This window comes from Dasypus novemcinctus, chromosome 4, assembly GCF_030445035.2.
Source record: "Dasypus novemcinctus isolate mDasNov1 chromosome 4, mDasNov1.1.hap2, whole genome shotgun sequence".
Lineage (NCBI taxonomy): Eukaryota > Metazoa > Chordata > Mammalia > Cingulata > Dasypodidae > Dasypus > Dasypus novemcinctus.
Genome location: NC_080676.1, coordinates 72,363,840 through 72,476,723, shown reverse-complemented (window position 1 = coordinate 72,476,723; position 112,884 = coordinate 72,363,840). Strand labels below are relative to the sequence as shown.

General features: G+C 38.1%; 2 protein-coding genes, 1 non-coding gene and 1 pseudogene across 4 annotated transcripts; all 4 read left to right on the top strand.

The window, feature by feature from the left end:
- The first annotated feature begins 2,781 nt into the window (after nucleotides 1–2,781).
- Nucleotides 2,782–8,295, top strand: LOC139438839 (cuticle collagen 39-like). The gene is made up of 2 exons (XM_071214477.1): nucleotides 2,782–6,785; nucleotides 7,571–8,295. The coding sequence occupies exon 1, from the start codon at nucleotides 2,782–2,784 to the stop codon at nucleotides 3,646–3,648; it is 867 nt and encodes a 288-aa protein (XP_071070578.1). The 3' UTR covers nucleotides 3,649–6,785; nucleotides 7,571–8,295.
- PAK2 (p21 (RAC1) activated kinase 2) lies at nucleotides 2,932–97,881 on the top strand. Of its 2 annotated transcripts, none has more exons than XM_004465881.5 (15): nucleotides 2,932–3,282; nucleotides 38,438–38,642; nucleotides 71,920–72,020; nucleotides 72,337–72,484; nucleotides 74,825–74,856; nucleotides 75,778–75,885; nucleotides 77,733–77,865; nucleotides 80,024–80,087; nucleotides 81,840–81,888; nucleotides 82,379–82,491; nucleotides 84,025–84,142; nucleotides 86,723–86,822; nucleotides 89,327–89,523; nucleotides 93,467–93,604; nucleotides 93,982–97,881. In XM_004465881.5, the coding sequence occupies exons 2-15, from the start codon at nucleotides 38,459–38,461 to the stop codon at nucleotides 94,066–94,068; spliced, it is 1,572 nt and encodes a 523-aa protein (XP_004465938.1). In that variant the 5' UTR covers nucleotides 2,932–3,282; nucleotides 38,438–38,458; the 3' UTR covers nucleotides 94,069–97,881. The 2 variants fall into 2 exon arrangements, with proteins under 2 accessions (XP_004465938.1, XP_071070810.1); XM_071214709.1 differs by lacking the exon at nucleotides 2,932–3,282 and adding an exon at nucleotides 3,367–3,522.
- On the top strand, nucleotides 22,047–23,237 carry LOC101441062 (uncharacterized; annotated as a pseudogene).
- LOC111765932 (U5 spliceosomal RNA) lies at nucleotides 72,528–72,639 on the top strand. The gene has a single exon (XR_002798131.1). It is a non-coding gene; the product is annotated as a U5 spliceosomal RNA (small nuclear RNA).
- Nucleotides 97,882–112,884: the final 15,003 nt, after the last annotated feature.

The following is a 112,884-nucleotide window of genomic DNA, read 5'->3' as shown; positions in this document are numbered from 1 at the left end:
AGTATCTCTTGACTTACTTGTAGTGGTTTATTTCCTCAGGTGTATTGTAATTACATTTTGGGTACTTTGGAAATCATGTTTATCTGTGGTAATCTTGGAGGCCTGGATTGAGGGTTATCTGTGCCGTGAGGATTTGTATTGTTTCTTATTGCCCACCAAGCACTATCAGCCTGGGACTACTTTCTTGCCTTGAAGTTTCCTAGACAGTACAGGCCCTATAAATTTGAACTTTCAAACACGTGTGAGAGGGAAGCAGATATGGCTCAATTGATAGAGCTTCTGCCTACCATATAGGAGGTCCAGGGTTCAATACACAGGGCCTCCTGGCCCGTGTGGTGAGCTAGCCCATATGGAATGCTGCCACGCGCAAGGAGTGTTGCCCCACACAAGGGTGCCTCCCGTGCAAGGAGTGCAGCCCCGTGCAAGAGAGCAGACTGCCTGGGAGTGGAGCTGCCCACATGGAGAGCTGACACAGCAAGATGACGCAACAAAAGAGAGACACAGTAGAGACAAGATGAGATGCAGCGAACTAGGGAGCTGAAGTGGAGCAAGAGAATGGTCACCTCTCTCCCACTCTGGAAGGTCCCAGGATGGGTTCCCAGAGCCATCTAATGAGAGTAAAACAGACACAGAAGAACACACAGCAAATGGATACAGAGAGCAGACAATGGAGTCAGGGAAAGGGGGGAAAAATAAGAGAAAATAAACAAATAAAAAGAAGATGAACAGAGAACAAGCAAAAATGAGAGAACAGGAAAAATAAATAAACACGTGTGAGAGAAAGTTTGTGGTTATGAATTCTAAAAGGAAATTTTTCTTCTTCCCTCTCTACCAAGTCCTGTCTAAAGCAAATAAATGATCTGCTTGTTTCCCTGGGCTGGTATGGGGAATTCTTTTCCCCATTCTATTTTTGGAAGGTGTTGCCGTTTGAGTTTCCCAGTCCTATGCAGATTCACAGTTCCCACTCTTTGTACAGGCCCAAGGCCTTATTTTCTGTTTCTTGTCTCCTCTTCCACCATTTTAAAACTCTAGAAATTTCTGAGATAGGTAGATCAGTTCAACTATGGCTTAACTGCCCTGCTTACCACTATGGTTTCTTGCTCCCCTTTTGGATTGAGATTTGAGTTTGGAAGGTTATTAGAGGTATTCCCTTTTTTATAAGCTTAGTTAGGCCTTTGAAAGGATTTCCTATTTTATCTAGCATTTGTGTGTTTTATAATGGAAAGGTTTTTCAGATTATCTATTAGCCTGCCTTATTTTCCTTGATTCCTTTCTTTCTTTTACCCTTCACGGTAATTGCATCTTTTTCTTTACATCGAGAGATGAGCACAATCTACCTACTTTTCTGCTGCTGACTCCCTGGTGTAAGTCATGATACTGCCTTCCTGGTTCACTTCCCTTCTCTTTGCATCCCTATACTCCCTTCACTACATAGCAGTATAGTGATCTTAAGTGTAAACCAGATAAAATCACTCCCCTGTTTAAAATCTGTGGACCCCTGGGGACTATCTCTCTTTCACCATTCCCCCATGTACCTCCTAACACTTTTCCTACAGTCTTTTTTTTTTTTTTTAATTTATTTCTCTCCCCTTCCCCACCCCCAACCCCAGTTGTCTGTTCTCTGTGTCTACTTGCTGCATCTTCTTTGTCCACTTCTGTTGTTGTCAGCGGCATGGGAATCTGTGTTTCTTTTTTGTTGTGTCATCTTGTGTCAGCTCTCCATGTGTGCGGTGCCATTCCTGGGCAGGCTGCACTTTCCTTTGCGCTGGGTGGCTCTCCTTACGGGGCGCACTCCTTGCGCGTGGGACTCTCGGGGGACACCCCTGCATGGCAGGACACTCCTTGCACTCATCAGCACTGGGCATGGGCCAGCTCCACACGAGTCAAGGAGGCCTGGGGTTTGAACCGTGGACCTCCCAGGTGGTAGATGGACACCCTAACCACTGGGCCAAGTCCACTGCCCACAGTCTTTTTTTGTGGATGGGCAGTAGGAGGAGATTGAAACCGGGACCTCATATGTGGGAAGCTGGCACTCAACCAGAGCCACATTGGCTTTCCTGAGTTGGTTTTTTTCATTTGTTTGCTGTTTGTTTTCCCAGGAAGCATTGGGAAGCGAACCTGGGCCCTCCTTGTGGGAGGCAGGAGCTCAACTGCCCGAGCCACATCTGCTCTCATACTCAGACCTTCTTAATTGACCATACACACCTTTTTTTTTTCTCCCTTTGCCTGTAATACTTTCTCTTGGGTGCTTCTCATGGCTCTTTCCCATCTTTTTGTTCCCAGCTTGAATGTTACCTTCTTAAATAGGCCTTCTCCAGCCACCTTGTCCAAAGGGATTTCCCCCAGTTCTTTTCCTCATACCAGATATCATATTTCAATTACTGTGTTTTCATATTTATAAGCTCCAGAAAGGGAAGGGCTTTGATCATCTTGTTCCTTGTATCCTTGATGCTTAATAGAATCTGGTACAAATTAGACATTCAAGTATTTGTAGAATGAGTGAATATATTGATGAACTCCTCTGTAGATAAATCACTGAGGGAATGACCTAAATTTGCAAGCAAGTGGGGTTTACCTTGGCAGCAAAATATGGTAAGAGTGTTTAGGTTTAAAAAAAAAAAAAAAAGCAAAATGGATAATGGATGAATTCCCAGAGATAAATGTCCTGCAGCAGATTCATATAACAGCAGTCGTCTGCCATCATCTTTGTTTGACGCAGACTGCCTGGAAACAATCCTGAATTAAATGAAGCCGAACGAAAAGAAAAGAAAAAAAAAAAAAATGAAGCCGGACTGGAGGTCCCTCTCAATACAAACCGTATTGGAGGAGCGCCGCGTCCACCACGGCACTACAGCTCCCAGCAGCCCGCGCGCGGGCCGCCCGTCGGGAGGCGGCGCTCGCGGGGATCCCGGGAGCGCCGGGCCTCGGGGCGGGGCCGCGCGGGCGGGGGGCGGTGGCCCCGCCTCCCGCCGCTCCCCGCCGCCTCCCTCCCCCAGGGTTGTGGCCACGCGCGGCGGCGGCGGTTGTTCCGCTTCCCCTCGGCCCGGGCCGTCGCCATTGCCGAAGGCTCCTCGCCCTCCCCTCCCTGGCGCCCGCTGGGCTGGGGCTGCCGCTGGGCCTAGCGGTCGCGGCGGCTGCGCTCTTGCGCGGTTCCCTTTCCCGTCCTGCTTGCCCATCCCTCCCCTCCCTTCTCGGCGCCGCGCGTTGGCCTGGGCGGCTCCGGAGACCGCTGGGAGCTCGGACCGAGGCGCCTGGCTGGGGCGGGACCTTTCCTCGCCTGCGGTAAGTGTGGGGACGGGCCGGCCTGCCCGCCGGGCGCAGGCAGTCGCTCTCCTTCCGCCTTTCCTCCTCCGCGGCCTGGCGAGCGGGAGCGGTCCCGGCGCAGCCGACCTGCCCGCTCCGAGCCGGGAAGCTGCCACCTGCGTGCCTGCAGCCGCGGACTCTGGGGCGGTGGCTCATTGTCTGCTCCCTAGGGCTGTTTCTTCTTTGGCTTTAGCCCGAAATGGGAAGCTTGCTGAATTGGTAAACTCTGCTCTTCCTGGACCCAGCCCTGCCCTGAAGGGGTATCGCGCCGCCGTCTCTGCCCGCTCTCGAGCTTCCCTTCTCACGAAGCAACCTCTTCCTTTTCTCCGTTTACTTTACCACTAGACCAAAGGTCTCGATTTTTATTCTCAATTTCCTCTCACTGATCCTTATCCTCTCTTTGCTGTCTCTCAGCCCACCCCAGTTTCATTGCTCCAGGAGTATTGAGTCCCTTACTCTCTTAACTCCAGTCTGTAATCTCTTTTTCATATTCAATATTAGTAGAAACGTATAGTTTTCTGAATTTTTAAGGGCCTCCGCTTAAGAACAGAACTCTTGATCCTCTCATGATTCTTATTTGATCTTCAGCCAGGAGGTGACTATTTGCTTTTTAAGGTAACTTCAGTTAAGTTAGAGTAACTTGACTTTCACCATGTTTGGCTTTCTTTAAAAAAACACATAACGTAACCACAAATCCCCAGGTGGACTCAATGTTTTGATTACTTCTTTAAAGATATAGCCGTCCAAGGACTGATGTATGCAAAATAATTGAGGTTGTGCCTATCCTTGTATCTTTATTTTAATGGGAACACTCTCTGGGCACTGTGAACGTGCTTTATTTCTACTTAATGAATAATGCCAGCTCCTAGTGATAGCACATCAGTTTTGTACCTGTTATATATAGTTTTTTTTTGTTTTCTCTTTTAACCTCTGCAAAAAGACAACATGGCTAGGCCTAAAATTAGACTACGACGAAGTTATGTTTTGGATCAAGGTTGTGCACGTCACGTTTTTTCCCCTGCTCTGTTTGACTCTTCCGCTCTTTTAAGTAGGCAGGATATTGAAATATACAAGGATTTGCTATGGGGGTTGTCCAAAAGAATAACATTAAATAAAGTTAGGTTGGGATGAACACTGTGCATGGTAATTTTTAAAGCAGGTAAGAACTTGTCAGCCTTGCCAGAAGCTCTGTGGCATTTGTAAAGCACATACACAGTGATTTTTATTTGTATATATATGCACATACACATATATACCTATTTAAAACTATAAATAGTGGGTATGTATATGTGTGCATATATGTGTGTGTGTGTGTGTATGTATAATTGAAAAACCTTGCTCCTTTTCTTCTGTAACAGTATTGATTTAAGGTAACTTTTTAACGCTTGGCTTTTAAATCTTTCTAGCTATTAATTAGCCAGGAACACTGATTTACATTTACATCTCAAAACCGAACCTCAAAATGTTTTGACCTGTAATGTATGTAGCTCTTAAACCCACGTTTAGATTTTGGGGAAAGGGGTTGCCGTGGAATTCAGTGTATTTTATGTTTTTACTTGAGTCCATTATTAGCAGGGCCTGAAAAAATTTGGTTGGGAGGAAGCATCAATACTCTCATTCTTTGGGAGTATCAGTCCTTCTTAACGTTCTTAACTTAATAGAAGACCTTGTTGGTCTAAGGTGTTAGGGTGTAGAAATGTTAGTGTCAGTTATTCTGCCACTGGATCTTCTGCCATCCATAAGGCCATGATTCTTGGATTCTTGGTCATTCAGAGAGTTCTGGATTCGGTGATGTTTCATATTAATCTTGTACACCCCCAAATCCATAAAGTGACAGTAAAGTCTGTAGTTGGGGCATGTCTAATGAAAGAATGAATAGTGTTTCCAATGGTTCTGTGATCTTTGTGATAGGCAAGTTTCCAAGTAGGTGTGATTAACTGGTTTGTATTTCTTTTCAATTATATTTTTTAAAAGAAAGCTTGTTCAAGTAGTTAAGGATAAAATTTCAATTAAGCGTTTTTAAAAGGAGAGAACTTACTCAAGTAGGTAAGGATAAAATAATTGGGTATTGTTTGTTAAACTGTTATATCTTTCCTATCTTAAATCTGTCAATATAGATTATACTAATATTCTCAGGTTAAAATATATTGTTTCTAATGGCTTTCTAAAATTTCTATTTTAGATTAAACTTTAAACTGCTGTGTTTAGGGTTTTAAGGTTTCAGGGTTCAATCAGTTTGTTCTCAGAAGCTCTTTCAGATAGTTAGAGGGCTAACTAATTCCCTTTTGTACTTCGGCAGAAACAGAAAGGGAAGGAAAAAAATAATCCCCCTTGCCTCATGAAAGAGCAATTGATCAGAATTGAGTTTCAGTACTTCTTGAGGATCCCTAACCTGGGTAAAGCAGTCAGTCTGAACATTCATTCAGAATTTCCAGCTTATTATCTCTGAGGTACTTTAGTGCTTATTACATACATGTAGCCCAAATACAGCATAGTGATTAGAAGCTGGAGACCTGGGTTTGAATCCTGGCTCCTGTACTTGATTCTAGGCAAGATAAACATTTAAGACCTGTTTGTTTATGTGTGTTTTTTGTTTTTGTTTTTATGTAAAGTGGGGATATTAACAACATAGGGTTAACTAGATTGATGTATATAAAGCACCTAGAAGTAGAGTGCTTTAATACTTAATAAATACTAGTTAATATTCTTTTCTAAAGTAGGTTTATGCTTGTTTCTCAAGCAACAGTTAAACTTTCAAACTTAAATGTAAAACTGCTTTCTGAAAGAGATTTGAGTCAAGAACCAAGTTTGAGAGCATACTGTTAAAATTTAATTTTTTTTAAAAAAAGATGTTTCCTGGATTTGAAAGGTATGCATATATCTTTTAGAAAAATTGAAAACAGCAGTGCAGAAAACACCCTACTATCAACTCTTAGAGGTTACCATCATAACAAATTAGAATTGTTTTTTTTTTCCTTAATTTTTCATATATAGTTGTACCTCATCTGTAGGTATTCCGTTTTATGGTTGTGCTTTAACTATTCATGGTCATTTATAGTTCTAATTTTGAGCAATTAACATTGGAGCCTTAATTAATTTTCTTACATGTATATTTTTGTGCACATGCGTATATATACCAGTATTTCCATAAAGTATGTTCTTAAGCCTTCGTTTTAAAATTTTGATAAATGGCATATTGCCATCCTCAAAGACCAAACCAATCTGTACTCCAATCTCCAGTAATGAAAGTACCTGTTTCCATAGCCTCAGCAGTAGTGAGAGGCTGTATCTTTATTGAATTGTTGAAGCTCTGTCTTTTCTTAGAGATTTTCTTATTGTGGTGATTTCCTTTTGTAGCCTTTTTTTTTTTAAGATTTATTTTTTATTTATTTCCCTCCCCTCCCCCCTCACTTGTCTGTTCTCTGTGTCCATTCACTGTATGTCCATTCACTGTATGTCTGCTTGTATTCTTGTCAGCGGCAGTGGAAAACTCTTTTTTGTTGCGTTGTCTTTCTGCGTCAGCTCTCCGTGTGTGCGGTGCCACTCCTGGGCAGGCTGCATTTTTTTCCCACGGGGCAGCTCTTCTTATGGGGTGCACTCCTTGCACGTGGGGCTCCCCTACGTGGGGGATACCCCTGCATGGCATGTGTAGCCATTTTTAAGTGAATAGTTCAGTGGCATTACTTTTACAATGTTGTACTACCATCACCACATTACATTTCTAAAATTTTCTCATCACTCACGCAGAAACTATACCCATTAAGAAATAACTCCCGATTCTTCCTCCTCCGAAACCTCTGATCTACTTTCTGTCTCTATGAATTTGCTTGTTCTGATTATTTCATATAAGTGAAATCATACAGTATGTATCCTTTTGTGCCTGACTTACTGCACTTAGCATGTTTTCAAGATTCATCAACATTGTAGCATTTATCAGAACTTCATTTCTTCTTATGGCTGAATGACATTCTGTTATATGGATATACCACATTTTGTTTGTCCATTCTTCTGTTAATGATCATTTACATTGTATCCAGCTTTTGGCTATTGTGAATAATACTGCCCTAAACCTTGGAGTACAAGTATATTTTCAGTTCTTTGGTGTATGATACCCAGGAGTGGAATTACAGAGACGTATAGTAATTCTGTGTTTAAAATTTTTTTTTTAAGATTTATTTATTTATTTCCCCTGCCCCTGCCCCGCCCCAGTTGTCTGCTCTCTGTGTCTTTTTGCTGTGTTGTCTTTGTCTGCTTCTGTTGTTGTCAGCGGCACGGGAATCTGTGTTTCTTTTTTGTTGTTGTTGCGTCCTCTTGTTGTGTCAGCTCTCCAGGTGTGCTGCACCATTCCTGGGAGGCTGCACTTTCTTTCGTGCTGGGTCGCTCTCCTTACAGGGAGCACTCCTTGCGCGTGGGACTCCGCTACGCAGGGGACACCCCTGCATGGCAGGGCACTCTTTGCGCGCATCAACACTGCGCATGGGCCAGCTCCACACGGGTCAAGGAGGCCCGGGGTTTAAACCACGGACCTCCCATGTGGCTGACGGACGCCCTAACCAGTGGGCCAAGTCCGCCGCCTGTAATTTTTTGAGGAACTGTCAGACTGTTTCATAATGGCTTATGATATTGAGCATCTTTTCATGAATTGTAGAGGTTCTACACATAATAAGTATTAATCCTTCATCTTCTATTTAGGAAGATCTTCCTTAGTCAACCTTAACAAAAACATTCTTACATATTTTCTTCTGGTACTTTTAATAATTGTTGTACAACATTTTAATCTTAATTCTTCTGGAATTTTTTTTGTACATGGTGAAGGTAAAAGAGTGTAACAAATATATAAAGTAGTTTTGCTACTGAAATAAAATACAGGTATAAAAATTGTTTTAGGGGCTTGTGGATGGCATGAAAATTAGTGGCAATAATAGTGGTTGGGAGAGGAAATATTGTAATGGTTTTATTGGAAGCATCAAATCTGAAAAAAAAAAAAAAAAAGCACCTCTTTGACCCCTACCTCTTGTCATTACCTAATTTACCTTCCTCCTCAAAAACTCAATTTTTGAGTGTAGCATTCTTTGAGAATCTTTCCTGACCTCCACTGTGATTTACGTACTCTACTATATTTTCTTAACAAATTGATCCATACTCTTTATTTACAGTGTACTAAAAAAATGAATTATTCATCTGGGAATGATAATTATCAATTTTCGTCAGTTGAAACTAACCAAAGAGGTTGGTGTAAGGAAGAACTCAGTATTGGTTAAAAGTGACACACATGTATACATGTACTTTCACCACACTATCCTGAGTTCATCTTTGGATCAAGCTGTTCTATATTGCCAAATATTTTTTTCATGTAAATGCTTAATGGTTTCTCAAAAGATGAAAGGTTTTATTTCAGTTTTGCCTTTATTAAGAAAAAAATTTAAGGTATAATCTCAGCTTTTTAAAATTAAATTTCTGTTCTTTTTAATTTTTAGATAGTATTTCATAGGCTTATGAATAAGGCAAAATTGTTATACAGTAAACACACAAAAGCGGTAAGACAGATGGGGTTAAAGCATTTAGACCAAATTTGAGGTGCTCTAAAGAACAAATCATACAAGAATTTGAAGTTACATTGGCAGATATAATAGTGAAAGTATTTGCAGATGTTTGGTAAAGTGTCTGTTGTAAATTCTTCCCAAATTTTTCCACTCTTCTGTGTAAATATTTGAAAAGAATAAAGTTTTTAAAAAAATATCTCTTATCCTATTACCCATTGAGAACTAGTATTGATATTTTGGTATGTCTTCTAACAGTACGTTTTCTCCTTTACATATATTTGTGTTCATAGTTTACTTTTTTTTTTTTAAGAGTAGACAAGGGAGTAAAGAGTTTATTAAAAAATGAGAGAAGAGATAAGTACATACCCAAGGCTTGGGTGCACAATGTGCTACAGTGTGAGATGTGCACGCAGGGCTCCAGGTTAGGCCTTTTTAAGACCTTTCCTTCTCCTATTTCCTAATGTTGGGAGGGCCCCCAGCTGTTTGCTGTCTGATTGGTTGCCCCACCTCTTAGCTTTCAGGGGACCAGTAATGAGGCCTTTTGTTTGGAGTTATCTGGGACCAGTGGGGAGGCCTGTTTGGCCCCTTGACCCTGGAAAGACTTTCAAGTGGGACCTTGTGGCCAGGGTCTTGGTGGAGTCTTTCTAGGTTTGTTCTTAGTAGCACCCCTCCCTCAAGGAGGTTCTGGGCGGGGTCTCATGGCCATGTTCTCTGTCAGATCTCAGCTGTCTTCCCTCTCTCCCCATACTAACCTGTGTCAACCTTCCCTCAGAGACTTTATACCCTTATTCTTAAGGGGAAGCTGGCTGTAGCTGCTTGCTGCTGGTTAGGGGCAGTAGTTCCTGCCTGACAGGGTGTGAAACTCGCTGGTTATTCTGTTGAGCTTGAGGGAAGATGGGTCTGGCATCATGGTTGGAACTGGATGAAATTCCCGTCTTGTTCTGGAAGGCATTGATTCAGTCTTCCTCGCGTGTCTGGGAGCATTACTTAACTTTTTGTCACCTGGCGTGGCTTGCCAAATATGTTAGTGGAAAACTCTGGGTTCAAAGGTATCCAGGTTCTTGGCTTAGTGGCAGAAAGGAATTTGAGGACATACCATAGGGTAGGCAAGGGAGTAAAGAGTTTATTAAGAGGGAAACGGACTTGGCCCAGTGGTTAGGGCGTTCGTCTACCACGTGGAAGGTCCGCGGTTCAAACCTGGGGACTCCTTGACCCCTGTGGAGCTGGCCCATGCGCAGTGCTGATGCGCGCAAGGAGTGCCCTGCCATGCAGGGGTGACCCCGCGTAGGGGAGCCCCACACGCAAGGAGTGCGCCCCGTAAGGAGAGCCGCCCAGCGCGAAATAAAGTGCAGCCTGCCCAGGAATGGCGCCGCCCACACTTCCCGTGCTGCTGACGACAACAGAAGCGGACAAAGAAACAAGACGCAGCGAATAGACACAGAGAACAGACAACCAGGGGAAGGGGGGGGATTAAATAAATAAATAAATCTTTTTTTTTTTTTTAAAGAGTTTATTAAGAAATGAGAAAAGAGATAAGTACACACCTAAGGCATGAGTGCAGGCCATGCTACAGGGTAAGATATGCCCATAGTTTACTCTTTTTTTTTTTTTTAAAGATATTGGGGATTGAACCCAGGACCATGTACATTGGAAGCAGGAACTCTTCTACTGAGCTACACCTACTCCCCACCCATGGTTTACTTTTAAAATTTGAATCATATTCTGTATGATATACTATCTTTTTTTTACTTCACATTAAATCTTGAAAGTTTCTCTCCGTTTTCCTTAAATTCTCTTAAATGATTTTTAATGATTGCCTAACATTCCATTATAGGGTTGTGCCTAAGTTTAACTATTTTCCTGTTGCTGTGTGTGTAAATTATTTCCAATTTTTTAATGAAAATAATGCTGTAGTGAATATCTTCCTGCATGACTATATTTAATCTTGATTATTATTTTAGAATAGATTCCTAGAAGTGGAATTATTGAATCAAAGTATAAGCATTTAAAAGTTGCTTCCCAGAAAAGTTTGATACATATATTGCTAGCCATGTGAATTCAATTTTATTCCTATCCTTGTTGAAACAGCCATCATTCTTAATGAAATACAGTTGCATTAAGCAGTACAGAAAACAGTTTGCTTATTTGCTGGTCAAATAAGAGATACTATTTAATTTGCATTTCTTATTTGAGTTATAACTGAATTATTTTCACTTTGTGATTTTGATTTATTTCCATTATTTCTAATAGAAAAACAGAAGTAACAGATTTTTGTGTTCACTATTCTTTTTATTCTCTTATCTTCCTAGACTTGAATAAAATTTTATTTACTTTTTTCTATTTTCATTGTCTTATCTTTATCAGATGCTTTTGTAACCTTTATTTAGGTGATAGTATGGTTTTTCTTCTTTTAACTGTTCATAAGAGTATATACTGGTACATTTGTAATAAAAGGTCTCCTAAGGCATATGAGGAACCTAAACACCATTCATATTAGTCAGGTATATAGCTATTACTGAAAGGACAGAAGAGAATCTCATAGAAATTTAGTTTAATAAGAGTAGACACAGGCGGTCACTCCCTCCCCTCCCCCAGCCAAGCACACCTTCCCAGGCCAGGCCCCCAGATGGCCATCCTGTGGTAGAGCCACCCTCTACAGCCAGGCTGGCCCAGACAGGATCCCAGGCCCCCCACAAGGACAGGACAGCCTGGGGGGCTCCTGGTCCTGGGGAGCCCCCACCAAGCCTGGGCCTGAGAGGCATGTCCTGGACCTGCGCCTTGTCTCGTCAGACAGTGTGGCGGCTACCCAGGAGGGACTGAGGAGGTGGTGGGGTGTCCCCCACCACCCTGTGCCCCCACACAGCCTCCCCATCACCCTGGCAGCGAGGGCAAGGACTTTCTAGGGGAGCCAGAGCCCAAGTATCTCCCTGCCCAGCCGGGCCCCAGGGGCCCTGGATTCTGTCGCAGGCTTTTCCACCTCCTACCTAGAAGCTTCTGACGACCTGAACATGCTCCAAACCAGGTGCTCCTGGCATGCTCACAAGCGGGGGAGGCTGGTGTGAGTGGGGCGCCCCTGGAGGCTCCTCCTGGCTTGGAAGCTACTGCTGCTCAGAAAGGCAGGGCCCACCCGAGAGGCCCCCCACCCTTCAGAGGATGTGGATCCCACCACACCCTCCCAGCACTGTCAGCCCCAGACCTCTGCCAAGGTGCATGTCCCCAGGACTCGCCCCTTCCCCAAACTCTGAAGGAATAAGATGAACATTCTGTTTTCTTAATTTAAAGGCAATCCTTCCACCACCCCCCCCAAGAAAAGAGTAGACAGGCAGTATAGTAACTTCTGTAGTTTTTAATTTATTCAGGCATTCTTATTTATTCATGAGTCAGTTTTAGTAATTTATATTTTCCTGGATCATATTTAATTTTCTAGGTTTTCAAATTTAACTTAATGTAACTCTTCTTTTTTTCTTCTTAATTTGTCTTTTAGTACAGTTTTGATTTCACTCTGTAACTTACAGGAGTGATGGTCTCATATTCATTACTTTCCAAATAGTTGGTAGTTCTAGTTTTGATTTCCTCTTTGACTCAAGAGTTATTTAGGAAAATTATATTCACTCCTCTGTTTTCTTGCATTGTTGTCAGAGACTATGGTCTTTTAAAAATTCTTTTAATTTATTGACATTTTCTTTGTGACTTAAAGCATAATCCATCTTGGTAAATGCTCTGTGAAAACTTGAACAGAACATTTTCTGTTTGCAGGGTACAGTGTTTATATAGACCTGGTCATTTTAAACTTTATTCAAATTATCATTCCTCATTATTTTTTAAATCTTCTTAATCTGTCAAAGACAAAGAGGTATGGGGAGCAGGGGTAGCTCTAGTTGAGCACCTGCTTCCCATGTATGAGGTCCTGGGTTCATTCTCTGGTACCTCCTAAAATGAAATAAAATTTAACAACAACGAAAACAAGACTAAGAAGTATTATGCTTCTGAGAAGTTTGTTCTTGTATCAAGACCTTTATATTTTTGTTTCCTCTGCCTAAATACTATCTTTCCTTCATGCCACTGTCTTTCCCTGATCACCTATCTAAAATAGCTTCCCCCTCCCCCTGCCACTGTCTAACTTCTTGCCCTTCTGTGTGTTTCTTTATAGTACTTCTATCTGAAATTATGTATTTGTTCATTTACTTGTTTTCTTTATTTCTTTGTTATTGCTTTATTCCACAGAGATTAGAACAAGTAGGTCTGCAGTATGTGCTGGTTGAATGAATGAATAAATGTTAGTTTTTTTCTTTTAATTTCTAATGATTTTATCACGTGCGATGCAATATTACTGAATAGTTCTTTACTGCTTAAGATCTTCATTATGGTTTATATTTCATAAACAGATTTGGTAGTGCTATCTAATATTTTTAAATCTTTTATTTGTCTTAAATTGTTACTCTTGCTCCTGCTTTTTTTCTTTGTTCAGTAAATCATGAACTTTTAGTTTTTCTGTGCCAATGTTAGTTGTGTCTCTTAAATAGCCTGCAGTTTATTTTGTTTTAGTCCAAAATGAATGCTTAAAACATTTACACTTACTGTCATAATGAATACTTTTGAGGGTTTCTGTCATTTTATTTAATGCTTTCTGTTTTTCAGTGAATCATTGCTGCTGCTTTTGTTTTCTCTTTTTGCTTTATACATTTCATGTTTCTGACTTTACATCTTTTCGTACTTTTATTTTGATAAATACCTTCAGTGTTAACACATTATTTAAACTTTATTTATTTAGATGGAGGTAAGTACTTATTGCCACTTTTCCCAGTCTTGCATTTTAAATTGATTCATCTTTATTAACTGGTATACATTTTCAGCTAACTTTTAGTAGGAGTACCTAGAAGGCATATTTTTTTGAGCCCTTAAATATGAGGCTTTCTATTAATTATCGTCATGTAGGAACAACACCTTGGCTAGTTTTAAATACAAAATTATTACTGGATCACTAGTATCCTCAGAATTTCTGTAGGTATTGTTCTGTGTCATCTTGTCTAATCATTTTGTTTCAGTCCTTCCTCCCACTTTGTTTTCCCTGTGCCTAGATACTGGTAGGAATTTTCCTTTTTTTTTTTCATTCACATATTTTGACAGATCATGTTTTCTTGTATATGTTCGCTAATGTTGCCTGAAACATAAGCTCCTTATAATCTGCATACTTGGTTCATTTTCATTTCCAGAAATCTCTTTGGCTATTATTTTTATTACAGTTTATCTCAATTTTTCCAACATAGGCCTGCTGATGTAAAGTACCAGAAATGAGTTGGCTTTTAAAATGGGGATTTTATTTAGGGTAAAAGTTTACAGTTCCAAGAGTGAAATGTCCTAATCAACACACCATCAGAGATGCTCTCATCAAAGTTAGCTACTGATGATCCTGATGTCCTGCCACGTGCTGATGGCAATCAGGCAAGGCATTGGGCCTGCAGGTCTCCCTCTACTTTCTCCTTTAACTCAACTGTGGCCGATCAGTCATCTCTCCCTAGGCCTCAGTTCCTTGAACCTCTCTGGGCTTCTTACCTTGAGTTCAACAGTGGATGAACCTGGAGTCCTTTCTCACATGGTCAGATCAAATATGGCAGCTTCCTTTCTCTCAGTATATGTATCTCTCTGTTTTTGTCTATGTCAGACCCAGCAAGAGGACAGAGACTCAACTGGAGTCTTGGCCTGACTGATTTAGTCCAATCAAAAGGGTGTCACAGCCACAGGATTAGATTAGTTTGAAAACCTAATATTTTTCTTCCGGGGATTCACCAGATTCAAACTATCATACAGTTCTGTTTTTCCCTTGAAAATACTTTTAATTCTTAAGTTGGCTTGCTGTTTCTGTCCTTTTTTTTTTTTTTTTTCCTGTTTCTTTTTTTGTTGTTGTGCCATCTTGTTGTGTCAGCTCTCCATGTGTCCAGCGCCATTCTAGGGCAGGCTGAGCTTTCTTTCACGCTGGGCAGCTTTCCTTACGGGGCGCACTCCTTGCGCATAGGGCTCCCCTAATGGGGGACACTCCAGCGTGTCAGGGCACTCTCCAGTGTGTCAGGGCACTCTGCGCACTTCAGCACTGTGCGTGGGCCAGCTCCATACGGGTCAAGGAGGCCCAGAGTTTGAACCGGGGCCCTCCCATGTGGTAGACAGATGCCCTAACCACTGGGCCAGGTCCGCTTCCCTGTTTCTGTCCTTATATGAGCATCTCAAATCTTTGTCCCTCTAATAGTTTCAATTTTCCTTTATTACTTCCATTGTTGTCTTTATTTCTTCTTTTGCAATTTTAGTTTCTTTACATTCTTATACAATTTTAGGCTTCCTTTTCTACTTAATTTCTGCTCAGTTCATCCTGTTTTTTTTCTGTTTTTATACACCTGTTTCATAGAGTTTGCTAAACAGTATTTGGAATTTAATTCTGCATCTTGAAGTAATTCACTTTCTCAGTCAGGCTCTGCTTCTGTGTGCAGGGTAATCTTCCCTTTTCCTTGTGCTGCACATGCTAGAAACTAGAGATGTTACATATATGTCAGTTAGGACAGTCATATAGACAGAAACAAAGTAGGATAAGATTCTACCATCCTAGTTCAGAGCTATCATATTAAATGAGCGTCTGTTAATTAGTGGAACTCAGGCTTGGTGCTATGTGTTTATTCTCTGCAATACACCTGAGAAGAGGTTTCAGCCAGAACCCCAGTCAAGTGCAAAGGCAAGGATAATCCACAAACATTTCTGACAAATGACCATCAGATAATATATAAATATGTAAAATATATAATAATATAAAATATATACAAAGTTATTATTCAAGAATGAATAAGCAGAAAAAAATCCAACACAAGTCCCAACAAAAATTATTAACTACATCCCCTAGGAAGCCATGTGTCAATCTAGGTTTTTCTGCTCTTTAACAGTTCTTCCTGAACCTTATGTATACACAAGCACATAGTAAACTTTTTTTTTTTTTTTTTTTTTTGCTTGTTTTCTGCAACTGTATAGGGAAAGATGAAAGGAGAAGATGAAGAACTCTGGGTGCTACAAAAACTGCCTCAGCATAGCAAGGAATCGGGTAGCAAGTGATGACTGACAGTTTATTTCTTTGATTTAGATGCTTGGATTCTTTAAATAAGGGGAAGGATAGTGAAGAGGGACAAGGTATCTTCATTTTTTCTTTTAGGCAGAGAGTTGAACTTCGTTTTGTGAAGCTTATCATGGGTAGGTAGGTGTCATGAGCTTTTTCTCAGGTAAGATTGAGTGACCTTACAGCTAGTGGATATCTTCAGAGAGCTGATATAAATTGTCTTCATGGGAATTTGGGACCTACTACAGGTGACTTATGATTTTATGCCATTTTTCTTTACTTGAATCAGCCAGTTTAAATTTTTTTTTTAACACATGGGTTATCAGATAATCTGCTGTTGACCTTGATCATTCAGTAAAAGATTTTGATGTCTTGTTCCAATTTGCATTTCTTTAATGGTGAAGTTGAACACTTTTCACATATTTATTACCCCTGCCTTTATTTTTTCTCATTTTGAATTGCAAACTTAGGGAATTCATCCTACTTAACTCGTTTCTCATGTTCTTACTACGTTGTGTTTTTTTTTAAACATTCCTATTTAAGGTCTTCTAGTTTTTGATAAGAGACATGTTTCCTGCATGGTTTGTCTCCTCAGTTACTGTCCATAGGAAGCTGAAGGAATATGCAGGTGCAGGCTCGAAACCCAGCTTCATCTCTAACATCATAGGGAGGAACTGTACATCACAGGGCTTCTTAACTTTTTTTTAAACAATCTTTTTGTTCTTTTTCCTTGCCTGTTCTCTCCCCACTCCCTATCTTCCAGATGGATTAGAAACATTTTTAAAGTCTCATCCCTTTACTTCCTCATGCTTGGTCACTGTTTTACTTTTTTTTTAGTATGTGATTGGGTGGAGGCCAAGGGAAGAAGAAAAAGAAAGATCACATTTGGATTATAAAGCAAATGGTAGTTTCTTTTCATACACTGTGTCTTCTATATGGAAAGACCTTCCTCTCTTACCTTCCCTGGCCAATTTCAGCCTTCAGGAGGCTACCTTCGGGAAGCAGATTTGGCTCAGCTGATAGAGGGTCCAGCTACCACATGGGACGTCCAGGTTTCAAACCCAAGGCCTACTGACTGTGGTGAGCTGGCCCATGCGAAGGGCTGATGTGCGCAAGGAGTGCCCTGCCACTCGGGTGTCCCCCGCATAGGGGAGCCCCATGCATAGGGAGTACACCCCATAAGGAAAGCTGCCCCACGCAAAAGAAGCACAGTCTGCCTAGGCGTGGCGCCACACGCACAGAGAGCTGACACAGCAAGATGACGCAGTAAAAAGAGACACAGATTCCTGGTCCCACTGACAAGAATGCAGTTGGACACAGAAGAACACACACAGTGAATGGACACAGAGAACAGACAGTGGTGGGGAGGGGGGGAAGGGGAGAGAGATAAATAAAAAATCTTTAAAAAAAAAAAAAGGCTGTGTTCGTGCTCTCCCATGAAAATAGGAGGTTTGGGTCTTCTTTTTCCGCAGCATTCCATTTAACCCTATTGATCTCATTGCAGAGTATTCACCTGTTTCTATTTTTCCTATTGACTCTGAGCTCAAAACTGAGATCAAATCTTAGTTATCTTTGATCTGTAGCATCTAACATATTTTAGGCACTAAATTAGAATTTGAGTAATGAATTAATTAGGAAAGACTTATTAACATAAGGTTTTTACAACCATGTCATTTCCTTGCTTAGTGACTTGTAGTGTGAAAAATATCAAAACTGGTTCTCTCTGGGAGGTGGAATTATGGGTATTCTTTTTTATTTGGTCTTTATTTTTTTAATATTACATTTAAAAAAATGTGAGGTCCCCATATGCCCCCCACCCACCTCACCGCACTCCTCCCCCCATAACAACAATCTCCTCCATCATCATGAGACATTCATTGCATTTGGTGAATACATCTCAGAGCACTGCTGCACCTCATGGTCAATGGTCCAAATCATTTTGGGTATTCTTAATTTTTTTTTCTTGAGTTTATTCTGGTTTGAGTTTTCGTAATGATCATGTACTACTTATTACAGAGTAAAAAACACTAATGAAAACCAAACCCCCTAGTACTCTCAGGTACTCCCTGAGATATTCCCTATTGACCAATGCCTGCAACTTCCTGGCCTCACTCAACTTATTCAAACTTATTTCCACTATTTAGTACCATTTGCCCACTAGTCTTACTGTCTCATGAGCTAACTCATACTTAACCCATATTGTTCCTGTTGGCTAGAATCCCATTTTCTGATAAGGAATAGGACCTATTGTAAATTGAGGGATACTTATATAAGGATGAAGTAGTGAGAATTTAGTGTATTTAGTTTTCCGATTTCATCCTGAATATATGGTGATTAAGTTGTGTGATTCCTGGATCCGTTGTGAGGATCAAGATAAATGGAGCATTTACTTGTCTTAGTTTTCTCCAATGTATTTTCAGACTTTCCTGGGGCTCCCCTAACTTACAAAAGGGAAAACCTTGACTCTGATGTCATCACATATAAAATCCTTTCATTCATTGATTTATTCATTCACCAAATAACTACTCTTCACCTTTTATGGACTAGACACAATTCTAGGTGTTAGTAGTTTAGTAACCAACAACTACCCACTGGACCCATGCTTTTGGAATTGATGTTATGGTTAGGGAATACAGGTATTATTAAAGTAAATCTAGCATAATGAATATTAAGACAGAAAGAATTGCAAGGGGTAGAGGTGGGAGAGTGCCAGAAAGTTTGCTGAGAAAGTGGGACATTTATTTGAAGTAGGTGTTTGCCAGGTGGAGGTAGTGGACAGAAAGCAGGGTGAACAACTTGTTCTGAAAGCCCTGGGTCCCAGGAACTCCTTTTGTCCTGGAAAAGCTACATGTTTGGTCACCTTAGAGAGAGCCTTACACTATTGACTCTTAGGAAACTGAAAAAGAATGTTAGAACTTAAAGTGTGTAGAGGGTAAGAATGAAAAGCAGTTTGTCTGGAAAGTTAGGCAGGGGCATGATCATACATATATTGGGCTTTACCTTAAGAATGTTGAAAGGTTTTAAATGGCAGAATGAAGTGAGAAAGTTTATATTATTAAAGGTTGCTCCTACAGTATCAAAGATAGACTGGGAGGAACAAAAGTAGATGTGAGAATATGTAACAGTGATTGATTTGTAGTCTGGGTTACTTAGAAGGTTAAAGAAGCTGTTTTTGTTCTTTGTTGTTGTTTTGTTTTGTTTTGAGGTACCAGAAATTGATCCCAGGACCTCATCAATGCAAAGCAGGTGCTCAACCACTGAGCTACATCTGCTCCACTAAGGAAGCTGTTTTGAGAGGTGTATTAGTTAGCCAAAGGGGTGCTGATGCAAAATACCAGAAATTGGTTGGTTTTTATAAAGGGTATTTATTTGGGGTAGGAGATTACAAATACCAGGCCATAAAGCTTTAAGTTACTTCCCTTGCCAAAATCTGTTTTCACGTGTTAGAGCAAGATGGCTGCTGATGTTTGCTAGGGTTCAGGCTCCTAGGTTCCTCCCTTCCTGGGACTTGCTTCTCTTTCTTCTGTGTTCTTACTTCCTGGGGCTCTAGTTTAAGGCTAAAACTTCAAACTCCAACATCAAAACCCCGGCACCAAAAACCCCCTGCCTTTTATCTGTGAGTACCCACCCACCAAGGGGTGGGGACTCAACGCCCTAATGATGGGGCCCAATCAAAGCCCTAATCATAACTCAATCACGCCCAGGTATAGACCAGATTACAAACATAATCCAGTATCTATTTTTGGAATTCATAACCGTATCAAACTGTTAAAAGAGACATTGATAGTTTTGGAAATTAGGGTATCATGATAGAGGTGTGACATCATTAAACATCTTTTTTTTTTTAAGATTTATTATTTATTTCTCCCCCCTTCCCCAGTTGTCTGTTCTCTGTGTCCATTTCCTGCGTGTTCTTTCCGCTTCTGTTGTTGTCAGTGGCACGGGAATCTGTGTTTCTTTTTGTTGCGTCATCTTGTGTCAGTTCTCTGTGTGTGCGGTGCCATTCCTGGGCAGGCTGAACTTTGTTTTGCACTGGGTGGCTCTCCTTATGGGGCCGCACTCCTTGCGCGTGGGACTCCCCTACATGGGGACACCCCTGTGTGGCACTGCACTCCTTGCACGCATCAACACTGCGCTTGGGCCCACTCCACACGGGTCGAGGAGGCCCGGAGTTTGAACTGTGGACCTCCCATGTGGTAGACGGATGCCCTAACCACTGGGCCAAGTCCACTTCCCTAAACTTCATTTTTAAAAGTTTTTCTCTAAGAACTTTTATTTCTTAAAAATGGAAAAACCAAACCTTTTACCCCCATATTTTTCTGTTACTGGGTAGAAGTTGTATCAACAGAATAAATAATATAGCATATTTTTAAAAGGATGACTATCAGCCTTTATTTCAGATACGAAGAACAGCAGCACAGAATGTAAGAGACATGACTGAAGCCATGAATTGAGTCTTTTCCTAAACACAGCAAAAATTATAACTTTAAGTGGCTTTGCCACCTTTAGAGTAGTCCATTTGTAAGGCTTTGTGATTATTCCAGTGATGCTTTCATTCTTCAAATTATTTTTAGAACTCTTCTCTTTGAATTACTCTAGCAGCCTGCATCATGTTCTTTACATTATCTTCTTCGTCAGAGGAAAACCTCCTCCCTTGCCTCTTTTTTTCAGCCAGTCCTTCCTCTTACCAGCATCTGTATCTGTTCCACCTTGGTTTCTTTTCTCTAAAAAATTCCTTTACATTTTTTTAACTGACATATAAATTCACACATGGTAAAATTTACCCCATTAAAGTGTACAGTGTTTTTTAAATATATTTACAAGGTAGTGCAACTTATCACCACTAATTCCATAACTTCGGTATCACTCCCGAAAGAAATCCTATACCCAATATCAGTCACTCCCTATTTCCCCTGAACTGCCCCCTCTAGCCCTAGGCAACCACTAATCTATTTTCTGTTACTATAAATTTTCTTATTTCAGGCATTTCATATAAATGAAATCATATAATATGTTAGTTTTTCATGACTGGCTTCTTTCACTTAGCATGTTCTCAAAGTTCATCCATATATGGATGTAGCATATTTCAATATACCATATTTTATTTATTCATTAGTTGATGGAATTTAAGTTTTACTTTTTTTCAAATTTATTTTTTTTCCATTTTTGTATCTTTTTTTTAAGGTACATAGATCACACAAAATATTACATTGAAAAATATAGGAGAGAACCAGCAAGATGGTGGCAGAGTAAGGAACTCCTAGAGGCAGCTCCTGCTGCAGGGCAGTTAGCAAACACCCAGAGCTATCTGGAGCAGCTGAAGCACCTGTTTGGGGCCTCCAGGAAACCAGAAGAGCATCCTGCAACATCATTGAAGGAGTGGGAGGAGGAAACTGCTCATTTGTAGAGAAGACTCGTAAGTAGAGGCTCCATGCGCCGGAGGCCAGTGCCCATCCTCCACAAGAGGCATAGGCCACCTCAGGAGCTGTTCCACGGCTGGAATTGATAGCTCCACTTCCCCAAAACAGGGAGGAAGAGATGATTGGGCACCAATTTCAGCTATTGATGAGTAAATTCAGCAGGCTACAGTATAATCCTGAGAACAGCTAAAGTTTGAGCCTGTCCAAGTCAGAAAGAGGCTGGGAGCCACCAGGTCTAGCCTAGGCCCCGGTGCCACCTCCAGCAGGGAGGAAGCTGAGGGGACCTGCGCCAGCCTCTCAGGGAAATTATCGGCCAAACCACAGAGGCTGGTGATTGTCCTACTCTGGCGGCACAAGCCGCCCCAGGAGCTATTCTGTGACTGGAATTGGAAGCTCCGTTTCCCAGAAACAGGAGAAGGAGACAGTTGGCGGCTGATTTCAGCTACTGATTGGTAGGCTTACCTCACAAAGATATAACCCTGGGAACAGCTAAGGTGTGAACCAGCCCAAGTCAGAAAGAGGCCAGTAGCTGCCTTTCTGACTCCGCCCCAGCCTGAGGGGAAGCAGGGCTGACTGAAACTCTCAGTGTCAGCAGGAACCACTTTCTTTCATGCAGATCAGCCTGCAGCCCTAGCCTAGGTTTCAGTCCCACCTCTGGCACAGAGGAGGCTGAGGAGCCCTGCACCAGCCTATACAGGTAACTGCAGGTAGCTTTGGCTGGCATAGACTAAAAATCAGGAGTCTTCCAGAGCAACTGCAGTCATCTTGGACCCCACACTGCATAGATTGCTGCCCACACCTCCAGCTCCATCCCCACCCCAGACAGGGGAGAAAGGGATGTGAAGTTTTGTCAGTCTCTCTGGGCAACTACAGTCTAGGCCTGCACTTGGATTATTGCACATAGCTGTGACTCTGTCCCTACCCCTGGCAAAGGAGAAAGTTGGAAGAAGCTTCATTGGTCCCTGGTGCAATGAGGGCAGCTTGAGCCTCCACAACTTACAGCACCAACTACATGCTTGGCTCCTGCTGCACAACCAAGGGAGAAAGGATAGGAAGCCCTAACTAAAGAGAAAAACTGCACCCAGAAAAAATAGTAAGCCAGATGCGAAGACACCAACAAAAGATTACAATCCCCACCAAGAAACAGGAAGCTATGGCCCAGTTGAAGGAACAAGATAAGCTTCCAGATGACATAAAGGAGTTGAGACAACTAATCATAGATGTCCAACAACTCCTTAATAAATTCAATGAGATGGCTAAAGAGATTAAGGATATTAAGACATTGGATGAGCACAAAGAAAATTTTGAAAGCATACATAGAAAAATAGGAGGGTGCAGGTGGCACGATGGGCTGCAGGACAGGCTGGTTGCCCTGGGGAGGCCGCGTCGGTACCTCCGGGCTGGGCCTTGCGGGACCTTCTGCAGCCTGTGTTCCAGGGTGGAGGTGGCAGACCAGCGGGTAACGCCGCCCTGCCTTGCCCAACCACGCCTCAGGATGCGCTACATGGCCTCCTACCTACTGGCCGCCGTCAGGGGCAATACTTCCCCCAGTGCCAAGGACATCAAGAAGATCCTAGACAGTGTGGGCATCGAGGCGGATGACAACCGGCTCAACAGCGTCATCAGTGAGCTAAATGGAAAAAACATTGAAGATGGAATTGCCAAGGGCATTCGCAAGCTGGCCAGCATGCCTGCTGGTGGGCCTGTGGCGGTGGCCCCACGCTGGGCTCTGCCGCTCCTGCTGCCAGCTCGGCCCCAGCTGCAGCAGAAGAGAAGGAGGAGGAATCTGAAGAGTTGGATAACAATATGGGATTTGGCTTGTTCGATTAAATTTCTACTTCCTTGCAAATAAAACCTTTTTATGTACCTTTAAAAAAAAAATAGATCTTATGGGAATGAAAGGTGCAATAGATGAAATTTAAAAAACATTGGAATCATAATAGCAGATTTGAGGAGGCAGAAGGAAGGATTGGTGAGCTTGAAGAAATGGCCTCTGAAAGTGAACATACAAAAGAAGAGATAAAGAAAAAATATAAGATGTTCCCATATACCCCACTCCCCACATCCCCCACTCCTTCCACATTGACGGTTTCTTTCGTTAGTGTGGAACATTCGTTGTATTTGATGAGTACATTTTGAAGCATTGCTACACAGCGTGGTTTATGGTTTATGTTGTGTTTACACACTCTTCCAGTCCATTCAGTGGGTTATGGCAGGATATATAATGTCCTGCATGTCCTTGCAGTATCATTGAGGACAACTCCAAGTTCCGAAATCGCCCCAATATCACACCTCGTTTTCCCTCTCCCTGCTCTCAGCAACTACCATGGCCACTGTCTCCACGTCAATGATATAATTTCTTCCATTGCTAGAGTCACAATAATTCTGTAGTAGAATACCAGTAAGTCCACTCTAATCCATGCTTTATTCCTCCATCCTGAGGAGCCTGAAATGTTTTCACTCTTTAGCTATTATGAATAATGCTGCTATGAACGTTAGTGTACAAGTTTTTGTGTGGACATATATTTTCACTTCTCCTGGGTATTTAAGAGTGAATTGCGGGATCATATGAGAACTCTGTTTAATCTTTTGAGAAACGGCACGACTACTCTTCAAAGCACCTCTATCATATTACAGTTCCACAAGCAGTGTTTGAGGGCTCCTGTTTCTCCACATCCTTATCTACACTTATTGCCTCTCTTTGATTATAGCCATCATATCTTTTGTTTTTTATTTTATTGTGGTACCATATATGTAACAAAATTTGCCATTTTAATCATTTTTAAGTATGCAGTTCAGTGACATTAATTACTTTTACAGTGTTGTGTTACCATCGCCACTATTTCCAAAACTTTCTCATAACCCCTCATGGAAATACCATACCCATTAAGCAAGAACTCCCTAATTTCCCCTCCCCCAAGCCCCTGGTAACCTTTAATCTATTTTCTGTCTCTTTAAATTTGCTTATTTGAAATGTTTCATATAAGTGAAAGCACACAGTTTGTCCTTTTTTTTCTGGCTTCTTTAACTGAGCATGTTTTCAAGGTACATACAGATTATAGCATGCATCAGAGCTCCATTCTTTTTTATGGCCGCCAAGCATTGTTTTATATGATATACCACATTTTGTTTATCCATTCATCTGCCATTGGACATTTGAGTCGCTTCCACATTTTGTCTGTTGTGAGTAATGTTGCTGTGTGCATTGGTGAACAAATATCCATTTAATTCTTTGGGGTATGCACCTAGAAGTGGAGTTGCCAAGCCATACATTAATCCGATGTTTAACTTTCTAAGGAACAATCAAATGGTTTCCCATAGTGGCTACACCATTTTACATTCCCATCAGCAGTGCATGAATGCATGGGGGTTCCAGTTTTCCCAAAGCCTTACCAATACTTGTTATGATTTAGTGGTGTGTGAAGTGGTACCTCATTGTGGTTTTGATTTGCATTGCTCTCAACTAATGATGTTAAGGTCTTTTCTTGTGCTTACCAGCTGTTTGTGTATTTTTGGAGAAATGTCTTTTCAGATCCTTGCAAAGCATTACTTTGTTCAAAATCGATTGCTTTAGATAAGTGTTCCTCAGAAGCTTTCTGTTATGACTGATACTTTCATATAATTCTGTAAAATGAAAACAAAATAAAAATGTAAAAACCAGTTATGAAAAAATCATTTTTTATTTCAACAATTACTTTGTCGCCTTTCTTTAAAAATTTCTAAATGCTTTTTCTTGATTTTTGTGTATCTTTTATTGCAGACTGCTCATAAACACACTGCAGATAGTACTGCTTTAGAGTACTAAAAGGCATTTCCATGTTTGAATTCTGAGCAGTTCTATTCTTGGACTTTTTGTACTTCTAGCTATGGTTTCCCATCCTAGTTTGCTATTAAGGTAATCCCACATAGAACTAGGTTTGAGGCTTGATGAAAACAAGCATTTCATACAGGGTTTTACGCAAGCTAGTTACATTTTTATTGGGACAAGCTGGAGGGTGCTAACACGTCAGCAAAATATATCAAAGCAATTTGGGCTGAGGACAAGTAAGGGGGGCCTTCTGATGCTTGACCCGGTTTCCTCATAACGTCTGATCTCAGCATTGACAGTGGTATTGCGGTGGGGGGTAAGATTCAGTGGAGGTTTATCAGAAAAGCCTCCTGTACTTCCAACCATGCCACCATGATTTGTTTACAAAAACTTCCATGTCACCTGGCTTTAATATCTGTGTTCTGGCATAATTTCCTACCTCGTTTTTCACATTTATGCAAAAATAAATAGGCATCTTTCATGCTCAGCCTCATTATGACCTGTAGCCATGACCAGTCTGAATAAGAGCAGTTCATTATCTGCTTTATTACAAGGTCTTGGAGAACTGGCAGCGTGCAGGCTGGTAAGTCTGTCATGCTGAGGAGTAAAACCTGTATAGTCATTGTAAAGCGTGCTAGGTCAAGAGTGTACTCTTACGCGACCCAAATTATTTTTGCTTTTGATGGTGAAGATTCTGAAATAAATTAGTCGTTACAAAGTGTTTTGTTTGTAGTCTTAGTTTAGTCTAGTTGTAGTTAAAGGGAAACTTAAGTCTTTATTTTAAAAAACTCCTTACCTTTTCAGAAACATTTTTCTTCAGGTGAGGAGAGTTCTTTTGCCTCTCTGACTTTTGTTTTTGCTGGATTATTTTATTTCATAGACTCCCATAAATGTAAGCATTTCTAAACTTCTAATCTTGGTCTTTAGTTCTCCTGCCTCTCGCTCCCTCTCCTTTTTCTCCAGTCACAGGTTCACTAGTTACTTCTATAAACTTTAGTTCATACTTTTTTCATTAGTGTGCGATCCTTTTTTTAGCCCTTATAGTATCTTCTTCTGTGCTTTTACCAACACCAAGTGTGGAAGATACATAGCATCTACAGGGCCAGGGCTGGCACATAAGTGGCATATGTCACCACTCCTCGGTGCACGTGGGGGACCTAGATGAATGATCATGGCACTCATGGGAATGGGTCAGTGGAATACAGTCTCGGTATTGTTCTCAACATAGCATGCATATTGACGTGACAGCCAGCCACTGTCAATCATTCAGAGTTGCTCTGTGAGGTGAAGCCTGCTTACCGTTTGTGACCTCTTCTTTTTATCTATTCAAACTCTGTCTTTTATTTTATTAAGTCATAATTAAGGTCTTTCACAGATCTTTTCCTGATCATCCCTGATAGAAGTGATTTCTTACTCCTTTCCACTCATGTGTTCATTCAGCAGATATTTATTGATTGCCTGCTATGTGCCAACTTCTTTTGGACTCTGAAAAGTGAGGTGTGTCACTTGGGGACTAAGACATTAAAAAATCTACATGCCTCTTCAGTCTCTTATCATTTTGATGGCAACCTTTTAAGATGATGCAACCTTAAGATAAGAGCAGTCTAGTTCCCTGAATCACCTTAAGGAGAGCTAATCTTCTCAAACTTAGTGTCTACTAGAAATAGGCCTTTGCTTATTGAGATTTTGGGATGTTTGTTACCAGTGCGTAGGTTATGCTGTCATATAATACTGGGTCGTTTATGGTCTTTTGCTATTATGACAGTGCTACTATGAATTTTTCTTATACGTTTATACATGGGCGGGAGTTTTCTTGGGTATATTCTAAGTCATAGAACATAAAAAGATATTCAACTTTGCAATGTAGTACCAAGTTGTTTTCTGAAGTAGTTTTACCAATTTACACTCCTTCCAGCAGTGTATGAGAATTCTCTTTACTCCACATCCTTGCTCAGACACTTGAGTTTGTCAGCCTTTTTAATTTCTGCCAATCTAGAGGGTATAAAGTGGTATCTTTTACTGGCCATCATTTATATGCTATGATTACTAATGAGGTTGGGCAATTTCTCATGTATTTATTCACTGTTTGTCATCTGTAAATAGCTGTTGATGTCATTTGCTCATTTATTGAATTATTTCTATAATTTCTTTCTGAATGCACTTTTTTTGTTGGTTACTTTTGTTGCAGATATCTCCAGGTTTGTGGCTTGTCTTTTCATTCAGTGGTGCTGAATATAGTCATATTTATCTGTCTCTTCCTTAAGAGAACTCTGTATGTTTTAAAGGTATCTCCTATGTAAAGATACTTGTCTTCTGCATAATCTTTAAAAAATTACAATTTTGCCTTTAATGTTAAATCTTTAATTTGTCTGAAATTACATTTGGTATGATAGAAGGTAGAGATCACTTTTAATCCAGATTCCCCAAAAAGCAGAGCTTGAGGCAGAGGGCTTATGTGTCTATACATTATTAGGAAGTACATCCCAGTAAACAGAAGTATATGTTCAGGGAAATGAAGAGGGAAGTTAGCCAGTATGAAACTGATTGCTTGATTCCATTCCCAGGAAGTTATAAAATAAGTCACAGGATAGTCCAGTGCAGGGTGGAAAGAGCAGGGGCACTAATCCTATCAGTTTCCATCCCACTGGGCAGAATTCAACCCACAATTACCTCCCCTTACCTACCAGGTTTTGCACACATGGGTGTCACGGTGCCCCATGGCAGTGTGCAGCACAGGCATGAAGTGTGGTGTTGTCACTTGTGTCTGTGTGGAAAAATTGGTCACAGTCAATATAGAGCTGGTTGCTAGAGTAGCAGCTTGAAAAACAGGTGAGGCTAAGAGAATCTGTAGTGGGGCATAACCAATATCTAGTATAGAATCCAAATTTCTAATAACAATTTTCATATAAGTTCTTCACAAAAGTCTTTTGGGAATTGTGTTGAATCTGTAGATCAATTTGAGGAAGTTTGGCATCCATTCAATTTGGAGTCTTCAAATTCATGAATATTAGTATCTCTCTCGATTTAGAGTTTTTTTAAAAATGTCCTTCAATACAGTTTACCTCCTACATATAAGTTTTCAGTCCGGTTCCCAAACTGTGCCAAGGTGCACAGGAGTGCCCCAGTGAGTTTAGAAATGCCACAGGATATGTTCAATTGTGAGGCAAAAAGTGACTAATACGTATTAGACACAGAGGTGGCCTACTAGCTCTAGGTAGTTCATACTTTCAACATTAGGGTTTTTGGTTTTGTTCGTTTTTTTAAAAGATTTATTTTATTTATTTCTGTTCCTCCTTGTTTGCGCTTGCTCTCTGCTCTGTGTCCATTCATTGTATGCTCATCTTCTTTTTTTAGGAGGCATTGGGAACCAAACTCATGACCTCCCACATGGGAGGGAAGCACCCAAACACTTGAGCCAGCTTGCTGTCCTGCCTTTCTGCCTTAGGAGACACCATAGGCCTTCCATATGGTAGCAGACACCCACCTGCTTGAGCCACATCTGCTTCTCAACATTAGGTTTTGATACATTTGATGGTATCTGTCTTTACAAAGCAGTTGCTGAAATTAAAAGCAAAAAAAAATCACTGTGGCTTTAAAGTGTATCTGTACAGTTCAAAATGGTGAAATGAGATGCTTCAGGGCTTTATGCCCCCCCCCCCCATAGAAGCTTTGAACAACCAGCACTAACTGGCAGAAACATCTTTTTCCTAGTTCTAGTAAACAGAAGACTGCAGTACTGAATCAGGAAAAAGGTTACTTAAAGTTTATCTCGTGGTACCCTTGCTACACCCCACCCACACCCCTTGTTGCCACTTTTATTCTTTGGTTTGGATGGACTCCAGAATGAAGAAACATGCCTTCAGTACAGTCAAATGTTTATTTGATTACAGATCAGTGTTGTGGCTCCAACCTGGTCAGGGCATGATGGAAATGCCCCCTGGTGTTGCAGCTCAAGCCTGGCCAAGGCACAAGCCTGACTGAGGCAGTCTCCTCCCTGAGACACTGGTGGAAGTGCTCTAGGTGTTAAAGTTCAAGCCTGGGCCAAGGAAGAAGCCTGGCTAAGGTTCCAATGGAAGTGCCCCAGGGCGAAGATGGAGGTGTAGGGCTCAGTGTTCATCTTGGCTCTGCACCGCAGCTTGATGTTCATTTCGGCTCGGTGTCACAGCTTGATGTTCCTCTGGCTGGGGCAAGATGGAAAGCACTCCTCGGGCTATTGGGCTGTACTTGGTACAGGTTCACTGTGCCACCGCCCCTGGGAGGTGGAGTCCCCAGGTGGAGCTCTGATTGGTAAATCACTGGTTCTGCTCGGGGGCGTTGGTTAGAGTTTGAAGACTAGATTAGCATTTTCTCTAAGTAGAGTATCCTAACTGGGAGGTGCTGATTGGCTGTTCATGGGAGGTGTTGATTGGCTGTTTATTAATTAAGGTGTATTCTATTGGTTGAAAGCTCTCTTATCCTATTGGTTGACTCAAATTACCTCTGCCTAAGGTTACGGTTCAGTTACGAGCCTGCTTCTTCATGGCTTACTTCCTAGAGCTGGTCTACCCTCCTGTTCTGGATCCCTAGTTCTGGTAAGAAGCAGAATAATCCTTGTGCACATCCTAGGAGCATGTCTGTCTAGCCTAGTCTTGCCTTATTTGTAGGGACTCCTCTTAGATTTTTAAATTTAGGCAGACTGAGGGTTTTATCACCTGTCCTCTCTTAGACATCAGAGTGCAAGCTTATGGTCACCAGGGTTTGGTCAAAAGCCCCTGTAGATAACAAGAATAGTAAATTGCTTACTTTTTGGAATTCCTGGTTTCACTTTGCCTTGGGGCTCTTTGGATGTATACTTTCTTGTCTTACTTTCTCAAATCTGTGCATTTTTTAAAAATTTGTTTTGTCATCAAGTCTGTTACTCATTTGAGTTTGAAGCAGAGTTTCTCTTCATTTGCCTTACCAGTCCCCTGGTTATGTTTTCTACATCTCTTCCCCCTTTCCCTTTGTTCTTTCTAGCTTTGCTACTGGCAGGCCCAATTTTATGACCATTGCCACCACTTGTTCTGATTTGTGAATTTCCCCTTCATAATGTCTGTTATCAATTTCAGATGATTTGGGGATACTTTCATCACTGCTTTTACTCTGGGGCATTTGAGGAGGCTACTTTGGGGTGAGGGGCTGTTGGTGTGAGAGCTCTTGTGATTATTGATCATCAGAAATCTGATCTAGTTTGTTATAGTCATATGACACTGAAAAATTAAAAATTTTTTATTTCTACAAAATGGAATTAAAAATATAAAGCAAAATTGTTCATTTTAAATCATTACCTTTTTTAATAGCACTCAATTTGTACTTGGAATACCATACTTAATCCCAGTAAATTACATTAAATTCAGTAATTTCCACTAGTTGAACTGACTGATTCCAAATACCACTACTTTTTCCATTTCTTTTGTATATTTAGCTACCCCTAGTCTCCCCCCTAGACAATTGAGGAATTGTTTGTGCTTGAGTTGTGTCACAATTAAACAATGGGCCTGTTAAAAGAGTACAGTGTGTTTTGGGCATACTTTTTGTTTCGCCTACTTGTTTTTCACTGAAAAGTAACAAAAAGTATTTGAACAGATTTGGAGAAAAGCACTACTTATTTGCTCCTCTTAAGTAGTGTGGAGCAATCATAAGGTAAATAGGTATTTTGTCACAAATTGTTTTATATTTTTTATCCATTGTGTCTGGCTTAAATAGAAAATGAATATATAAGACCTTTATTACAACTTTATTTGGCACTTCGCAGGCATTTAACGCCTCAGTAAAAAGTCTTGCATAAAAAAAATAAATGCTTTATGGAAAGAGAATACTAAAGCCATGAATCAGCTGTTTTCGGGGGGGGGGAGGGCTATAAATCTTTCCAATGATATTTTTTATTTTAATAATATAGGATAGTTGTAGTATATCACATATTGTGTAATGAAATGCTGTTTGATAAAAGAACTAATAAGTTCAGGAAGAATAGTATTTCATTTGAAGACAGAATATGTATGATAAATCAGTAAACATTGCCTGATACGTTCAAGGATCTATGTTTAACATTATAGGAGATAGTAAAAAGACATGATTTATAATCCCTGCCTTTAAATAGCTTGAAGTCTCGGGCAGGTGTGACAGTTTGTATTAGATTTGGTTAAGGGACCTTGATTATATCACTTGATTAGATCACTTTTGATTGGACAACATCACTGAGGCATGACCCAGGTTCAGTCTCTGCCCTATTGCTGGGCCTTATAAAAACAGACACAGGGAAGCGGACTTGGCTCAACAACTAGAGTGTCCACCTACCACATGGGAAGTCCAGGGTTCATACTCAGGGCCTCCTTGACCCATGTGAAGCTGGCGCATGTGCAGTGCTAATGCACGCAAGGAGTGCCCTGCCACGCAGGGGTGTCCCCCGCATAGGGGAGCCCCATGCGCAAAGAGTGCGCCGTGTAAGGAGAGCCGCCCAGCATGAAAGAAAGTCCGCCCTGCCCAAGAGTAGCAGCCACAAACGTGGAGAGCTGGCGCAGCAAGATGACGCAACAAAAAGAAACACAGATTCCTGGTGCCGCTGACAAGAATACAAGCAGACACAGAAGAACACACGCCAAATGGCCACAGAGAGCAGACAACTGGGAAGGCGGCAGAGTAGGGAAGGGGAGAGAAATAAATTAAAAATCTTTTAAAAAAAACAAAACAGAGAGAGAGAGAACAGAGAAAGGAAACCGCCATTTTTGACCCTACCATGTGAAAGAGGACTTGAGGATCTCTAGCATCCAAAGCTTAAGCACAAAGACCCCAAGAGGCTGGGCCCATGATGCAGCTCTGGGCTGAGGAGACAAGCCATATGCCTGATAGGCCATAGCTGGACTTAGGAAGAAAGCAGAAGAGCCAATGCTGAGAGAGGAGGCTTGAAAGAGACAAGCCCTGTGCTTGGTTGCCCACAGCTGAGCTCTGGGAGACAGTTGATTCTGGAGGGGAAGGCAGGGGCCTCAGCAGAGTTCAGCCGCCAACTTCACCATGTGGCAGGATACCAGGATCACCAGTAACTGACATGGGTGTTAAAGCATCTCTGATGGTGGTTTTATTTGGACATTTCATGGTCTTGGAACTGTAAGCTTTTATGCTAAATAAAATTTCTGTTATAAAAGCCAACCCTTTTCTAGTACTTTGAACATTAGCAGTCCTGTGGCAAACTTAGCAGGAAAATAACATATAAAACAACATACACAGTTGTGTAATAGATACACAGTTGTAATCCATTGCCTTGGAATAGTCAGGTAAATTAGCTGTAATTAAGAAAAAAGTATGAGATTAAGAGTCCTTAGGAAACTTGAATTCTGCTCTTAGTACTATTAGTAACTATATTTGTGTGACTTTAGGCAAATCACATAATTTTGAAGGTCAGTTCTTTCACATATAAAATGAGGGATATGGCCCAGATGAATTTTTATTTTTTTAATTTATTCCCCCCCCCCCCTTGCAGCTTGCTTGCTGTCTGCTCTCTGTGTCCATTTGCTGTGCATTCTTCTGTGTCTGCCTGTCTCCCTTTGTTGCGTCATCTTGTTGTGCCAGCTCTCTGTGGGTGCGGGCCGTAAGCTCTCCACGGGCATGGGCCAGCTTGCCTTCACAAGGAGGCCCTGGGGCGCAAACCCAGAGTCTCCCATATGGTAGACAGGAGCCCAATCTATTGAGCCACAGCTGCTTCCCCCAGATGAATTTTAATCCTTTCAGGTTTAGTATTTTGTTTTTATTTTCCTGTGCAGTCTGAGTTTGGATGTGAAGGCTTGTTTTGAGCTGAGATAGACAGGAATGGCCTTACATAGGAAATAATTTGAATTGAGACTTGAAAGATTTGGTTGGATGGAGAAAAAGATGAAGGAAATTTAAGAATGGAGAAATAAATATACAAAAATGATATAGACTAGGAAAATCTTTAGTATATTTGTGGAAGATAAAGCATAGGAGTTTTGTGACACATGTATGTAAGATCAGGCTGATTGAGTAGTTAAATGGCCTTAAGTGCCAGGCAGAGTTTAGTCCTCAATCTGTAGCTTATGAATAAGCTGCTAAGGTAGGTGTAGCCAGGGAGAGTTTTTAGTTGACTTTGTGCTTGATCAGTTAAAATAAATGCAACCAATTCTAATTTCTTCCTCTAAATAAAAACTGAAAATTTGGAAACTTTTTAAGAAGCTAGTTAGAGCTTCTCCTAACTTCTTCCTCTGAACAAAAGCTTAAGTCCTGGAGACTATTTAGAGAAATCCTGATATGAAGTGATAAAGTCCTCAGTTAAGCTGGTGGCAGAAGCATCATGCTTAAGTATTTAGGAAGATCAGCATTTATGTGGCGTATTACTTAGAATCATTACTATCATATCTATCATCTTGAATAATTTCATTAGGAACATCTGTAATTCATGTATTTAATATTAAATTTGGATTTTGCTTAGGCATGTATTGCTTATAGGTTAAGTTATGTTAATTGGGATTTCCTTAAGACTCAACTAAGGTCTGAAACAGACAAGCCAGTGTATTGGCTCCTCTTTAGTTTTGTCGGGCTGAATTTATGCAGAAAATAAAAATAGCTAGCTAGGGCACAGTAAATTAAAGTAGGGCAGTAGAAAGTTTTTTAGGATAACCAAAGTGTAAGGAAAGGCTGCATTCTGAAAGTTGCCTTGTAGGTTCATTTGCTTAGAATTTTTCAAATAAATGCATTTAGTCTGTCTCCGGCTAACCTCTGAAAGCCTGCTGACCTATCTGATTTTGTAATGAAAAACAGTATGGTAAAGGAGGTTTCATATGTATAGACTTTGAACCATGTTAAGGATTGGGTAGTTTTTGTGCCCTAGTTTGGAAAATCTAACCTTAATTACCATTTCCTATGTTAAAACTCATTCTGTAGAGTATAGGAATAAATAAATATGAAAGTTCTTTGGTCTTCTCACATCTCAGTTAAAATCTCAGAAAGGATTGGGGTATGTGGATGAAGTATGGGGATGGTATATACTTTAAAGCAGCAGTTCTCAAAAGTACTCTGAAGTACCCTAGGAATCCATGAAATTGTAGCTATTTTCATAATAATACTAAGACATAATTGCCTTTTTCACAGGGTTGACTTAATGCATTGATAGTGAAAAAGACGTGGTAGGTAAAACTGCTGATGCTTTAGCACAAATCATGTCAGTGGCCATGCACTTGCAGTTAAAAAAAGAAAAGCCAGTTTCATTAAGAGTATATTTGATAAAACCAGGAAGAATTATTAATCTTATTAAATCTCTATTCTTAAATTCACTTACTAAACATTCTTTTATATAGCAAAATGGAGAGTACTCACTCATTAGATGATAGACATTTGAATTGTTTCTACATTTTGCCTATTATGAATAATGCTTCTGTGAACATTCGTGCACAAGTTTTTGTATGTACATATATTTTCTGTTCTCTTGGGTATATACCTAGGAATAAAATTGCTGGTTATATGCTAACCCTATATTTTATTATGACTTTTCCCCCCAGTAGCTAGATACACTAATTTGAACATTTTGCTACATTTGCTGTATCAGTCTTATCTATTCATCCATCTATATTTGTCAAACACTTGTGTGTAGGTTATATACATCATGCTTTTTTAACACTTAACACTGCCATGTACATTTCCTAACAAGCATATTAACTCATGTATCTACCTTAAATGCAACTATCAACTTCAAGAAATTTAACATTGAGGAATGAAACTTAGAGTCTACGCCAATTTTTTCATATATCCCAATAATATCATTTTGAGGCTTTTCTCTTTCCTTTCTATCCAGATCATATATTGCCTTTAATGTCATTGTCTCTTTAGTTGTTCTTCTGTTTAACTTTTTTATTATTTCCTTTTTTTAGTAGACTTTTTATTTTGTAACAATTACAGCTTTACAGACAAGTTGCAAAGATAGTAGAGTTTCTGTATACCTATCACTCAGCTTCCCCTAATTTTTTTTTTCTACCTGGTTGCGTCATTCTCTTTTTGGTGCTTCGCTTTGCCACGTGGGGACCTGTTCCTCCCCACACCGGACTGGGACACCTCTTTTCTTTTTTTCAGGAAGTCCCAGAGATCAAACCCGGGTCTTCCATATGGTAACGGTAGCGCAGTTGCTTGAGCCACAGCTGCATCCAGCTTCTCCTAATTTTAACATCTTACATAACCATTGTCCAAATGAAGAAGCCAACATCAGTACATCAGTATTAAGTAAACTCCAGGCTTTATTTGGATTTCACCAGTTTTTCCATTAATTTCCTTTTTGTCTTTCAGTATCTAATCCAGAATACCCTGTCTACTTAGTCTCCTCTGATCTATAACATTGACCCAGTCTTTTCTTGTTTTTCATGTCCTTGGCAATTGTAAGGAGTACTAAACAGAATTTTGTAGAGTCCTGCTATTTTGATTTGTCTGATGTTTTTTCTCATGAATAGACTGGAGTTCTGGATTTGTTAAAAGATTTGTTAAAAGCACAGATGAAATGTGCTTCTCATCACATTGTATCAGGGTAAATTATGTAAATTATATCGACATGACTTACCACTTGTGATATTAACCTTGATCACTTGGTTAATATAGTATTTGACAGGTTTTTCAACTGAGAAGTTGTTTCCATCTTCTCTTTGGAAGTGAGTCAGTAAGTCCAGCCTACATTCAAGTGAGGGAGGGAGGATGGATGTTAATATCTACATAATTTCTGTACAAATATTCTGTGAGGAAGATTTATCCCCTTTCCCCTATGTGTTGTTCATTTACTTATATCAATATGGACTCACGTATATTTATTTTGTACTTTGGGTTATAATCCAGTACTACATTATTAATTTCGTTTTGCTCAAATTGTTCCTACATTGACCATTGAGAATGCTCTCCTCTGTCCCTTTGACATTTTCTCATCCTTTTAAGCACTGCTGTTTCAGCCATTTCTCTAAGGAATCCTGAGCCACAGTTAAGGAATTTGGTCAAGATCACATAGTGGATCCAGGCTGCATATTGGACCTAGCTATCTTAATGTTATGGTCAAATTAAGAGCTAAACATCTGCCTTGATTTACCCATTCATCAAGTAATCCTTGAAACAATGTTACTGAGCCTTATCCTTCTTCTGTCTATAGCAAGATATGTCCCCACTGATGGTAATTCACACCTGACAGCCCACATTTAAGAATAGCATCCAGTTAGTATCCCACACCCAGAACAAAACAAACCCCATAACCTGTGGCCAACTGGTTTGAAAAAAATTATCTGATTGCCTGTCACCTGCACCACCTTAGAGCTCCCATTTCTTTTTTTTTTAATTTTTAATTTTTTGTCTTTATTTTTTTAATATTACATTAAAAAAATATGAGGTTCCCATATACCCCCACCCCCCTCACCCCACTCCTCCCCCTGTAGCAACAGTCTCCTTCATCATCATGAGACATTCATTGCATTTGTTGAATATATCTCTGAGCACCGCTGCACCTCATTGTCAATGGTCCACATCATAGCCCACACTCTCCCACATTCCATCCAGTGGGTCATCCCATTTTTTTGACCATCAGTAGTTTAATTTTAAGCAGTCTTTCTCATACACAGATAAAGATCTTTTTATTCCCTTTTTTCCAGCCCTTGTCTGGGGATTTAAACCCAGAAATGTATATTTTCCTCTTTTATCTTCTCTTGTTCTTCCTCTTTTGTAGGCTGAAAAATAACTTTCGTTATGGCAGATAAAATATGCAGTCATGCTAGTGACACACTCCTAACAAGGGAAAAGAAACCTGTAAGATCTGGGATGGAATTAGGTATTATAATTTCTCCATCCCTCGGTTCTTTTTGATTATACCTCCTTTTCTTCAGGTACTAGCATTCAAACTAAATAAAAACTTAATCAGGTAGTGGGTGTGACTCAAGCGGTTGAGTGCCTCCTTCCCACATGGGAAGTCCCCAGTGCCTAATCAGTTTTGTTTTTAAATTATTTAAAAACATTTTATATTCCTTTCATTGTTTATATGCAAAGTTTTTTTATTTAATTGCATTAAATAACCTTATAATCAAATTAGGATCCAATTACAGTCAAAACTTTGTTTGATGAGGAAGTGTATTGTTTCCTTGTATACATGTTTGTATCAGAATTCATCTATACATTAGGAACACCCTCTCCTTTACTACTGATTTTAAGTGTATGTAACTTACTTTTTTTAAGGACATAAAGTATATAACTGTAAGTATATGTAAACAGGGTTGAAGTTTCTACTGAATTAGTTATGTAGATAACTAACAAGAGAGGTTACCTGACTACCTGGACAGGACATCACGTCACATACTGACAGAACTTTAGAGTGTGGCTACACTCTACTTCTCAGCTATACTCTGGATTTAAAGGTTGTAGTTTAAAGCCCTATTTTATCAATATATCAAGCTCTATGAGACTGTCTGCAAAACGCACAAGAGACTTGCATCAGTGCCATATTTTTAGCCTTTAGGAAAGGTTATCTGAATGCTAAGTTGTAATCAGAAGACTGCTTGTTGAACTTGGAAGCAGATTTGGAGTGTTTTGGTTGATCGGTTTTATTTCCAGGCATCTACCTCTGCTCTAGAGGTGTATATACTAGAGATAATATCATATGATTGGTACATTCTCCTTTTTGGGATTTTCATTAAGACTCCATATTGTCTTTTTTATTGGGACATTCTCATGGAATTGGTTGATTCAGTGAATAACTTTTTTTTGGTATTTAAAAAATAATAATTTTAAAATATTTTCAACATCCAGGACAATTGCAAAAATAATATAAAACCCATATAGAGAACTCCATCACATACTGCAATCCAAATACTCAGATCCATCCATCAACTTTTTACATTTTGTAACATTTGGCATATCATTGTGTCCTATCTTATCTGTCCATGCATAGATGAATAACTTTTGATATGTTAGTATAATCATGCTTTATGGAAATTGCTGTAATCCTCTTAACTGGACTTTGGACTTGGCTTTTCAAACATTCCCTAAGCTATCCATTTCCTAAGTTTGTTAGGTTAAGATATCTAAATTGATAACCAATTTCATCTCTTCCTTATTGATTTTTCTAAATTTCACTGTAAGTGGATAACCTCTGATTTGGGGTTGGGCAGGTTATTACTGTATTATGCTTGTACATTTACTGTAAATGCTTTATTCATGACTTATATTGCTAACGGGAATCTTGACTATTTTTTCCTTGTTATTAATTGTACTTTTTTTTTTTTCCTATCTATTTCAGGCCATTTCCCAATTTTGAATCATGTCTGATAACGGAGAACTGGAAGACAAGCCTCCAGCACCTCCCGTGCGGATGAGCAGTACCATTTTTAGCACTGGCAAAGACCCTTTGTCAGCCAATCACAGTTTGAAACCTTTGCCTTCTGTTCCAGAGGAAAAAAAGCCCAGGAATAAAATCATCTCTATATTCTCAGGCACAGAGAAAGGTAAATAAAATAGTTCTTTTGGTTTCAGAAGTCTCAGTATTGGTTTACTGTGTTATCCATGCTGATATCTTTTTAATTAAAGTGTAATATGTGGGTATCGTTTATGATGAGAACAGTAAACAGAGCCAAGCAAACTGCTGATGTTGGTGTATAGGCCCTGCTAGAAAGACTAGTTTATTTTAAACTGTGATAGGAAACAAGAAAATACTCATTTTTACTTATAAACATCCAGTGGATTTCTATACTTATTTTCATTTGCTGAGACTTGAGCCTTAGTTTATGACATTAATGAGATTTGCAATAGTTCTATTTCTACTATTAAAAGAATGATGATATAAGCTGCATGACACTCAGTCTGAAATCCCTGGAGCTAAGTGTGTTTTGGAACTAAGATTTTTTCTGATTTTTTGACTAGTGATACTACCTTTTTATCAATTTCTATACTGTCATCAGCAGCGTCTGAGACAACACCCAAAAACCAACACATTACTGTATATTCAGCAAAACTTATACGTCAAGTCCACAACCTTGACACAACCTTGACATTTTTGAGCCAAATAATTCCTTATTGCAGGGAATTGTTCTGTACATTTTAAAATGTTTAACATCATTCTTAGTCAGTAGCTTTGGAGATTTAAAAATAAATAATCAGGGAGCAGCTGTGGCTCAAGCAGTTGAGCACCTGCTTCCCACATGGAAGGTCCTGGGTTCAGTCCCTGGTGCCTCCTAAAAACAAAACAAATAAAATCAACAAGCAAACAAACAAACAAACAAAAACCAACTCAATGGAGCCAGTGTAGCTCAGTGGTTGTGCACCAGCTTCCCACATATGAGGTGTCTGGGGTTTAATCCCCAGCCCCGGTACTTAAAAAAAAAAAAATTATACAGACACACACACACACGCACAATTATTTATATTTTAAAAATCAGTTGAAATTTGAGTGAGTTAATGCAGTTAATATTAATACAGAATCAGGTCTTGGGGAATTTAGATTCGCAGAGGACATAATCATTGAACAGTTGAAAGCCTGTTCATTTACTTTATTGTGTTATCTCTTATTTCTAGTTTTGCTTGTAGCTGAAGAGTCTCATGGTAGTACATTTTGAAGTTTATTTAAAAGAAGTAATAGGGAAGCGGACTTGGCCTAATGGTTAGGGCGTCCGCCTACTGCATGGGAGGTACGCAGTTCAAACCCCGGGCCTCATTGATCCGTGTGGAGCTGGCCCATGTTCAGTGTTGAAGCGCACAAGCAGTGCCGTGCCACGTGGAGGTGTCCCCCGTGTAGGGGAGCCCCACACACAAGGAATGCGCCCTGTAAGGAGAGCCACCCAGCGGGAAAGAAAGTGCAGCCTGCCCAAGAGTGATGCTGCACACACGGAGAGCTGACGCAACAAGATGACGCAACACAAACAAACATAGATTCCCAGTACCCGCTGATAAGGATAGAAGTGGTCACAGAAGAACACGTAGCAAATGGACACAGAAAGCAGACAACTGGGGGGGGGCATAAAAAATAAAATTTAAAAAAACTAATAGAGTGCATATTTGGCGTGTTTGAGAATAAAAAATGTGCTTAGATCAGATTAGGTAAGAGATAAAAGGGGAAATCCGGGAACGAAGTATAAGAAGACAAAGAATAAGTCCAAGAATGTAAGACACTAGTAAAAGATTTGTTTATGTTTTCGGATTTGTATTTCTCTCTTAAATTCATCTGGTCCCACAAAATACCCTGAATTCTATAAGCATGGGGTTTAAAAATAATTTCATCAGTTCTCTGATATAGAAATACACATTTTAATCCCATTAATCATTGTGATAAAGTTTTGATAGCTAATTGGTTTTAGATAGTAGAAGAGATAAAGGTGTATCCAAGGTTACTGGAGAGGTTAACCCAAGCTAAGTATGTTTGTGCATTTTCTGAACTACTTTAGATTTTTGAGTATGCAATGGTAATGTAATGTAATTCTTCATTTAATGATTAAACAGCTATTTACCGAGCACTCGCATCCCCCCCACCTTCCCCTCCCCTTGCCCTGTTGTTTTTGTTAGTCTGCATTGTCTTCTCTTCTCATTTTTTCTCTAGAATTCACTGGGATTCAATCCTGGAGACCTCTAATAGGGAGAAAGTTTCCCTGGCAGTTGAGCCACCTCATTTCCTGGTTTTTGCTGCGCTTCACCTTGACTCTCCCCTTTTCTCTCTTTTGATGTATCATCATCTTGCTGTGTGACTCACATGCACGGACATTGGCTTACCACGCGGGCACTCGGGCAGGCATTGGCTCACCACGCAGGCACTTGTGCGGGCACACTTTCTCTTGTTTTTCACCAGGAGACCTCAGGGATCGAACCCAGGTCCTCCCTTGTGGTTGGTAGAGGCTCTATCACTTGAACCACATCCACTTTCCAGGCACTAGCATTTTTGAAGATAGAAATATATAAATTAAATAAAAATCTTTATCAGAATTTTCAGTTGCTAGCAACAGAAACCAACATCTGGCTAACTTTAACAAAATAGAGTTTGTAAGAAGAATATGGGGGATTCCCATAATCAACCAGAGGCTGAGTTATACTTTAAAGGAAGGAATCAAGGGGGTTCTGGAGAGTTGGACAGGAGAAACTGTGACAGGTTATTCTGTCATAATCTGGGGCAAGGGCCAAATGCCAGCCACCACTCAGGCTGACAACTGCTAGCATTTCCTCTCGAAATTCAAAGGGTGTCTGATTACTTGAGTTAGGTCATTTGCCCACCCCCTCCCTCTACTGGGATTGTGATAGGGTGGGCTAGAAGTGACAAGGAGAAGAGGTGTTTTATTTGTTTGTAAGAATTATACTCTCACACCTGTACATGAGATGGGAGAGAAGCAATTCCCCAAAATGAAGGTGGGATACTCTTACTAAGGAGGATAGAGAGAGAGATGCTAGATAATCAAAAAAACAAATGTGTTTTACAAAGCCAGACTAGCAACTAGGAGTACTTGTTGTATTGAACTGTCCTATATTAATTGTACCCGACTATAAGGCAAGCTTGCATTTTCCCAATGAGTAGCTCCGTTGGGCATCTGTCGTACACAAACTTGGTGATTAGTTGTATACATTTTAAAAAGTGCTTTCTTTTAAAATTATGTATAATTTTTAGAAATATGGCTTTTCTCCACTATCACATTTCCCTGCCTCTATTATCTCTCAGAGTCATCAAACATAGTTTTCCAAAGTTCATCATATTCTACTCTAAATTGTTGGGGGATGTAATAATGAATAACATAGGATGCTCTTGCTAGAAATTTTATCCCAAGCCACATGATCTCCACAATATAACCCCTTAAATAATTGTGGTTTTTCTCCCTAATTTCCTCCTGTACTGTGGTTTTCATTTTTCACTTTTTTTTGTAGTAACCAGTACAAAGCACAAAATTTCCCTTTTTAAACACATGAAGTACACAATTCAATAATAATAATTATATGCACAATATTATGCTACCATCACCGACATCCGTTATCCCTCCTTTTTCATCTCAAACAGAAGCTACTTACATATTAAGCTATAACTTCCTCTCCCTGCCCTCTTCCCTGCCCTTCTCCCTAGTAACCTATAAACCACCACCTGTCTCTCTGAAATTTGCTACTTCTAGGTGTGTCATATAAGCAATGATCATACAATGTTTATTTTTTTGTTTCTGACTTATTTCAGTCAACATAATGTCCTCGTGGTTCATCCATGTTGCAGTATGCATCAGAGCTTCATTCCTTTTTACAGTTGATTATATATATGACACATTTGTTTATCCATCCATTGATGGACGTTTGGACTGTTTCTACCGTTCAGCTGAATTAATTACTTTAAATTAGTGAGCTTTAAAGAAGGCAAGTTTACAGCATCTAACACATGAGATTGTGAGGTCATAGCCCTAGGAATAATTGCTAAATCTTTGTTAAATTTTTTTGCCTTTAAAAAAAGAAAAAAGCCACTGATTATGTTAAGTGACTTGTAAGCATCTCAAGCCTTGGTGTTGAGATTGTTTCAGGCTATTGTGTCTTCCCAGTATAATACTTTGCTATTCAAAGTGAAGTCATTGAGGGAGAGTACGCCCTTTTTCCTGAGGGCTATTTTGATGGAGGGTTGTGCCCTGCAGTATTGACTCAGCAGGTGTGGGTGGCCCAAACCTTACATATTCCAAAGAAAGCTTTGGTACTGGGAAATAACCTCTGAGTACTTGAGATATTCTTTACCTGAGGCCTTGGGCCATGCAGTATCAGCTTGACTTCTGGAGAGACCAAAGACTGAAGGTCAAACCTGCAGGTACTCAGCAATGCCCACCTGGCCAAGCTCCAATAAAAATCCACACACTAAGGCTCCAGTAAGCTTCTCTGGCTGGCAGTACGCTGTGTTGTTAAACATTGTTGCTGGAAGAATTAAATGCTGTCTGTACAACTTCACTAGGAGAGGATACCTGGAATCTTTACTCCTGGACTCTGCACTTAATCTGTATCCTTTTGCTGTAATAAACTGTAACCATCAATATAACAGCTTTGCTGAGTTTTTATGAGTCCTTCTATCAAATTGTTGAACCTGAGACTGGTCTTGGGGACCCACGCGAACACAGATGGGAGTATGAAGTTACTTTTGGTCATTTACAATAAGCATAATTTCTCACATTAAAGAGTTTCAATAAGGGGAAACTATGATTTCGCACATTCAAGTTTCAGGGGATGAACACCTCCATACAATGTAGTATATTGTTAGCATATTGTTGCCTTAAAAAGTAAGCATTTTAGAAATCTGGAGGAAAGAAAAGTGTGCCTTTTGCCCTTAATATTTTCCTAACTTCTTTGCTTTTATCGTATTAAAATTTCCTCATATGTCAAGTATGATCTGTTAACTGCAAAATGCAGTGACTTCATTCTACATTATTCATGACCCTCTGTGCCCTTTAACTTTTTTTTCCCTTAAGGTATAATTTATATACAGTAAAATTCATACTTTATAGTATACAGTTCTACACGTTTTGACAAATGTATAGTCATGTAGCCAACACCACAGTCAAGGTAAATAAAAATTCCCTTTAACTTCTAAATTATTGGTACCACTTGAAACAATTACATTTAGAGTTTATACAAGAAGGTACATGTAACTGAAAGTGTATGTTTCCTACTTTAATTTTATGTTTGGAAAATTTTTTGAAAACACTATTTTGGTTGTAAAAATATTACAGATTAAATGTAGATAATCTTGGTTGATAGGATTATCCATTAAAGCAGCATTGCCTTCCATCCCTTAATCTCCAAGGAGGCAGAGAATATAAAATGGAAGGTGATATTTTGCCAGAAGAAGCATGCTTTTTTGTCCTGTCTTTTGGGAAATAGTGTAGGATACCTTTATTAGAAGCTTATTAAATGAAATTTAGATAAAAGTTAAGCTGAATAAGGCATCTTTATAAACTTTAGAAGTCCCATTATTTAAGGATTTAGTCATTCTAGTCAAATTCTTATTATTCCCCAGACATGATTTTTATCCTCAATTTTCATGTTCATGATGATTTCTTCATCTAAAGTACTTTCCTTTATCCTTTATATTAATCTGTTTTTCCACATTTAAGACTTGAATCAAAACCCATTTTCTTGAAGAAGATTTGCTTTACTTAATCCATTTCACATATGCTGTATGCTTATTGTTTTATATGTTATTTTGGATATTAAGTTAGAATCCACTATTTAGAGGGTTTTTCTAGCCTTTGCTCATAACCGTTTTCAAATGTTTATATCAAACATTATATATAACAGTGAGCACATCAAACATAAATTTATAAAACAGTTGACTTGTCTGTATGACTACTACCCAGATCAAGATACAGAATATTTCTATCACCTAGTGAACATCCTCCATCATGTGCCTCTCTCCTCTATACCTAGTTTGCTACATTTTTTTTTCCCCATGGGTGAATGTTGGATTTCATCAAATATTTTTTTTAACATAGATTGTGATGACCAAATAAACAACCTGGCATACTGAGATAAGGCCAGTTTGGTAATGGTAGTATCCTTTTTTAATGTATCTGGAATTAGTTTATTTCAACTAGGATTTTTTTTTTTCATCTATTCATTAATGACATTAGCCTATATTTTCATTTCTCATTCCTTGTCAAATTTTGGTATCAAGGTTATTCCAGCTTCACAAAATGGGTTGGAGAGTATTTTCTCTTTTTCTGTTCTCAGGAAGAATTTAAGATTGGAGCTTTTTTTTTTCTTTTCTTTTTCTTCACCTACTGATTTATTTCCTTTAATTATTATAAGACTATTCAAATTCTAAGGTTAGTTTTCCCAAGATATATTACTCTAGGAATTTGTCTATTTTCTCTAAAATTCCCAGTTTATCAAGAAAGTTGTTTGTAATAATCCTCTTACTGTTTATTTTAGTTCCTTCTACCAATATTTCTTTAAAAAGTTTTATGTTTTTTTGTCTGTGTTTGAGAAAAAAATAGTTTTCAGACTTATTTCCAATATGTATTTGTAAGGCTGTAACATTAAGTCTATGTTTTAGACTCATCCCACAAGTCTTTGATATGTGATATTATCAGTATCAGTGCAAACATTTCCACTACAGTTTTTTCTTTGTATATGTGTGCTTCTTAATTTCCAAACATGGGTGTTTTCTGGCTGCCTTTTTGTTCATTGATTTCTAGTTTAATTGCATTGTGAACAGCGATCAAAGAACAATTCAGTCATTTGAGATTTGAAGTCAGGGCAGGGTTAGCTTCACTCACTCACTTTTCCTGGGTCAGAAATGGTGGCTTGGCCTGGTACAGTTTCTGGTATTCTTTCCGCACACCGTGGTAACTTTCCCCAGGACATGCCTCAGTGCCCCCATAGGTTAGAGAAAGGCACATCATTAATTGTCTACTGTGATGGTTCCCGGGAGATCATGTATTGAATTTATCCCTTTTTTTTTTCCAATGTGAAAATTACTTTTGAGTAGGTATAATATATAACTTACACCACAGAATCACTATTTTCCAATTTTTAAATTCTTTTTTTTTTTTTAATACATGTGAGTTTAATTTTTGTATAGTACAGGTCTCATTTTAAATGGTTGATTGATAAATCTATTGAGGGTACCTATACCCAGATAATAAGGTATCTGGAAACCATTCCATCTAAGATATAATTTTTTAAAACTGAGTATATATAAGGGGTGGTATAGGGATGTAAATGTCGGTTGAAAGAAAACTGGAAATAATCTAGGGACTGAATAACATAATAAACCTGGAGGTAGATGATGATTATGGTTAATAGTACAAATATAATAATCTGTGAATTAAGACAAATGTAAGCCACTGTTACAAGGTGGTTGAGAGTATAGTGATGTGTGGGAAAAATGCAATTAATATAACTTATGGCTTATAGTTAACAGCAATATTGTAATATTAATACATCAGTATCAAAGAAGGTATTTTATCAATGCTAAGGGTCAGTAATAAGGGGGTATGGAATTCTTTATATTGGTCTAACAGAATGTTCAAAAATTTACTGAAGCAATGACTGCACAACTCTGATGAAAGGGAGAGCCACTGAGTATATACTTTGAATAGATTGTACAAGACATGGGACTATATAACACAGTGAACCATGTGGTAAAAGATGAACTGTAGTTAACAGTACAAATATGAGAATGTTCTCTCATGAGTTATAATAACATGTACAGTACTAATACATGGTGCTAATAATAGGGGTTGTACGGAAAAAATATACCAAATGTACTCTACAAACCATAGTTTGTTGTAATGATCTGATAAAAATTCTTCCATAACCTATAAAAAAAGGTTCCACAATAATGTAAGGTGTTGGTGGAGGTGTGACATGTGGAGATTCTGCACATAATGCCTGATTGTTTTGTAAGTTCACAACTTCTCTAACAAAAAAAAATACTTATTTTTTTAAAAAACTGAAGATATTTAACCTGGAAAGGATAATACCTAGAAACAGTGATGCGTTTAGTTAAATAATTGATCAGTGTTTCATGTGAAATAGATGTATTTAGTTTGTTACAGATCTCCCAACACAGGGACAGTTTCAGGGGGTTTGAATTTGATTTGATATGAGGAAGACCTTTCTAAGAGGAGTTTCTAGTAATGGTGAAAGTTATAGGACAGCATTTTTTGTTTAAATACAGGGAAGCACTTTCAAACATTTAAAGGTGTCTAAGAGTCCAAAGTAGATTGCTTTTGAAAGTAACTTGGGCCCAGCACTGGAAATGGGGCCTAAAGGTTGCTTCAGCAAATACTAGGGATTTTATAAAAACAATTCCTACATTGGGTAGGAAGTTTTACTATGACATCTAAATCCCCTTCTATCTGTCCCATGTTACAATTTTAGCTTTCCTTTAGTAATTTATATGACCTTAGACTTTACTTTCAACCACTGTCATACCCATATAATAGCACTGCTAGATATAAACATTATATTTCACCTTTTCTCTTCAGTTCCAAAGATTAAAACACATCCTTTCTACCAATTCTGTACAAGTTAACCCTCAACTTTCCATTCTCTAACCTCATTCTGTTTTTCTGGTGACCCATATTCAAGTTACTAACTTCATGAGATTACACAATATATTTAGTTCAGAATAGCACAGTCCTACCATATTTGTCCTTTTGTGTCTGGCTTGCTTCACTCACCATAATGTCCTCCAGGTTCATCTATGTTGTCATATGCTTCATGACTTCATTTCTATGTGCACCTGCATAATATTCCATTGTGTGTATACATCAGTTTATCCATTCACTTAATGGACACCTGGGTTGTTTCCATCTTTTAGCAGTCAAGAATAACACTGTTATGAACATCAATGGGCAGTCAGTCATCTGTTTATGTCACTGCTCTCAGGTTTTCTGAGTAAATACCCAGTAGTCGAGTGGTATTGCTGGGTCATATGGCAAATCTATATATAACTTCTTTAGTAAATGCCAAACTGTCCTTCACAGTGGCTGTACCCTTCTATGTTTCTACCAACAGTAAATAAGTATTCCTGTCTCTCTACATTCTCTCTAAAACTTGTAGATTTATGTCTTTTTCATACTGGTCATTCTAATAGGTGTGAGATGATATCTCATTCTTGGCTTTGATTTGCATTTCCGTAATCATTAGTGATGGTGAACATTTTTTCAAGTATTTTTTTGCCATTTGTATTTCTTCTTTGGACAAAAGTCTTTTGCCCATTTTTTAATTGTGTCATTTGTCTTTTTATTTTTTATTTTTATTTTTTCCTGAAGTTGCAGGTCTTCCTCTGTCTTTTTATTGTTGAGTTGTGGCATCTCTTTATATATCATGGATTTTAAACCTTTATTAGGTTTGTGATTTCCAAGTTTTTTCTCCCATTGAGTTGGCTGCCTTTCACCCTTTTGACAAAGTCCTTTAAGGTACAAAATTGTTTAATTTTGAGAAAGTCCATTTATCTAATTTTTTCTATTTTTGCTTATGCTCTGAGTATAAAATTCAAAAAACTACCACCTACCACAAGGTCTTGGAACTGTTTCCGCACATTTTCTTCTAGTAGTTTTATGGTCCTGGCTTTTATATTTAGGTCTTTGGTCCATTTTGAGTCGATTATAGTGTACAAAGTGAGATAGGGGTCCTCTTTCATGGTTTTGGATATTCCAGCACTATTTGTTGAAGAGTCATTGACATGAACTTGGCAGGTTAGTTGAAAACCAGTTGGCTATAGAGGTGAAGGTTTATTCCTGAACTGTCATTTCTATTCACTGATCTATGTATCTGTCTTTTTTGCCAAAACCATGCTGTTTGACCACTGTAGTTTTGTAATATGTTTCAAAGGTCAGGCAGTGAAAGTCCTCCCGTATTGCTTTTTTTTTTTTGGAATTCTTTTGCCTATTCAGGTACATTTTCCCTTCTAAATGAATTTGGTAATTTCCTTTTCTGTTTCTGTAAAGTAAGCTGTTGGAATTTTGATTGGTATTGCATTGAATTTATAAATCAGTTTGGGAAGGATTGACATCTTCACAATATTTAGTCTTCCAACCCATGAACATAGAATGTCTTTCTGTTTGTTTAGGTCTTCATTGATTTCTTTTAGCATTGGTTTGTAGTTTTCTGCATATAGGTCCTGGTACATTGGTTAAATTGATTCTTAGGTATTTAAGTCTTTTTGTTGCTATTTTAAATGGAATTTTCCCCCTTATTTCCTCCTCAGATTGTTCAATACTAGTGTACATAAACATTACTGATTTTTGCATGTTGATCTTGCATCCTGCCACTTTGCTGAACTCATTTCTTAGCTCAAGTAGCTTTGTTGTAGCATTTCAGAATTTTCTAAATATAGGACCATTTCTTCTGCAAATAGAGTTTTACTTCCTCTTTTCCTATTTGGATGCCTTTAATTTTTTTTTCCCTTCTCCAATTGCTCTAGCTAGAACTTCTAGTACGATGTTGAGTAACAGTAGAGACAGTAGGCATCCTTGTCTTCTCTTGATCTTAAAGGGAAAGCTTTCATCCTTTCCGCGTTGGTTATGATGTTAGCTGTGGGTTTTTCTTTATATGCCCTTTTATCATATTGGGAAATTTTCCTTTTATTCCTTTCTTTCTAAGTGTTTGTTTTTTGTTTTCTGTTTTTTTCAGGAAAGGATGCTGGATTTTATTGAATGCCTTTTCTGCATTGATTGAGATGATCATGTTTTTGTTTTTTTCCTTCAGTTTGTTAATGTTGGACCACTCTTGCATACCAGGAATAAATTCCACTTGGTCGTGGTGTATAATTCTTTTGATGTGCTGTTGGGTTCTCTTTGCAAGTTGAGAATTCTTGCATCTGTGTCCATTAGGGAGATTGGTCTCTAATTTTCTTTTCTTATAGTATCTTTATCTGACTTTGGTATTAGGGTAATGTTAGCTTCATAAAATGTTTTGGGTAATTTTCCCTACTCTTCAATTTTTTGGAAGAGCTTAAACAGGGTTGATGTTAAGTCTTCTCAGAATGTTTGGTAGAACTCACCTATGAAACCATCTGGTCCTAGACTTTTCTTTGTTGAGAAGTTCTTAATGACTTTCCATTTCTTTAAATGTGATTGGTTTAAAGTTCTTGTATTTCTTGTACTGTCAGTGTAGGTATTTTTGAGCATTTCTAGGAATAATTTGTCCATTTCATTCTAGGTCAGGGGTTCTTAACCTTTTTTGTTCTGTGGATCCCTTTGCCAGTCAGGTGAAAACCACAGACTCCTTCTCAGAATGTAGTGGCAGACAGTTTTATGACACACCCACACCAACATATCCCCACAAGAATAATGATTGTTGTTGTTGTTGTTTTTTAATTTTCAATTCAAGCTCATAGAACCACCTGAAATCTGAGTTTGTGGACCCCTGGTTAAGAACCCCTGACCTGTGTTGTCTAGTTTGTTGACATATAGTTTCTCATAATATCCTCTTATTATCCTTTTTGTTTCTGTGGGGTCAGTCGTAACTCCCCACCACCCTCCCCCTTCATTTCTGGTTTTTATTTATTTGTACCTTCTCCCTTTCTTTCTTTGTTAGTCTAGCTAAGGGTTTGTTCATTTTATTGATCTTCTCAAAGAACCAGTTTTTGGTTTCATTGATTTTTCTCTATTTTTTTTTTCTCAATTTCATTTATTTCTGCTCTAATCCTTATTATTTCTTTCCTTCTGCTTGCTTTAGGAATGGTTTGCTGTTTTTTTTCTAGTTTCTCAAGTTATTCAGTTAGATCTTTGACTTTGGCTCTTCTCTTTTAATATAGGCATTTAGGGCTATAAATTTCCCTCTCAACATTGCCTTCTCTGTATCCCGTAAGTTTTAATAAGTTGTGTTCTTGTTTTCATTTGTCTCAATATATTTACTAATTTCACTTACACTTTCTTCTTTTTCCATTGATTGTTTAGGAGTGTGTTTTTCAGCCTCCACTCATTTGCGAATTTTACCCTTTCCCATCTGTTGCATTTCCACTTTAATTCCATTATTATCTCTGAAGGTGCATTGTATAATTTCTGTCTTTTTATATCTATTGCAACCTACCTCGTAACCCAATATGTGCTTTATTTGGAGAAAGATCCATGAGCATTTGAGAAGAAAGTATAACCCGCTGATTTGGGATGCAACATTCTGTATATGTCTCTTAGTTCTAACTCATTTATTATATTGCTCAAGTTCTCTGTTTCCTTGTTGATATTTTTTCTAGTTCTAATGATGTGAGTAGTGTATTGAAATCTCCAATGATTATTGTAGAGATGTCTATTTCTCACTTTAATTTTGCCAGAGTTTGCCTCATGTATTTTGGGGCACTCTGGTTATGTGCATACATATTTATTACTTATTTCTTTGGGCTGGATTGTCCCTTTTATTATTATATAATGGCCTTCTTTATCTCTCTTAATGTTTTTTTTGCGCTTAAAGTCTGATTTGTCTGATATTAGAGTAGCTTCCTCTGCTCTTTTTTAGTTACTGTTTGTGTGAGTATATTTTTCCAATCTGATTTCAGCTGATTTGTGTCATGGGTCTAAGGCAAGTCTCTTGTAAGCAACATATCATTTGCTCTTATTTTTTGTCCATCCTGTCAGCTTTTATCTTTTGTTTGGAGAGTTTAATGCATTCATACTCAATGATATTACTGAAAATACATTGTTTCAATCACCATTTTTTTCTTTGGTTTTCAAATGTCATATCTTACTTGTCTTTCTTTTTACTCTTGGTTATCATTTCTACTATTCTTGCCTTCTACACCCTCTTCCAAATCTTTCCTGTCTTTTTTTTTTCAGGCTGTAAGACTCCCTTTAATATTTCCTGCAAAGGCAGGTTCTTTATTACGTACTCTCTTAGTTTCTGTTTATTTGTAAATGTTTTCAATTTGCCTTCATATTATAAAGACAGTTTTGCCAGATAAAGAATTCTCTGCTGGCGGTTTTTTTCTTTCAGTATCCTATTTGTATCATACCACTTTCTTCTTGCCTTCATGGTTTCTGATGAGAAATCCGCACTAAGTCTTACTGAGTATCCCTTGGATATGAAGGTTTGGTTATCCTTTGCTGCTCTCATAATTTTCTCTTTATCTTTGATATTTGACATTCTGAATTGTATGTGTCTTGGAATAGGTCTATTCTGATTTATTCTGACTGGTATGCTATACTTCTTGGATATGTGAATTCATTTCTTTCCTGAGTATTGAGGAAATTTTCAGCTATTAGTTCCTTAAATACTCTTTCTGCCCTTTTACTTATCTTCTCCTTCTGGAACTCCCATGACATATATGTTGTTGCATTTCATGTTACCATTTGATTCCATGAGTCCCTGCTCAATTGTTTCCATTCTCCCCTCTCTTCGATTTCAACTGTCCTGTCATATATATCACTTATTCTTTCTTCTATCATTTTGAGTATGCTTTTGGCCTCTAATGTGTTTTTTTAATATTTTTATTTTTTAGGAGGTACTGGAGATTGAACCCAGGGCCTCATACATGAGAAGCAGGCACTCAATCAGTAAGCTACACCCACTCCACTCTAATGTATTTTTTATCTCACTTACCATGTCTTTCATTCCCATGAGTTCTGTTACTTTTCTCTTCAGGTATTCAAATTCTTCTTTGTGCTCACTCATTGTCTTCTTGCTGTCCTTTTATCTCTTTAGCCATGTTGGGGTTTTTGTCTTTAGATGATGTCTTTTATTTATATTATACTTCCCAGCTTGCTTAACTTTTTTAAAAAGAGGCTTTAGATTATATAAATGTTAGATTAAAAATATGAGGGATTCTCATAATGCCCCAGTCCCTCCCCCTCCCACACGTTACCACATCAACAGCATCCCTCATTAGTATAGTACATTTGTTACAGCTGATGAACAAATATTAAAGCATTACTACTAAGTATGGATTACAGTTTACATTATAGTTTATACCCTCCTGCACAGTCTTTTAGGTCATGCCAAAATATACAATGGCCTGTATCCTTTACTGCAGTGTCATGCAAGACAGCTCCAGTGTCCCTAAAATGCCCATATTATACCCTTTCTTCCCTCTTCAATCCTTCAGAACTTCTGGTGGCCACTGCCATTATATCAATGGTAAGAGTTCTTCCATTGCTAGAATAATAAGTCTATAGGAGAATAATATTAAGTCTACTTTAGTCCATCCATTTTTCATTCCCCAGTCTTCAAGACCTTGGGTTGGTGATGCCCACTCTGCTGCTAATTGAGAGGGAGTTTAGATCCCATGGGGTAAATGGATGGAACTGTCTTGCTTGCAGTTGCAAACACTCTCTGTTCTTTGGGGTAGGTGTTGTCCATCATCATCTCCTTATTGTCCTGGGTGAGTCGAATGAATTGGAGAGTAGGTGTTGCAATGCTGCTGAAATTCAAGGCTCAGCTGGCACATGGAGGGACCAAAGATTTAAGTCTCTGGGACAATATTTATCAAGTATAGTGCTAAGGGGCAGAAGAGCAGGTGTAGAGAACCTATAAATGAGTCTTAACTCTGGGAAGTTAAATTCCAAAGTAAGGCCCACTGACAGGGTGCCTAATTCCTGAGCCGTCTGTCCCACACTATAGTTTCTGGATGTCTCTAGAGCCCTCAGGAGCCCTGCTATTTGAGGCACTGTTGCTGTGACAGTCAATGAGATCCTGCTGAGGCATGCTTAAGCATAACCTCTGGAATGACCTCCCAACTTACTTTAAAGTCTCTTAGCCATGAAAACTCATTTGTATTGACCATTTTCCCTTTTGGTTGAGTTCTTTTTCCAGATGCATTGCTAGTTAGCACTTGGTGATAATCCCTTGGTGCCAGGGAGACTCATCCCTGGGAGTCATGTCCCATGCTGGGGGGAAGGTAGTATGTTTATATGCCGAGTTTGGTTTAGAGAGAGACCACATTTGTCAACTCATTAATTTGTTTTTGGAAATTTATATGAATCTTTTTGATTAGTTATCACAAATCCTGTGTCTCATCTGGGGCTTTGATATATCCTTTGCCTGGGCCATTTATTCTATTTTCTTAGTATGGCTTGTAATTTTTTGCTGATGTCTATGCATCTGATTACAATGGTGACTTTACTTTGGTGCACAAATTCTCTCTCTTTCATAGGGATTTAGTGGCAGGAGGCTATGTGTTACTGCTTTTCTTTGATTCTTAGTTCAGCCTCTTCTGTGTCTTTAAGTTTGTTCCTATTAGTTGCTCCAGTATCAGCCCTGGACCCAGTAATAGGTTGCAGACCTGTTTCCAAGGGCCTTGGGAAGAGAGGCTGTAGAGGCCAGAAAAAAGCCCCTTATTAATAATTTCCTCACATGCACTTCCTTGGTTGGCCAGTGAATGGTGATCTCCCGCCACCCTCTCTCTTCAAAGCCTGGTCAGAGTGTGTTTGCTGCATTAAGGGCCAGATCATTGTGTTAGAGCTCCTGCCTGGAGGCTAAGAGCCTGGTAATTCAAACTTTCTCAGAGGCAGTTCTCCAACCTTTCCTGGCAGCTCCATCTCTTTTATGTGGTAGGAAATAATTCCACTGCCCTCTGCATCCACAACAACCAGTCCTGGTCAGTAGGGAAGTTGATTGATAAGGTTGGATCTCTTTAGTCCTGTACTGGCTCCCAGGGCAAACAGTGATATGGCCCTTCCTGGCCTGGAAGGGCTCATGAGACTCAGTAGACCAAATTTGTGAGTCAAAAACTGAGTCAGCCTTTGGCTCTGTCCCTCTTAGTTTCCTGGGGAGGTGGATCCCAGAGGCTACCTTTTGTCTGTAGCTGTGGGCCTGAGGCCTGCCTGAGAATTCAAAATTGCCTGTTGGGTGGGGTAGGATGATGGCATTTGCAGCTGCAGTTTTTTCTCACAGTTTTGCTGTCAAGATTCTTCTTTGCTCCTCTCTCTTCTGGGTGTGGTCCAACCTACCCCTGTCCTAACATTTTTTTTCCAGTCCTTTTCTTTCTGTTCTCTAGGTATTTCTCTGGGAGAGGAGAGAGTCCCATGTCTATCTATTCCACCTTCCTCCCAAATGTATCTAAAAAAATACTATAGCTTTTCAGCTTGTTTGGGGAATAAAGGGAGCTGGATTTTTTTTGATAGATACAACCATCATTCCACTAGGATTTTAAAATGCTTCACTTCAAATCTTTTTAGGAAATTTTCTTTAATATATTGTACCTTTCTAAATAATATAGAGAAAATTAAAGGTAATATTTCCTTGGAGCAAAGTTATTACTATACTGACAGTGGTAAAGTTAATTTGAGCTGAATTTCTGAGGGTCTTAAGTCATATTCAAAACATTTTGTTTTTAAACAAATTCATTAGGTCAGCCAATATTTAAATGTGGTCTTTCTTCATGGTGAATGACTACAAATTGCCTGGCTCTGCTACCTCCTTAATGATGAAGGCCCAAGATAGTTTAGAGACAAGATGATGATGATAAGAATTGTTCTAGGAATGAGCGGAGGTTGAAAACCATGGATGAAACAGGATTAAAGACTGAGTAAGATAGTACCTACAAGAGTACAAAGTTAAGTCAGGAGTTGAGGGCAGTACATAAAGCCTAGGGAGGTAAGATTTAGTTTGAAATTAACTGATAGATTTAGACTGACCAAGAGGATTCTTTGTGGTTCATGAAATGGTTTTTGTATTCCTCCCTAATGAGAAACTTTGAGATTCCCTGAAGGTTATTCTGATGGTTTAAGGCTGGAGTCTTTGAAATGTAGTATAGCATCTTATAATATTTTCAGAGGTATTGGCATCAAGTTGGATATCTATACTCCGCAGGAATTAGGAGTGGGCATGGAGAGAACTCTTTTTATTATATAAAGTCTTGAAGTCCAGGCTGTCATTCCATGGAGTCCTCCTCTGATTCCACTGCCCAAGATTTAGGACCTTGATTTTTCATTAGCCTTGGTACTTAGCATTTTGACAGACCATAAATCCCAGCTGTCATATGTTAGACTCAAACGAAAGAAAACATTTCAGTTAGAGATCTGGGTTCAGATTTTGACTCTAGAATTTAACGTAGAATAATAACTACTTCAGAAGGTTGTTGTGGGGCGTGTTAGCAATGACTAGTGTTCCTGTCTCCCTTATTCGTAGTATCTAATAGTCTTAAGTCCAAATGTTATATTGTCAAATCAGTTGATATGCCTTTTAGTCTTTCAAATTTTGTTTTTTTGCTTGGATGTTTATTTAAACTATGACAGTACCTTGCTTAGCATTGGCTAGGAATAAGACATTAACTTAATAGAGTTTACTGAAGATTAATTGCATTCATATTTATATAAGCTCATAAACTGAATCTGGAAAGTCTTATACAAGGATATAGGAACCTACATGGCATTTTTTTTTTTAATTTTAAGCTTTTTAAATTTTAAGTTTTTTATTTTGAAATACTTTCAAACTTACAGAATAGTTATAAAAATAAATACACCAGGGCAAATTTCGAAGATGCCACCTAAAGGAAAAAGCAGTTCTGGAAAAGGAGGGAAAGGGGGAGCCGCCTCTGGGAGTGACAGTGCTGACAAGAAGGCTCAGGGTCCTAAAGGTGGTGGCAGTGCAGTCAAGGTCAGACACATTCTTTGTGAAAAGCACATCAGAATCATGGAAGCCATGGAAAAGCTAAAGTCTGGAGTAAGATTCAATGAAGTGGCCACACAATATAGCGAAGATAAAGCCAGGCAAGGGTGTGACTTGGGTTGGATGACCAGAGGGTCCATGGTAGGACCATTTCAAGAAGCAGAGTTTGCCTTGCCTATAAGTGGACTAGATAAGCCTATGTTTACTGAACCTTCAGTTAAGACAAAATTTGAATATCATATTATTGTGGTTGAAGGGAGAAAATGAAATCATATGAAAGACTGAAAAATAAATAAATAAATAAACAAACAAACAAACATACAGAGAACTTCAACATACCCCTGTTTCCCAGATAACAGATCCACTAGTTTTAACATTTTGCCAATATGCTGTTATTATATCTATCCATTATTAATCTGTCAATCCATCTATCTGTCTTAAATGTTTATCAGTCTGTTTTCTGAACACTTGAGTATAGGTTGTATACATCATGCTCCTTGAACACTTAATACTTCCATGTGCATTTCCTAAGAACAAGGATATTCATTTAGTTAACTATAAGGACAGTTCAAGAAATTTAACAATGATATAAAGCACACAGCCTGTATTTCAATTGTTTTTATATATCACATTAATGTCCTTATAAGCCTTCTCTCCTCCTTTTTTTAGATCCTGTCTAGGATCCTGATTGCCTTTAACTATAATTGACTCTTTAGTTGCTCTTTTTTTTCTTTTCTTTTTTTTTTTTTTTAAGATTTATTTATTTATTTAATGTCCCCCCCTCCCCTGGTTGTCTGTTCTTGGTGTCTATTTGCTGCGTCTTGTTTCTTTGTCCGCTTCTGTTGTCGTCAGCGGCACGGGAAGTGTGGGCGGCGCCATTCCTGGGCAGGCTGCTCTTTCTTTTCACGCTGGGCGGCTTTCCTCACGGGCGCACTCCTTGCGCTTGGGGCTCCCCCACGCGGGGGACACCCTTGCGTGGCACGGCACTCCTTGCGCGCATCAGCGCTGCGCATGGCCAGCTCCACACGGGTCAAGGAGGCCCAGGGTTTGAACCGCGGACCTCCCATATGGTAGATGGACGCCCTAACCACTGGACCAAAGTCCGTTTCCCTCTTTTTTTTCTTAATTGTGGGAATATATATATACCCACTATATATATATAATACATCATAAACTTTCCCATCTTAACTACTCCTGAGCATACCGTTTAGTGAAATTAATCACATTCACTATTCTGTGGTATCCTCACCACCTTCCATTACTAAAATTTTACCCAAACAGAAACCCTCCACCATTTTTTATTAACTCCCTGTTGCCCCTGGCCCACATCACTGGCAACCTGTATGTGAATTTCTGTCTCTCTGAGTTTGCATATTCTCCAGTATTTTCTTTGTAGTTACCACAGGGCTTAAATTTAACATCCTAAATCTCTAACAATCTTGTTTGCTTTGATACCAACTTCATTTCAATAATATATACAAACTGTGTTGCTATACTACTGCATCCTTCCACCTTTGTGTAGCTCTTGTCACATTACATGTTCTTACATTATGAGTCCAAAACCAGTTCTTTCTCATTACGTTTTATACATTTGCCTTTCTGATCTTGTAGAAAGTAAAAAGTGTAGTTGCAAATCAAAAATTCAGTAGTACTGAAATTTATATTTACCCCTGTCATTACCCCTACCAGAGCTTGTTATTTCTTCCTGTGGCTTCAGTCTATTGTCTATTATCCTTTCCTTTCAACCTGCAGAACTCTAATAAATAATCTCTTGTTAGGACAGTTTAGTTGTAACAAAGTCCTCAGCTTTTGTTTATCTGGGAATGTCTTAATCCCTTTCTGATTTTTGAAAGATGTTTTTGCCAGGTACAGAATTCTTGGTTGGCATTTTTTGTTTTTAGCACTTTAAATATATCCTCCTCCTACCTTCCTGCCTCTGTAGTTTCTGATGAAAATCAGCACTTAATTTTATTGAGGCTCCCTTGTATGTGATATATTGCTTCTTGTGTTGTATGTGCCATGTATGTTGCATGTTGGCTATAAAATGCCATGACATGGGTCTATTTGGGTGTGCCCTGTTTGGAGTTGTGTGTCCTGAATGTGTATACTCTTGTCTTTCTTTAATTTGGGGAGTTGTTAGCCATTATTTCTTTCAGTATTTTCTCTGCCCCTTTCTTCTCCTTCTGGGACTCTCACAATGCCTATATTGGTACATTTGACGGGTTCCCACAGGGGTTCCTCAGGCTCTTTTCACTTCATTCTTTCTTCCTTCTGCACCTCCTCAAATTGGATTATTTTAATTATCTCATCTTCAGGTCCACTGAACCTTTCTTCTGCAGCTTCAATTTGCTGTTGAACTCTTGTAGAGAATTTTAAGTTTCTTTTGTCACCTTCAGCCTTGTTTGGTTCCTTTTTTATAATCTCCATCTCTCGGGGAAACGGACTTTGGCCCAGTGGTTAGGGCGTCTGTCTACCACATGGGAGGCCTGCGGCTCAAACCCCGGGCCTCCTTGACCCGTGTGGAATTGGCCCATGCGCAGTGCTGATGCGCGCAAGGAGTGCCCTGCTACACAGGGGTGTCCCCCGCGAAGGGGAGCCTCACGCGCAAGGAGTGCACCCGTAAGGAGAGCCGCCCAGTGCGAAAGAAAGTGCAGCCTGCTGAGGAGTGGCGCCACCCACACTTCCCGTGCCGCTGACGACAACAGAAGCGGACAAAGAAACAAGACGCAGCAAAAAGACACAGAAAACAGACAACCGGGGGAGGGGAGGGGAATTAAATAAATAAAAATAAATCTTTAAAAATAATAATAATAATAATCTCCATCTCTCTATGAATATTCTCTTTGTGTTTATCAATTGTTTTCCCGATTTCCTTTAGTTCTTTTTTTTTTTTTTTTAAGATTTATTTTTATTTATTTAATTCCCCTCCCCTCCCCCGGTTGTCTGTTTTCTGTGTCTTTTTGCTGCGTCTTGTTTCTTTGTCCGCTTCTGTTGTCGTCAGCAGCACGGGAAGTGTGGGCGGCGCCATTCCTGGGCAGGCTGCTCCCTCCTTCGCGCTGGGCGGCTCTCCTTATGGGTGCACTCCTTGCGCGTGGGGCTCCCCTACGCGGGGGACACCCCTGTGTAGCACGGCACTCCTTGCTCGCATCAGCACTGCGCATGGGCCAGCTCCACATGGGTCAAGGAGGCCCGGGGCTTGAACCGCGGACCTCCCATGTGGTAGACGGACGCCCTAACCACTGGGCCAAAGTCCGTTTCCCTCCTTTAGTTCTTTATCCACGTTTTCCTTTAGTTCATGGAGGATATTTAGGACCTTTTTTTTTTTTTCTCCTTTTCCTGGGCCATCACTCTTTCTTTGTATGTTTTGTAATCTTTTCTTGATACCTGGATATTTTACTATTTTAAAGTGTTAGCATTAGAATTTAGACTCTGAGGTGTTCCTTAAGCTTGTATCCTGCTGGTGTTATGACAGAGCTTTTCTTGATTGTCAGTTGCTAACCAAAAAAAAGAAGAGGAGGAACAACAAAAGAAAACACCTTTCCAGTCTTTGCTGCTTGACCTGTGCAAGTACTCTCCCTCGTGGCTTGTCCGTACAATCAGTTTTAGAATAACTCTGTGCTAAAGCCTGCTTTCCTGATTCTTTCTGTGCATGGGTCTTGTCTTGGGCAGTCACATGTGGCCCTTTGAATTCTCCTGTTTACACTGTTTCTAATGTCCCCTCTTCCCTAGGTAGCAGTTTCCCCTTTGTACCAGGCACTGCACTGTATTTCCTGCAGCCAAAATTCTCTTGACAGAGGCATCGCAACTTGACTGTTCTCCCACACCGTTCTGTAAGAGAGCTTTGTGAGCTGCCTTCTAACATGCAAGGCAAGTTCTGGGACAGCAAGTCCCTCAGGCCACCACCAGATAGATTGGGCCAGACATACGTAATCCCAGTATGTGCATGAAGGTTACTCTGCTGCCTCTGGAACTGGGACAGGAATCCACAACTGGGAGTATGGGCCAGCTCCGTGATGAGGGGTGAGGGAAGGGCCAGCCAGGGCCCCAGGAGATCCTACTCCTCTAATTGGTTTTTTTAAATATGGCACTTGCCCTGTTGCTGTAGTCCTTTAACTGTTTTCTGGAGTTTTGAGGAAGATGTTTCTATCAGTTCTTTCTGGTTGCTCAAAACTTCTGCGGTGTGAAAGAGCCTTGAAGCTTCTTGCTCCACTCTCTTCATTGGAGTAAGGCTCTTGACAATTCTTTTTGTTTTTTTTACACCTCTATGTAGGTCTTTTAGTTTTTAATAAAATTCATTATTTTGTCTAACTGCCTATCCTCAGTTTAGGAGTTGGATTGTGTTTTAATTAATGGGTTGAAACCCTTTTAAAAATTACTTTTCTGCCTAGAGATAAAGTTCTCTTTGAGAAAATTGTTCCAACCAGATATTGCATCTGATAATTCAGGTAGTTAATAGATAAAGACGGTAATAGAGAGAGCTTCAGGTGATAGGTGAATTATTGTCAAGTAACCTTTCCTGCCTGTGAGAATTAATGGAAGTAAAATTTCAGGAGAAACCACAAACTTACCTCCTTTTCCCTTTGGCACCTCATTCTTAATTAGTGGGGAAAGATAATGTCTATGCAGCTTTTTATCTTACTGTTTCTCTTCTGCCAGATACTAATAATGGTAGTAGAGCTGTGAGATTTAGTCTTCACAAAATGTCTTTCCTGTATTGAACTTAATGTAGTTAGAGATAATTTTGGCCGTTGAAGAAATAAAACCACATGATCAGAAGCTGAGGAGAACCATTTGGGAGATGCCAAGCCAATCTGAGCAGAGGACACTTAAATTTGGATTTTTTTATTCCAAACAAAGAATTTAGTATGAAACTCTTTGTTGAAACATAGTCAGTAGAATCCACATTTATCTTTTTCTACTCCTACTAAAATGAAGTGTTGCTGTAACAAATTACCACAAACTTAGTGGCTTTAAACAACAAAAAATTTATTATCCTACAGTTCTAGAGGTCAGAATTTTGAAAGTGCTCTCACTAGGCTGAAATCAAGGTTTTGGGAGGGCTGCATTCTCTTCTGGAAGCACTAGGGGAGTGTCCATTTTCTTGCCTTTGCTAGCTTCTAGAGGCTTCTCACATTCTTTATCTTATAATCCCCTTCCATCTTTAAAGCTAGAATATAGGTGGTTGAGTCTTTCTCATGATGTCCTCTTTCTTTTTTTTTTTTTTTTTAATTTTTTTTTATTTATTTATTTATTTTTTTTATTGACTTTGTAATAATATTACATTAAAAATATACATGTGAGGTCCCATTCAACCCCACCCCCCCACCCCACCTCTCCCCCCCCCCCCCCCCCCCCCCAGCAACACTCGTTCCCATCATCATGACACATCCATTGGATTTGGTAAGTACATCTTTGGGCACCTCTGCACCTCATAGTCAATGGTCCACATCATGGCCCACACTCTCCTCCATTCCATCCAGTGGGCCCTGCGAGGATTTACAATGTCCGGTGATCGCCTCTGAAGCACCATCCAGGGCAGCTCCATGTCCCAAAGCCTCCACCTCTCATCTCTTCCTGCCTTTCCCCACACCCATCAGCCACCATGTCCACTTTTCCCAATCCAGTGCCACCTCTTCTATGTGGACATTGGATTGGTTGTGTCCATTGCACCTCTATGTCAAGAGGAGGCTCAGATTCCACATGGATGCTGGATGCAATCCTCCCACTCTCAGTTGCAATCACTCTAGGCTCCATGGTGTGGTGGTTGTCCTTCTTCAACTCCATCTTAGCTGAGTGTGGTAAGTCCAATAAATCATATTGTAGGTGCTGGAGTCTGTTGAGGCTCAGGACCTGGCTATCACATTGTCAGTCCAGAGATTCAAATCCCCTAAATATATCTTAAACCCCAACGTTAACTGCACCTCCAGCATATTAGCATGAAAGTCTTATGAAGGAAGATGTCCTCTTTCATTCTGACTCTACTGCTTCCCCAATCCCCATTTAAGGTCCCTTGTGATTACATTGGGCCCATCCGGATAATCCTGGATTTTTTAAGGTTAGTAGATTAGTAATTAGTAAACTTAATTCTATCTGCAACTTAAATTCCCCTTTGCCATGTAGCTTAACATATTCATGGGTTTCCAGGGATTAGGACATACAACTCTTTAGCATAAATTACCAGTATCCCAGCACCATCCATTGAATCATCCGTCTTTTCCCCATTGACCTATAATACCAGCCATTATTGATCAGGTTTTCATGTATATAAGAGTCTGTTTTCTGTGTTCTCTCTTCTATTCCATTGGCTTATTTGTCTGTCCTTGAGTTAATACATAGTGTAACAGTTGTTAGTACCTGATAGAGCAAGGTTCTTTTTCAGGAACTTATTTTTGGCCCTTTGCTCTTCTGAATAAATTTTACAATCTGCTTATTATGTAATTTTAGAAACTCCTGTTGATATTTTATTAGAATTGCCTTCCATCTGTATGTCAGGTTGGGAAGAACTGCATTCTGAGTCTTTGTATAGGTTGCTGGGAGGAAGGTTTAGAAGCACTCTTAGCTTGAAAGAGACAGTGTTGAGAATAGGATGCTCTTTGATTCTTCCTATACCTGGGGTTCTGCTATCCCCTTCCAACCCAAACTCCTACAGTTACTACTCCTACATAGGAGCTGACATCCCTGTCACTGTGGCCTGGAGCTTTGGGGATTAGGGGTGAGGGGAAACCCTCTATGTGTGTGCCATTCGTGCTTGTATGAGCACAGAAATCAACCTGCTCAGCTGCTCCAACCATATTATCCCATTCAATACCCCATTGGCTTCCTCAGTGCCCCCTCGCCTCCTGCTTCCAGCTTCAGCCACTTCCAACTTCTCTGCAGTAATTTTCTCCCACATACATCCTGAGCTCCTTCTATCCCAATTACTTCTCATCTTTTGGATATTTCTCCTAGTTGTGGCCTATGAAATACAGGGATGTACAAGGGGAGCTGTGGTATATGCTCAGTCTATCCTCTTGAAACCAGAATGTAGAGGGGGGGAATGTGTTTATTTTTAAAAACCTAATGATCCTAAGATTTTTGCCATTTCTAATATAAAGCCTGATCTAGAGATATTTTATATTCTATTCAAAACTTCATATCCCTTAGTGCTATCCTTACTAAGAGTGGAAAGCTAATGTTTTTCCTAAAGAGAAAAGAAAGACTCTGGAGTATATTCAGTGATTAATACTGGTTTTAATCAGTGTCAGTGGAAAAAAAAAAAGGACGATTAGAAATTATGCCTTTTAGGACAATTTTATTGAGCAAATACTTTTCACATACCTATACGTATTGTATGCACTGTGTGAGTCATCAGTGATAACAGTGATAAGCAAAGCAGATGGTGTCCCTTCCCTTATGGCTTCAATAAAAAACTATACTAGAATACAAAGTATGAAAATTTTTACAGGCGTAGTATAAAATGCCTGTTTAGTCTGGAGTATCAGTGCAGGTTTCCTAAGAAAATGGCATTAGCGCTGAAGACTGAAAGATGAATATGCGAAAGGATAGTTTAAAATGTGCTCAGGCCTAGGAAAGACCTTGTTTTCATGACCCGACTATGGAATGGATCTTGGCACATTTGATCTCAGAACTCAGTGCAGTCCAGTGTTATTTGGGAAGGAGAGAGAATAACAGTAGGATGTACCTAGGGAACTACAGATAGCAGATGAGGCGGAAGAGTTGGGCAGGGACCAGGTCATAAAGGGCCTTGTATTCCCTGCTGCAGAGCTCTGATTTTACCTGTTTCCTGGGGAACTATTAAAGGATTTTAAGCAGGGGAAGGTCCTGGTCAGATTTCTGTTTTGAATAGGGAGGGACTGGTAGCTGTGTAGATTTAGTTGGGGATCTAAGACGGGAGTGGAATCTAGTTAGGCTTTTGCAGTAGACCAGGTGAGAAATAGCTTAACCAGTTTAGTAGTTATTAATAACGAAAAGGGTGATGAACCATTGTCATGGCTTATTTCTGTAAGTGCCTCTATTCAGATAGCTAGTATTGAGTGGTATAGCATTAACTAAAGTAATTTTCACATCTAGTTATTCAATTTATGTGCACCTCCACTTCTTGTTGGTTATGAAAGTGATAGATTTCTGGTCTAAAATTTTAATTCTAAGATTAATAATATGGCACACTTATCTGCCTGTTTCCTAGCGAATGCCCTTTTATGGGACGAAACAAGTTTAGTTTCACCGATTTCAAGCTATTCTAGGTCAGAAGAACAAAAGTCTGTTAGACTAGAAACAGAAGTCTTCCTTTTAAAGATGGGATTTTTTTTTTTAGACTAAACCGTAACCTAAAAAGTAGTAGTTCTAAAGGATGTTGCAGTGGCCCACTTAAATTCTTTTAAGTACCTTTTGCCAACATGAGACTCATGGCTGAAGCTGCTGCCTGCCTGCTTGTGTTTTATTGTCCAAGGAAGTTGGAAAATGATTCTAAGAATCTTTTTTTCCCCTTAGTAGACTAATTGTGCATTTTGTTAAATTTCTTTCTCTGGTCCCGTAGGTCCTTGGTCATTTTGGCAAATATTTATGTTTGTAATATTTGCCGAGAGTTGTGACAAATAGAGAAATATTGCTATCAAGTGATAGAGTTGCCTGATGAGCACCCTGTAGATGACTGTGTTTGATAAATAACGTTAATAAATAAATAAATAAAAGTTGACTTTTAAATTGTTTTATAAAACTTAGATTTCCTCCCCAGAGCTAAGGTGTATCATCTATATAAGATTATTTTTGTAATCTTTTTAGGTCTTGGCTTCCAGAGTTATATTAGCAACATTAAGAACATTTTGCTTATGTATCAATTTCTATCTTTCAAGCACATTGTTCAATTTGAGAAATGCTTTAAGAATCTTTTTGTTTCAGGTACTGTTTCTGATCTCCTCTTCTACTAGGACTAATAAATGTAGGGAGTATTTATATGTATCTATGTGTATTATGTAAAAACAAATGGAATTAAACAGATTTTTAGGATATTGTGTCATTCTTTGGAGTAAACGAATGTGTGAAAGTGTGTCTCAAGTTTTAACTTTTCATTCTATATCCCTATGTTACAAAACTTTCTTTAATGTATTTCTTAAACTATAACATTTGAACTGCAACTTTCATTTTGTTATTAGTTGTAATAAATAGAAAATATATGCATTTTGAATAATTATAAATAATTTAAAAATTCTATATATCTATACTTGCATGTAATATATTAGGACTCTTGGTTGAAATAGCTTAACCACAAAAGGGATTCTACTCTAAGAAAAATTGGACATCATAATATGCCTACATTGAAGAATATGGCTGGACCTTAGACACAATTGGAACCAGAGGTTCTTCTGCAAATATATCTTGTCTTTGCCCTTTCATTGTACCTACCTTTTCATGTCAGGCTGGTTTTTCCTCTTTTTGTTGGAATATAGCCCTCAACTTTTCCTGGGTTTTATTTCTTAGAACTTGAGTCACTTGGAGGGAGACTTATTCTTTGGGTCCCAAGTCCAGCTTAGTTCATGCATCTGAAACGATTTGCCACCTTGGACCAGTCAGCTGTGATCAGGGTCATGTAAAAACATGCATCTTTCCCAACTATATGCATTGAGAAAAGAAGAGGAAAGCTACCAAAAGTGGTCTGCTGGGCAGATTTTAAAAAAAAAAAAAAGAAAAAATTATATTTATAATACATGAAATTATGTTTTTCTCTTAGCTGTTCAAAGCAATATACAATTTAAAGTATTAGTTTATAGCTGGTTAATAAATGTTTTTTCCTATATTTGGGAACTGAAGTAGAAGCAAGGGGACATAAAGTAGAGGTTATGACTTCAGATTACTCCCGGTATAATGGAAAATATGAGTGATCATTTGATATATGTAGTTGTGTGTTTCAGTAAAGATAGCAAAATTTAGACGAGTTCACAGCTGCACTTCCCTCTGCTCCTTTCCACAACCAGCCTTGCCCTCTTACCATGACCAGATCTCTTGTCATATTGTATACACTTAGGAGACTTGGAGAGGTAATGATAATGGAGAGATAATGATGACATTTCTAAATGTTTACAATGGACTTACAAAACAACATTACTTTTCGCTCATTTTCATCAGAAGAATCTTCTGGTTAAACATAGCAGATTGACCACATGCCTCTATTTCTTCTCTCTCCAAGACCCTACTAAAATAGCAGTTCAATTTATATATATATATATATATATCACAAGGGTCAAAGAGAATAGGAGAAGAGACAGTAGTCTACAGGAGATTTCATTACATATTTGAAAGATTACACTGGTGGAAAAATAAAGGCGGGGGGGCGGGGCAACTGGCTAAGCAGTACAGAGGAAGGCATAACCTAGGTATTTGCAGAGGGGAATGTCTGTGAGAAGTAAATCAGTTTGCCATGTAAAAATCCTGGTGACCCAGGATTTAGAGGCATACACTATTGTGTGGGGTGGAAGTTGGAGAGGATAAGTTGAAAGTTCCAGAAACCCCACTTTTATACCAGACAGCCATGCAAATATATTTCCTCTGGTGAACAGAAAAACCAAAATGATGTTTACATTTAGTTCTAGAAAAATTAAACCTGATAGGTCCCTTATTCTTGACAGGGGAGCGGGGGGAAATGAAGCACCAGAATAAAACAAGGTAGATTCAGTGAAAGTCAGCATACGAAACTCCTTTCCTCTGCCCTGCTTTCAGAACACTTGTAGCCTGACTCCTAGCCCTCAGATAAGAGATTAGAAGAAGTTTTTCTATAAAAACAGTATGTCCTGCAAAAGATACTTCCAATGCTATCCACCCATTCTCATCCCCAGTGAAAAACCTGGCTTGTCTCCCAGTTAGCTTTGTAATACTTTCCTATATGAGCAGACAGCAAAGGATCATGACAAGGAATATGGTCAGGGATAAATAAGGTCATTTCATAATGATAATGGGGTCAGTTCATCAAGATGGTATAACCATCCTAAACATTTATGTACCTTAATAACAGCTTCAAAATACATGAAACAAAAACAGATAAAACTTGAAGGAGAAATAGATAAATATAGTTATAGTTGGAGATTTCAATACCTTCCTCTCAATAACTTTACAGAAAGTTGGTAAGGATATAGAATATTTGAACAAAACTATCAATTTGACCTAATTAACATTTATAGAACATTCCACTCAATAACAGAATGCACATTCTTTTAAGTGCACATGGAACATTTACCAAGAGGGCCATTGAAAAAAGTCTCAAAATTATTGTATGTTCTCATATGTATGAAATAATTAGAATATGCAAATCCATGCTGATAAACTAGAATAGGTTCCCAGAGGCCAGAGTAGTAGGAGAGTATGAGGAATTAATGCTTAATTGGTATAGAGTTTCTGTTGGGGTGATAGAAAAGTTTTTTCGTAGTGGATGGTCGTGATGGTTTCACAGTATTGTAGATATAATTAACATCACTGAATTGTATATTCGAATGTGGTTAAAAGAAGAAATTTTAGGTTGTATATTTGTTACCAGAATAAAAAATTTTAAAGACCACAGGACTGTCCAACACCAAGAGTGAACCCTAATGTAAACTATGGACTATTGTTAATAGTACAATTACAGTAATATTGTTTCATCAATTGTAACAAAGGTACCACACTAATGCAAAATGTTGATATTATGATGAATCGTGAGTGTGAGGTGGGTATATGGGAATTCTGTAGTTTCTGTATGCTTTTTCTGTAAACCTGCAACTTCTCTAATTAAAAAAATTAGGGGGGAAGCAGATGTGGCTCAAGTGAGTAGGTGGTAGGGATCCCACCTACCGTATGGGAGGACCCAGATTCGATCCCTGGGGCCTCATGGTAAAAAAGAAAAAAAAGAGAGAAAGCTGCGTGGCAAGCCAGTGCTCACGCAAGTGAGTCATGCAGCAAGATGATGACGCAACAAAAGAAAGACAACAGGGAGAGTCAAGGTGAAGCACAGCAGAAACCAGGAACTGAGGTGATGCAAATCCCAGTGAATCCTAGAGGAGAAAAACAAGACAAAAAGAAAAATAGGTACAGAGGATCACACAGCAAACCGACACAGGCAGCAAAAACAGGGTGGGGAGGGGGAAGGGGAGTGTTTTTTTTTTTTTAATTAAAAAAAAAAGAATCAAATAATATCAAGGTGATTTATGACCACAATGTAAATAAATTAGAAATTAATGCCAGATCTCTGAAAATATTTGGAAGTTAAATAAATCACTTCAAAATGAGCAAAGAAACAAAAAGGATATTTTTGAAAGTATACCAAACTGCAAAAGGAAAGTGAAAACACAACACTTTGATATTTGTAGAGCACTGCAAAAACAGTAGAGGATTAAATACAGTGTTGAACATCTATATTTTAAAAAAAAAAAAAGTTCTTAAGTCAGCAATCTCAGCTAAGCCATGTTAATAAACTAGGAAAGAAGAGCAACTGAATCCCAAAAAAGTAGAAAAAGGAAAATAATAAAAAATTCAAAGTGGAAGTCAAGGAAATAATATAAAAAGCAATAGAGAAAAATCAATGAAACCAAAAGCTGGTTCTTTGAGGCAGATTGAAAAAATGGCTAAACCTCTAGTTAAGGCAGACTTACTGGGGGGAGGAGGAGTCAGTTAAAGAGAGAAATTACAAATTACCTATACTGAGAATTAGATACATGGCATCAGATTTTACAAATATTAAAAGGATAAGATAACACAGTGAATGGACACAGCAAAAACAGGGTGGAGAGGGGTCGGGGGAGGGGAAGGGAGAAATAAAATCTTGAAAAAAGAAAAAAGAGCTAAAATTTAAAATCTAACTGAACAACTGGAGAAACTAGAAAAAAGAACAGCAAACCGATCGGGCAGGGGGAGGGGAAGGGAGAAATAAAATCTTTAAAAAAGAAAGAAAAGCTAAAATTAAAAATCTAACTGAACAACTGGAGAACCTAGAAAAAAGAACAGCAAACCAATCCCAAAGCAAGCAGAAGGTAAGAAATAATAATGCTTAGAGCAGAAATAAATGAAATTGAGAACAAAAAAAGCAATAGAGAAAATCAACAAAACCAAAAGCTGGTTCTGTAGGAAGATCGATAAAATTGACAAACCCCTAACTAGACTAACAAAAAAAGAGGGGAGCAGATATAAAAAAGAAGAAAAACAAGGATAAGTTCATATGAACAAAACTATACTAATCAATTCAACAACTTAGAATGGAAAAATTTCTTGAAAAACAAATTTCCAAAGCTCATTCAGGCAGAAATAGATAACCTGAAATCCCTATATTAGGAAAATTTACTTTATAATTTAAAAACCTGCCCACAAAGAAAACATCAGACCCAGATAGCTTCATTGGTGAATTCTACCCTATATTTAAGAAAGAAACATCACCACTTCTACACAAATTCTTCCAGAAAACCAAATAGGAGTTAATACTTCCCAACGCATTTTTATGAGACCAGCATTTCCCTGATACCAAAACCAAAGATATTACAATAAAAGAAAAACAGACTAATATCCCTCATGAAAAAGATGCAAAATCTAGCAAAATTTTAGCAATTAGAATCCAACAGTGTATAGAAAGGGTAATTTCTATACAGGTGGATTTCACTTCAGGAGTACAGGGTTGGCGTTAACATTTGAAAATCAATGTAATTCATCATGTTAACAAACTAAAAAGCTAAACCATGTGTTCATCTCAATAGATATAGAAAAAGCATTTGATAAAAATCCAACATCCAATTTTGCTAAAAGCATGTAACCTGGAATAAAAGAGAATGTCCTTACCGTGACAAAAGGCATCTTTGGAAAGCCTATACTAAGCATCAAACTTGATGGTGAAGGAATGGCTGCTTTACCCCCTAAATGATTTCCTTCTCACCACTTCTATTCAAATTAGAACACTAAGATTTCAGAATATAAGATCACTATACAAGAATCAATTTATTTCTGTATGCCAGCAATGAACAATTGAAAGGTCTAAAATTTTAAAACTGTACTGTTTATAATATCATTAACAGTTATGAAGTACTTGGACAGAAATCTACTGTACTGTTTATAATATCATTAACAGTTATGAAGTACTTGGACAGAAATCTGACAAGAGCAGTGAAAGATCTGTACAGTAATAACTGCAAAACATTGCTGAGAGAAATCAAAGAAGACCCAAATAATAAATATGTTATCTGTGTGGATCAGAAAACTCAATATTAAGATGTCACTTCTCCCTAAATTGATCTATAGATTGAGTGCAGTCCAAATCAAAGGTCTAACAGGAAATTACAGACTCATTCTAAAATTCATATATAAAAGCAGAGGATCTAGAACAACCAGACAGCTTTGGAGGAAAAAAAAAAAAAGAGAGAGCTATAATACATAGTTTCAGTACTTACTGTAAAGCTACATTCATCAAGACAGGCTGTTATTAGCATAAAGATAGAAAAAAGATTGTTGGAATACAATAGAGTATCCAGAAATAGACCCGCAAGTATATAGGCAGCTTGATCTTTGACAATAGTTCAAAATGTGAATCAAAATGTCATTGACCTTCTAAACGGAAGCACTGGAAATTAGAAGAAATTGGGGAGGACAGATAATTTTCAACCAAAATACATGCATATATTTAGTCAAGAATTATCAGTTGGGAAGCAGACTTGGCCCAGTGGATAGAGCATCTGTCTACCACATGGGAGGTCCAGGTTCAAATCCCGGGCCTCCTTGACCCGTGTGGAGCTGGCCCACGGGCAGTGCTGATGCACACAAGGAGTGCCGTGCCACACAGGGGTGTCCCCCGCGTAGGGGAGCCCCATGCGCAAGGAGTGCGCCCGGTAAGGAGAGCTGCCCAGTGCAAAACAAAGTTCAGCCTGCCCAGGAATGGCGGCACACGCATGGAGAGCTGACACAACAAGATGATGCAACAAAAAGAAACAGATCCCGTGCCGCTGACAACAACAGAAGTGGACAAAGAAGAACACGCAGCCAGTGGACACAGAGAGCAACAATGGGGGGGTTGGAGGGGAAGGGAAGAGAAATTAAAAAATAAAATCTTTAAAATAAAAAAAAATTATCGGTTAAAACCATGGGGATAAACACACAGGACCCAAAAAAATCACAAACTGGCAGTGTAAAGTGAAAAAACTGATGTGTTTGAATTTATGGAGAATATCATTGATAGGCATAAGGCAGAAATATTTCAAAAATAGTTGACAGAGGGAACACCAGAAAATGGGGAGATTTTTTAATGTGACAGTTATTAACTCCAATAAGAAGGAAAGGTGAAGGGTTATATAAGAAAAGAGACATGGTGTTGCAGACTACTTGTCATTACAGTGTATATTATTTATATAATCAAAGTAATGCAAGCTTCACTTTCTGGATGAAGATAGCTGGATGGAAATCTGTTTGGATATAATTTGTTTTGCTCAATATCTGAGGAGTGTAGCCATTATTTATGAAGGCAGTCCATTATCTAAGGGGTATGCATCTTTTTGGCCTGTGCCTTACATTCAGTGCTGGTGAGCATCAGTCACTGCAAGGATGGGTTAAAACTCCGTCCTTTACTTCATATACCTACGATGTCTAAGATAGTTTCCTGTCAGTCAGCATTTTTAGAGGAAATCTCTTTTCTAGAATAACTTTGTTCCTAATCTCTCTTAAGAAAAATATCAGCATTTTATGAGTGCTTTTATGTCTGCTTTAACCTTGTTAAATTGGCTTTTTTTTTTTTTTAATGCCTTGTAGGAAGTAAGAAGAAAGATAAGGAACGGCCAGAAATTTCTCCTCCATCTGACTTTGAGCACACTATACATGTTGGCTTTGATGCTGTTACTGGAGAATTCACTGTAAGTTTATGTAGATGGGCAATATTGAGTTTGAACTTTTCTAACCTTGTGTTTACTGAATTCTTACTGGTTTTTATTTCTTTTGAAAGTATTTGTGGTTGGATGTACCTTTTTTTACCCAGGGAGCCAAACCTGTTGTAATTGCACAAAACAAAGGTTTAGTAAAAAAAACCTTTTAGAAAACTAGACCTTTTAGAATTTAGTCAAATCTACAATTGTATGGATTGATTTGTTTTATGTACTTTGTCATTTATCTCTGGAAATTGATTTTACTAGAGCAACTCAAACAACTAATTTCTGAATATCTTTTTGTTAGGGCATGCCAGAACAGTGGGCTCGATTACTACAGACCTCCAATATAACCAAACTAGAGCAAAAGAAGAATCCTCAGGCTGTGCTAGATGTCTTAAAGTTTTACGACTCCAACACAGTGATGCAGAAATATCTGAGCTTTACTCCTCCTGGTAAGACATCAGAGAATATGAAAAATGATTGGAATAGGATTGCATACTCTAGTTTCTCTTCAGATCATATAAATCTTTCACCTTTTACTAAAGATTTCTAAGGAGAGGAACAATCGAGTCTCTAAATGTACCACACTAATGAAGGATGTTAGTGTAGGAAAGTGTGAGAGGGGTAATAATGGGGCATGTGGGAATCCCCTCTATTTTTTATGTAACATGTTATCTAAAGTATTTTTGAAATTTTTTTAAAGTATTAAAAAAGAAAAAGAATGGGGATTGCAGCATTTTGAGGCGCTTCTAGATAAAAAGATTGCTTCTGAAAAAATCTAAAAAGCTAAGCTCTGCTTCTTGTCTCTACTTTTCCCCCTGTATAGATTCTACATATTGTAAAATAATTGGGGCAGTTCTAACGTTTAATTTGTAATCTAGGGTTATATAATTTTTTAGTTTTGCCAAAAATTTTTTTGATGGATTTTCTGACATTTTTATTTCTTTGTTTTTTTCCTGTTCTCCTTTTTGTTTTTGAATGACTTTCAGCAATAAAAGGAAAAGATGCTGGTTAATACACATATACTTACTAAAAATACATTTGTTAGGTTGTTTTCCCACATAAATGCATAGACTGAAATAAAAATGTTTAAATCCACTCAAAAACTGCAACTCATCAAATACATAAGTATACAAAATGAACAGTTAGAACCTAAAGGAATGTATTCAGAGTTGCAGTATTAATCAGGTAAGAATTGGAATATAGTAGGTTTTAAAAAATAGTTTATTTGTTCAAAGCAGAATAAAGTCTATACATTATGACTGCACATGCTCATTTTTTTATTTTTATTTTTGTTTATTTTTTACTTATTTGTTTTTTCCCATATAACCCATTCCTCACCCCCACAACATCATTTTTGTAAATTGTATTTTTTTGAAGATACATACATCACATAAAAAATATTATTTTAAAATATATAAGAGGTTCCTGTATACCCCCCACCCCCCCATGCTCATTCTTTTTCCTTTTCCTTGCAATTTATTTGTTTAAAAAAAAAATTATCATTTGTCTTATAGAATTTCCCTCTGTATATTTTGCTAATTGATCCCCAGAATACCATCTAATAAGTTTCCCTGTCCCCTGAAGTCACAGGTTTAGCTTTTTAAAACAGTTTGAGATAAAATCATACATGTAGTTGTAAGTAATTGTACTTAGTTTAATTACAGCCTTGCAGAAATAGGGCCTATGCACAAGAAAGCAGCTTTATTAGTCTAGTGCACCTTAGGGTAAAGGTCAGGCCTATCTTCAGAACTTCTGTATCAACTAGTAAGCCTGTGTAAATTAGTGGGGAAAAAAGTTTTTTTAATCAATATTTGGCCAGAAAATGATAGATCCTTTTCATCTAATATATACATTAAAGTCTCTGAGCATTTTAAAAAGAAAAACTATTATAAATAAAACTTGTTCTTTTAAACTCCAGAATGAAGTTTGGTATTTAGTCTTCATGAACTGAATTTGCCTTTAGGGATTTGAATTTTGTATTGATCAAGACTTATGTCAAGACTTTTGCTTTGCACAGATGCCATTTCTTAATACTTTCATGTAAGTATGATTTACATGGCATCAGTTTCATCCATTTTAAGTGTACAGTTCAGTGATTTTTTAGTAAATTTACAGAGTTCCATTAAGAATTGATTATTGGGAAGCGGACTTGGCCCAATGGATAGAGCATCCACCTACCACATGGGAGGTCCGTGGTTCAAACCCCCGGCCTCCTTGGCCCGTGTGGAGCTGGCCCATGTACAGTGCTGATGCACGCAAGGAGTGCCCTGCCACGCAGGGGTGTCCCCCGCGTAGGGGAGCCCCATGTGCAAGGAGTGTGCCCTATAAAGAGAGCCGCCCAGCACTAAAGAAAATGCAGCCTGCCCAAGAAAGGCTCTGCACACACGGAGAGCTGACACGACAAGATTATGCAACAAAAAGAAACACAGATTCCCGGTGCCACTGATAAGATTAGAAGCAGTCACAGAGGAACACACAGCGAATGGACACAGAGAGCAGACAACTGGGGGGGGTTGCGGGGAGAGAAATAGATAAATCTTTAAAAAAAAAAAAAAAAAAAGACAGCATACAAAAGCATCAAAAAAAAAAAAGATTTGATTATTCATTTGCTTGCTTTATATAAATTCTCCTTGTTTGAATATTGCTATAGTTGTTTTTCTCAAGACTTAATTCCACTTAAAATGAAAATCAATCTAAACTTTTTACCTGATCGGCTTTTTTTTTTTCCTTTTATTATATGGAAGTTTTATATTTTGTATTATTAACATTATTTTCTATTTCATATTCAGAGAAAGATGGCTTCCCCTCTGGAACACCAGCAGTAAGTTCATGTGTTATTTCTTGTACCTCTTGTTTGAATTTAGAATACCCCAAAACAAACCTCAGTTTGTGTTTTCTAAAATAAATTATAGTCTTCAGAAATAAATACTTTATATGTTTTTAGCTAGTCACTTGATTAGTTGTGAAAGCTATGTTAAGTAAGTAGAATTTCCTTGGTATGATACTCAAAGTAGCTAAAATTTGTAAATGACTTACAGCAATTTAGCTAGTTTAGGTAGTGTTCTCCTTTGTAAACATGAATACAAAGAACTTCCTAGTAGTGTCTTCTTACCTCCCTTCATATTCTCCTTCTGGTTCCAGTCTTTTGAATATGGACTACAGAAACATACTGGTCAATCAAAACATGTCACAGTGTTCAGAGTTGTCTGAAACTTTATCAAGGCTATCACATTATCACATTTACCTCCTGGAAAGAGTCAGTGTTCTATTTTTAGTTCTTCAATTAGGAGAAAACAGTCTCCTGGAGTTGGATGAGGACTAAATGAGATAGCATGTGAAGGGTCTATCTAGCGCATACCTGCCATATAATAAACTCTGTGCAAAAGTTAATTCTTTCCCCTTTTGCTTCATTAGCCACCACGTTTTCTGGTTAATCTGGCTATTTTAAAAGCCAAGAAGATCTTAGTTTTCAGTCTTAACAAATAAATTGATCTTTACTTTTAGGGCATTGTATATGTGTGTTTATTACAAGGATTTAAATAGAATCCTCTCTTAAGAAAATTTGTTATTTACCATATGCATGTATTTCATTAAACTTAACTTTTCATTAACTCATGAACAGAACCTTTACTTTTAAAGTAATTTTGAGATGAGCTATTAAATAAATTTTCTCAAATATGTTAAAAAGATAACTGGTAATAATTTAACTTTTACTTGTAATTTTATCATGTGATTAATGCAGCTGAATACAAAGGGCTCAGAAACCTCAACAGAAGTAACAGAGGAAGATGATGATGATGAAGAGACTGCTCCTCCTGTTATTGCTCCAAGACCGGATCATACAAAATCAGTGAGTGTTTGATTAGTTAATTGAGTCATTATGTGTGCACGTGTATGTATGTTTTTTAAGAGTCTCTATTTGACATTAGATAATTCCCAATGATTATTTTTAAAAGCCCTTAGGCTTAAAATGTTTTAATATGGGGAAATGTACTAGGAGATCTTCATTTTAAAAAAGCTTTTTGAAAGTAAAAATCAGGTGGCTTTTTTTAAGTAATACTTAACTCATTGTTCTTTTTCTTTCTGTATTATGCTTTCTTTTCCAGAGGATTCATCTATTTCTCTGGCTTTCTCTGTTTTTCTCAATGCAGATAACTACTATATCTAAAACTTAGATCTTTCTTTCTCCAAAATTATGAATTTTATCTCCCATTTTACATTTCTCTCATAGCCTTGATGTCATTCAAGAGGCTGCTGAGAGTGAAAATTCCTAACCAGGTATGGGAGAATTTTAACAATAATGACCTTACATGGAGACAGAAGACAAGTTCTGTCTTTCTCCCTGTACTAACACAAGTAGAGCATGGGGAAGCTGTCGTGCAGGGAAGTGTGATGTTATGTGTTAGTGGCATAATTGGCAAGTAAGGTCTGAAGACTACTATGGGATCCTGATATAGTGGGCTCCTTTTTGTAAGCCTGTAGAACTGGCTGTTTGAAATGAAATGATAGAAATTATATATGTGTAAAAATTTTTGTGGTAATTCTATGATAGTTATTGCAACATTGAAGTTTCTGTTCTTTTGCTTTTTATCTCTTGTAGTAAAAACATTTTTTAACTTGTGCTTCTTTTTTTTCCTTTAAAAAATTTTATTGAAGTATGTCATTCATACATGAACATACATAAACAATAAGTATATAGTAAATTTGTGAACGTAAAAAACAAACATACAGGGCTCCTCCATATATCACCACTTCCATACATCACCCTACCATCAACACCTTGCATTTTTGTGAAAGTTTTTACAAACAAAGATCATCATCAAAATATTACTACAACTATAGCCAGTATCTTATATTTGGGGTATTTTTCCCCAGCCCACCCAATTATTAACAACCCTGTATTAATATTATATATTTGTAAAAATTCATGAGAGAAAAATTCTCATATTTGTTTTGTTAACCACAGTCCATCTTCCACCACAAGATTCACTGTGTTTATACAATCCCATGCTTTGTATAGTCGCTTCAAAGTATACATTCACTGGGTCTCATTTTCATTACAAAATTATGCTGTTATCGCCTCAGTCAATTTTAGAGCATTTTCATTACTCTGAAAGTAAAAATCCCATACCTCCTTATACCACATTATTGTTGTCCCTCAGAATTGATATCTTTGCCATTGCTACAGAAATATTGCAGTATTACTGTTAACTGTCATCTATAAGTTACCTTAGTTATAATTTTCCCACATATCACCACATTCTTAATACTTTGTAAAAGAATGCTCTTATATTTATACTATTAACCACAATCTTCATCTACCACCAAAATCACTATATATATTACTAAACATACCCTAGATTTTTCCCTAGTTTCCTTTCAATTGACATTTATGCCCATATTTGTGCTTCTTTTTGTTAGCATACCATTGTAGATCTGGTTACACTTAAATTTCATTCATGGCTTTGTTATTTCCTAGACAGACTTTTAAAATACAATATATGAAAAAAAGTTTCACATTCTTTTTCTTAGTTACATGTATTTTATAGTATGAAAATATTATTCTCCTTCTTTGGAACAGTGGAGGAGACAACTTAGTTTTGGTTAAAAATCAGAGAACTGAATAGTGTCCCATGCCAGTAAGAATAGTTGAAGATATTTTCCCTCAAATCTGAGTCTCATGAACTATCTCTGCAGATTTACACAAGGTCTGTAATTGACCCTATTCCTGCGCCAGTTGGTGATTCTAGTGTTGATAGTGGTGCCAAGTCTTCAGACAAACAGAAAAAGAAGACCAAAATGACAGATGAAGAGATTATGGAAAAATTAAGTATGTTAACTACATTTTATATTTTTCTTATAATATTAGCAACTCTTAAAACATTTAGCCCAGATGGATTTTAATTTGTATCTTATAGTTTGACTTATAAAGCATAAGGAATAAATTGTTTTCTTATAGGAAGAATAGCTGCAGTTAACATCTAGTGAAGCCAAAGTAATGCTCTTCTTTGCTGGTTTACTAGTCCATCTAAAAGGTATTATGTGTTAACTAGTGAGCAGTGTCTTTCAGCACAAAACTTTTTCCCCTCAAGGCCAAAGCTAAGGGACAATAATTGGGAATGTTGTAAAGGGAAGTTTGTATTTATTTATGTGTGCCTGTACCTTCTCAGAATGAACCTACATAATGTTCCTTAATAACTAAGCAAGTTGACCTTCCTGTATAGATACATATGTAAGTATAAAATCTTTTCCAAGGGAAAATATTTTTTCTCTTTCCCCTTTTCATCCATCAGCTCTCATTGGCTTGGATCAAGCATTGGAAATAATGTGCACAGTGCTAGGGAGAGGGTAGCAGTAGTATCTGATTGCAAGTCCACTACAGCTATAATTTGAAGTTAAAGAACTCTGACCTAGAAGAATCAAGGAAAAATGCTTTGTAGATTAATTGTTTTAAACATTAATATGTTCTACATATATTTGTTCTTGATTTCTTAGTGCTTTAAAATATAAACCTACTTTTACTCTTATCATTGTGTAGACGTATATAAAATACCCAATTTTCGGGTATTTCTTTCTTTTAAAATAATAAACAAGATCTATAGATGTAACCATTCATGATCTTTAATCATCATGCCCCCTATCCTGTTAGTATCTTTCTGTTCTTAGCATCTTTTTTTTTTTTTTTTAAAGTTTTATTTTATTAATTTCTCCCCACTCCCTCATTGTTTGCCCTTGCTGTGTGCTGTGTGTTTGGGAGGCACTGGGAACCGAACCTGGGACCTTTAATGTGGGAGGGAGGCACCTGATCCTTGAGCCATCTCCATTCCCTGCTTTGTTGTGTCTCTCATTATGTTTTTTCTTCATGTGTCTCTTGTTGTGTAATCTTGTTGTGTCAGCTTGCTGTCTTGCTCATTTTCTTTTGGAGACGGTGGGAACCTCTGCACTCTGCTTTGTCATGTCTCTCATTATGTTTTTCTTCTTGTGTCTGTTGTTTTGTCATCTTAACGTGTTAGCTTGCTGCTCCTGCCCATCATGCCAGCTTGCTGTCTTCGTTAGGAGGCACCAGGAACCAAACCATGGCTCTCCCATGTGGTAGACAGGAGCTCATTTGCCTGAGCCTCATCCGCTTCCCTGTTCTTAGCATCTTGTAGATCCTGTTGCACTGCTTCTTGGTTTGAACCTAAATGGCTAATATGAAGTTGGGTATCTATGTAAAAGTGGATTGTTTTCTTGCGTTTCTTTGATATGTCCCTGACTTCTTTTACCTTGGACAAGTGGCAGTTTAGTGTGATTTTCTAATGTCTTGACTTACTGTGTAATAAGAATATAAAATAAGATTTTATATCCAACATCCTAATTTTAAAATCTGTCCCTTAATGATGACTTTGTGTACTTTCCTAAAATAGATAATATAGGATTCATTTGTGTTAGAGTAATCTTTAAACTAAAAAGTGGTTTCATAAATACATTGATGTATTCTGACTGGAAAAATCAGAAAAACCATGTAGGTTTGTTATTCATTTGGATATCATTCATATTTTATGATACTGAGTAGTTCCATAACTTCCATTAAGCTAATATATTTCAGGTGATAATGAAAAATAGGGTGAGCAACTTGAATTTACCAGTTTTAAAACGGAAAATCCCACATGCTAGGAACTTCAGTCCTAGGCAAACTGGGATGATGATAGCCCTAAAAAGTGATCGTTTTTGAGAAACAGAATAATCAAGACTTTATTTAAGAGGTCTAGTCTAATGTAAATAATATGTCTTCTTGCTTCTGATACTCTTTTACTTTTGTTACTTAATTTTTTTTAGTGTTTTGTATTTGAAATAAACATTAATTTTGAAACTTAGTGTTACATTTGCAAACCACTGTTCTTACAGTAAGTGGTGTTTATTCAAAGGAATAATGATACCAGAATTAATTTGTTATCAAAATGTTTGAGCCAAGTTCCCAATTTTTGTTTTTGTTTTGTTTAAAATAGGAACTATTGTCAGCATAGGTGACCCCAAGAAAAAATATACAAGATATGAAAAAATTGGTCAAGGGTAAGTATTCTGTGACTGTTACCAGGATGTTCAGTACTTCCTAGGTGGACCACATGATACCTCTTTTGCCTATTGACCTTGTGCACTTTTGGTATTCTGTAAGTGGAACCCTTGGGGATTTGTATAAATAAACAATCCTAATGCAGTTATTTTGAGATGGCTGTTAAAAAAAAATGTATTAGTTAACAAAGATTTTATATCATTGTTAGTACTTTAAAATTACAGGACAGGTGGGAAAGTAATACAAAACCATACGAAGAACTCCAACATGCTCCCACCCAGATACCCAGATCTACCAACTTTTAACAGTTTATCCTTTTTTCCTTCCTTCAATCCATCCATCCGTCTGTTTTCTAATCATTTGAGAATAGGTTGTATATATTATATTCCTTGAACACAATACTTCTTTGAACATTTTAGTCTCTCTGTGTGTTTGTGTGTGTAAGCATATACAACATAAAATTTCAATCTCAGCCCATCCCAAGCATACAATTCAGTAGGATTCATCACATTCACAATGTTGTGCTATCCCCACCACCATAGAGATTACTAAGACTTTCCCATTACCACAAACAGAAACCCTGAACCCTTTGCACATTAACTTCCCATTTCCCCTTTCCAGTATTCTTTCTTCTTAAATATCTTTTCCCTTTGGTGTTAAAGGATGCAAAAGTTGACAATCAAATGTTTTAAAGACAATAAGAACATTTACTGCAAAATTATAGATATAAAAACATGTGCTCTAGTCAAAGTCTTGACCTTTAAGTCTATTGATCTGATTTTTGTCCAGTAATTTGTATTTGTAAATTTTGCTAACCTGAACTTTTTTCTATTGCTTGGGAGCAAATGAATATCATATTTTTTTAATTTTTTATTGTCCTTTTCTTTTTTTTTTTAATGTCCTTAATCTTTGGAAAATGTTCTTTGAGTTTAGAAAGAGATTTTAAGCCTTTTTGGAAAACTTATGAGTTTCTTTTTCAAAACTAAATTCAATTTCAATATTGACTTGAAAAGAAAAAATTGAAAATCACCTTAATGTTCATTAGCATGATAATAGATAAAACTGTAGTATATTTATACAGCAGTCAAAATGAATGAAAAAATTATATGTATCCATATGGATGACCATTACTATTACAATGTTGAATAAAAATAGCAGATAGCAGAGTGGGTATTGCTCAGTGGTTGAGCATCTTCGTTTTGCATATACAATCCCTGGTACCACCTTGAAAAATAGCAAACTGCAGAAAAATACATACAAGAGAAACTATATGTAACTGAAAATTAGCTAAACATGCTTTGTACGGATATACCTATGTTCTAAATAGTTGAGATATAGAGAAGTGCATGGAAGTGATTCATATCAAATATAGCATCAACACCAAATGCAGGTTACCTTTGAAAGGAGGGATGATGCCATCAGAAGAGACAAACCAAGAATCTTTAGATGTATTTGTAATAGACCTTAGTTCTTAAGTAGGAAAGTGAATACATGGATCTATGTTATATTTTTCTTTATACCTTTATGTATGTCTAAAATTTTATGACAGTTTTCTAACACAAGTTTTAGCCACAGAGATTGCCTTTCATTTTCCCCCTTTCCTTTGTTTTTGCTTTTATTCCTTTTAAAGATATTAAGTTTTAAAATAATCTTTAATCCTTTTTTAGTTGTTAGAAGTGTGAAGTCTTTGAATGTAGTAAATAGTAGTGATTTAGAAACCTTAAATCTGGTTGTGTCTTTTTTTTCCCTAGGGCTTCTGGTACAGTTTTTACTGCTACTGATGTGGCATTGGGACAGGAGGTATTTACTTTTTCACATTTCTAGGTGTTACCATTAGGTTTTAGTTTAGGTGGAAACAAGATAAACCTGCAAATAACCCGTGGGGGGAATGTCTTTTCAAGTTTAATCACTATGTTGTAAGACTTGCTCTGTGTAACTTTATAGCACTTAACTCATTAAAGGGAACAAAGTAGGAATTATAAGTATAGTTTCATAAATAAGCAAGTATTTAAAAATCATTTTCCCAGCTTGGAATGAAAAGAGGACTAATTACTGGCCGTGGGTTGACCTTGGATTGGTTAATCAACTTCAAGATAAATCTAAAAATGTTTAGGCTCTATATATTGCAAAATATTCTGCATAGGCACTATGGAAGTAAAAGTACTACCTATGAGTAAGTAATAATCTCATTGTAAAATTCAATAAAGGAAATTAACTGAATGGTATGTGTGATTTTCTAAGAGAATTAGAAAATATCTTCTAACTTTTTTTTATTCTGTTCCCATTATAGGTTGCTATCAAACAGATAAATTTACAGAAACAGCCAAAGAAAGAATTGATCATTAATGAGATTTTAGTGATGAAAGAATTAAAGAATCCCAACATAGTTAACTTCTTAGACAGGTAAATATAAATATTTATGAATTTGGAAATTTAAAGTCTTATGGCTTTTTTAGGGGGAGTGGGTAGCTGGTTAGACTAGAATAAAATGCAGTGCTAAGAAGTAAGCTTGAAGGAAGAAGAGAAAAGGTAAAATAGCACACCGCTTTGGAAGGCCTTTTTTCTATGTGGATATCATTGGCAAGTGAAAGAAGACAAAGGACATTGCTGATGGTGCTTATGTTCATTGCAAGAGATCAGAAGCTGCAACATTAAGGAGTAACCGCTGGCTGTTATCATGTCTTAGCTTATAAAGATGAGAGTGGCCACACAGTTTTTAAAGTTTCAGGTCAATATTTATTTCAAATGCTGTCCTACATGGTCAGATAGTGTATGTATATCAAAACCTCATCTAACTTGGGAATTGATGCTAAATGGCACAGTAAAAAGCAGCATAGAAAATTATGTTATTACAACTGTGTTTTGAGCCATATATATGTACATAAAAGAATGGTAGAAAATGAAAATGATAGTAGTGGTCATATTAGAGAATTGTGAGTGATTTTCTTTTTTCCATACTTAAATGTGTCTAGAATAGGAAAAAGAGAACCTATTTTTAGACTTTAGCCCTAGATATAGGGGCTGTGTTCATAGAAATAAATTGACCAGGTACCTGAAAACTTAAACCAGAATGTACATTTTACTGCTCATTAAAGTAGTTTGTCAAGTTAGTAACATGGTGGTTAAGATAAGCTGTAGCCTTTGGAATTGGTCATACTTCAGATTCTGGCTCTGTTAATTATTAGCTGTGTGACCTAGGATGAGTTAATTAACTTTTACAAGCCTCAGTCTCTTTATTTATAAAACAGGGCTAATAATTCCTCTCCTATAGAGTTATTTTAATTGGAAAAATGTATATAAAAACTCAAATTATAATTGTGGGCATAATTTAACTTTAAAATGATTCAGGATAATCATAATGAGCATTAGTCATTTTTTTTGTGCTATTAAATGACAACTTTACAGTTTTCTTCCTAGCTCTTAAGCTGCCAGCTCTGGTTTCTTATTAGGGTGCCTAACATTTGAAATTTTCCAAGTTCTTCTAATTGGCTATTTCTAATCTTCTACTGTCTGAGTGATCAAATAACCGGAATTGTTAGATTGTTCTGTTAACAGTCTCTGAGCTCTGGGTATTTGACCCATTATCCTCAGCAGCAGCAACCTTAGAACTTTCTGGCAGTTATTTGATTGGTCCTGAGATCTGTTTTGTGTACCTTGATCTGCTGGCAAGTCGGGTCTCACTACAGCATGTGATTGCCATTTTTAAAAATATACTGTCTTTTAATTTTTATTTATTTTACAAACCTTCGGGATTAGGGCAGTGGAAGAAGAGGAAGGAAAGATTTCTGTTCCAAAGGAATAGGTGGCTTTTATGGAAGTAGATGGCCCTTCTGAAGATAGGCAGCAGAATTAGAGTTGGCAGCAATTTGTACAGCATAGAGGATCATGTGGTTAGAAAAATAATAATGTGAGTTATTTTGTACGTTCTGTTTTTAGTTACCTGATGGGAGATGAATTGTATGTGGTAATGGAGTACCTTGCTGGTGGGTCACTTACTGATGTTGTAACAGAAACCTGTATGGATGAAGCACAAATTGCTGCTGTATGCAGAGAGGTTGGTTTGCTTTGTTTTTGATAAGTTTTGGTGATATGTGGTTAGAAGAAGGTTAAAAAAATTTTTTTTCTGCAAAGGTAATTTTTATTATGTGCGGTCATTTCTCTACACAGTCTGTGCAAGTTACTTTTATAACATTTTATTCTGCTTGGGAGTTGTCACCTCTTTCCCTTCATATATAAGTTGCAAATGAAACATGGACTTTTGAAGAGCCCAGTTTCACAGACAAATTTCAGTAGGGTGATCATGAAATTTATCATCCAAACCAGGACACTTTTGATAGTCATAAGGGTGGCATTAAAAATATACTATTCAGAGATGGAAACTAGGACTATCCTAGGCAAAGCAGGAAACGTGTTCATCTTAAGTATCAATAAATATGCTTCTGGCTTTATTGACCTCACTGAAGTGACAAAGCTGGTTGTTTCTTTTTAAATTTATTTATTTCTCCCCACCACCTCATTGTTTGTACTTGCTGTGCCTGTTCGTCTTCCTTTTAGAAGGCACCAGGAACCAAACCCAGGACATCCCATGTGGTAGGCAGGACCTCAGTTGCTTGAGCCACGTCCGCGTCCCTGGTTGTTGTTTTTTTTTTAGTTCATTAATGATTTTGTAGAAAGTTTACTTACACCAGTAGACTGCTAACGAATTGCTCTGAGTCTTAGCCAAAACAACAAATTAGACTTAAGTAAATTTGCTTATTGTCATTGAAATTTTCTTCTAATATCCTAGGAATCGTTACACAGGGTAAAATTGTAAAAGTTCATAAGATTATGTTTTCTGTGATTTGACTTTGAGCAATTTTTCAGTGGTACATAAGTGAATTACAAAGTTTGTTCATATATTCTTGGTCATCACAATATCTCATGGCTTTGGGGCTGTGAGTTGGTAAATATTCTGTGATAAAGCATGATACATTCTGTGAGATCTTGACTAGATAAAAATGTATGCTCCGTTGTGTCTATACACACACAGGACCTAAAGGTTATGTCAAACTAAACTGCTTGTGATTCTGGATGAAAAAAAAAGAATGGTACATATGATGTTTTCCTTTTTCATCTTTTATTAAGGTGTTAAAAAAATACATTCTTTGAAAAGTTTTAATTCTAAGTTAATTATCCTCTACCTATGGGATAACCCCTTTGGTTGTTTCAAGATGGAAGGAAATAAGAACTCTTATTTAATCACTGTGAATAATATATCCCTTAACAAAGATCATTTGGTCACTTAAAAGCTGAAAAAAAACTTAAGAATTTATCTGTTTATAGCTAATTTGGTTTTCCAATAATTTTTTTCATAATTCATATAAAAATTAATTATTTTAGGAATTCCTCTGATTGCTGTTCACTTGGATTTTCTTCCATAAGCCAAAATAAAAAATCTCTGACAAGTTTCTGCCTATTTGTACAAGTACTTTGATGGGATTTTTTTTCTTTTCATCAATTTGCTTAAGTATCAGATAAATGCAAGTGTGATAATGCATAGTTTAACTGGGTTTTTTTTGGTGTTTTTTTCTGAATAGATTTCTTGAATGAGATTTTCTTTGTTGTAAGTGATTTTGTTGTTCTTCTCTGATGGAGTAAGAAATGAAAGTACAACTAACTTTTTCAGGTTTATATTCTGTTTATATTTGAAAATATGGGTTCAAACACATTTTTAAAAATCTCATTTCATTCTTGTATTTAAGGAAGGGGGACTGGTTTCCCTCACTCTTTTATCCAATGCTTTCTGAAACATGGCATTATCAAAAAGTTATTCTTTGGTCATTGTGTCCAAGTTGCGGATATAACTTTATGTAAAATCTTCTCATGGAAGAAGAAATGGAGAAAATGTCTTTTATCATTTGATGAACAGCTGAATGGAACCAGACTGCCCAGGATTTTAAACACTTTCAGTGGCTTGCGTAGACTTCTGAATATCTCAAATTCAAATGGGAATGATCACAAGTTTATTCTATACTATTGAAATGATTTCTAAAAAGGCTGGACACATTTACAAAATGCTTTATACTTTTAGAACGTTAAACCTGAAAAGGCTAGAAATCATATAGACCTACCCATCATTTTATAAATTGAGAACATTAAAGAATGAGTGGTATTCTTAGAGCTTAAATATTCAATGGCAGAGATATGACAAGTTCACATTCTTCTCTGGATTTAGATTTAATGTATTACATTAGACACTGTTGGAGACGTTGAGGAATTTGGAAAAACAGCATATTTGTAGTGTGAGTTAAGTCTTCCATTTTGTGTAGCAGTGGGTCACAAAATGCCATTGCCACCTCACCCTTCAGTCTTTCAGTTGACAATGATGTACTTCAATTTCAAAGGTTGCTGTATTTGATAATATCTTTGGATAAGATCAGAGGGTTGGTGAGGCAGGGGGAGGAGGGGATCTAATTATAATTAAAGCATCTTTTTTTCATAACTTTGTACATGAGAGGATGCTTTTTCTTTATAAATGTAAGCATTGCAGTGCTTCTGGTGGATACTGAAGCAGTGCTCAGGTTGTAACTACTGTGTATGAACTTCTTTGATTTTCCAGGGATTGTTTCATTGATGGTGTTTTTCTTCTGTTTAGTGTTTACAGGCATTGGAATTTTTACATGCTAATCAAGTGATCCACAGAGACATCAAAAGTGACAATGTCCTTTTAGGAATGGAAGGATCAGTTAAACTTAGTGAGTAACAAATGAACAAATAATATGATTATCTTATAATTTCCTGCCTTTTGTTTAATTTTATTTTAAAAAAGACCCTTTGCAGGGAGAGAGTGTAGTGGTAAAGAACATGGACTTTCTAGCTGGGCACCCTGGGTTTAAATGTAGTTCTGCTGCTACCTGCTGAGTTGTTTTGGTCAAGTTACTTCATCTCTCTTTGTCTGTTTCCTTATTTGTAAGATAAGGAAAATAATAGTACCTATCAGAGAATTGTTCTGAAGATTGAAAACATAAAGCTCTAAGGATCAGTGTTTGGAACTGTTTTAATGATGCTTTCGTCTAGAGATGAACTTAAATTTGTCTCTGCCTTCTGTTAGAGTAGATTTTTTCATCATGCTGTTCAGCATTCTTTAGGATACTGGAATGTAGAGCATGGAATGGGTTATGATACCCTAACCTCAGAATGACAAGTAATAAAGTCCAGCGTAAACCAATTTCTCTAATCTTCAGGCCCAGAAATAGTAGTTTTGAAAACGTCCCAGCTTCCCTTTCCTCTGCTGCCTGTTACCTCTTTCCGTTCCACTTGTGCCGTCTGGAGGATTCAAGAAGAATCCCTTTTGAGGTTTCTCCACCTATGCAAAATCCAAGGCATCTTTTGGCTCAAAGGACTAAAACTTTTTTCCCCTTCTCCAGAGAGTTTGGCTCCATTTTCAACTGCAAATCTCTTTTTTAAGCTGTATGCTCTACAGCTTAGAAAATGAGGTTTAGATTCTGCAATTTGGTCAAAATTTAAGATTACTAAAATTATTTTAGTGGGCAAGTAGGAAAATGGACATTGTTATATGTATTTTTGGTGGAAATAAATGTAAGCTGAATTAGTTTTTTGTTTGTTTGTTTGTTTGTTTGTTTTTTTAGAATAATTTCACCTGTCTCTACCACATACTAGATGAATGACCTTGGGCAAATTATTTAAAATATATTTGTCGAAGTTTCCCCATTTGTAAATGGGAATAGTAATAAATGCCCCGTCTCATAGGGTGATCATGAGGATTTAATATGTTAATTCTTATAAGGTACCTGGCTTGTTATAAGCACTTGTTTTGGCTATTAATATTATTATTTGACCCAATGATTATTCTTTTATGATTCTCTCTTATAGTATTATTCAACATATGCACAAGTATGAGAATGTTCCCTTCAACATTGTTTGTAATAGGGGGAAAACTGAAAATGTCCTAAATGTCAAGAAATAGGGGAATGTTAAATAAATTATGATATTTTTATATTCTGTAATATTTTGTAGTTATTAACATGAGGTAGATTAATGTAGTAGTATGGAAAGATCTCCAGAGAGAAATTATGACTTAAAAAGACAGCTTACAAAATATCCTTTTTAGGTAAAAATAAACCAAACATTGTGAATATTATTTGGTCATATGTAGGTGCATAGCAAAATGAGTAAAGCTTTACAATTTGAAATGTTAATAGTAGATACTGGTCTAGTTTCCTTGGCTGCTCAAAGCAAATATTATGAAATGGGTTGGCTTAAATAATGGGAATTTATTAGTTTGAGACCAGAAAAATGTCCAAATCAAGGCATCATCAAGATGATGCTTTCTCTTAAAGACCACCTGCCAGCGATCCTTGACTCCTTTGCCACATAGCAGGGCACAGGATGGTGTCTGCTGGCTCTCCCTTCTTCTCTGGCTTTCATTGATTTTAGCTTCTTGCTTCTGTGACTTTTTCTCTCTTTGAATTTCATTTTCTTAAAAGACACCAGTAATGGGATTAAGACCCATCCTGAATGAGATGGGTCACCCCTTAACTGAAGTAGCCTACTTTACAATGGGTTTATACCCATAGGAATGAATTAGCACTAAGAACATGTTTTTCTGGGGTACATACAGCTTAAAACCAGCATAGGTTACATATGGAATAAGATGGATTTAATAGTGGAAAACAGGAAAAAATTCTAGAGACTAACCGTGGCCTTCCTACTAAATTAGCACTGGTTACTTAAACAAGCCATCTTGCTCATTCAGTTATAAAATGAAGGGGTTGGAGTAGCTTAGTGCTGCTAAAAACCTTACAGATACAGTTACAGTTAAATGTGGTTTTTTTTTTCAAGGCTGTCTGCTAACTACTATGCTTAGTGATTCCATCTTCTGTTTATTTTATTTAAGGGTAGTTTCTGTTTCCTGATTTTGCCAAATTCACTTCATTCAGCTTTTGTATCCATCTTTGGTGGCTTTTTCAATAAGCTTTCTTTCACATTTATGAAATTTTTAGGATATAATTAATTTAGAATTTAAAAAACCTTGATAATTTGCATTCTGCTTGTGCTAAGTAAAAATAAATGAGAATAGGTAACATCATCAACATATTTTGAACCCATTTTGGTTTATTTTATTGATAAAATCTTTTTTTAAAAAAGGCCGAAAGGCCAAAATGTATTTTAAAGTGAATTCTTTTAATAATACTATCCATGAGAATCGTTTACTCAGATGATTTGTTTTGTTTTATAGCCGACTTTGGTTTCTGTGCCCAGATTACCCCTGAGCAGAGCAAGCGAAGTACCATGGTTGGAACACCTTATTGGATGGCACCAGAGGTGGTTACACGGAAAGCTTATGGTCCTAAAGTGGATATATGGTCTCTGGGTATCATGGCAATTGAGATGGTGGAAGGAGAGCCTCCATATCTCAATGAAAATCCTTTGAGGGTAAGACCAATTAAATACCAGCCCTATTTTAAGAAAAATACTTTCCTTTAAAACATTTAGAACCTGCCTGTGCCAGGTACTGGCCAAGGATTATGGGTCCAAATTCTCTGCCTTCACTCTACATCCAGGAATCATTTGTTACTGGGTTATTGAGTTAAATATATTGGGTAAAGGCTTTGTAGATTTTTAGTAAGCAGTATGATTTCTAATTTTGCATATAAGAATTTACTGACTTTCAGAGTTAAGAGTCCCTAGATATACCAGTCAACTTTGACCCCTGGTCTCAGTACTCCAAGATACAGAGAAGAAAGCAAGACCATGTCTCTGAGAAAGAATGAGGGTCCTGAGAGACAGATGAGGTCGGCAGACTTTGAACTAAATATTCTGGCAGCTGAAGTAAAGAGTTGGGGGGTGTCGATTTCTTTTTTTTTTTTTTTAAGATTTATTTTTTATTTATCCCCCCCACCCCCATTGTCTTCTCTCCGTGTCTATTCACTGTGTGTTCTTCTGCATCTGCTTGCATTATCTGGCAGCATTGGGAAACTGCATCTCTTTTTTGTTGCGTCATCTTGCTGTGTCAGCTCTCTGTGTATGGCATCACCCCTGGGTGGGCTGTGCTTTTTTTTTCACACCAGGCGGCTCTCCTTATGGGGTGTGCTCCTTGCATGCCACAGCACTGCACGTGGGCCAGCTTACCACACAAGTCAGGAGGCCTTGGGAATCAAACCCTGGACCCTCCATGTGGTAGACAGACGCTCTGTCAGTTGAGTTATGTCTGCTTCCCCATTTCTTTATTTTTATTCTCCATCTTCTTTTAAATAACCCTGTATGGCTCAACATCATTAGTTATTAAGGCGTGGAAATCAAAGCCACACTAAGATACCAGTTGACTTTAATAAATAAAAAAGAAAATGTGAATGTAGGCAAGGATGTGGAGAAATTGGAAGCCTGATATATTGCTGGTAGGAATGTAAAATGATGCATTCACTTTGGAAGACAATATAGCAGTTCCTCAAAAGTTAAATAGAGTTTTACCATATGATCCAGCAATTCCATTTCTAGTTATGTACCCAAGAGAATTGAAAGCATACATCCACACAAAAATGTATACACAAATGCTCATAGCAGCTTTATATGATAGTCAAAAAGTGGAAACAACACAAATGTCCATCACCTGATGAATGGATAAATAAAATGTGGTGTATTCAAATAATCAAATATTATTTGTCCAACAAAAAGGGAATAAAGTACTGATACATGCTACAATGTAGGTGAACCTTTTTTTTCTTTTTCAATAATTATTTATTGATTTATTGAATTATTTATTGATTTATTGATTTTATTTCTCTCCCCTTCCCCCTCCCTCCTCAATTGTCTGTTCTCTGTATCCATTCGCTGTGTGTTCTTGTGACCGCTTCTATCCTTGTCAGCGGCACCAGGAATCTGTCTTTCTTTTTGTTGTGTCATCTTGTTGTTTCAGCTCTCTGTGTGTGCAGCACCATTCTTGGGTAGGCTGCACTTTCTTTGGCGCTGGGCGGCTCTCCTTATAGGGCGCACTCCTTGTGCATGGGGCTTCCCTACACGGGGGACACCCCTGTGTGGCAGGGCACTCCTTGCACACATCAGCACTGCACATGTGCCAGCTCCATGCAGGTCAAGGAGGCCTGGGGTTTGAACTGCGGACCTCCCATGTGGTAGGCGGACACCCTATCCATTGGGCCAAGTCTGCTTCCCCAATGTAGATGAACCTTGAACTCATTATGCTAAGTAGAAAAGCTAGACACAAAAGGTTGCATATTGTATGATTTAAATGAAGAGCCCAGAATGGGAAAACCCATAGAGACGGAAGGTAAATTAATGGTTCCTAGGGGCTTAGGGGACAAAGGAAGGGGGAGTGACTGCTACCAGGCATGGAGTTTCTTTTTGGGGGGGGATTTTGTGATGATCGTTGTACTGCCTTGTGAATATATCTTAAAAACTACTGACTTGTGCGCTTTAAAAAACTAGGGGAGAGAGGCCGAGGTTCAGAGTTGATAACCTGGTAAGTATTTGCGAGGGTTACCCTACCTGGATTGCTTTGAATTTTGATAACACTTTTTTCCTGAATACTTTTCATCCCATAGCGAAAAGATTCCAGTCCAGGTGAGCAGTTAAAGGGCTTTTATAGAGGTGAATAATTTTGAAACACTTTCAGAACAATTTTTTAAAACCCTTAGTTTCATTCATTTATTTTAAAAATAAATTGATTTGAGCACCCATAGTGCCAGGCACTATTCAAGATGCTGTCAAAAGAACCAACAAAAATTCTTGCCCTAATAGAACTTATGTTGTAGTGGAAGGAGAATGACAATAAACAAGTAAGAATAATAAGTAATATACTAAATGATTAGTTTAAGTGTTGGGTCTGGCAGGGAGGGGATCAGGCTATTTGGTTCCAAAGGGTTGCTTGGGAAAGTCCTTAAGGTGATATTTGAACACAGGCGATAAGGGAGCTATTCTTACATAGGGGAAGAGCCTTTCTAGGCAAAGGGAAAAGTAAGTACGAAGACCCTAAAGCAGGATCCAGCATATCTAGAGAGCTGTTTAGCAGGCGACAAGATAAATGAGTGTGATAAGTGATGAGCCCAAGCATATAGTGCCCTGTTCAAAGGCCTTGTGAGGATTTCAGCTTTTACTCTAGGTAAAATGGGAAACCATTGCAGAGTTTTTAGTAGAGGAGTTAAATGCTCTTACCTACATTTTAAAGAATCACTTTGGCTACTTTGTTGAGAATAGATTCTCAAGGGAACTTCTTTTATAATTGCTAGAAACTGAAAGCAACCAGGATGTCTTTCAATAGGTGAATGGATAAAAGGATACAAACTGTGGTACAGCCATACAGTGGAATATTATTTAACAATAAACAGAAATGAGCTATAGGGCTATGAAAGGACATGGAGGTACCTTAAGTGCATATTGCTAAGTGAATGAAGCCAGTCTGAAAGGTTACTTTAAAATTCCAACTCTATGACATTCTGCAGAAGGCAAAACTATAGAGATATGGAAACTTCTCTGATTGCCAGGGGTCAAGGGTAAGGGTATGAGGGATGACTAGGTAGAGTACAGGAGATTTTTAGAGCATTAAAACTAACAGTGAGTACATGACATGATGGAATTACCAAAACCCATGGTACTGTGCAATCTAGAGAGTGAATCTTAATGTAAACTGTGAACTTGGGTTAATAATAATGTATCCTTATTGGTTCATTAGTTGTAACCAATGTGCTACACTAATTAAAGATGTTAATTATAGGGGAAGCTGTGTGGTGGAGAAGGGGGTGTATGGGAACTCTACCATCTGTAAACTTAAAGCTCTATTAATAAAAAAAGAATTCCACTCCTATGAAATGTTCGGAGAAGTACATAAAGAATAAAAGAATATTCAGTGGGGGGTGGGAGTGATTAAATTATAAAATATCCTTATAATGCATGATTCATTTCAGCCATTACAATAATTGTATAGCTCTAATCAGTTATTACATTGATGAGGCTATAACTAGTTTTTTTGTGTTGTTTCTTAATGTTTCAACAAATCCCATTGTTTTGAAATGTATTTGTATGACTTGTGTAAACAGGATACTTTATGTTGGGAAAATCGGCGTCATTTTTCTTTATACCTTTACAATTATAGTTGTGGTGTTTGTTTTTTATCAATATGTACTGTATTGCAATTATAATCTAACAAAGAAAAATGAAGCTACTTCTGTTTTGAAAAAAAAGTTAGGGGCATGTAGCATCTAAACATAAAGGAAAAATATCAAAGGCAAATTTGTAGAAACAATAATAACCTCATTTTAGTATTTATGGTGATTATCTTTAAAAAAGAAGAGATCCATAAACATGAAGTGTTACATCGCTTTGTTGAGCCACCTTAAGTATGCTCAAGATGTTCTTCTGTTTTTAGGCTTTGTACCTGATAGCAACTAATGGAACCCCAGAACTTCAGAATCCAGAGAAACTATCCCCAATATTCCGGGATTTCTTAAATCGTTGTTTGGAAATGGATGTGGAAAAAAGGGGTTCAGCCAAAGAGTTGTTACAGGTAAATGTAACAAAATGATGCCATTTTGGGGAAAAGTTGGTCTTTATGAGTAACCAACAAAGTTTACATAAATTTAATTATAGTTCACTATTTGTTGATCAGCAGCAGTTGTGGCAGCTGCTGCATTTTAGGATTTCATCTGCTGGGAGTAAAATACCACTGATGCTATTATATACTGACCTATTCATGGGTACGTCTGTGGATCATTTAATGGTAGATTTTATGAATATTAGAAAAACTAAAAAAGATTTATTCCAGTATGTATTGTTTATTAAATGAATTATCCATAATGTCAGGCTTAATTGAGAGAAAATACTGAAAATTTTCTAAACTGATGTCATTCATACATTTTTCTTTTCTCCCCCTCTTTCTCACAGCATCCCTTCTTGAAACTAGCCAAACCATTATCTAGCTTGACACCACTGATCATGGCAGCTAAAGAAGCAATGAAGAGTAACCGTTAACAAGATTGTGTTGCCCTCATATTCTTTTTTTCCATTTTCTAAAAGAAGTCTTTTAATATATGAAAATTTTACTCTCTTCGAGGGTTTGAAAGAAATGTATGCATAATATGGAGGAAAACCACAACTACTCCCTGAAGAACAACTGAGAGAAAATTGCAAAAAAGAATTGTGACTTCGAAATGAACCCCTTCTTTAGGGTTCGGAAGGAATTGTGGACTGAATCACTAGCCTTACTTGTGTCTTTCAGCAGACAGCCCATCAGGGCCATTTATCTTGCTTGAGATATGCATTTTATTTTATTTTGCTAACTTTGTTTATAATAGATCCCATTCATTATCCCTTCTGGGGAATTTTCAATACTTGAATGGCAGATTTGAGTTTTTCAGAGTATTTTTTTCATCTGCTAGTCTTCTTTCTTCTTCATAGCTTTTTCCTTGACTTGCTCCTTTTGAGTTGCCTTGAGAAATTTTTCTTATGCCTAAATTCAAGGCAACTGTGATAGAAATTATATAGCCCTTATATTGGCAGAGGGGCTCAATATGGCTTAACTTTGTATAGAAGTTAAGGACTAGCTATCGTTACATGTAATAGTTCAGAATTTGAACTGAAGGAGGGGGAGAAAATATGTGATTTTTACCTTTTTTAACAAATGTGAAAGAGTCCATTTTAGAAATTTCATGGTAGTGAGTTGTTTGGCATTTGTTACATGTATAGAGAGAAGACTAATTATATTTATAACTAAATCACTGAAACAGAAAAAGAATCCTATTGACTATTTGTCCTTAAGATTTTTATCTTCCTTTCTGCCTATTCCCCTCTTCAGTTTTGGCTGCAGGAACCAAAGTGATTAGTTCTTGTTCCAACTTGGGCCTCTAACTTTGATTGGTGCCGCTACCGTACCCCTCCTTTTTTCCTTCATTTTGCAAATAAGTTTCTGTATATGTTGTAATTTTAGGTCTAGGTTGGGTTTTTGTTTTTGCTTTTGTTTTAATTAGCCCTCCTCCCCACCCAGTGTCAAATAATACAATAACTTTGAAATTTTTGCAATTTAAAAGGTAACTTTTCTATGCCTACTCCCATTTAAAGGAGAAAAAATATTTGGGGGTAGCAGAAACAAAGTGAGAGACTTGAACTTTGGTGAGCTCAAAAATAATTAGATGAAATTAATGTAATTTTTTTTAAATTTTTTATAAATGTTATAAAAAGAGAAAAATCAGTTACACAGAGAAGCAGCTTGCGACCAGTAAGCCATAGGGATTTGCCATAAATTATGTTCCTAGCCTCCATTACCAACATCTTTCTGACTATAAAAACTTAGGTGAAAAGTACTTACATTAATGAATTCATGGATCATTTAGATTTTTTCAAATGAATAGATAATATTCATATAAAAAAACTGGAGAAAGGAAGATAAGAAAAGTGAAATATGCTTGATAATAGCAATACTTTTTTATTTAAAAATTAAAAAATGGTCTGTGACCTATAGCATTAATTATTAGAGTGCCCTCTCCTGTCCTCTCTGCTCCATTCCTCTTTTGTTTTTTGTTGTTTGTTTTGTTTTGTTTTGCTTTGTTTTGGGGGAAGATATTGTCCCTTCTGACATGTCAAGAGCTTAAAAGAAAAAAGTATGTGATTTGGTTCTGGCAGTTTGCTCCCACTGTCCCCTCCCAATTAACATCACATGTACTTGCAATCCAGGAACAATACAAATCATGAATAAAAATAATTTTGATATTTGGGAGTACAATAGGGGAACTAGCAGGGCTTTATTTTCTATTTACCATAATATTTGTATTAAAATATAGGTAAGGATAGAAATGGCTGTTTTTATTGATAATGCAGGAAAGTTTTCACAAAAAAATAAGTAAAATAATTAATGAAACTTATAATTAGAGCACTTAGTCTCTTTTCAGTTTGATTCTTGAGTTCATTTTTCTCTCGATTATGTTGGCCTTCTATAGCTATTATTAAATTACTTTGCAGAAACAAACTGGTTTATTTCTCGTGGAAAGCTACAATGTCTCCTGAGTTCCAGATTTGAATATTCTTTGTAAACAGTTTTTTGGATGAATTATGATAAAGAAGATGCTACCAATGAAATAGAAAATCCACTAGGTGATAAGACTGTGAACATCGTGACCACTCAAGAAGGCACTTTCATATATATAAAGACCATACATTGAATTTGGTGCCAATGCCCCGTTTTTATTCCTATGACTCAACAAAGAGCGTTTCAGTGTGTAGAAGCAGTTTGGCTTTGTATTTACAACTTTTTTGATGGTTACCTGCACGTCCATTGCTGGCAACGGACTTTGTCTTTACAACCTGACTCTCCTAGGTTAAGGGAGATACACTGTGGTTTCTTTTTTACTTACTTGGATAAACTAACCTGTTGTAGAAATGTACTTCGGTTAACTCTGGAATATGTCATTTTTAAACAAAATAACCTTAAAAGCAATACAGAATTGTGATTTATTAGTTTAAAATTAAAATGCTCTGATCTTGTTGAAAGAACAGTTATATCAGAATCAAGATTCATGGTTTTTTTAACAATTGCCTCGTGACTTCACCCTTTTTGTCACCACTTTAGAATGAAAATTCCCATTTAAATCTAAAAGTTACCTTAGTAGTCCTTTGTGTGATTAAGAAAATATTACTAGAGTACTTATTTATTATATTTCAGGTTTTCTGGTGGTCTTAAAGTTATCGGTTCCCCTTGTTCCTTTTCCTTTAGGGACAGTTACAGCTCGGAAACCATGAAAATACTGAATATTTTATCCTATCTGAAATAGTAAACAGAGTGAGATAGCATACGAAAGAAAGGTTAAAATAACTCTTACCTTTGTGTGTTGAGTGCCTGGCACATAGTAGGAATTCTCTTCCCTTCAAAATGTAAATATTAAGCTGCTTAAAATTCGTCTAGTAACCACCATCATAAATGAACCTGTGTCTTTAACAAGCAATTTAAAACTACCTATGAGAAATTTCTTTGTAGGGCTCATTTACATACATTCTTGTTTGTGTATACTGTATTCTAGCCTGAAGAATGTTAGGTCATATCAGGCAGTAGCTATAGAAAATAGATGCTTATAGAATTTGCATCATTTTTTATGTTTTTTTTTAAATGTACTGAGATACCATATTCAGATTGAAATGTCCAAAAATCATTTTATATTATAGCTAAAATCATCTAGATTAATGATTTTGGTTTTTTTAAATAAGTGAAATTCTGTAGTAATATAAAAGGCAGATTGTCTTTCTTGTCTCCACTGCTCCCACACTAAATATTTAACAATTTAGATCATTTTTCACTAATGTGCATATTTGTGTGTGTGCATAAGAAAAAATATATATGCACATAGGTGTTTTTTTTTTCTTATTCAACACATGTATTGAACACTCCGGCAAAAACACTGTGATAGATGTGGGAGTTACAAAGAAGAATCTAGCACACTGCCCTGGCCTTGAAATATCTGAAGTCTATCTCATTCACCATTCTAGAATGTTGCCAAGACAAGGGGCAAAAGAAAATGTAAGATAATTCTGTTGAGCAAAATTTTGTTCTGTTAAAAAAAGCAAAGATTTTGAAATTGAACATCTTTGCTGAGAATCTGTTACTTTTTTCCTTATTTAGGTAGAAATTAAGTGAAAGCTTGCCTTTTCTCTTTTGTCTTCAAATTTTATATTGCCTTTTATTTTTAATTTAATCTCATTCAATTATTTAATTGTTACATTGACATTAACTGCTGTATTTGATGACTTTGTTCAAAATTTTGTTCTTTCAGGGCTAGAAATAAACTTTTTTAATGTTCATTTTTCCCTTTCCTATACTTTAATTCTTTCTTTGGATCAGATAAGCTTAAAAAAATAAGTACTTAAAATTCTAATAGGTTTTCAAAGAGCTTTTAAGGATAAATATTTTTAAGTATGTTGTGGCATAATTATTAAATATATTACAAAGCACCAAATAAAGTTTCCAGAAATTTATGGGTTTTAACCTTAGACCTACCCTCTTAACCAGGTTCAGAATAAATTTCTTAACAAATGTTCCTGGCTTTTGGACCCAGACATTTCTGACCTGTTTGAATACCTCCATTAACTTGGCCTGAAATTCAGATGCTTACCTAGCTGAACCCCAACTTCTTATGTTAACTACACCAAGAAATCTTTAAGAATACAGTATATTAAGATGTCTCATCATTATACAAATTAATTTGGAATTTTTGATACTCTTAACATGGGTAACAGCTGCAATAACTTTATTTTTTGAGGAGGTATCAGGAATTGAACCCAGGGCCTCGTACGTGGGAAGCAGGCACTCAACCACTGAGTTACATCCACTTCCATGCAGTAACTTTTTATAAAAAACTTTCATTCGTGGTGTGTACCTTTAAGAAGTTGGTAGCTAGGTGCTTGTGTGGAATAGCTCTTAACAACAGATACCTACGCCAAACTAGGGAAGAAATTATGGCTCTGCTAACCCTGACTCAGGATTCTAATTGGTAGAAGGTTACTATCAAAAAGCATTACACATGTATTTTTAATCTGTGGGGCAAATGGGAGAGTGAACAGTCACGTCTTAAAATATATTCACTGCCATAAGGCAGTTTAGTGCTATTCTAACATTTGGATTTCCTAAAACTAATTATAGTAAATGCCTCAAAGTTGATAGTTTTTAAGAATTACTCAAGAAAAGTTCAAAATTACCTAGGTGGTTGATTTGTTGAGTGCTTTCTAGAAGCTTATGCCTGCTTTACTACTCCTTTGATATTTGTGGCTTTCTTAAAAATAGGAAATTTTTTTTTATGCTAAATTATTTAACAGGGTTTTATCTTTTGAGGAGGTAGAGAACAGCGAAGGGGAGGTCTTTTTTTTTTTTTTTTTTTGCTGGCACCGTTTATTAAAATTTTATTTTGAAAGTTTATATATTAGTCCAGTATATACGTGTTCATATTTTAAAGAGTTTACCAAGCAACTATTTTCAACTCTTTCTGAACCTGCATTGCTACATCTTAGTTTTCTGTTTTAATGATTAAATTTTAAACCTGCCTCATAAGGATTTCTCTGCTTTTCTTCCATACTTCCAATGTGGCTGTATCATAATTTCAGTAAAATCAGTATTCAGAATTAACATTCATATGAGTGTGTGAAAACTCTTTATAGATGAACCACATAATAAACCATGACGGCTTTTCTTTTTCCACATAGCTTTTTGTTTCCCCTGGAAGTAATAATTATCTTTTCTTGTTTGCCTTGTTTTCTATTTATACTATCTAATTCGGTTAAATAGTATAGACAACTGAAACTCTTGGTCAGTTGTCAATGGCCAGTGTCTCAAGATTTCTGACATGCTGCAGTGTGGAGTGGAGGCCTCTGCTTGGTGCTCAGAAGTTACCTAGGACTCTCAACGTCAAACCTCTCTCCCATGTTGTGTCTCCTGTTTCCTGTGACCCATGTCTTTATTAGTGATTCATCCGCTTGTTCTGGGGGCACATGTCCCTTAAGAGCTTCCTGTGAAGGGATGTAAGGGAAGAAAATATTTTGATACCTTCCATGTCTGAAAATATATTTTCTTTGGGGAGGTGTTCTTAGGCTTAATTATTTTAGGTATTTAACAAGTAACATACAATTAAAACACAAACCTCAAGTGATCTTAAAGAAGTTATAATAAACAATATCAATCCCTGGCATTAAATTTACCCATTAAATTTACTCCATAGAGGCATCTACTTTTAACTTTTTGACTCTTTTTAGCATATATTAACCTTCACACTTCTAAAATCCATGGTTATACAGTATTCCTTGACATTTCAATATTTTATCTAATGACTTTCCTATTAGGGCAGTTGAGAATTTCAGTACTGTCATACCATTCCATTCTCCTGTGTCTTCTAGTCTCCTGATTAAGAGAGGTGACAATTTTTTAAATAAGTACTCGATGTTTATCTTATGACTGTGTGAGAGTGTTTTTCATTTGAGTCAAGTAATTTATTACCACATCTCATTTCTTGTACAATTATATTTTTTGTATTTCTTGTCATTTTGGGATTTTTTGTTTATTTCTCTGTTCTTAACACTAAGTTTTCCCAAGCTTGCCTCAAAATTGCAGAAGCCCTTTGAAATTATTTTCTAAACAATCAAATGTATCAAATAATGACAGTTCCTTTGTATTTACTGGAATTGGTTAGGGTTCCAGTTTGGACTCTTGCTCTCCAGACCTTCTGTATCTCTCACATCCCGGGACTTGACTTCACCTCTCTCCTGAGTAGATCCTTTGTTTCCTGAACACCATCTCTCTTTCTTGGTTTATTCCCTTATTTTGGAGAAGTGTGTCCTTCACTGGCTTTCTGAGAAAAGTTACATGAGGTAAATTTTTTAAGACCTTGCATGTCTAAAAAATGTCTCATTTAATTTTGATAGTATAGAATTTTAACTTGGAATCATTTTTCTTGAGGGTTTTAAAGTCACTGCTTTGTTGTCTTATAGCTTGCCATTTCTGATAAAAGATCTTTATATATGGTCCATTTTTTCCTTCTAGAATTTTTCTTCTAAAAAATTTACCATGAAATGCCGTGGTGTGTGTGAATATGTTTTCATTGACTGGGCATTTGGTGGGTCCTCTCAGGCTCCATTTTCTTCAGTTATAGAAAATTGATTTGTATTATCTCTTTGATAATTGCCTGCCTGGTTTTTTGTTTTTTTGTTGTTGCTTGTTTGTTTAGTTAGAAGATACTGGGGATTGATTGCAGGACCTCATACATAGGAAGTAGGTGCTCAACCACTGAGCTATATCCACTCCCCTGCCTGTTTTTGTTTTTTTAAATTATACTGATGTACAAATCTATCATCATTTGAGAATTTTCAGACTTTGATTTTTTTAACCGCCGCCCCCCCCCCCCCCCCCGCCCTGCCCATGGCCCATTGTCTGCTCTTTGTCTGTTCTTCCTCAGGAGGCACAGGGAACCAAGCCCAGGACCTCCCATGTGGGAGGCAGGTGCCCAATTGCTTGAGCCACATCTGCTTCCCCCTGCCTATTATTTTTGTTGTTCTTACCTCTTTATGGAATTCCAGCACTCATCTTCTGTTTTCCTTTATCTCCTGCTTTCTATCTCTTTGTCTTTGTTTCTAACTTTCTGGGAGAATTTCCTTGATTTTATCTTCTGACCCTTTTTTGAATGTATTTTTAATTTTCAAAAGCTCATTCTTCTGTTTTTTAAAAAAATAACCTGCTGTTTCTTAATTTCATAAATTGAACATCTTTCCTGAGGTATTACTTATGGTGTTTTTTTCCAAGTTAAAAAATTCTCTGGATTGTGTATTTTCTCTGAGTTTCATTTTTATTTGTATTTAGCTTATTTCACGTAAAGACTTTCTCAGATGTTTAGTGACTAACCACAGATGGATGGTGTTTCTCAAACAACACTAGTGTAGCACTGTCAAGCACTGTGCTGAACAAATACTCATTTACTCATTGTTTTGTTTTTCCCAGTTCTCAGCTGGGCTCATGGTGCTGTCCAGCAATCACTCATTTTGCTCTTAGATCTTTCCTCCTCTCCCTTTTTCTCCGAAGCCATCTCATGACTCCCAGCCCCCTTTATTCCACCATTTCAAGACTTTCTTCTACTCTAGTTCCAGAGTTGTCTGGGTTTCTGTCTTTGCCTTTTCCCTTTCAGCCTCTGTGTGTAGCAGTTTGATACTGTTTATGAATTCCAAAAATAGATACTGGATTGTATTTGTAAACTAGTCTGTTCCTCTGGGCATATTAGATTGTATTAGATTCAGAGGTTTCCCTTTTACTTGATTAAATTATGATTAAGGCTTTGATTTGGCCACATCAGTAGGACCAAGGGGGCAGGGACTCAGAGAAAATGATGTGGCAGACGAGAGAGTTGGAGTTTTGATGTGGAGCCCTGGGAAGTAAATACACAGAGAAGCAGATACATGAGGAAAGAGAGAAGGCCACATTAGACAAGGCAGAGGCCCCAGGAAGAGAATGAGCCTTATGGTCCACAGCTGGCCTTGTGAAGAGAGCAGAGCAGCTGAGTCCAGAAAGAAATGAACCCTAGGGAGAGAGACAAGCCTTATGCCAGCCTATCGCTGTGGAAGGGGCTGCGAGCATGAAGCCTTAAGAGGAAGAGGGAGGCTGAACCGTCACAGAGACCGGCAGCCATCTTGCTCCAACACGTAACAGCAGACCTTGGTGAGGGAAGTAACTTAGGCCTAATGGCCTTGTGACTATGAGCATCTACTCCAAATACCCTTTATAAATGGCAACAGTTTTCTGGTACTTTACATCAGCACCCCTTTGGCTGACTAATTCACAGTGTAAGATATTCTTCTTACTCTCTGGCTAACCTGCCAAATACCTATTTTCCATATTCCACAATCTCCCAAATTCTCAGGCAACCCTTCCCACTACTCTCTAACCTTTCAGCACAATAAAGGCATGTTCACATCTTCTGTTTAAAATAAACTTCCCTTTTCTCAGCTAAACTTTTGGAAAGAGGGAACTATACTGTCTTCTCCTTCACTCATACTGCATCTGCCCTCAATGTGCCATTGACACTACCCTTCCCAGCATCACCAATGACTTCCTTGTTACTAAATTTACTAGACCTTTTTAGTCATGAGAAAATGTTAAAGCAAACATTGTATGATTCCATGTTAGGAATTGTTTCCTCCTGGGGAGCAAGGTGGGGGCATGGCTGGTTGCTGAGGAAGATGACCTCAGATCCTTTTTATTGTAGCTGCAGAGCCACTTAAGGCAAAGTTGTGAATTCAGTGCCCTGGTATTCTGGAGGACTAGAACATTGTGGAAAGGATACAAGCTCAGTTTACCAAAACTTTCAATGCAAGAATACAAGAAATGTGCTGGTCTTTACAATAGGGATTTATTAGAGGAAACTCGCAGTTCAAGACACCATCCAAGATGCTTTCTCGCCAAGGTTGTCTCCTGGCATATCCTGTAGTCCTACCATGTGGCAAGGTAAGATGGCAGTTAGTCTGCCGAGGTCCCTGCCTTCCCCTTCATGCTCACCATCTCCTTGGAGCTCAGCTGTGGGCAATAAGGCATAGGACTTGTCTCTGGGCCTCCTCTCTCAGCCTTGGCTACTCCACTTTCTCCCGAGTTTAGCTGTGGGTGGTCAAGCATATGAATTGTCTCTTCAGCCTTGAGTTGCTCCATGGGCTAGCCCCTCAAGAGTCTCTTCTCTGTGCCTCTGTGCACATTCTGATTCTAGATTTGAGGACCTCTCTCAGCCTCTCAGGGCTCTGCCACTTAGCAGCCCAGCCTTAAAAACTAGTTGTAGGGGAGCAGATTTGGCTCAACTGATAGAGTGTCCACCTACCACATGGGAGGTCCAGGGTTCAAACCCAGGGCCTCCTGACCTGTGTGGTAAGCTGGCCCACGTGCAGTGCTGATGGTGCGCAAGGAGTGCCGTACCACTCAGGGGTGTCCCCCTGTAGGGGAGCCCCATGCACAAGGAGTGCACCCCGTAAGGAGAGCTGCCCCATGCGAAAGAAGCACAGCCCGCCCAGGAGTGGAGCTACACACATGGAGCGCTGACGCAGCAAGATGATGCAACAAAAAGACAGATTCCTGCTGCCACCAAGAATGCAAGCGGACACAAGAACACACAGCGAATGGACTCCAGAACAGACAACTGGGGGAGGGGGAGGAGAAATAAAAAAATAAAAATAGGTGTATAACATTAATAAAATGATGCTGCTAATGGGGAGACCAATTATACTTTTAGTAGAATGTGGACTAAAGTGTTATGGTGAATTAGTTGTTTTTGGTGGTAGTAAAATGGGAGTTTTTAGTGGTGGTTAAATGAGTTAATTTCACATAAAATGTTTAGTGCCTAGCACATAGTAGGCATTCAGTAACTCATCTTTTACCATTATTTTTTTTTTTTACTCTGTCCATTGGACAGTGCTTTGTGATAATACAGTAGCAGATGAAGGTCTAATGAACTAAGAATGCTGTAAAGAACTATTTGCCCTTCACCTACCATCATATATATATATATATATATATGCATAATATATATTAATGGATTAATACCACAAATATTCTACAACTCCTAGGGTGATTCCAAAATGGCCTGGTTTGGCCAAGTAATAGAGAAGTGCATATATTATTTGACAGTATTACATATGATGCATATTGTATTCTCTTATCCCTAAGAATAATTTTCAGTCTGAGACTCTCCATGCATTATAGATACGTTAATTGTTTTCCTGAAAAGGACTAAAAAAGAAAACTAACTTGGTAATTGGTTTATGTATCACTCAGAATAAGTTTGACTGTAAGTAACAGGTACCCAAGAATGGTCTTAAAAAAATAAGACTTCGTTTAATCAATGCGAAAAAAATTCACTCATAGGCCTGGTTTGTCATGGAGGTCAGCAATGCCATCAGGAACTCAGGCTCCGTCCTTTTCACACCACCATTTCTAGTTTGTAGGCTCATGCCTTTTGCCACACAGATGCATGATGACTGCTTTACCTCCAGCTTTATGTCCAAGTGTCAATCAGCAAGATGAGAAGATGGGCAAAAGTTAAAGAGGAGAGCAGGAAGGAGTATTGTCTATATCAAGAAAGTACAAGTTTTTCCAGAAACCCTCAACTTCCGTCACATTGACCAGAACTGACACTTGATAACCCATAGCTACAAGAGACTCTTGGCAAGTGTTTTTATAGAAGCTGGTCACATTGCCTCTCCAGACAAAATCAGAAAAAGGGAAAAGGATATGTTTCAGATCAGTGGCCACCATAGTTTACCTATGAAAACATCTTGATCTTAATTGTAGATCTTCTAATATTTAAAAAAAAAATTATTTCTCCCTCCACCTCCCCCTGCCCCCATTGGCTGTTCTCTGTGTCCTTTCACTGTGTGTTCTTCTGTGTCTGCTTGTATTCTCATTAGGTGGCTCTGGGAACCGATCCTGGGACCTTCCGGAGTGGGAGAGAGGTATCATTCTCTTGCGCCACCTCAGCTCCCTGATCTGCTCATCTCTTACTATCTCTCCTCTGGGTCTCTTTTTTTTTTTTTAAGATTTATTTATTTTTATTTATTTATGCCCCCCTGCAGCTTGCTCGCTGTCTGCTCTCTGTGTCGATTTGCTGTGCGTTCTTCTGTGTCTGCTTGTCTCCCTTTGTTGCATCATCTTGCTGTGGGTGTGGGCTGTCAGCTCTCCACAGCACAGGCCAGCCTGCCTTCACAAGGAGGCCCTGGGACATGAACCCAGGGCCTCCCATGTGGTAGACTGGAGCCCAATCGATTGAGCCACAGCTGCTTCCCAGGGTCTCTTTGTTGCATCATCTTGCTGCACCAGCTCTCTGCCTGGCCCAGCACTACTCTGCAGGCCAGCACTCTGCATGGGCCAGCTCGCCACATGGGCCAGCTTGCCCTCACCAGGGGGCCCTGGGCATTGAACCCTGAACCTCCCATATGGTAGACAGAAGCCCAGCTGCTTGAGCTGCATCCACTTCCCCTCTAATATTTCTATAAGGCATTATTTTAGTTTGCTAAAAGCTGCCAAGGCAATATACCAGAAATGAGTTGGCTTTTACAAGTGAGATTTATTAATTTACAACTTTCTAGTTCCATGGCTGAGAAAAATTGTCCAAATCAAGGCATCAGGTGAAGCTCTTTCCCCAAAGACAGCTACATGTGATCCTGGATGACTCTTATGCATGTGGCAGTGTCTTCCAGTCTCTGCCTTCTCCAGGCTCCATTGTTTTTAGCTTCTGGCTGCTCCACCTGCAGCTTCCTCTCAGCCTCTGTGTTCTAGTGATTTCAGTTTCTGGTTCCCAAGGACTTCTCTCTCAGCTTCTGAGGGTTTCTCTCTCTTTTCTTCAGCCTTTTCTCTATACAGTCATCCCATTAAGGACTCCAATAAGAGGATTAAGACCCACCCTGGGATATGCCTTATTGAAGTCATCTAATCGAATGGCCCCTTAACTGAATCTTTCAAAGGGTCCCATCTACAAAAGGTTCACACCTACAGGAATGGACCAATTTAAAATCATAATTTTCTGGGTCCACAAAAGACTCAAACTACCACAGGTACATGTGTCCTTTGATACTTATGACACAGGTGATAGGAATCCTTCCCCCCCTCCCCCACCCCAGTTGTCTGCTCTCTCTGTCCATTTGCTGCTGTTCCTTTTTTTTTTTTTAAAGATATATTTATTTATTCCCCCCACCCCAGTTGTCTGCTCTCTCTGTCCATTTGCTGCTGTTCCTTTTTTTTTTTTTTAAAGATATATTTATTTATTCCCCCCCCCCCCCAGTTGTCTGTTCTCTGTGTCTATTTGCTGCATCTTGTTTCTTTGTCCACTTCTGTTGTCAGCGGCACAGGAATCTGTGTTTCTTTTTGTTGTGTCATCTTGTGTCAGTTCTCCATGTGTGTGGCACCATTCCTGGGTAGGCTGCACTTTCTTTCGCGCTGGTCAGCTCTCCTTAACAGGGAGCACTCCTTGTGCGTGGGGCTCCCCTACCCGGGAGACACCCCTGCGTGGCAGGGCACTCCTTGCGCGCATCAGCACTGCACAGGGGCCTGCTCCACACAGGTCAAGGAGGCCCAGGGTTTGAACCGCGGACCTCCCATGTGGTAGATGGACGCCCTAACCACTGGGCCAAGTCCACTGCTGCTGCATGTTCTTTTTGTCTGCATCTGTTGTTGTCAGCGGCACGGGAATCTGTGTTTGTTTTTGTTATGTCATCTTGCTGTGTCAGCTCTCCGTGTGTGTGATGCCATTCCTGGGCAGACTGCACTTTCTTTTGCACTGGGCAACTCTCCTTACGGGGTGCACTCCTTGCGTGTGGGGCTCCCCTACCCAGGGGGACACCCCTGCGTGGCAGGGCACTCCTTGTGCGCATCAGCACTGAGCATGAGCCAGCTCCACACGGGTCAAGGAGGCCTGGGGTTTGAACCGCGGACCTCCTGTGTGGTAGGCGGATGCTCTAACCACTGGGCCAAGTCTGCTTCCTTAATATGTTCATTTTAAATATGAGAAAGGTCCAGAGAACTTAGTTAAATAACCTGCTCAATATTACTGACTTAGAATTTCAGCCTCCACTGCTTTTCAGCTCCTCAGAGTTTAGTGGGGATCACTTTTCAGCTCTAGACCACACCTCAGCTGTGTAGCTGATTTTGAAGGAATGTAATTGTTTACATAACTTACAAAATCATAAATGCAATTTAAATACAGTAGCAGTATTGTGAGTTTGTTTAAATACAGCAGTGTTGGGTGTTTAGTAATCCATCAGTAGGCAGAGACCACAGTACCTGCTATAAATTCCTGATTGATTGATTGACTGATTGATTGATATAGTTTAACAGAAGCAAGGCAGCCACCCAGAGCAGCTGTGGAGGAGACATATCCATGGCTTTTCCTGGCCCCTGAATTCCTTAGGGGCCACTGCTGTCATTGGCAGTTCTCAAAGATCCTACCAGATAGGAAAAAGAAACCCAGTTCTTGCCATTGCCTTGCCTCAGGTTTGCACCACCATTATGGAAGAATTTAAATGTCACAATCTGTTTAGAAACATGGGACTCCTCGGGTTCTTGAATCAAACTTAGTACAAAGAAAGGCACATTCTTACAGGAAAAAAGAACAAGTCTAGGTATCTCCCCAACTTTCCAGTGTTCTGGAAAACACATCTCCCTGTAGTAATTGTTAATCTTTAAAAATTCATAAGAACATAAGTTTTGCAAGAGATACCTTCAAAGAAATATTCTAGCAATTCAGCAAGGCTTCCCAACCCCAAAACCTACCCAGAAGAAAACTACTGTAACCAGTTTGTCTTTTCAGAACTCCCTCTATGTGTTACATCTCTATATTGATCAGTTAAGAAGTTCTTGGAGGGTGGAATAAGGCAAATTTGTTTCTGTTCTCCTCTAACCTATGTTATGGGGTAAATTCTTCCCTGTTCCCTTGATGAAACTTAGAGCAAAAACCTAGGCAGTTTTACCAGCAAGTTCTACAAATATTCATGGAAAAACAAATCCAATCCTGCAAAATTATTCCAGAATATAGAAAATGCTCCCTAAATTTTATTATGAGGACAGCATATCCATGATACCAAACTAATAGGTGAATGGAAAAATTGTAAGTCAATTTCATTCATGAATATAAAGGCATAATTATTACATCATTAGCAAACCAAATATAGCAATGTATAAACATGACAGTGCATCCATGCAAATCAAATCCAACAGCACATTAAAATAAGTATACACCTTGATCAAATGGGTTATATCCCAGGTATGTAAGGGTGGTGTATTAGTCAGCCAAAAGGGGTGCTGATGCAAAGTACCAGAAATCTGTTGGTTTTTATAAAGGGTATTTATTGCAATAGAAACTTATTTGGGTTCCTCCAGCTCAAGGTACCATAAGAGGTACATAGCAGGTGGTGTGAGGGTTCAGCCTTCCTCTTCCCTCTAAAGGCTCCATGGGTCCAGCTTCTTCCAATCTCAGCTATACACTGGCATAATCTTCTCAACTGATCTGCTCTCTTCAGCTGCAAACTATGAGGCTCATCTCTCTTCCCAGGGCCTCTGCCATGTCTATGGAGTTGTCTCTCTTCCTCTGTGTTCTTCTTCGTGTATCTGCTTCCAAGTTCTTGATTGAGCGTCCATTTATATAGCCCATCAAGGGGCTGCACGCCTTAATGACACAGTCGAATCAAAGCCCCAATCTTGATTTAATAAAGTGAAAATGAAACCTCTTAATTTAATACAATCAAAGGGGTATCATGCCCAAAGGAACAGACTAGTTTACAAACAATACCTTTTTGGAATTCATAAATAATATCAAACCACCACAGGTGGTTCAACATAAGAAAATCAATGTAATACACTGTTTAGTTTGCTAAAAGCTGCTGGGAAAAATATGCATCTCTTTCAGCTTCTCATGGACCTCTTTCCATGCCTCTGTGCTCTGTGGATTCCAGACTCCAGGACCTCTCTCTCAGTCTCTCAGGCTGTCTCTGTCTCTGCTGCTTTTTCTGGGTGTCTGCAGCGTTTAGTCCTCCATTTATAAAGAACTCCGGTAAGAGGATTTAGACCCACCCTGGGTCCCGCAATTTAATCCAAGATCCTTAATAGAACTTTAATCAAGAGTTCCCACCTATAAAAAGTTTATCTGCACAGGAATGGAACAGTTCTAATGATATGACCTTTTCTGGAATCCACAAAAAGCTTCAAATTGTCACCCACATTAATAAAATGAAGGGAAAAAAACAGATGATCATCTCAATTGATTCAGAAGAGACATGTGACAAATTTCAACATTCTTTCTTGTTAACACACTTAGAAAAATATGAATAGAAGGAAACTTCCTCAGCATGATAAAAGGCATAGATGAAAAACACAATACTAACATCTTACTCAATGATGAAAGATTGAAGCTTTCCCTCAACGATCTGGAAACAAGCCAAGGATACCCACTGTCACCAGTGTTATTCAACCCTGTACTGGAAGTTCTAGCCAGAGCAGTTAGGCAAGGAAAAAAAAAAAAAAAATCCAAATTGGAAAAGAAGTAAAACTTTCACTATTTGCTGATGATATGATCCTAAATGTAAAAGGTCCTGAAAAATCGACAGCAAAGCTACTAGAGCTAATAAATGAATTCAGCAAAGTGGGTGCAGAAAAGATCAACATGCAAATGTCAGTAGTGTTTCTATACACTAGTAATGAACAATCTGATGTAATCAACGAAAAAAATTCAATTTACAATAGCAACGAAAAGAATCAATTTAGGAATAATTTAACCAAGGATGTAAAGGAGTTACATGGAAAAAACTACAAACTTCACTAAAAGAAACCAAAGATTTAAATCAATGGAGTACATCCATGCTCATATATTGGAAGACTAAATATTACTGATTTGCCAATACTACCCAAAATAATTTACAGATTCAGTGCAATCCCAATTAAAATTCCAACAGCATGACCTCCAGGGATATGCTGCCAGAATAGGTAGACAGGGTTCAACTCTTTTACAAAAAAACAATGAAGGAAGGGAAAAAGCTGTCAGAGGGACCAGCTTTGGGGGTCAGCAAACTGGACAGTGCTGCACATCTCCCAGGAGGGCAAGGGACAGAAAGATGAAGAAACTGAAGCAAAAACCATTAGTTACTAACCACTGTGCCCAGGAATAGCACTCACCCCTGACCCTGAGGGTGAACAGCCTGAATAAAACCCATGACTCACTGCAGCCACCCAAGAGGGGAACAGATGTCTTCCTCCCTGGGAAAAGGAAGGTGCAGCAGAGGGCAGAGTAGTTTCTCTTCCATGAGTTTGGTCAGCAAAGCCCACTTTGGATCTTGGCTCTGGCAACACCAAAATCACAGCAAGTGGAGGTTGAAAGACACCTCCATGGAAAGATTCAATGGTGAGCACCATCTGCTGGCTGGCCAGGAAACTGCAAGGAGAAACACACTTCTAGGAGTCCCTCATCCCAGACTCCATGGAGCAGTTTTGCACCACGTTAGTAAGTCCCTGACCCTATTTTGATAACTCAATCTGGGAAATTTTAAAGTCAGAATAAGTTGAACCAAAAATCAAAGAAAAGCTTTGAATCAAAACCATTAGACAAGAAAGAAAAATTGATCATCAGAGTAAATTCACCAATATATTCAGATACCTAGACATCAGCAAAAAATTACAAGCCATACTAAGTAACAGGAAAAGATGGCTTAGCCAAAGGAACAAACCAAAATTCTGATAAGACACAGGATTTAAGACAGCTAATCAGTGATAATCACACAAATCTCCCAAATTAAAGAGTTGAAGGAAAATATGACTAAAGAGAAAAATGATATTAAGACACTGGGTGAAGATAAAGATCAACTTGAAAGCATGCAAAGAAAAGTAACACAATGAATGATATTAAAAGTACACTAGAGGCATATTACAGCAAATTTGAATTGATGAAAACCAGAATTAGCGAATTTGAGGAATAAGCATTTGAACTTGGAAAGACAGGGGAATGGAAAGAATGAGGAAGAAATGGAACAGGGTCTCAGGGAATTGAATGGCAATGAAAAACACTAACATATGCATTTAAAAAAAAAATTCTTTGTCTTTTTTTTTTAATGTTACATTAAAAAAAATAGGGGGTCCTCATATACCCCCCCACCCCCCTCACCCCACTCCTCCCATAAAAACAACCTCCTCCAACATCATGAGACATTCATTGCATTTGGTGAATACATCTCTGAGCACTGCTGCACCTCATGGTCAATGGTCCACATTATAGTTCACACTTTTCCCCAGTCCACCCAGTGGGCCATGGGAAGACATACAATGTCTAATAACCATCCCTGCAGTACCATCCAGGACAACTCCAAGTCCTGAAAATGTCCCCACATCACATCTCTTCTTCCCACTCCCCACCCTCAGCAGCTACTGTGGCCACTTTCTCCATCCCAATGCTACATTTACTTCCATTACTAATCACAGTAGTTCCAGAATAGAATACCAGTAAGTCCACTGTAATCCATACTCTATTCCTCCATTCTGTGGATCCTGGGATGGTTATGTCCACTTCACCTCTGTATCGAGAGGGTGCTTAGATTCCACTTGGATAATGGATACAATTCTCCTGTTTGCAGTTGTAGGCACTCTTGTCTCCCTGGTGTGGTGGTTGACCTTCTTCACCTCCCTGTTAGGTGGCTGGGGTAAGTCCAATAAACCAGAGGGTAGGAGTTGCAAGTCTGTTGAGGCTCAGGGCCTGGCTCTCTCATGGACAGTCCAAAGATTGAGGTCCCCTGAGTATACACTAAACTCCAGCACCAACCACAGCTCTGGTAAAAGTGACAGGAGAGGCTTGTGAACAAAGATCACATCTGAGTCCAACTCCATCATACTCAGGAACATAAACTCCAAAGTAGGGCCAAATGACATGGCATTGAAGTCCATCTGCCATGACCGTAGAACCTGTGGGTCTCTGTATCCCTCAGAAGAGCCAATACCTGGGGTTGTATCTACTTTAGCTGTCTCTAGGACTCTGCTCAGGTGTGCATAAAGGTGACCCCTCTGATGACCTCCCAGCTCTTTTTTGGAGACTCATAGCCATATAAACTCATTTGTCCTTTCCATTTCCCCCTTTTATTCAAGGTTAAAAAGCATTTTTAACTACTGATATTACATGTAGGCTGAGATATTCTGCTGGTCTGAGTTGACCCTTTTATTCAAGGTTGTTCTCCAGCCACATCATCAGCTAGCACTTGGTAGTAATCCCTCGGTGCCAGGGAGGCTCATCCCCGGGAGTCATGTCCCATGCTGGGGGAAAGGCAGTGCATTTTCATGCCGAGTTTGGCTTCGAGACTGGCCACATTTGAGCAGCATGGAGGCTCCCAGGAGGTAACTCTTAGGCACCTTGCAGCTCTAGGCCTAGTTCTTATTTCAGGCACACAGGCTCACAAGCATAGTCATTAGCATCAAGGGCTCATTGTTGGACCATCCTTCCTTATTGGTCTTAGACATTGCACTCGGAGGATTGTTGCTGTTCCATTAGGGAATGCAACAGAGCTTCCCTGGCCAGGAACTCAGCAGTACCCCAGCTGTCGTTCCCAACTGTAACCACTATGAAAATACCCAAACATTTTTATGCACCCTGCACATATGCCCTGGAGAACTCCCTCCCAAACATGCGCCCCCCCCCCACCAATAACACCCCATACCAGTATTCCTCCCTCACCACCATCGAACCCATCTGTGGTCCAAAACCTCCTTGAAAATGAAGCCAAATACATTGCCAGGTTCCATTAATATTAAAATGGAATATAGTGATGGGTTTA

What these genes read in the sequence shown, in the direction of transcription:
- LOC139438839 (XM_071214477.1), top strand. Translation starts at nt 2,782, where the DNA reads ATGAAGCCGGACTGGAGGTCCCTCTCAATACAAACCGTATTGGAGGAG.
- PAK2 (XM_004465881.5), top strand. Translation starts at nt 38,459, where the DNA reads ATGTCTGATAACGGAGAACTGGAAGACAAGCCTCCAGCACCTCCCGTG. An exon ending in GACCGGATCATACAAAATCA is followed by an intron (nt 75,886 to 77,732) that starts GTGAGTGTTTGA and finishes CTATCTCTGCAG; the next exon opens with ATTTACACAAGGTCTGTAAT. An exon ending in TATGAAAAAATTGGTCAAGG is followed by an intron (nt 80,088 to 81,839) that starts GTAAGTATTCTG and finishes TTTTTTCCCTAG; the next exon opens with GGCTTCTGGTACAGTTTTTA.